Below are 121,896 nucleotides of genomic sequence, written 5' to 3' on the forward strand. Positions count from 1 at the left end.
AATATTGTAGAACTGATTTGTAAATAAGCAGTTATATATATAGGTCCAGTCTAGTACCTCTGTGAAGTGTGACGCACCTGGTCTATGTTTACTGAATGCATGGCATAACGGTGCACATACCCAGACAGCGCGGCATATCTCAGTGGAAGAGATGAGATAGACAAATGATTGAACAGCTTGACGAACTATTTCATTACAGACTCTGGAGAGCAAAACAACTTCAATCGCTTAATAAATGACCAGGACACTGTAGTATTCAGCTTTTTTGGCCCTGTCATGATTGTTGATGTGCGCCATAAGCGGGGGACACTGTGAGAGTCAAGGGAAAGCTGGAAAAGTCTGGTAAAGACACCACCTAGCTGACTAGGACCTTTAGAACCTTGTCTCTCACCTTGTCAAGGGGCTTTAAACAGGTGTTAACGAGAGAGAATTCTGATGACATCTCCCTCACAGACTGTGACAGTGGCTGCAAGAACAGATAATTATTATCTACTTCTTCACTGAAATCTCTCACTTCAAATCGTGTGTAGAAAGTGTGGAGCTCTTTAACAAAATGAGTGGTTCAGCACACTTTATTCTTTGTTTCTTTTTTTCTCTATCCATCATGGTGTTCAGGCCCCTCCATACCTCCCTTGCGTTGCCCTCGCTGTCGCTTTTCTACCTTCTTTCTGTATTCCACCCTAGATGTTTCGATCTGCCTTTGCCCTGAGCTCCTTTTTTCTTTCACTTCCTGTTTCTCTCCCTACATGAAAACTTTAAAACTTTGTATGCACGTGTGTGTGTGTTTGTTTACATATGTTTTATATAGGTATTTGTGTTAATGAATGCTGTGTATTGTAGTGTTTGTGCGTATGTGTACGTGGGACTGTGTTATATGTTTGTTTGTCTGTCAGTGTGCTTGCATAATATTGTGGCTTGTGACACCCTGCATGTGTGTGTAGTTTTGTGTTTTCGGAGTTTGCAGGTTGGTCAGCAAGCACGTGTTTGAATTATTTATTTCGTCTGGCTGCTAACTAGCTGCTGTGGTAGTTGCTTTGCACACGTTTGACAGTCACATTCACTGTTGCCTTCAACTGACTCCAGGAGGCGAGAGATGACAAACATTATCCACGCAGGCGTCCTTGAGGAGGGCAAACACTCAGGAAGTGTTGATGTCCCATTCCCCAGCTGCTGCACGTGACCTTTGCACCACGTGATTGACATCTTCTTGCAAGGCTAGTGTGTGCGTGTGCGTGTGCGAGTGCGTGTGTGTGTGCGTCTTTGTGATCCTGCTAACATTATGCATATACATGACCATGCGGCCTAAGTATTTTTCAGATTTAAGAGGACTATATTTCTTTGTTTGTGAACACATCTGCAACTTCTGTTTTGTTCTGATGAACAACTATTTGATGCAATGTTATCTTTAAAGAATAATGTCAAAGAACTGTATAAGCCATCACTGTGATAGTTTGGGATAACAAATTGCTCAGTCACAGGCATGATCACACTAGGTTTGTTGTTACAAAATTCTGCAGTAAAAATACAGAAAGTTCATTTTAATGTTTCCTTGGGGAAGCAGTCACCACAGCATGTTCTCTCCCTGTATAGACTGTAACGACTACTTCTGCTCTCTAAAATGCACCAATAAGTGAGATTGTTATGAGATTCATCAAGCTTTACAAGGTATTAGCTGGGATGAGACTAAGTCGTTCTGGCATTCTGTCACATCATGTGTGAAGGATCCAGTAAACATTTTCCATTGGAATGACTTGCAGCAACTCTTAACGAAAAAAGTGAACCCAGATACACGCAGCTAGAGAAAGACTATCAACTGTGCAAAAATGAGGAACAGGCCAAATAGGAAGCTGCAGTTCCAGTGAACATTATTTTACATAATGTGATTTCGCACTATGATAAAGAGGGAGATGGAAGGACACTGAAGAATCCGGAGAAAACCTTTGACGGCGGTCCTGCAAACAACAGGTGTTCGCATACAGTGTCTACAACCTCAAAGGCAACTCCTAGAGCCTTCTACAAAATCATGCCAGTACATACCACAGAGAAATTTGCTGTACATACAAATTAAAAGGATTTTGAAAACAAACATACTTACAATAAGCGCTTTTGTGTAAATTATTAAGCGAAAGACAGCAAGTTGCAAAACAACTATAGAATATGATTCATTTGCTGAACTAGGGAGAAAATTGAAGTCCACAGAGTAATAAATGTTATCTCTACAGCAAGACCAAGAAAGAAGCACAAATTATATCACCTATTACAATCTGAACTTAAAGACAAGGATCGATTTAAAAATCATGTTGACTGATACTTTTTATAAACAAACAAACAAACAAACAAACAAAACAAACAAACAACAAACAAACTAACAAACCCAGCTCCTCTCTTTCAACACCACAGGCTAAATGTCAGTGTTTCACACACAAACTGGTAATGAACTTTCACATTCTCCTAAATATTGTAGGCTGTAACTTTGAGTATGAAAAGTAAAGGCAGAGCATGAAGAATATCTTGTGCGAACAGATGATGTTTCGCGCCTTGTTGACTAGTTACAGTATCTGGTCTCGAGCCAGTGGCACCAGCTCGCCGCCTATTATGGACTCCGCTTTACATCAAAGAATGACTATTCTTGTGGTCAAGGCCCTGAAGTTTGTCTTAGAATTATCGTAACAGGTGGACAAGTGTGCGCTAACTCCTGAGTCGTACCTTATCAAACCGCCCTTTTCAAAGACCCGTCCACCCACTCAGAACGATTTCAAACCTTTTGTACCAAAAGAATAAACAATAAAAAACGAAAAATGTAAAATAAAAACGAACGTTAAATAGACAGCAGCTGTGTCTACATCTTATGAAGTGTCAAACTATTTTCGAGTCACTCGACACGAGCACGATCTGGAGTACTGACTCACTGACTCATTAAAAGGCAATGACGTAGAGGATGAGAACAAATATTGAATCATAACAAACTGTCAAGTTACTGAATAAGGAATGTCTGATGTGAACAGTCATTTTAAGCGCAATGAATATGAAAAGAGTTGCATTACTCGACGGCAGAGTTGCACAGGTGTTCTTTAACCCTTTGTTGTCCTTGTCCCCACTGTGCAGGCTGCCAGGTGACCTGCCGTCGTACTACAGCGCTCTCTCTCTCCTCCTTGCTCCCTGTCCTTTCACTCTCTCTCTCCTCCTTGCTCCCTGTCCTTTCACTGCAACTCTCTCGATCTCCTTCCACCCCTTCTCTCTCTCTTATTCTCGCTCATGAACACTGGACGTCATTGTTTCAAAACAACCTGTTCAGAAGTAATATAATATTGAAAAAAACCCACACACACAGACAGCCCCTATTGGTTATTGCTATTTTATTTTAAACGACTTTTGCATCTTGCGTTAATTTTACATCCCCGACACACATCGTTATGGCGATGTTAGTGGGCCTTTCTCTGTGTTTAAAAGACCACCGACTGACTGACATTTACACAACTGTCCGAACATCTAGCATGTCATCGAACATCTAGTGGATATTCTTTAAAAATGTGATTACCCATGTGATTCAACAAATCATGTGTCTGCGTGTGTGAGAGAGAGAGAGACTGTTGCTTCTTTTGTATTCCCTACGAGAGAGAGAGAAAAATAGAAAAAAGTGTGGGTGGAGACAGGCACTGACTGAACGCAGCAAAAGAAAAGTTGAGGTCACACCGACCTAGGCGGCGCTGACATACAAAGGAGTCGCCCATCACATGTTTGAACACGGCTCACCGTTACTCGTGGAAACGGTTTGACACGGGATGAAAAAGTCCGTGAAGGTATGATGAAAGGGAGGTAATTTCTCTCCAAGGTCCAGACGTTTGCGCGAAGTATTTGGGAGGGGAGGGGGTCGAAGGACACCGAGGGAGTTGACCGTCCTCTTTCTGTTGGCCCTGCCTTAAAAACAAACAAACAAATAAAGATGCTCAACGGATATTTAAACTTGAAGAACGTGACGAAGTTTGACCGGCTTGCAGTTGCTGCTTAAAACTTCTTTAGTTACAATGACAGCCGTCAGTGACAAGCTGCCAAGTGCCTGACAATTTTTTTTTTTTGGTTTGGCTATTGATATTGGAATGCATGATTAGTTACCGCTGGGGGAGTATGAGAGCTGGTGGTGGTAATGGAGGAGGGAGGTTTCATGGGAAGGATAGAATCACAAACACTGTGAGCTACATATTCATTTTTAAAACAAATACATCAGTTTCCACTTTTAGTAGTCATGATAAAAGCCTTCACCATGGCAGTAGACTTATTTTGAAATGCTAATCAGTCTAAAAGGCTGTCTGAATGTCAATGGATGATTTCAGCATAACAAACACTAGAAAAGTTACCTCCCTCTCGTCAGAGCTGATCGCGGCTTGTATCTCGCGCTTCTCTCCCCTGCAGCTTGAGGTCTCAGCGGATTTCTGTGTACCACAGCATGCTGTACCACCCATCTTTATAAATATATTTCTTTGTACCATAACTCCTACCCTATATTCTGAATAAGGTATGTAATGTGTCTATAGGACAGTGTCCTATCAGTCAGTGTGTATGCTAACAGCTCATTATGCCTTCATTCTGTGAGCGTGAGAGCAAAGACCTTTTACTTTTGTAAAGGTGTTTATATTTACTGCAACTTGTACACTCCTGTCTGTTTAAAGCTGTTTACGTATTCCATAACGAGTCCCACCAGGAAGCCACCCACTACCACCCAGCTCCATGTCCGCATTATCAGCCCCTTCAACTCCCTGTGACACCTTGCTGGTTGTGAGGGTTGTTTATCTGTTCCGATTGACGTTGTGTCCCTATCCTGTATTTACCGTCAGTTTTAAGAGCAGACTTCTACATTTAGACCGCTAATTGAAAGGTCCCCTGCAACGATGTCCGGGTTTTCACAGAAACGCCGAAGCTGTTAAAGGCCAACCCTGTCAGACATGAAATTAAGCTCAAAAGTATCAATATATTGTGATTTATAAAATATTTTTAAGCAGAGGTGGAGTATACAAAGATTTATCTCAATTTGAATTTCTGGCATCAATGAACGTCTCAGCCAGTGGGAGAGCTTAGAACCAATGAAATGCTCCCACAACAACGAACCTCCTTGTGTGAGGTCGCGCGAAACGAGGACTGAATAGCATCGTGAAGTAAGCAGTCATTCACAACTAATGTGACATTATCGGGTATGCCTTTATATTACTTTTGTATTCGATGTATTCGCTTTACAATCTCGGTCTTACAGCGGATGGGGGGAGCTCGACAGTCATGTGTAACGCGCTGTTAACCTAAGGAGCGCTATAGACTCCCTCCCATTGAGCTTGTCGTTTGTCTCTCGTTCTCTTTCATCGTGGCTTCAGCGTTTCGTGCAAAAAAATAAAAAAAAATAAAGAAATCAGCTATCAAATGCTGCATTTTAATAACACCTTTATTAGACCCGAATGAATATTGGGGGAGTTATTGCTGTCCATTAAATGCAGGCCTCGTGACCTTTGCATCCCTTGGTACGTTCTGTTGGTTTTTGTAGTTTAACTTTCACGTAGTTGTAACAGAATGATGGTCTTTTCGCTAAAGACAATGGTGAAGAAGACAAGAATTTAAGTTTCATTGATGAAGACGCAAAGGACGACGATTTTGCTGTCTATTAAAATTCACTAAATGACAACGTGTTTGTTAGCGGTGGATTCGTGCAGGTGAAATTGAAACAGAGTCGTCTTCCCGTACGATACTAACTTGAGCTTTTAAACATAAATCTTCTCTAAACAAAGAGGATGTTTGAGAGAAAAGTGGTGCTAACGAAAAGAGAGACAGGTGAGGCTGGCGTGTGGTCCCATCCATCCTAAGAGTCCGTCCCTACCAGCCCCTTCCCTATCCACCAACGCTACTCCTCCGTCGCTCCTCCCTCGCTCCTCCCCTGCCCCATCGCACCCCGTCTTCCCGGTCACTTCAAATCTTCTTAGTCCTGTTTGACCCCAGTATGCTGTAAGGCCACACCACATCGGTCACTTCAAATGCTGCACCTTCACACTTCAGATGATGGCGCTTTCCTGTGATACATGTGCTGAGAAATTCGCGCAGTGAAGACAACTTACAAGCAGAGGACAAGTTTCCAGCAAATGTCATTCTATGACAATTTTTTTTATTACATTATTCGCCGCTTTAAAAAAACAACAGCAAGCCACCCTTGCACACCCCAGCCCCCACCCCTCCTGTGACTGCGCCCTAGGCGACTGCACTAATGGTAGAACCGGCCCTGTACACCCCATCCGTCCCACCCCGCAAACACACAAGCTTTTTATCTTCGAACTTCCCTTCTCCCTGTACCCCTCAACACCAAGAGGAACAAAAAAAAAAAAAAAAGTTCCCCGAAACAGAGCTAACGATTAGATTTGAAATTCAAACAGCTCAGCTCTAGCAGTCTCTTATACAAAACCCGTCGGTGGCAGGTGACGTGTAGAAACACCTGACCGTAAGGTGTTTTACCTGGCGGCGTGTAAAGACGACAGGGCCGCCGGTGAGTCATCGTTGACGATCACGTGCAATGAGTACTCTGTGATCAAGTGAGTCCTCTACCCTGCCCCCTGGCGGCGAGCGCCATACTTAGCCATGCTCAAGGTGAGCTACTGTGCTCCCGTGGTAAGAAAATAAGCCGCGCACAGCAGCAACACAAGGAACAATGAGATTGATGAGGACGATGATCCTCCCTCCCCCTTCACCACCACCCTCTTACTGATACAAAAAGTCGTTGCAGGGTTATTATGAGAGAAACACTCAACATAGATATAATGATGTTTAAAAAGTACTATGAACGGTGGATGTTGGCATCTTTCTTATTAGAGACTGAAATTTGCAATCGTTAGAGATCATTGGGTGACTACACGTTATCTCCCTTTTCATTGCATCTGGGCCACGAGGCATCTGTTGTGCATGTTTTATTGTTGTGTATAGGATGTTGCTGACGTCATCATAACCAGCCTCACACAACCAACCACATGTTGGCTCTCAGTGACCCTGGCTGAAGTTATAACTGAGATGGTAGTGTGTTTAGGCAAGAACACAGAGACTACCTGGTGACATCTGCACAGGGCCACAGGCAAGTCCTGAGGTTGCCACGACCAAACTAGGCCGTCAAAATGTCAGCAGTTCCTCTCTCCCCACTCCCTCAAGTAACTCGCAGAAAAGGGGTTGGGATGAGGCGATGTTGTGGTGAGGGGATGTCATACACACTCGCGTCGACGTAGACGCCTCGACATTTGAGCGTTCTTTCTCCACAAACAACTCTGCTTTTGTCGGCCTGTATATATTTAATAATTTTAACTAATAAAAATACAAAAAATAAAATAATACCCTAGTAAACATACATCAGTTAATGCTTGCTACCATCTAAGGTATGTTATTATTATTATTTATTAAATTTCCTTTTCTTGGTGATCAAACATAAAGCTAATAAAATTGTAAGTTCGGCACAACACTGCTTTCACTATAACAACAGTCGCTGCATGGGGCTAATGTTCAATAATCTAAATATATAGATACCACACACATTCACATGTTATCTTCAAACGAAGGGACAAACAAAATAAAACGCAGACGACGTCCCCACTTGGACAGATGTTATTCTATAAATGTGTGTCTCTAGGACCGAGCGACCGCACCTTGTTATGCATCAAATTTGCTTTATGGTTTCCTAATGGTTTTTAAGGAAAATCACGTAAATCGAACACCAACGAATCAAGCATTTATGCACTATACAGCTTTACCGTTTTCTTGTCCCGTCAACTACGGGAGGTAACTACAGTTTGGAAAACAGCCTCAACTGTCAGCAGTTATCTTTGCTTATGTTATCAGCTTCATGCCTAACCCTAACCCTGATTACAATTTACCTAAAACTGCTGAATAGACCATGACCGCTGTTACAGAACATGCCGAGCAACTTGACTACTTATAATTTTGTATAAAGTAGCAAGGAACATGAACAGATTGACATCCACCTCCTTACTTTTGAAAGCAAAGAACTAAATTAGTTTAAGAAAACAAAAAAAAATGCAACATTGACAAAATACAGTGACAGAGCATCCTTAATGCTGACATTGAAAGACAGTGGCAGAGTACCCTTAACACTAAGATAACTTTATGACTAGTAAGATGGCGGCTAACCGGCTTTAGACTTTGGTAAGGTGGTTAAATTAAAACAAAGGAACTGGCTGCCAGTCAGGGAAAAAAAAAATGGTCACACATTTTAAAGTATCTTACAATTTATTATACTCTGCCACAACATTCATGGCATTATAAATTACTGTACTTTTTTTTAAACTTTACTTCAAATTAAATAAAGTAAATTCTTCCTATGACTGTATGTGTCAGTATGGTGTAGACCAATGTACAAAATTTAATCTACTAAATAAATTAGTTAATCTAAAAATTAAGTTGATACTTACTGAGTCAGGAATTACAAAAGCTCTGAAACTATTTTATGATATACTATTCAGTTGTAAATAAAACTTCAAAAGTCAGGATACACATGAAAACAGCTGTATACATGAAGTATTACATAATAATAGTAGAGTACGATCTATCTTGGTTGTGATACTGCACATTATAAGTTCCCATTATTATTATTAGTAATATACAGTTACTAACAGACTGAATACTATTACACAAAAATTATGATGTATATAGGTCCTAAGCTCCTCGAGGAGTAACAAGGACTAAACAACTGTGACTTATATAACTTTACAACCAAATAACTAACTGGAAATGTTGTGACCTCAAAGCATAAAGCTATTGATGCCAATTGCATTTGTATCATTTGATGACCTTATTTCTTTCACCATCATTTCCTTTTGACACTGGAGCAGAACCTATCATCCACCTGGTCACACATATACACTCTCTCTCTGCTTGAGTCCATATTTTTCATATTGTACACAATATCAAGTACTTCATAATAAATCAGAGTAATAAATGATTATATATATTTTATTTTGCATTATCATCCTGACATTGCACTTATTTTTACTGAATATGAGTGCCTTGTATAAACACACTGGAAAGCTGTTTTTGGCATTCTGATACTCTATTGCATGTCATGAGTATCTCCATCTTGAAGCACTTCCTTGTCTGCATTTTGTTCATCTTTAAGCCTTGCAAGTTCATCATCTTTCAATAATTCAAAAAGCTCATCAACATTTATTGCCTGTCGCTCTGGATGAAGCCGGCGCTGAATGTAAGATGATGATGTGTCTTGAGGAGTTATTGTAGATGAAAGTGACACATCCGACTCTTTGGCCATAAATCTCCTCATCTGATCATCACGAAAAAGTGCTAGAGAGTTGATTATGTCTGCTGATGAAGGAGCTTTATAACATTTTCCCTTGATACGAATGAGTTTTTTCTCTGGAAATAGAAAGGATCTTCATTAGCCTTTATAGTTTTTAACACATAAAAAGTAAGCAACTCACACATATATGCACATACACCAACAAAAACTGAAATATGCTATCAACAAACATAAAGCAAAGTCACATTTAAAATACTATGTATAATGTTTATGTAAAATATTGTAATGGTAATTTATTATTACAATACTTTCTAAAAAATAAACCCATTAAACATATACTTTAGGTTGAAATAAACATTTAAATTATTCTTTATGGACGGTATGAGGCATCAGTATCAAGATATATTTTTTTTTACTCGAAGACATTCATAATTAAAGATGGAATAATCCACAAATGATGAACTTTTAATAACCTGGCGTCTAAACACTCATGGGCGTGCTGCGTACATAAAGTAAGAAATTTGGAAGAAAGTATGCGATCGTTTACAGAAGTAGCATCAACACCGATGGCAAACTAACAATTACGCGAATTTAAAAAAGTATTTCACTTCCAGAAAGCTGTCGCATTCTTGAGAAAGATATAAAAACAACTCCCGCAACACACAACTAATTATAACCGCACTATGTGGCTTAGAGTACACCAAGCTGCCAAAAATAATCAGTCACCTAATGACTCGATGTAGCGTTCAGAATCAATAAGCTGGCGTAAGGGATCAACTGGCGGTGCTGTGATTGCTGCAGAAGACTCTGGAAGAGGTAACCAAGGATCGTTTTCCACTTTTGCCGAAGCTCGCGACATTTTTATCCTTCTTGTTCAAGAGTGACTTCCCTTGTCTGTAAGCATAGTACGTGCGGCGGAGGGCGACAGTCACAGTAGTCTGCCACAATGCAAACGTGTTCTTGAGATTAAGCGTTATCTTTCACTATAATATTAATTGTGGCTTACAAAAACTGATTTGGCTATAGTTAATTGAAACGCCAATTGCTACGCTGCGTGTTTGCTGCAGTAATGAGCCCGATAAAAGAAATGTTTTCCACTTGAATTCTTCTGCCACTTGTGAATAATCGGAGTATTGCCACCATTCCACAGGAGAACGAAAAATTGCAGAATGTTTCTCTTAACAAGCAAAATGCCCCCTAAAGACTTTCTACTATAATGATAGTAATAGGGTCTTTTAGGCTCAATATTTCCATACCGAGAATCGACCTATTGATCGTGACGATCGAGCCTGAAATATTCTGGCAGACAACCGTCCCTCAGATCTGAAAAAAACAAAACAACAACAACAACAAAAAAGTACAGGTTCAACATGGGACTCCTTCAACACCTTTTCTAAACCCTTTGATTGACTATAGAGGCTTATTCTTACTTAGCTTAATCACCTATATTCGCACCGACAAAGCAAAAAAAAAAAAAAAAAAAAGCACCGCATGTTGCCAGTCCTATTTTTATAACCAGTTAGGGTTAATATTATAATCAGAGCCCCTGTTCATGAAATGAAGGTAAGTTGTCCTAGGTACATCACGGGAAAGAGTCTTGTCTCTATAACTATAAAGTGATAGACTGTAGTTAGTATATATTATCCATGGTACCATAGTTCTAAATCAGTAGTAAATGTGCCATGGGGTAAATAACAAAGCAAGATCCACATACAAGTTCAATGACCAGACGAAGTCGAAAAGCAGAAAAGGTTTTGTTTAGAGGTCAAGGGAGATAACATCGTAGCGATTTATTTTCCCCTGATCTTAATTCTTTCCCTTGCACCACAGTCCTGATGTTCACCACTCGGTAGCTTTGTTTTTAACTGGGAAATAACTGCATGCTTTTTGACTGCTTTACATGGTGAAGAGAACTACGCACATCTTTCATTTGCACTGAGAAGTCGTGAAGCGGTGATGATGCTGGGACGGGAATACCGAGAGTAGAGAGAGGCGAGCTCTTATATCGTAACTGTGTTTTAATCGAGGGTCATGCGTCATTAGCGGGTATTTATGCTTTGGTGACTGGGAAATAACTGCATGCTTTTTGACTGCTTTACATGGTGAAGAGAACTACGCACATCTTTCATTTGCACTGAGAAGTCGTGAGACTCGAATCGAGCAAAGAAAGCATTCCGAGCATTAGGCGGGGCCGTACTCTCAACGCCTGAGATCGAGATTTTGGCTTTCGACCCCTGACTCCGATCATCAATATTGGCCATGTTGTTGAGTCCATGCCAAGCTACTCGGATGTTACCTGTAGCAAACTGTGACTCTATTTTGGACTTGTGTTTCACCTTCACCAAACGGATAGCATCATGGACCTCTCTATGTACCAATTTTCTGTCGTGGGCAGAACCCGTGATGAACACATGTTTCTTTTTGTTCAGCACTGCTTTTAGGCCCTTGGTCACCCAAGGTTTGTTGTTAGGATAAACATAAACTGCTTTGATGGACTGGTGCAATCAACACTTTTTTACTCCTAACTTTTACTCCTAACTGTGTGTTAAATGTCTGTATGAGTATGTGAGCGAAGACAAATTTTCTGTCCGGGGTCTCCTGGACAGACAATAAAGTCTGTTTTGATTTGATTTATGTATTACGTTTAAAAAAAAAATTTAACAGTGGTTATCGCCTTAGTGCGTCCCAGAAAAATGGCAGAGAATCAAGAGAGCTAGTGACAAGGTCTTTAATCTACCTGCATAGACCCCTTGATTGATTGGTCGATCGATTAACTAATTGGATGATGATGGTGGTGGTGGTGGATGATTTGTGCTAGAACATCTCAGTATGTTTTGATTTTTTTAAATCACACGAATAATCTCTTATGCGAAAGAGAAAACATCTATGTCAGGCTAAAGTATACAAAGCGAGAAAGCGATATCAGACATAACTGCTTTTTGACAGACTAGACACTTGAGTACTGAGTAGCCAAACGACGACATTACTCTTGCATTTGGCAGGCGCTTGGCTCGGCAAATGGAAGGGCAAGAAGGGAACTCGGCAGTGTGTGTGCTTGGGCTGGATGAAATAAGGTCAAAGTAAACTAGGTCAAAAGAGGTCAAGTAACTAGCAGGTGAGCACTCTTTGTGCGTACGTGCGAGGAAAATCTTTTCCATGGAGGTTCTCGGTCTAGGGTTCCACCAAGACACAAACAGGTGAAGCTGTTGGGTGACGTCACGCACAGGAGGGGACTGGTGTGGCCGTTGCTGAAAAAAGCATGGAGACATTCCGCGGGCATCCTGTCTGGACTTCATGAGAACAAGATGAGGGCCAAGTCCAGGGTTGAGGGTCAGACCTGGAGGCGGTACAGGTGTTGGAGCGCCACAATGTTTTGGCAAATAGTACGAGGTGCCAGTCTACCTCTCACTGTCTCCACCTCCTTTTTCATTCTCATTCATTCACTCGAGTTTTCTAAGAGGGTATCGTATATAAAGGTAATATACGTTGTGTCGCTGTTCCAAAACACATAAATACACATGCATCAATAACACACACCAACACACACACCCTACTTCTTTTTTATGTTTAGCAAATCCGCTAAGAGACAAGGCGTAAAAACAAGAGCTTTCTCGGTTTAATAATTTTATTTTTTGCTCCTATTTCGTCAGCCTTTACCAAAATTCGTCTATTAATGTTTTAGGAGAGGAAGCCAACTTGTAATCTTCCTACTCTTCTAGTGAATATAATCCCCTCTCTGTGTAATGGATTCTGTGACTACTGGGCCGTCCGCTAGCAGTCTATCAACTGGCCCGATCAAGCCTCTCCCTATAATGCACACGCCCTGCTAATAGACCTCCATCCCCACTGCCAGCAATCATATTCTTTCTTGCCTGCAGACGTCCTTTGAAACTCGTCTTGTTTCCCCGCTCTAATCATAGAGGATTATCTTTCTCCCGAGACAGCCTACACTGGCGCAGCATACAGGTGTCAGCCAGGCTCTTCAGTCCAATCCTGAAAGTCCTCGGCTCTAGAAACGCCCTCACTTTATTTGTTCATTATGTCTTCAAAAGCTGCTCTTTTCCACCACCCCCTTCCTCCCTGCACCCTACAGGACAGAGTCCACCACGGAAGGGGGAACCTTTTTTGGTGTCTGTTGTTTGAACACCTCCCACAGAACAATGGCGTTATCATATCCTTTTTCTTCAGTTTCAGCGGCCGGTTAAAAAGGGCGAACACTAGGGCAATCTCAAGCAGCAGTTTAACGATTCAGGTTCCTCGCAGCTGGAATCTCATTGCCCGCTTCCTATTGTGCCTTCCTGCAGCTCGCGATTCTCGGCAGCAATTAGACTTTTCATTAAGGTAACACACACCTAGCACCCTGCGGTTCCTCTAACCATTCTTGGAGCAGTCGCCTGAACAGCGGCAGCAGTCGCAGAACAATGAAGCCCATTTCTGACAAAATTAGGGAGAGCAAGAAACATTTTCTAGCGCCAGGTAAAGGAAAAAGAAATAATAAAAAGATATCGCACGTCTTTGAATACACGCTGCTCACGCCCTTCGCTTGGGAGGCCGAGCCAGGCACAGTTGCCTCCACAGTCTTCTGCATCCGATACAATGCACATCCCGGGTAGTCGACATTGTTTGATTACATAGGTGAGGCGTACCTGAGGCATGTCGTGTGCAGGTTGTTTTACAGTTAAGATGGCTGATATGCAGGCTGCCACGCAGTACAAAAGATGTCTGGCTGCTAATTGTGTGTTTTGTGTGATGAGGAAGATGATGAGAGCAGACAGAAAATGAAGAAACATTCTATTTGAAATTCCTGTCTGTTTCTTTGTTGTACATGTATATTTTCTGTTTATATAATTTCTGTTTATACACATAGCTATTGCATTTTGTTTTGTCTTTCCCTATTCTTTCTTTATTCTTTTCATTGTCTTTTTCTTTTGGCAATTTATTCTTTTGTTGAGATGTCAGATTAAGACAACGGCTAGCTTCTGTGTTTCCAAAAGGTTTGACACAAAACATCAATAATAAACGTGAGAGAAAACCGTCTGGCTCTGCTGTCGGAAAGTACACGAATAAATAAGTCTTTGTCTATTTGGACACTTTAACAACAACAACAACGACAACAACAAACAACAACAACAACAACAACAACAACAACAACAACAACACAACTTTAAAATAATTCACAAATGCGTACTCAGAGGCACAATCATTCTTTATGAGCATATTTTTACGAGCGCGCGCGCGCGCACACACACACATGCTCGTTCCCATAAAATGGTGGCTGCGTGTCGTCGAAACATGTTATCGTCTTTATTGTGCAGAACTGACTTGGAGCCAGAAGTTACAGACAACACGTTAGTACCTGGTGTCGACATTTCTACAAGGGCGTGGTCTTACAACAAGAGAAAAGTCCATACTGTTTCTCCTGGCTGTCGTCTGGAAAGTTATGCAAACTTCGATCGGCAGGAAAGGAAATGGAGATGGGAGCTGTTAGCAACACGCCTTCTGAACACCCGTCGATTTGCCTCAGACGACCCCGCAAAAAAAAAAAAAAGAAAAAAAAGAAAAAAAAATGTTGGCGAGTCGATGCCGATTGCCTGACAAAACAAGATGGCAGGACAGAGCACGCCACCCATGGTGGCTCAAAGTATCGACGACCTCTGAGCTCGGAGCTAGTTTACGTGATCAATGTGTTCCACCCGGACATGCATACCTAGTTTTCATCTTTTTTTTCTTACTTCTTTTTTCTTTACTAAAAAGACACGAGGAACTAGACTTGTGCTTTTCTTACTTGTCGTTTCAACTCTGATTTGCGATGTACAGATTCAGTAAATAGCGCTTGCATTTTTTAAGGGGAGGACGTAGTGGATTTGTTTGTTTGTTCTTTCCAAGATGGAAGACGTCCACGTGACCGAGTAATAAGTAAAGCGGAGAGTTCCAAGTGTGCATGTGACGTGTGACAAACAGAGTACATGACTACTCTCATAGAACTGTGTTTATTGTTTATCATCGGTTTGGTCTGATGTTCTATGAACTGTCGAAACACTGATATAACCTGCCGAAAATGATCTCAGGGACGACAAATTTCTACTTCTATTTTTGCAAACGCATAAAATCATTTCAACTGATCATAATAGTCCAAAATGGCAAATGCAATTGGTTAGCTCACAGAATTGTATTTACTAGGAGAAAGAATTCAAAAACACATCCACAGAAACAGGTACAAGATAAAATCAGTCGAAACAATTAAAGCTTTAACGCTGAAAAATGGGTGGCAAAGACAGAATAGTATAGTCAGTATAGACCGACATATATCCCTGCTAAAACATCCCACAGTACTGTTAAAATTACGTGAATAAGTAAGAATAAGATAAATAAGAAAGCTAACATCTCTAGCTCTCAAAGGCCTATGGAGAATAACTACACCTCTGTCATTAACTACACTATATTTTTGTCTCAAGGTAACTCACTTCTGTGATCTATATTCATTATTGTTCATGTTAATGCAGCTTAAAGACTACAATTCACTACATTGCTCGAGCTGCTAAGCTTACCCTAAACAAGACTGGAGAAAAAGCTTTATATACTTGAGGCAAAACAACAACAACAACAACAACAACAACAAAACAACAAAAATCACAAGACAATCAGGTATTTGAGACATAGATATAGATGAAGCACAGTTTACACGCAAAAATAAAATCTTGGGCATATTATTATTATGATGATGATGATGACGATGATTACATCAGTTAAGTACTGACGGTTTTCCCTGTTAAAAAAAAAAAAGTATGTCAGTAAGCAGCTGCCGACAAATATACCAACACTTATGCAGACGCGAGTCCCTAAGGCTTGTAACGGTTTACGACTTGAAACAAAGATAATAAACATCTCAAGTTGTGTCATCAGGAACTTTCCACGGAGACAGACAAGCGGACCAAAATGGACGATTATGGTCGCTAAAGTGTCGACATGGGGAACCTGATGTTGTGCGATTAATTGTACTGATTACTTACACATGTCCTGGTAAATCCTTTTCCGATTTACAACTGATGAAGCGAGGTCAGTACTTGATAATTTTTACAGTCCTTACTTTATAGACATAATTATTATTTCTAGGAATATTGACACTGAAAAATGTCGTCTGCTACACATCGGGTTCAGGATTGTGTACATTACATACACAGCAAGGAGGGATCGTAGACTGGATTGTTTTAGTAGGTTGAGCCATTTCCTGGAAAATATACTCATTGTCATTTGGTTCATAATCTGTGCAAAGTGTAATTGTTTAGGTAACCGAACAAACGAACTTAGTGATGAGAGCTAGTGCACGTGCAGCTGCAGGTACAGGGGTAGGGGGAATGGGTGTTTTACGCCGAGCCAGCAACTAAGGCGATATCTCGCCAAGGCAGCCAGTGTTCATAAAGAAATAAAATGTGACAAGCACAAGAAACAAAGTAAAGATAATATATACACATTCAAACATGTCATAATAATAGTGCACACTTTATTACACTTCATTACAATTTATTACTTTGCGATTTACTGGACCAAGTCACAAACTCTGCCGTTAGGGTCGCTCTGCGCAACACAGTCATCGCTGTTTACATCGAGACCACGTGGCAGTCACTGTCTCGTAGAAGTTCTGGAGTCCCGTGCTGGCTACCTGGTGGCTCAGAGGTGACGCTCTCGTCACCAAGGAAGCAGTGAACAACAATATGTGACAGGTTCGGATCCCGCCGCCTGCTAATGACATTTCTCTCCCGCTCGGCGCATCTGGCTCGCTAATGAGTGTTAACTCAGCTTTAAAGATACAATAAACACAAAGAACGTCTGACTTCCTCTTCGTTTCTTTCTCACTCTTTCTCTTCTCATTTGAACACATACACGCTCTCACAGATACATAGTCACACAGACAGAGATGGGTGGCAAGAAATAGAGGTGTGCAACATTTCCTTCCCGCACACGTTTCCTACTAAATGAAGACCACGGAAAGCCACGCCACTTGTTTCTGTTACCTTGGACTAACGCTTCTTGCTGTTCTTCCGTCGGGACAGATCGCTCGCTTCCTGGCTGGAGAGTACTCACCCATCCATCAGAAGACTGAGGGTAGACATGCCCTGCCTCCTGCCCCTCTATGGGGCAGCTGTAACCTCAGACGTGTAACGTGGCCCGAGAGATTGGGGTTGGGGGCAGGAGCGCCACGGGTCACCTCATTTTCTCTCCTTTAGGCAAAGGTTAGTGACCTCTGAGGTCTACAGTTAGCCTTTTGGCATACGCTCACGCACCTACCACCCTTACCCGTCCGCCAGAGGTCAAGCCGTGTGTTCGTACAGACAGGCGCGAGGTGCTTGGCCTGCAGGAAATACAGATAACACAGAGTGAACAGTTTGTATGTGTGTGTGCGCTCTCCTGATTTTTCTGAAAAGATGTGCACGCAATTAGCAACACACTAATCAAATTGTCTTTCTCCCGTCACTCCTCTTTCTCTCTCTCTCTTTGTGCATGAGCGAAAAAATATAGTTGTCTGTTTGTGTGTTTATACACGTGTATGTCCTCTCTCTCTAGTTCTCATTGTTCATCGTGTCTTCATCACATGCGTACTGTGCTGGAAAGAATATGGAGCGAAGCAGTCTTGTTGGAGTTCGTCTTTTCTTTCTTTGTCTTTTTTAACGATTGCGAAAGCGACGGCTATGCTAAGTAACTGAAGCACCAGGTCTTTTGTGGGGTTTTTCTAAGCATGCATCGACTATCAGGTGCAGATGACTGTGTATCTGATCATTACATCATCCGGGTACAAACACGTGCTGCTACGTCTTATCACCGTAAGTCTCGCGTCTATAGTTCCATACTACGCCTTTGCTTTGTCATGTTTACTAGTGCAGTGGCGGAGGAACCAGGGGAGCAAAGGGGCAGCCATTCCCCTCCCCCCCCCCCAAAAAAAAAAAAAAGCTGAGCATCTTCTTATTCCACTATAGTGTGCGAAACATCGGCTATCAACAGATTGCAGAGACAGCAAGAGGAATGACAGTTACTACCCAAAACTATAGAGGTTGAGTTGACATTTGACTTGTTAAGGATTACTTTGGTAGGATGCTTGATTTGAGGATCAGGGTAGGTTGAGTTGAGGATCAGGGTAGGGTGAGGAAAGAAACTGGTGTACTTGAGACAATGGGGGAAGGGGCAGTGCTCTATAACAGTTGAAACGTTCAGAGAGAATTAGTGAAGCCAGGACTGAAATGACTGAAATGGTGACAGGAGCTGCACCACTGCGCTACCAGGCCGCCAGACATCACCACCTTCATCTGTTGAAGGATGTAACAGTCCTTAGGTTACTAACAAAGAAAACCAGTTTGAATCAGATGCGACACGTGCATCTGAAGCGTTTAGAGTCTTCAATGTTCCCCAAAGCTGTGCGCGGGGCACCGAGCCGTTACACTGGAGGTAGGGTAGGTGAACAGTAGTTCTCTCCCTTGCTTTGTCTGCATGCGGGGCGAGATGTCTGCACACAGACCCTCTATCTCTCAGTACGCCTGAACTTTCAAGCCAGCAGGGAGTAATAAGTTTATAAATTATCCAGTTAACTGCCAAGTTTGCGAGTTAATGAAGGAAGAAGCCCGACAATAGAAGAGTGTGCACTGTTCTTTCTTTCTGCTTGTATTTCTTTTTGTAATTTTTCTTTCTCCATGCAGCTATTGGTCCCACAGAAGGGGCAACAGGTTGGAACAAAAGAAAACAAAGTAATCAAAATAACTATTGTTGTATCACAATCCTTAGCTGAAACTTATTTACAAGCGTCCTAAATGAACGTTTAAAAGGCTGTTTGGAGGAAAATGACCTCCTTGGGAAAGAACAAGCAAGTTCATGACAGGGTGTACCACCTTGATCACCTATTCACTCTACACAACATTATTGAGATCTTTCTAATTAAAAAGAAGAGATTCTACTGTTCTACATAGATGCGTTCAACCTATATTGCGAAAAAGCCTTCAGTAACATAGACAGCTTACCTCTGGGAAAAAACTGCTCGATTATGGCATTATGGGAAGATTAATAAATGTAATAAAAATATCTATAAAAGACTAAAATCTTAGTGGAATCCAGAGTTCTTTAAAAGTAGTCATGGCGTCAGACAATTGGAGAACTTATCTCCTTTACTGTTTGCAGTTTATGTCAATGACCTGAAAACACATCTCAGACTCTGAAAGTGTTCTTTCAGAACCAGCCAAAATGGCACCAAACAATCTAACTTTTCAAGAAACTGATGTGCTCTTTAAATTGTTCTTATTACTGAATGCAAATGATACTGTCATTTTTTATGAAACACCAGAAAACTTACAGAGTAATTTAGACAGCATGAAAAAATACTGTGATAAGTGGAAATTGACAATTAACTCAGACAAAACTAAAATAGTTATATTTTCTACAGGTAAAAAAGGAAGAACCAGTATTTATATCTAATGGTGAAAAACGTGAAATAGTAGTTTATTTTTTTTCTATCTTGACCTGAAACTAAAAGAAAAATCCTTTAGTTAAGTTAAGTCAGTAATGTCCAGAAAACCCTGCAAGCTCTTGACCTAAGTGGAATATGGATAAACCAGAAAAAACAAACAAACCAGGTGATTGGCTTAAGAAAATCGATATGTCCCTCCAGGACCAGTATAGTAAGAGTTGGCTAGGAGAACTAAACTCAAAACAAATATACTCAAATTATATAGCATGTTCAAAAGTACCTTTTCACTAGAATCTGTTTAAAATAATTCCTACCCATGATTATCTCCCTTGAATAACATATAGGATACTGAACTATTACTTTCCGGTGAATAAATGTAGACAAAATGAGATCCCTAGCAATTAAGGGCTCTGTAGACTCTGTAACACTAAGGATATATGGGATGAATTTCATTATCCATGCAACTGTCAAAAGTTTGCTGACCAACATACAAATAATTCCATCACCTTACTATACACATTCCTAATGCTTATCAGGGACAGGAAAACAAACAAATAACATACGAACTCTAAAAGAATAAACAGCAGTACAAATTAAGAATAAAACCAAATACAGAAAACACAAAGAGGAACCAAATAACAAGAACAAGAGCTGAGAGTAACATTATATTGCAAAAGAAGGATGTAAAAAAGGACTAGCATTATGGGAAAGGTTGTTAATAAAAATTATAATGAGAATTTATAAAGCACAATATCTCAGACAAAGGCTTATTGCGCTGAACACGATCACAACATAGTAACAAATATGTAGAACAAGTTAAGAAAAGTAACAAAGATGTAGAAGAAAATCATAAAAAAGTAACAACGACGTAGAACAAGATCACAGAATAGTAACAAAGATGTAGAAGGAAGAACAATGGGAGGACACGCTGCGTTCCGGCAGTAAAGGGTGATCACTGTAGACTCCAGAGAATGAAATTAGTGACATCAGGAGAATACTGGGAAGATACTGAGTAATCTTGAGAATATGAAGAAGTGTTATCACATGAAACTGCATCACTTCAGTTTATTCAGTGCAGCTCAAGGTCGCTGCCGAACAGTTCGCACTACAAATAACATTATAAACTTTATATACATTCAGGTCTGACGAGAGGGGGGGACAGGGGGGTCTGGTATACCCGGGCCCGCGGCTGTCAAGGGGGCCCAGCCTTGGTCAGTGGATTTTTTTCTTCTTCTTCTCCTTTTCTTTTAAAGAAAGGTCTAAGGACAGAACACCCAAGCATTACACATGCAGAAGTTGAGTTTGAGTGTAGATATTGAGATTCGAGTTGTAAACATACATTATATACTGGGAAAATAATTTACGATTACAAGTACAAGGGGCCCTGGAGAGGTCTGTCCCGGGGCCCGGGCTGGCTCTCGGCGGCCCTGTATACATTATACATTATATACATTACAGTATATGCAGTCCTGTTGCAAACCATAAGAGGAAGAAAACACAGCAGAAGCACATGTTAACATGAAGGTCCAACATTTTGTATCCAAATCGAAGCACGACCACACAACACACAATATCAAGCCTGTGAGGCGAAGGGACCAATGACAAAAATCGAGTTACGGAAGGTTCGAGTTAAGGAACATTTCTTCACCGTGGACGTTTAATTTTAACCAAATGTTCATTTTTCTTGGTCATTCTTTTAAAGACCATCCGGCACCCTGCAGAGACGGAGTCGTGCTTGTCGCACACGTGTCTCCTACAGAGCGGCGACTATGGGAGCGGAGGGTCGGTGGGGGAGCAGTACACGCTGACCGGCTTAATTATTAAAATTATTCGTGTTGTGGAAGTTTTTGGCTAGGCTGGAAGTTGAATATGCATTGCTTTGATGGGAAACCAACCAACTGATATTTCAAATTCGAGGTAGGTTCGAATGTAACCGGATTTGAGTGAGCATTGTATCTGTGATTTACGTAAGAGTGAGAGTAGGAGGCAGAAACAGCCTCTCAAAAGTTTATCCCTTGTTTATATGTGCTTAATAATAATAATAGTAATAGTAATAATAATAATCATGAGCATCACATTTGTATAACGCCTTTTTCCAGCATCAGCCAGACCTTAAGTCTTTACATGCAAGCACATCCTATTCATATATAGACATAATAATTAAGTAATGTAATATAAATTAATACATCATATTAATAGAAGAAGTAGAAAAATGCTATTGTTAGGTGCCATGGAACAGGCATTGCCCCTTTCTTTAGTGATCCAGCCTGACAGGATCCAGCAGGCCCTGCAGGAAGAGGGGATGCAACTTGCAAGAACTAGGGAACAGATGGATATGGAAGACATGCCACTGACAGCAAAGTCTGATATAAAACTTGCCAACATGTCACTGCCATGTAGGTAGTGGGTAGGTTCTGTTGTAAAACACAATGGTCTGGTGAATGGACTGGAAAACCTCAGGACACAGATTCGCTCCAAACAAATGAATAATTCTGTGCATCGCCTTGACATCAGCAGCCAAACGATGGCCGTGTCACTGAGAACTTGACCTCTGACTCTTGACAACCAGCAACTTTTCTTTGAACATCGCCTTCCCATCGTTGTCAGATAATGTCACCTAAATCTCAATAAACTCTCTAGACACAAACACACAGTCTGGAATCGATGGAGGATGTGAACTATTTGCTGTGGTTGGTACAAAGAAGCTGGCAACTCCCAGACACTCTGTCACTGCATCTTTCTCTTGCAGTCCTCCTTCGTGTCTTTCACGCAGCTGACCGAGTCAAGAGATGAGAGATGGAATAAAACTGCTGCATATCTCTGTCCAGTCCTTTCTGTTTGGTGCCTTGTGATCCTGTGGTGCCACACTACTCGCAGCTTTTCGTAGACGTTTAACTGCTTCACCAAGGGAATCAAACGACAATAGACAGAAAGATGGAATGAGCAAGATGCAGGATGACACGAAACCATCTTAGTGTGAGCTGTTCTAAACTATGTGCTATATAGGTACTAAACATGTGATATAAGTACTAAACATGTACTATATCAGTACTTAATATGTTATGTAGATACTAAACATGTACTATATAGGTACTAAATATGATATGTAGGTACTAATCATGTTATATAAGTATGGCTATGTGTGGCTATGGGAATCAGGAATTACTGATTACAAAGATTTTTGTCCGCTGCCTAGGCTGGCTGGTAGCAGTGTCCGACTTGTTTATACAGACTTTTGCTTATACTCACCTGTTGCGGTCAGAAGGTAAGGTCTTCTCCCTTGTCTGCCTTGGTACATGTGCCGCACTCATGCATGTCCGTTTTGATGCAAGGTAACGGGCTTCCACACTGGGTCACACTTCTAGGCAGAGAACATGTGATGTGCTCAGCACTGTACGTGTACCAAGTATTACATACAGTAATGAACTAAACATAGTGCGCGCGATGCATTGTACATGCCTTAAGCATTACCCTTCATAATATACTGAACATTACATAATATACGTGCACTAAACATTACATAACATACAGTCTTTGTACTAGAGCGATCCATTGATATGTATTAAACAGAATACACTCTACAGACATCCACACCATACATATGCTAAACGTTACAGTCCACAGACGTGCGCGCGCACACACACTAAACAAAGCATAATATATACTGTACACGTACCATGTCTTATGTATGACACGCTGTACACACATTAAATAAAACATACCACCCTCCATAGAGTTGACACACTGTACTCATTAATTCACATTGCCTGTCCTAGAAATGACATAATGTACTCGTATCAAACTGTACATTGCCTGCCTTGGGGGTTAACTGTACCCCACATGCCTGGGTTGGGGGCGGGGGCGGGTGCAGGCTAACTGTTCATTGCTCTACACATCACACACACCTCCCTGCACTGCACATCTTGCACACTTTCATTTTTTAACGCAAAGTTAATGGCCGTCCACCCACTCCCCTGACTACCCGAGGCAGTAGACGTTTAAGGACGACTTGTGGTTGTTGTTGTTGGTGGTGGTGTTATTTCTCCTGCTCCGGGTCACGGTCACGAGCAAGGTCAGGTTGCGTGAGGTTAGAAAGCCGGTGATGGAAACCGAATGCGGAAAGAGGAAAATATGTTGGTGCTCGCTAGGTGAGTGGCTGGGTGGGAAGGTTGGGGGTGGGTGGAGAAAACGACATGGTCCCTAGGAAAATTCCAAACAAACTGGCTAAAAGCTTAAATAAATAGCGGCTTAAATGCAGCAACATCCGTGTGTATGCATCGACTGCCATGGGTTGGAGGTAGGGATTGAGGATAAGAGGAGCGACAGAGGAAGGAAACGAAAACAAAACAAAAAATGTAAAGAGGAAATGAGAAAACAGCACATTGGGAAAATACCCATCTCCTAAAGCCAGCACCGACAGCCCAGATAATAAGCGGGTAGGTACACCACACCTTGGGCTTCTCCAAAGCGCGAGACGTACACACACACAACTAATCAGGAATCAGGAAAAATGCATCTATTTAAAATATGTAATAGTTCGCAGGGAAAAAAATGTATCCATCCAAACACACCATCCATCAAAACAAACAATGCATTGAGATATTATCCAATATTAGATATGTAATAAATATATAAATGCACTCACTTGATAACTGGGAAGCGCCTCTACGCCAAAACCTTATATGAATTATTTTTAAGACATCAAACCTTTTTGCAGGAGAAAGAAACATATAAACAAACCAGGCAAACAGCATAATGAATCTCGGGATGTAGAAAAATGTTTGCTTCCTCTGGACATCTGGCACCTTAGTCTAGAGCTTTACACCGAGAAGGGAGTGTGGACAGAAAGGAAATCAGGAGATCCTCTCACATGTTCTTAAACCAGAAGCCCACTTCACCCTTCGCAAAACTGTTGTCTACTTGGGAGCATCCTTCAATAAATCAGTAAATTAAAATTAACACTTCTACAAAAATTATCATTTTAGGTGATTGTAATACTGTGTAGCTGGCCACGCCCTCTAATCATTACCTGGAACTGTATAATCGAGGTACTAGCTGCACCATCTTGTCAACGAATCCACCCGTATTAGAACTACTTCTAAAACAAGTCTCGACCCAACTTACGAAGATCACTCTCCTGTGGTGACCACACTGAGCTGTGTGTCACTCTACTTGCACAAAAAGCAAATTCTTAACTATAACAAGATTGGTTTAGGAAAGTTCTCTTTACTGTTCGCTCTTAGCGAGAGAGATACTGCTACTCATCTCCTGAAAACATTTTGACTGTAGCGAAGTAATGTCTACCGACCAAAGATTATAACGGTCAGTTCAAACGACGCTCCTTTGATGACAGATGAACTTAAATTTTCTTAAAAAGAAATAGATTGAATAAAAAAACGAAAGTACTACGAGGAAACGCTTTAATCCCCAAAATTAAATAAGGAAACAGGAATATCGAAACAAACTTAGCAACAGAATTTCTGCTCCATTCGGCAATAAAGAATGGTGGAAATTAATGTCATTCTCAAAAAAAAAAAAAAAAAAAAAAAATCTTGATGAACTATCTTCTCTGTGACCCATAGTAAAACAATTGCCGTGAAGACTACAATTTTCATCGACTTTAAACAACGATGGCAGGTAACGGATAACCCTCTTGCTTCCATCTAGTGACGTAGAAGCACGTGAGATTATTTTGTCCTCACCTAAAGTTACAGAATCAATTGAACAGAATTCGTCCCCTGTCCCAGACTTGATCCATAACAAAGTGCTTATTGCTACATCAGACATAATTACTCTGCCACATACCTCCTTTTTTGACCGTTTTCTTCCAAGAGTTTTCCCAAAATGCTGAAAAATTGCCCACGTGATGCACGTTTACAAAAAAAAAAAAAAAAAAAAAAAAAAATGGTAAGAAAGATGATTGTGTAAATTACGGACAAGTTTCCTTGATGAGTTGTGTCGCATTCACTCCCAGATTTACCTAATTTTCTTTTTACTGAGAATAACATTCTGTCACCGGTCTAGTCGGTGTGACTGCTGTCATCCAACTGACCTCAGTTTATAATGATCGTCTCTTTTTAATGATTTAAAAAACCTACCTCGCAGACTTTATTTGTTACTTGTGGGGACATTTGACAGTTTTTTTTCATGTAAGCTTTTGGTTTTACTAAACTTTCTATGCAGCTATACACTGGAGGCTTGCAAGCCATGCCACTGGAATGAAAGGTCGACATAAAACTGCCGGCAGGTGTCCCTCTGGGCTGTCTTAGGTCTCCTTTTATGTTTCGTTTATATTAAAGCTGTTGTTCTGACATTAAAACATAACCGTCAGCTTATTTACTGGCGACAGTAGTTGATTCATAGAAATGTGCAATCTTCATGTTAGATATGTCAATTTTCAGTTTGAAAAATTATAAAATATAAAAATAGGCAGATGGACTGCTCTATGGAAAATCAAATTTAATACAAGAAAAAAAAAAAACCCTACTAAACTTTAACCAAGGTTCCGAAATTTTCTATAACCTATACTTTGGAAATAGTTTGTTGGAACAGGTCATCTCCCACAAACACTTTTGACTCTTCACAATGACTGTACATGGGACAAGCACATCAACTGCTTTGTCATCAAAGTCTCTATGTTAATCAGCTGCCTTAAGCAATGTAATAAACCTTGTTAATCTCTTCTATTGCCGTTTTTAAAAACTAAGCGGATGTCCTCTGGGATGGTTTTGCTGACCTACTATCACCAATGTAGAAAAAAAATTCACCTCCAAGTTATTAGAATTATTATTGGAGCCATAAAGGGGAATTAAAATTATACAGTGAATCAGGTTTTCGTACCATAGAGGAAAGTGGAAAACGACAGGCTATCTTGAAACGATAGGTGGACTTTGCCCAAATGAATTTGACCACCTCCAGTGTCAACAAACAACCATCACCATGGACGTGGAGTCAATGAAAGACGTATCCCCACAAAAGGACCGACATTTCTAGACATTCTTCTATATCACACCGACGAAGCAGCCACAATTAATAACATTTAAGTTTAAAAGATAGTAGTAAGTATTATTAATTAGTAAGTCTGAGGTTCTCGCTTGCTATTACATTGGTAACCACACAAACCAAATGTTACACTCTAGGCTACGTGTTAGAAGGAGTGTAAATTAAGACTTATTTGATAGACAATAAATAAGTAACTCCTTATGTAAATGTAAGATGCTACTCTCAGTGATAAGCCTTGTTCTGATCGCAATACTCCATGGTCCGTAATACTCACTCACATACATGCAACCTTTCTATTCCTTTCTTTCTTTATTTCCTTGTTTGTTCTTCCGTCTTTTCTTGATGCCGTTCCGCTGCCTGATTTTTCGTTAACGAGCAGGTGTGCGTTATACACTCGGGTGTCATGCCTCATGTTTGATACATCAGTGTTGCACAGCTAGACTGAAGATGTCGGGTTGTTGAAGGAAGAGATTAGTACATCTTATTATCCTTCTTACACCCGACATCGAGAGCCTAACTCGGGCTTTACGTTTCTAAGCTGCACATGCGCAGCCGCTCCTCCTGGTGTCTCAGTCTCTCTCTTTCCTAGACGTGTGTCTAAACTGCAACTTACCGGCTTACTTACGGGTGGATGGGAACTATTTCAGGAAGTGAGAGGTGATGGTGTGATGTGCCTCAAGGGTCGAGCGAGGTACAGCGTCAAGACCGTGACGGTCACTACCCGGTCGGCGCAGTGGCACAAAGAGTGAATCTGGAGGTGAGCCAGTAAGAGGTAACACAAAATAAGAAGGGAAACAGGGTAACAAACTGGAGTTGAGGACAAGACTGTTGTGTAATAACACAGACTAGCAGCAGTGGTGGAGGAACCAGAGGTGGCAGGGAGGGGAGCAGTTACCCCCCTCAAAAATGTTGTGTTGCTTTGTCGTTCACTGTCAGCATAGTGGTCCCCCCCTCAAGCTGAGCATCTTCCTACCTACTGAGCAGGACAATGCCTGTTGTGTAATAACAGACTGGCAAGACAAAACCTGTTGTATAATAACAGACCAGCAGGACAATGCCTGTTGTGTAATAACACAGACAAAAGCCTGTTATGCGAGGGCTTTGCCCGTAACCGCCAGTTCCTGACTGTACGATACGTACCTGAGCATAGACCTCAACACAGCCAGCCATATAGCCTGCCATTAAGCATTAAGACTATGTGCATGTTCAGCCACACAGTCAGCCATATAGCCAGCCATAAGGGCCAGCTTGATCTTTCTGCCACGAGGTGGTGTGATGTGGCAAAGCAGCGTTGCGGGGGATAAAGGGCGAGAATCGAGAAAGGGGGGTCACACGCACACACGCACAGAAGGTGCATAGCGAGTGTCTGTAGGACCGACAGCCAGGGAGGAGAGAAGCAGGGAGGGTGGGGGAAAGAGGCCACGGTTAGTGCGCCGCAAGGTTCCAGCGGGTGTTGTGCCCACCCCTTCCCACCCCGTGTCCTCGGCCGACCTCTGGCGCTATCCTGTTTCCCACCTTTCTCCTACCCCCTTCCCGGGCCTAATCTCGCCTCCTGTTTCCCTCTCCAGCCACCACACACCCTCCTTGCCTGCCGACCGCCCTCCCACCCACCTTTACTCCTCGTTTCCTTCTCCTCCTCTTTCGCCGCCTTGTGCCAAGACTGACCTGAATTCCGGGCAGTGGCATGCAGGGGGCCTCCACCACAGTCCTGTTAGCTTTGCTGCTGTCGTGATGAGAAGCCGAGAGGATGCGGCTGCATGATGGTGGAGCAAATTTTCTGGCTCTGGAATCGCTAAGGATTACCTTTTTTTTTTTTAGGCGGTATGGGTGTGTGGGGAAAGGACACGTAAAGAAAACCTGGTGGGGAGGGGGGCTGGAAGTAGACGTTGTCGGTGTACATCGGATGACGTCAGTGACCTCTCACTCTCCCCGATCCTCAAAAGGGCAGCGATCTCTGAAGACCACGGCGGGCAAACTGCTTCCGGTGCAAGTAGTGACGTAAGGTGCAGAAAATTGATGTCGGAAAATTAGGTCTGAGATTGGAAGCCCTCGACGAAGAAGTATCTGTCGGAGCAGAGTGTGAAGGACATCATGGTAAATTAGGATCTGCTTGCTGGGCGTTTGCTACACAGCCTCAGCGCCTGCAGCTTGTCTCCGATTCTCATACTCGGTGAAATCATCTGTGTGTGTGTGTGAGGGTCTGGCCTTATGATAGTGTAAGTTGTACTTTTATTTTCTTCAAGAAGCAAAGTGGATTTAAGACTGCTTCGTGAAAGAAAATGCCACCAGTTGGTTTATACAAGTTGGATGTTATATATTTCAAAACCACTGTATTAAAAATCATTAAAAATTTCCATATTTTGAATTTGTGACAATTGTATGTTTGTCTTTAGGTAGTGAATTGACAGTTGTATATATGTCGTTGTCGTGAATCCTTGGGAACGGGTACGTGAAACGGACAGAGATGTCGTGATCGAGCCTCTGCCCTCGGGCTGACTACACATTCGATGCCTCAGCAACCTGCGCCGACATGAACTTGTACTCAAAACACTTACATTGAATTGCTAGCAGAGACCATCTGACTCCGAGCCCCCAGCGTCCGTTCGCAATAATCAACTCAACGCGATTTAGTATGAATATAGAACATTATTTTAAATCGTGAGTTTTACACAAACAAGTTAGAGAAAATGCAATAACATAAAAGATTCCAAGTATGGCTAGTCTTCTTCCATTTACAATTCCTTATCTTCAGTCCAAGTAACGTGAGTGACGGTCTAGTTACCTTCATTAACACACAGCACTCTACACTCATTCAACACACACTCGCCTCTTATCTTCACACATGAATGTCTCTCGCCACGTGGAGGGCCCTCCGATGTTTCTTGGAAACCGTTGATGTCCTCGCAGATCGTAACTGCCTCCACACGAGCACTGCGACACAGACACGTCACTTGTGTCACTACGTGTCTCCCCCGTCACTAGGCCGTAACTGCTGTCTAGAGCCTAACGGCACCTGGTGAGGGACCAACACTTTATCTGTCAGCCTCGAGAATCTGTTGTTTGCGACCAAACAGCTACTGGAGTGATGAAACGTTGAGCAGTTACAGAACGTGTCTGCGCATTACTAAGTTGAGCTGAGGTTGTGCTGGACTAGTCACGATGTCAAGACTAACTCTCAGCAGACGATCTGATATCAGTCACTTTGATAATTCTTTTCTACAAGCTTCCTTCTCAAGAGACAATGATTTCTCGGCATTCATTCTTGGGGATCATCGTCTTTCACAAATGATCAATCATACTTCACACTCACTCCCAACCATTTTACTACCTAGCTACATCCAGTAGCTACCTGACTAGGACATAATGGACAGGTGGTCACTCGGACTTACTACAGCCTTCTGCACCTACTCTGTCCCCGCTCCCACCTGTAACACAACAGGAAAGCCAGAGGCGCCATCACGCTCGGCTTTCCACTCCCACCTGTGTCTGGCTTACAATAAAATCGAACGTGATTATCCCGCGCTAGGTACACCTCAGTCTTACAATTAACGGACGCAAACGGTTCTCAGCCTCTGACCGATCTCCAGGAGAGATAACGGCAGCGAGACGATCCTGGCCCCTGTCCGTCCTGACGGCCTGGCACCACCAGAGGGCGACAGCTGCGTTCACCGACGTAACCTACCTGACTGCTACCCGTTTAACCGCGTGTTCGCTCGACTTGTGTAGGAGGCAAGTGCAGCACCAACTATCGCCTACGCCTAGTCATGACAGTAGTGAAGATCATGGATGGAGGGTTCAGACCTCGCCTCCAGCTCTCCTTGCCTGTTTACAAGGCTGGACGAGCTCGCCTTGATGTGGCCTCTGTTGCTGACGGCGAAAACGCCAGCACCAGCCAATCTCACCATTAGTTACGATTGAGATAGCTCTTCTGTCTAGTTATTTTTTTTATTTAATTGTGCCAATGGCGAAAGGTGAGCATTTTACTTCCTGACCAGTTCAGAACGAATTGGCAATAAGAAATATAAATAGAACTGATCAATAACTTATTTGTCAAAGCATTCGTCAGCAAAATGTTGTCTGGGTATTCTGTTACCCTGGGCTCGTATTGGTACACATCGGGAATTAACCTATGAGTAAAATAGTCCTAAAGTTGGTCGTGAACAGCTGGTACAGTTAACCCGACAGACTTGTTGAGCTACGGAGAGGTCAGGCGAGACGTCGACGAGCTGTGAGGTTGTGGTGTGGGTCTGGGCTGACTGTCCATACACGGATGCTAAGCTGCCAAGCATGAAGTCATCCACCTTGCTTATTCAGCCAAAACTGAATTCCTCTGTGCACATCAGTACTTGTTCGTGGAGTAGAAGTCTACTGAGGACCTGCAAGAACCTGAACAGGCCACAACTGCCCACAGTCATTGCACCTGCTTTACTGCTTGAGGCCTTTAGCGAGCTTTTTGTTCACAAGATTCTTGGCTTCCTGGCTAAACTTTATCAGCTACCTGCGCACCATTCACCTCTTGCTAACCACATTGACGATCTGGCAAGGCCAAAGTGATCCTTTGCTTCCTTTCAGCCGATCTCGTAAACTTAGGACCATCATACTCCAGTGAAAACCCACAACTTGTCCCCTGGATCCATTCCCACCCCAGTACTGGTAGACTGTCTTTACGTCCTACTCCCTGCCCTCACAGAAATAGTAAATGAGAGCTTGTCTTCTGGAATCTTCCCAGCTATCTTCAAAACAGCCTCAGTGAAACTACTGTTAAAAAAAACACCCTTGACATCAACCTGCTAAACAATTATGGCTCAATCTAAAATCTGCCAATTTATTCTAAAATCCTTGAGAAAGTAGTTCTTAAGCAAATTCTATCCTGTCTAATCTCTGAAAGTTTTATTTATCCATCACAGTCTGTTTATCGCCCTTTTCATAGCACTGAGACCGCCCTGCGTAAGGTGACAAACGACATTTTGAGCGTAAAACCAGAGTGTACCCTTTACTGCCTGTCTCTTCTCGGGTAGGCGATGCCGATGTTTCTTTTGTTACTCTAACACGTAACTTAGGTTACATAATGTCTGCTGACATGTCTCTTTATGAACACGTTTCTCACAACTGTCGTTCTGCATACTATGAGCTCCGTAAGATCAGCTCCATTCGCCACACTCTGTCCATCTCAACCACCAAAATTCTCATCTGCTCATTTGTTCTGTCTAGACTACTGCAACTCTCTTCTTGCTGGCTGTCCACAGTACCTCATCCACAAGCTTCAGAATGTCCAGAACTCAGCTGCTCGATTCATGAGCCACCGAGTAGATGAACCGATCTAACGATCAAAAGCGGAAATTTCCGTAAAAGTCAGTATCATGCATACCTAATTTTGTCAGAGGATGAGGAGAGTACCCTACAACTGTAACAAGAAAGAACAATGGAAACAAACAAGCATGAAGCTGGGAAAACGGTAATTACGAAACAGTTCTGTGGCGTTATATCTGTCCAGGTGATTTGTTAGGTGTAGAAACATTATGTTCTTGCTTTTGTTGAACTAAGTCAATCACCCAGGGGTGTCAAACACCCGGCCCGCGGGCCACATCCGGCCCGCCATGAAATTTTACCTGGCCCGCGAAAGAAGTTTAATCAATCATTGTTAATGGCCCGGCGACAAGTAAAGGCAAAGAACAGAAAAGTTCCCGTCGAGGACAGCAAGAGATGGGATGAGTTTAGTGAAGTTTGTACAGACCACCAACAGTGCACTGGTCAAGTTACCACCGCTCCTGTTGATGACCTGAAGGGATGGTGAAGGCGGGGCCCATAAATCTGACCTTTGACACGCGACACCCTGTCCTGAACACGGGCCGCGGGTCGAAGATTTTTAGTACCTGTTAACTTCCCTGAATCGGTCCGAGATCAAAGGTGACTAGGCTCGAATCTTGAGCATGTTTGGCAGTACATATTTGTGTGAGCAACTTTTCTCTGTGATGAAGATCAACAAAACATCACACAGGAGTCGTCTTACTGATGTACACTTGCAGCCCATCCTGAGAATCTCCACAACACAGAAACTTACTCTAAACATAAACGAACTTGTTGCCAAGAAAAGATGCCAAACGTCCACTTCTGACAAAATAAATTAAGAAGAAAAACTGCTAAGCCTTGGTTTGTTATTACTTTAATTTTGTTTTAATGCATGATTTTGTTTACACAAAATTAATAACAAAAAGTTTAGTGTTCTACTGTTGAATAAAAAGTTATCAGCTTAAATAATAACCTTCGGCCCGCCACCTTGTGGACGATGTGAGATTTGGCCCCCTGGGTAATTGAGTTTGACACCCCTGATTATTCTACGCCATATTCAACCTTCTTCTTGTTCCTAATCGCCCCCAGTGGCTCCACGTGTATTTGCGGTTTCTGTAGCATGTTTTTGTTTACAGGGTGGGGTTGATAGCCCCACACCCAACAGGTTGGGTAAATGTGCTTCCTGAATACTACCCACTGCTGCTAAATACTCGACTTCCTCGCAGACAGTTGGCATGTCGTCTTCTGGATTCTCACCAAACGCTCGTTGCTGAAGATCCTCTACCTGTGATAATTGCAGACATACTGTTGATATACATACGGCATACCGTTGATTCTCTTTCTCTATATATATATATGTATATATATTTCCTTGAAACTACCTCGGATATAAAAAACAGATGGCAAAGTCCGTCACCAAACTGAAAATGAATTTACATCTTTTGTGTCTCACAATATACATGTTCGAAGACAGCTTCTAACATCACTTGGTGCACCGGAGTTATCAGACATAAAGTATGTGCGGTACATCTTCATTCTGTTGAAGACAATGTATAATGCATATATTTAAGCACCATCACCTCACAACTTCCATTCCCATGTATAAAAATATTGAAATGCATCAAACCATTACAATCAGGCAAGTGCACATATCCATGACTGAACATCAAGCCAATAATCACAATATAATTATGTATAAACACTAACAAGCACAGATATGTGTTCAGCCATTCGACACCATACAATAATTTAAACACACAGGTAGAAACATGAATGTGTATCAAATCATTAATGATCGTACATCCTGTAATTAACTTACATTAACATTTGGTTTCACTTTTCCCTTTTGCCTTGAACGCAAAGCAGGCAACGGAACTGCCCCAGAAAAGGTCACGGAGCATGCGTGGTGGGGACTGATAATGCACAACATTCTCTGTGCAGTGGTTGTCGCTCTAACTTTCATCAAGGATGACTGTGACCTGCAGAACATGTCGTCGACCCACAGGTCCTCAACAAGAGCAGTCCCAGACCCGTCGTTGTCATGGCAGCCATCAGCATGTAAGAACAGAGTTGAGAGTAAGAGCAAGTGAGAGTATTTCGTGAACAGGTCTACATGTCTACATTGCTGTTGTTTGTTGACAGCTTAAGTCGAATCAACGTGAGGGAGATTATTCACATTGAAGTGGATGGATAAGACTGTAGGACACCCGACCAGAAGGGCACTGACATCCTGACAGGACACAGGGCACATGGCACAGGGCACAGGGCACAGGGCACAGGGCACAGGGCACAGGGCACAGGGCACAGACTAATGTTTGAGTTGCTTCAACTGTGTGCTGCGATCCTACAGAACTAATCTGACGACTGGCGGCAAAAGCTGTGGGTGTACATGACATCCTGTGTGATATTTGAATCAGTAACCAGATATCCTGGTCACGTGACGAGTGCCAGAAAGTTATGTCAACATCTCACATCTTTGCTGATGGAAGTTTGACAGGCAAGGCGGAGCGACTAGACTGTATCGACAAACATCTACTTATCCTCATCAAATTTAAACTTTATAAATATCAACTCGCACTTCATGTCATCAATATCTCAATTAAGAAGATCATCTGCATGCCATACAACTAGCTTAGTACAGTGTCTATCAGCGAGGGGGCGTGACTGGCCTAGTGTACACAATGAAAAGCACAGGACCTAGCAACAGACCCCTAAGGACACCAAATGAAAGGTCACAACGTTCGTTAATGACCTCAGACTCGGTGCGACCCGTAAAATAACTCCAGTAATACAAACATAATGGTTGAGGTAGATGATGAGAATGTCATGGTCAAAAGAATCAGCAAGGAAGCTGATGTCAATACTCATTAAGAATGAGAAATGAACTCCATCAAGGACCCGCATGATGTTCGTGTTCACTTGAACGTTGCTGTGTGAACGTGAGACTATACGGCGTAGTGTGAACAGTAGAAGTTCAAATAATCAAAAAGCTGGTTTCGGACAAACTTCTCCAGTTCTTTAAAAACAAATGAAAGATTTGAAACGGTGATCATTTTTAAGGTTAATTGTGGTCGAGGGTTTTATTTCTTTTTCTTTTCTTTTCTTTTCTTTTTTCCTATTTTTTTTTTTTTTTTTGGAGTGGTTTCACTGTATAAATATTAGTTTCACCACAGCAGTTTTACAAGTCGAGGGGACAAAACCAGACTACTATCATCAAATATTAAGACAAAAGTTGATAATGCAATCAATAAACAAAATGGTCGGTAAAATGTTTACAGAACATGTGGTTGGTATAGGGTGTAAAATAACTTTTCAACTTCTTGTGCGGTCACAGGATGGTGTGAGCTGAAAGTACCGACAACATGAGATTCTCTACACACCGTGTTCTACCCGTGACATCTCAGTGTTGCTCTACACACCGTGTCCTACACGTGACATCTCAGTGCTGCTCTACACACCGTGTTTCACACGTGACATCTCGATGCTGCTCTACACACCGTGTTACAAGTGTACTATGTCCTATCCATAGACTAGCATTTTAAAAATGGTGAAGCACACGCAGACCCCCAGGCAGCTGCACACTCGGCAGGAGGGGAAGCAAGAACCGGGGGAGGGGAGGAAGGAGGAAGATGAAGATGGGTGGGAAGTGGGGAGGTTGGCGAACAGTGGCGCTGTCAGTCACGCGCCTGACATGGCCCGTCATCTCAACCTGCCTCCAGGGTTTGCCTGATGACCTCGCCGAGGGTCTGCGCGAGGGGCACAACTGCGACCAGCGACCGACAAAACGCTAAACGGGCCAACAAGGACGGTCCGGCCTACTCCCAGCATCCCTTCACCATCCCTCTTCCCATCCCCTACCTCGTGGCTTCTTTTTGGTCACGTGATCAGCAGCTTTTTTGTTTTTATTTTTTAGCAAAAAGGAAGAAACGCCACGAACCCCAACTTTTTGGGATGAATAATGTCATCTCGATTTTCACATCTTTCTCGTCAGTCTTACCTCAAAGAAGAGGGTCTTTCTTTGGAAGCCTCCTTTCAGCCACTCGTTCCTTTCCTCCTCATCTACTGCCTGTCAGGTTTGTAATTTGTAGCCTTTCTCGCTGCTTGTTGAATCTTTTATGAGAGGAACGTCTTTCAACCCTCATCCCCTCATTGAAATTTTGGAACGTTTCTCATATCTATTAACGTCTGCAATATACAGGTGACTGTCACTGACTTACTCATTTATATCTGTTAACACCTGTAAACTACGTGGGCGGCAGTGAGGTAACGTTGATTCACCTGCATTCGTAGTTTGGTATCAGTGTGGTGATTCCAGAGAGTTCTAGAAGCAGGATACCCTGGGTTTTTTAAAAACTGTTTTTTTTTTCCTTTCGCACCTCACTCGCCTCACATCAGCATCCAGTCTCTGTCTCTCTCTCTCCCTTGCTCGCAAGCTCATACACTCACGAGCAAGCCCTCACTCCGCGGTCCGCGCGGTCACTGGACGTAAAGACATCACCGCTGGCATCCTCATCATAGTAACGACGGCTGTGAGTGTCGGGAGGGTTGGGGAGGGTTATGGCTGGAGGTAGATGGCTAGTCCTAGAAGCAAAGGGACTACTGTTCACCCTGCCACCTCCCTCGTCTCCTTCCCCCCAGTCTACCCCGCAAGATGCTACAAGTTCTTTGCTCACCCCCCACCTTCCCGTCTCCGTCCTGTGTGGGAGCCATGACGTTGGTATCGTCTCAAGTTAACACTCCGCCCTCGGGGGGAGCAGGGCCGAGCTGGTCAGACTGTCGGCAAAGTCGTAACGACCAATTAAGGGCGGGCGACAATTAAACTCGACTACGACCGGGCTAATAGCCACGCTGCCGACGCAGATCTAACCGTTATCGCAGCAATTAATTAACCCCTTCCATCGCAGACCAAAAAACAGCCGCGGGCGGGGGGTGTGGGGTAGGTGGGGTTAGGGGGGTGGCGGAGACTGTGAAAACGTAAGGACGAAAATCAGACCAGACCGTTGACCACCACCACTGGCACCATCACCGCCGACAGCAGTAGCAGACGTTGATGTTGGTTCTTTCTGAGTATTTACGGACATTGCATCGACTAGTAATTTGTGTTTTCTGTGTGTCTGTGTCGAGTATCGAAGACGGAGGGCCATTCACATCAGAAGACCTCTGACATCTGAGTCCTCTTGAACCTCACCATGACATGTTGCCACATCCACAAACATCTTGTATCTAATCTTGAAAAAACACAGTAACACATTTTGTATCTAATGTTGAGGACATACACAGTAAAATATCTTGTATCTGATTTTGAAGAAATACACAGTAACACATCGAGAATTTTATTTCAAAGGGCAGACGAGGTTCGCAGAAAAGAACCAGTAACTGATCGCTTCTCTCTCGGTTCTCCTTCTCTCTCTCACACACCCAGGAAGACAGACAACAGTAGTTCCACTAATCAGCCTGTAAACGACAAACTATTTGTTGCACGTATGTGTTTAGGTGTATGGAGTAAAGCTCCACAACGATTGCAGTACACAAGGGTCACAAGGTCGCATGTGAGTCTCGCTGTGGACACGATGTTTGTCTCTCATCCCTGGACACGCTATGAACTCTACCTATCTTGTAAATCATCTTTCTCGGTCAGCGTACATTTATATGATTTATTAAATGCTGGTGTTCTTGCCTTGACTTGATCGAGATTAGGTGCTTCCCGATACAATCACATGCCCTCGGACATGCAATCAACCTGTTGCCATAGATCGTAACTGTTAAACTTATTGATATTTGTTTTTAAGGCCTTTCGAATTTGTGTCGATGTTTCTTGAATAAGGTTTGTAAGATAGTGTGTTAATGTAACTGCTGTCAGATTGCAGATGTCTTTATTAGTGTTTCATGATTAAAAAGCTGGACTATGTATCTTGAAATGTGCACAATCAATGAAATCCGTTCTCACTCTGGACATACTACGATATTTGTTTGGCTCCCGTCATCACGATGCTTGTCATCTCTGACTCCAGTCATCTGTCACTCTGCACGTGTTGCGATGTTTGTTTGATGAGAACGTGAACTGAACTGGTTAGAAACAACGACTTGTAGCTTATTATCAGCAGATGTTCTTATTATCAGAGGATAGTCTGACAGAGGTAGACGTCGATGCCTGGCCTGGCGTCGCTGTTTCAGGCTTGTGCTTCCTCGAGGTGGGGACAGACAGGGAGGTTGCTTGGGGTGGCGATGACAGTAGAGGAAGGATGATTCAAAGAATGGAAGCAAGAAGAATAGAATGAGAGAGTGTTTGTACGTGTGTGAGAATATACACGTGTGCGTGTGTGCAGAGAGAGAGAGGTCGTGTGTTTGCCTGTGTGCGTGCGTGAGTAGTTAGTGACGCTGTAGTGGTCATAGTACCAGCAGTTACAGATGTTGCAATAGTCATCATTCTAACAGCGAGGACTAGACGACAATGAAAAGGTGAACTAAGAACAAAAGAGACGATGGATGATTTCGAAGTTTCAGAGTCCAAGGGGAAGGGCGGAATACAAGAGAAAAAGACTGCTGCAGAGGGAGAGAAATGTTTGCATCAGCAACTAATGAGTCGGTGGTCCAGTAAGCGCAGGCTCCACTTTCAATATGCAATCTGCAGATCTGTCCTCCAGGCTACACAAAGATGATTACATTAAAAAAAAGCTTTAAAAAATCGATGCGACTGAAGCCACCGGACAGTGACAGGGAGCGTCTCGAGTACTGACAGCATCCCTGGAGGGGGGAGGGACCAGAGGATGGCGACAACAGGGGACGGGGGAGGGTAAGGGGTGGGGTGGCTGGTCGAGTGCGTGAGTGGCGAATGCGGGGGGGCTGCCTGAGGACGAGAACTGAACAAGTTCGCAAAGCAGCCAGGCCTGGACATGATGGAAACGATGGGGCGATGGGGTGGGCTTGGGTTGTAATACTTAACGGAATTGTTGGTGAGTTGTCGCTCACGTAAGGTCTAATAAGGCATGAAGGAAGGAAGGGGAAAAGGACGAGTAAGAAAAGATGGAAGTCAGCAAAATGCTGAGTCGTCATGCCAGTCTCTCCGTGTTTGTCGCTGTATAGGTGGAGACCAGGGGAAGGGGGAGGCATGGTAAGGGTTGGGAAAAGGGAATGTTTTCCCTCAACTTTCCACATTCTTTCTGGAAGGAGGTGAGACTAATTGCAGTGATGCGTTTTCTGGCTTCCTATCCAAACTTTGATACTCTCAACAGTCGATTCCATGAGTAAATGTGCATTTTGTAAGGGATGTCAGCCTCCACTTGTTCGCTCCCCCCATTCGCTCGGCGTTGTGCTGCAGATACTCTTTATTCCCTCAGACGCCATCTTGAGGTCAGAGTGCCACCCAGTACTGGCATAATGGTGACTGACATGTTGGAGAGGGAATTCACTCCATGTTCCAATTACCGTTAAAGAAGAGTTCAGATACAAAAGTAGCCATCATTGGCTGGTGCTGCATTTTGCTACTGGTTCAAGTTCTGATCATGATAATAAGTTTGAGTTTGTCCCAGAGTCTGTCTCAGTTCTGTCCGTGTCTGTGTGTTGGACAGAGCTGCAGGTCGTGCTCAGGGGTCTGCAGGCCTGTCTCGCATGAGTAGTGTTCAGTCCCAGTCTGTACAGATATGAACAACAGCCTGTCTGTACACATTGACCGGAGAAAATTCATACTGTACATACGTCAGGTCCTAACAACAGCCTTTCTTCATTGTGTTTGTGGCAAAACATAACGACTGCCCGATGTGATGACATAATGACACGACGATGATGATCCCCAGTGGCTTCACCAGACTGTGTCCCACTCCCCACCCTGTATCTTGACGGACATTCCGTAAAATATTTGATGTTTCTTTGCTCTCTCTCTCTCTCTCTCTCTCACTCTTGAATCTGTTATTATTGCATGCTGCTCGTCTTTCCCTCAATATAAAAGAAATTTGATGGGAAATTTAAAAGAATCACAACCATTATACATGAGTTGTTAAGTGTAAAAAACCAAAGCACGGGTTAGCTGTCAGACTGGTGCAACTGTGCAAATGACGGTGACTATGAGATATTGATTCTAAAAGCTTCGAGACAATATTTTCTGTTCCCATCTTGTGTTTGCCGCGCAAATGTTAATCTTTCTCTCACTCAGAAACACACAGAAAGAGAAAGAGAGAGCATTTTCCGATCAGTCGTGACTAGACTAATATTCATGCATCGAACAATACCCGACTCAAATAAATCCGCCCAGCGAGCCGGTCTGACGAGCAGCGCCCTTGCCGGGATCTTGAGGACGCAAATCATTTCTCATGAATGGCAGGGTTGTTGGCAGGGTCCGAAACAACTGCCCACCATAAAACACTAACCCTTCTTTTTTCTTCCGCGAGTCAGCGGAGCAGAGACTTCGGACAACCTTTTGATCGCAATGGTTCTTTCCTCCCGAAGCTTACAATAATCTCCTCCCTCACATTCTCCTGACACCTTTGTGTTTATGTCGGTTGACTAGCGTGACCGGACCGCACCACACAGCCAAACAATATTTTATCAAAAAGCACGCACAAATTATTGTCCGGGGACTAAGGTCCAGTCACTCTATAGGTCTCATAAGTCCACAACCAGTGGTGCGCGTCCCCACAATGCCAGGTGGCACACCCGCGCCTCTACCCGTCCCTGCACGACACTGAGGTGGTAAGACCTTACTGCTGCTCGTAACATTGTCCCACCACAATAGCACCCTGACACCTCAGTCGCACCTCAGCCTGTCATAGTGGATGTGGTCGGGTGGAGGGCCTGGAGGTAGCTGCGTGCTGTCCTTGACTGAAGCACATGGCCAGCAGGCACGTTGTGAAAAAAATATTCAATGTTTCTTTTATTAATTCCCAGAGGTATTTGACCCCACTCCAAACCCCACCCCACCTCCTTCCGTTCATCCACCCGACTCTCACTATCTCCTGTCTCAATTCCGGTCTGTCTTTTTCTCAATTAGCCGCCATGAAGGAAAACTCCACATAGTGACGTCACATTGCCAACAGCACGAGCCTGTTGTGGAGCGCAGCGAGCCTCTCCCCCCTCTTCTCTTCCCCCCACGCCTCACACACACCACAAAAAACTCGTGAAACCTCAGATGCACTTTCATCCTCCGCACAAAAAGCGACTGAGTTGAAATGTGCGTTATTCCTACTGTCTCAGACTGAATGTACCCGTAGGGCAGGTGACCCTGAGGGTTTTAGGAATAGTTAATGTACTGGGAAAACAGGTGACCGCTGAGGGTTTTGTGACGGTTTATGGAAGAAAGAGGAGGCCGCCCATATAACCGGTTAGATACCCCAGTGTGACCAGTGTGACATCATCTGCACCTCACCGCACAGAAATGTCACATCAGCTCCCATCGTGTTTTATTTATTTAACCACCCGACCTGCTCAACGGCTGAATGAGGTTTGTCAAGTGTACACTACTCCATTACACCAACTACACCACGCTGACACCACTCTGACACCACTCTGCTCCATATACACCATGTACACCGCAATGCCCAAACACCATCTACCCCACGCTGCCCCACAATCCATTCATCCCTCCTCATCTAAGTGGTCGAGGACAGCTGCACGTGAAATGAAATCGATACTTTCGACAGAAATTCGATTGATTCGCGTGCGCACGCACACACGCATACAGTGAGCACAACTCGTGACCACTTTACTTCCGGTTGTAAAGGCAAAACTGTTAATGACATCGCCCTGACCTCGTTTGTGGTTTACTTAATAAGCACCAAAAAACACTTCTTTCAATTAATTAATCTCTTTCTCGACTGCCGCTTTTAGCAACTTTTATCGCTCGTCGACTTGACGACATGTTTTGCATGCGAGTAGCGGGCCTTTTAATACAGTAGGAGTTGCGGGCCTGTTAATGCAGTACGGATGCGAACGGATTTGAAAGATGATCCGAAACCGTCCAAATGTTGCCGTGGTATACTCAGACGGAATGACCACGGCAGGTTTACAGAATATAGCCCACTTCGCTGTTCTCGAGCTCTTGAGGTTCGAAACATGCCAAGCACGAATAAAAGATTACAAAACTGATTACGTAATCAACTTGAGAGTGGCGTCCCCTGCGGACATGCGCGTCATAACGAAGCAAATGGAATAACTGAACGAGAGATGAGCTTGGGAGGAAATGAGGGATGAGGGGGGCTGGGGCGCAGGGGGGAGAGGGTGTGCCGGAACTTCCGTTCGCCAAAACAGAAAAGGTTTCAAGAAAAGATGAATAGAAAATCGGGAGATTATTGCTGTAAGCCTTGAGACGGGTGGCCGGGAAAACAAGAAAAGCCAAGTCAAGAAGATAAACATGTTGACTATGAAAATGAAAAGTGCCCTGGCGAGGAGAAAAAAAAAGTCATATTAAGACTGGACCGACCAGTGAGATGCCCATCCATCTAGTCCTTTTCTCTGCTCCGAGAAAAAGAAAAAAAATCCTGGATGCTATGACATACAACGTAACATTCAGCAAGAAAAGGCAATATCCAATACAACGGCATTATGTTTTACAAACTTTATTACTGTATACAGTTTTTCAGGCAATGCCCTATACAACAGCATTTTGCTTTACAAACTTAATTACTGTGGACGAGTTCTCAGTCAGTAGAACTGGATGATAAGATGTTGGTCCACAAGCTGGGTTTAGCCTCGTAGCCACCTTAGTGGAGTTCTTAAAACACAGGTTACATTTGAGTGACGTTTTCCACGTTATACCATGTTTCCTTCGCCGGACGAGACACGGTTCTGGTGCCACATAAAACCCATCACTGGCTAAAACTCAAATGACAAGATGGCCATAAATACTAACGTACTGAATACTAGTCGTGATGTCGTGTTTGTGGACTCTTTCCGAGACGTAGGCAGCGAACCCACTGCCCCCTCCCCCACACCAACAAGAAAAAAAGTATGGAGTAGTGTTGGAGCAGTGTCAACAGTTTTGCGGCGACACGTTTGATGATAAAAGTGTGGAGCGATGCTGCGATACTGTTAGCAGCCTTGAGACTTGTTTTGTTCTTCAGTTGGAGCTTGCAGTCTGCGACACGATGGCGGAAGTTGCAGACAGGTACAGGTGTGTAGTTTGTAACCTGTAGACAGGTACAGGTGTGTAGTTTGTAATCTGTGGACACGTACAGGCGTGTAGCTTACGAGAAATGTAAACAGACCTCTTGGTTCCCTCCACCTTGAAAAATGCAAGGTGCGCGGGGATTACTGGCTTGGTTTGTCTCCGAGGATCTGTTCACATTCTGCTCCCCTATAAACCGTCCCACAATCACGCCGGATCAGATTCATTTGCTTTGCAATGACATTCTTCTAGCCTTCAAACACTAAGATTATTGGGCCGACATCAGTGATTGCCATATCGAAGCTTGGAGTAGCTTTTGTAAGTAAACCATCGTTTTGTACACGAAATCTTTCTCGAACATGATTCGTAACGTCTCTATCATTTAATTCCAACTTACAGTTTGCCATGCCTAACCCTCTTGTAGATGACAGTTATATGTGTGTGCGTGTGTATGAGTATGTGAGAGAGTGAAGAGCGTATGCTACGTATAGTACGTGTAGGCACATGCTATATTATATTTTTTTCTACATACAGATGCATTATAGCTCATCAGCTGGATTATAATCATACCTAATAAACATCTAGCTCATAATAGTTTATTTAGTAGTTACATAATAACAGATAGCCCAATCCTTCGTTAGTGACACACGTGACGACGTGGCCGTCCTTGACACTGGTGCTGTGGTGCATCTGCTTCACGACAACTATGGGAGTCCTTGGTGAGAGACAAGTCCAGCAAGTCTTCGACCACCTAGCAACCAATGTCTTGGGTACGACAGAGTGCAGGTAGACACTGGACTGGACAGGCCGGAATGGTCGCTTTCTCCCCTCCTTCTCTCTTTCCTCAAAGATAGTTGCAGTGTCGTATCAAGTATTGTGAAGTATGGCAGATTTCTTCAACGGAGTATAAAAACGAAACCTGTCGATCGACACGGCACATCAAACAGCGAAAGAGGACAAAGTGAATAATGAAAATGCCCCTGTAATACGGCCACGCATTATTGCGTGATGATCTTGCCGAAGTCACGCCTTGGCGCAGTTCTCTTGTCACCGACCTCCCCCCTTTCACCCTTCACCCCCCTGATACCCCTCCCCATCTTTCTCTCGTCCTAATCAATGATCGGCCGGCCGCCATCGGTCCACTGCAGCTGCTAACGCTGTTCCGCCCACATGACCACGTGACCACTTCCAAATCGGAGGAAATCCGTTCGGGGAAGGGGGAGTGTGTAGCGGGGGTTGAAGGGAGGACTGCAGGTCGTACCCGCTGTGGAGATGGAAGGTGGGGGGTTGGGGTGGAGTAGGGTGAGGGAATGGGAAAAATACGTCTACCTTTAGCAGATACTGTCAGTATCCTTCACTTGCTGTCCGAGAGGATAAGGGAGGGTCAGTGCGATGCCCGACTTCCTTTTTCCTTCATCTGCTGCTGCGACTTAAGTCTCGCCCACACCTCGCGGGCTCGGCGGTGGGGGACTGGTCATGTCGCCTGCCTGCCTGCTTGAGGGAGGGGGAGAGACCCAGCATTTGGTCACCAGGCATTCTGTCAACCCAACGCCGCGCAGAGCTTGCGGTTACCAGGAATGCCAGACATATTGCGCATGCGCCGTGTGCTTTCCTTGGACTTCCGGTAGCCAGGCTACCGCCATGTCTCGGTCCCTCGTCCCTCGTCCCACATCTGTGTCTCTGTGCTTTCGCTCTTTTTCCATGTCTCCGTCTCTGACAGTCCCAGCGGGAAGTGTTAAAGGATGGGTGGTGGGTGGGCTAAGCGAGACATACTTGATGTTGCGTATTTCTTATTGTCAGCTTTCTGGCTCCCATCTGACTGGCCGTCTACTTTTGCTTAAGTTTAAACTGTTACTCCTTTTATGTTATTATGCTTTGTGTATTTCTATATGTATACCTGTTTGTACGTAGGCACCGTCATGTCAACTAATTTATCAGAAAATAAACATTTGGTGGTGTAGGTGGTGGTGGTGGTGGTAGTATTTGTTTACTACACTGATCAGCACAACTGTTTCATTTACTTCCAACAGCAGCATATAATTTTAGCCAGAAGATGCGAGGGATACTACAAGTTCACGTAACCATCTTGTTTGTCCCCGTTATCTGTCGTCATTGTTTACGGGTATGTCGAGTGTGATCGCAAATCTGTTGTCCCTTCCCCACCTTCCCCACATCGCATCTGTCCACAGCGGTCCCCTGTGAGGCTGGCTTTTGAGAACAGCTGGCGGATATACGCGTAGATTGACATCGCAAGACGATAATAAGAGAAGGAAAAGCACGCCATCATCTACTGTAAGGCTCTCACTAAGTCTCCCTGTTTGCTCACCAGCGGCTGCAGCAAATGGACAACCGACCCACGACCTGCACGCGACGCGAAAGACATGCAGCCATAAGGACGCGGAGAGCTCGGAGGGTGAGAGAGAGAGAAGGGGGGACACATAGAGCTGCAGGGGGCTCATGGGAAGGGGTGAGTGTGTGTGAGGAGGGGTCTGCTGGGCTTGATGAGAAAGGTCTTACATCAGCAACTGTACTGTCGTCGGCGAGGTAGTTTGTGGTCGATATTGCGTCGCCGCCAGGGCTACTAGCTAATTCAAGTCATTCGGTCAGGGTGTCTTGGAGGTCAGTGCAGCTTGAGCAAGTCCACTTCGGCTGTTCACCCCTTTTCCATGCTCCCTTCTCCTCGTCCTCCCCTCCCCTTCCCCCTCAGCTGCACCAGCAGCCTCCTCCTCCTCCCCCATCATTCCACTGCAGTGTCCGCGACATACATCTCTGTCCCTTCAACATTACCCCTGCGCGCAGTAATCTTGTGACCCTAGCTGTGGACTGCAAAAAAGAAAGAGTGAGAAAAAAAAAGGAAAAAGTAAAAATAGGTTAAAAAGTTTCTGTGACACGAATTTTTTCTGATGACCGAAGTTTCGATTGTACTGAGCTACAGTCTTGGGCTCAAATACTAGACTAAGGTGTACATAGAGTGTTTTGTACATCTCGTGTAAAACATACATGGAATGTCTTGAAGCTACATGAACACTTAGTGTCTTGTATAATGTACACTTACAGTACTTTGAACAAGCATGTATATAGAGTTTATTGTACAAGGAAACATTGAGTATTTAGTCGCTATGTGTACAACTAGAGTGCTTTGTACAAGTGTACATGTAGGCTTTTGACATGATGTCCACATTTAGAGTGGTTTGTAGTGTACAAGTATATATGTAATCGGTTGTGTGAAGCAAGGGTGTGGCAATGGCATTACCATGTCGTGGTGAAAGTACTTCATGAACAGACAATGTGCTGCCAAAGGACGCGAGAGCCGGTATCTCGTAGAGTATCTTGTAGAGTATCTTGTGAAGCGATGGTAGACTAGGTCGGGCATGCTGTGGAGTTGACAGGAAACAGCTTGCTGCGCATGCACGGAAAGAAGGAGGAAAGACTCTTCCCTCCACCCCACACCCCACCCCACACACACTTCTCTGTGTACGGCGGAGGAAAGGTCAGCTGCGCCCTCTGTAGGCTTACCACGTCCTCACCCGAGGCTCCGGGGGTGGGGAGGGTTCAAGAGGTAAAGTCTGTTTATAAATGCATCATTAACTGTGATTTGTTTAAACTTTTCCTTTAAGCTGTTGATTTTTAAGCGGGGGAAAAAGAAAGATGTGGGAGGAAGGAAGAAAGGTATTATGATTTCCCAAGCACTTTCGTCTTCAGACTTGACCTGCGGATGCCCGAATAAAGCTGACGACAACCGATACATTTCGAGATAAAAGTTTGAGTCGTCGAGTCGACAAAGAGCTGTTTTAAAAAAAAGCTCCCAAGTGAGCGTCCTGGAACATAAATTATTTTTCCTTTTCTACCAGAGACACAGACCTCACTGGACACGTCTTGCTGTCATGACTGAGTTTGCAACCGGTGGGGGGAGGGGTAAAGCGCGAGGTGCATTTGGTCCACGTCCGCAATTTTGACATCAGTGCTGGTGCTGATGTTGATGATGATAGTGATGTCTGTCTGCAAGGAAGGGGGGGGGAGACTGTCAGGTCCAGACAGTGCCGGCCTCGTCCACACCAACTCTGGCTCTGTACACCTGGCACCCTTTCGTTGTCGCCCGCCTTCTTTCAAGTCTCCTCCAAACCCATTTCCGCACATAACACGACCTCGGGCGGTCACGTATTGAACATACCCCCACCACACCCCCTCCTACCCCCACCCTACCCCCTCCTACCCCCCCCCACTCCCCTGGTGACTATTGACTCCCGAGGTGCAGTCCGCCCCGTCTACAGGCGCATGTACCGGAGCCTGGCAGCTCATTATGCAGCGCCCAGCGAGTGTCCGTCCACGTGGTCGATACTGGCCAGGCTCGTAATCGGCCATGGCGCTGACGCAAACGAGATCGATATTCGTTAGAGATCTGCTCGCCTGCCTGCAATGAACCATCGGAATGCGGGAGTTGGGCAGGTCGCGCACGCGCACTGACCTCGCTTTACAAAAAAAGTAGTCCGCGAGGTGGTGCGTTTTCTGCGGTAACAAGAGGCCACTGTTGCCTGGTGCTTTTTTTTCTGGCAAAAAGAGGCCAGAGCTGCTGCTTAGTACTTTTGGGGGGTACAGCAATGGGGGGGATGCGACTGTTGCCTAGTCGTCTTCTAAACAAAGTGTGTGTGGGGGGGGGGGGCGGGTGTCATTTCTGTGTTGACAAAATCTTGGACATGACGTGTTTATGAGTACTGTCCATCTTGTAAAACAATGAAGTGAACGTTTAAAATTTAGTCTTTTTATATAAAACACAGTGAAATGGCAAAGTCTGTGTCCGTGTTTCTCCTTTCATTGCCTCCGTTTTCCAAAAACACACACTTCAACGAATTGCGCTCAATACCAAAAAATTGGTGATCAATACCTACCACAAACATCGACCATTTGACCACACTTACTTTTAGTCCTTACCTTCTACTCTCAGCCTGTGTGTGTGTGTGGCGTGTGTGTCTGTGTGTGTGATACACTTTAGTACAGATATTTTTGGTTTGAAATTAAAGATCACGGTACACTGCTTCTCCTACAGTCTATTCTATAAGAACTCATAACCTCCTTGTATCTGTATAAAGAAAGTCACGTGCCCGTGCGCGCACATATACCCGCGTGCACGCCGTAAATACGCTAAACACAAGCGCATGTGCAAAGACTGACACCGACACGTACCCGTACATACATACACACACCTGTACATGCACAAGCGTGCGGTGCACACATTCATACATGAGAAGTGAAGCAGACGCGTAACATGCACGTGCTTGCGATGTCGGCAAGATCAAAGAGCAGGACAGGGACAGGTGAGTAGAACCAATGTCAGTGATACAGACTGTTTATCACAGCCGCAGTGCCTGTTGTGCTAACATCATCAAATGCTTTTCACCTCCTTCTCCTCGTGTTCGTCTCTACTGGTTTATACTTCTGTATCTTTGTTTCTCCTCAACTGTGCCACCACGACCGCTGACTACTACTATTTCTCCTGCTACAACGTCGACAACCGCTGCTCCTAATGTGACCCCTGCCACTGTTGTTATCACTGAACTGCTGTGGAAGGGAAAGTACGGGCAAGCCATTGTTTTGCTTTTGCTGTGTGGACTGCAAGCACTCAGTGACATCTTTACGAACAGAAAACAACAACAACAACAACAACAAAAAACACTTGGTCGCTAAGGGGAAATGACCGACTGGGGGAGGGCTTGGCCGCTGGACGCAGTGACGCAGTCTCCATGGATGATCCCGGCCAGCGGTGTCAAGCTATGTCCTCCCTCCCCACTCTTTCCCCACTCCCCAACACACACTTTCTCCGCCATTTCCTTCTCTTTCTTCCAGGAAAGTAGGGCCAGGGGGAAAAATAAGAAAAAAAAGAGTAAAGTTTCAGAGAGAAGGGGAGAAAACTGAGTAAGGGCATCGAGCACCTTCGTCGCTCTCTCTCTCTTCCTCTCTCCTTTGCTGTGTGTGCGCGTGCAAACATATGTGTATCTAACATGATAAGGAGAAAAGACACATTTTCTTTTGTTTATGTCCATTGTTTCGTACAACATCACGTGTGCACACGCAGTAGACTAGGAGTGAACAAGCCATTATCTCCCCTGTGCTCCACCAACTTCTGTAACATCGCATCAGTCGTCTTCATCTCACTAGTCCCTACTCTCCCTTTGCTGTGAGTCATATTGCTTTCTGATGTTGATTAATTTGCTTTTGAAAGTGGATTCAACATCACTGAAACATCAAGTGCTGCCTGTGTAGAATTAGCAGAAAGATTAGTAGGTAAGTTAACAGGTAAACCTAGCGGGTATGATTAGCACTGTTACTTACCTATGATGTCTCGAGCCGAGAGAATCTCGATTACCAAAGTCTGTTTTCCTAACCCACCCATCAGCCCACCTACACCACCAGTAGATTGTCGTTCTTTTTATAGTATTTTTAGAAATTTGTCTCAGTTATTGTTGATTTACATGCTGTGAGATTTGAACTACGGTTATTTTGTGTTCCGCTCTCTGCACATCATACACGTTTGGTCCTACCCAAACATAGTATCGAAAGCCATTGATTAGATGTGAGACAGATATTCTCATCGATTCTCATTCCTTCTTTACTTACTGTATTTCCTTATTTATTCATCACCCTTAATGAAACACAGATTAATCGACAGTTTATACACGTTGATAGATAAAAAATGCGATGTCTATTGAGTGAATAAGGAACTTTACTTTTTTTTGTTCGCATTCGCTGTAATCTTCAAAGTTTGGATCCATCCATACAGCTTCTAAAAGCCTGAACGTTTTATTAGCTGGTGATTGTCGATCCATAACAAAGAGGTTAACTTGGGGAAATTTATTTCATTATGTCTCTGTTTAGCTAGTGAAGTTTTTTTTTTTTCATTTCGCCTTAAAATATCTTCCTTTCCTTTTTCGAGTGTATAGCAAAAATGAGCTTAAACATAGGAAAACAAAATTGTTTTCTGTGGATCAGTTCAGCTGGTCTGTAAGCAGCAAGAATTCGGGGTTTGCGGAAGGTTGCTGCAGTCTCTCAGATGCCGTCTCGCAGGTCTAGTTTCCTCCTGCAGCAGACCCTTCACGGTGTTCTGTTGCTAGGTGATCTCCACGACACTCATCGCCCTTCTCCAGCCAGCGGTCTGTTCCCCCTTTTCCAGGTCAGCGCGACCTAGTTTAATTTGGCGGACGAACGGCAGGGTGGCGAGAAGACTCCGAAGAAGAAGGGAGTAGAAGCGCAATGAACAAAAATTTGCTTTTTTTGTTTGTTTTTAGTTCCTTCCTTGTATCCTCTCCATTCCTTCAAGGTGCTCTGCAAAGCAAACCGCCTTTTGGGAGTAGGTGGAGAAGAGGAGTAGGAGAAATGCATATTGAAGTGCACTGGGTGTCGTTGGCTTGGCGGTGTTTACAGCCCTGCTGATAATGCCACTGACAGTCGCGCTCGTCTGTGCGGTCCATGTCCCCTCCCAAATTACCAAACTCGGAAGTCTTGCGAGGCAAGGGGGCAGGCGAATCTTTCGCCAGGGAAATCAGATTAGCCGGCGGAAACTGGCGACTCGCAGGTCACGATCCCCAGCCCGCCCCCCTCGGCAGGAAGGGTCGAGCCAGCGCCTGCACAATGTCGTGCCGACGGCTAATTGAGTCGAGTTGCACGTGCAGGTCTATCGGATTACGTACTGCCGACGTCACGCATCGATCAAATGGCGATTGGTCGCCGACAGGAGCGTCTGCACAGCTACCGTGGCCTCCCAAAGCTGTGAATTTTACATGTTGTTTGCTACTATCAGGAAAGACAACAGACGAGAAGTGCTGAGGACAGCATTTTCTTGTGACTTAGCGAGAGGTCACACAAAGCAAGCTCTGAACTCATTTAACACAAAGACTCATTTAATAATCACATTGATCATCAAACATGACAGCGGAAGACAAACACCAAGAAATTAAAGACAATTTTCGTCATGTGTTCAAATCGCCCGCCTCGCGAAAACCGGCAGTGACGTCACGCCGAGGGTTTGTACGATGTTTCGTCTTAGTATAAATGTAGCTGAACATTACATCTTCCATGATACAAGCTATGTGGATCTGGAAAGTGCAAGCTGAATGCACATGCTACAGAAATGTGCTAAAGAGCTGAATATACTAAAGGACTTTCTCCAATGATCCGACATTGATAAGACAACACGTCAGCTTCCTTCGTATGTGTAGGGTATGTGTAGGGTACGTGTAGACTGTAGGGTATGTGTAGGGTGGATGTCACAACAGCTTTTGATGATGGCGTCTTCTCCCAGGCGAAAACTCTTCTCACCTACGGACATGACAGTTTCACCCGAAAACGTCCAGCGTTTGTAGCATTGTGTTCTCATAATGTGTCAACGGTGACACCGCTCTTGCATGCTACGTCTTTCAAAAAAACAAACAAAAAACAACAACAAAAATTCTCGAGCACATGGTTTTATTGCTATGTGGGGAAAAAAAAATTAAAAACTGTGTTTTATTGCTGAACGCAAAATATTTATAGCAGTCGAATCTTACATTTTCTTGTCATTGTAGACAGCGTAAAAAAACTGAAAAGTCTGTGAGGTTAAAGAGCTCTTTCCCTTAATAGTGCTTGGAAAGAACAAGGTGGGAGGGGAAAAGATTTTTAGGAGACATGAATATACCTCCTCTACCTGAAGAAAGATACTGGTTGTTGCACACACTCTCACCAAGCTTGAAGCCAACACAACACGAAGAGTGCAGCAAACGAAAGTCCGCAGCGACAAGTTAGTAAAGTGTTGACGGTGCCCATCATGATGGCTTCAAATTAAAAATTAGTCTTGTGCCAGATGTTACAGTAAATTGTCGGCACTTGTTATGTCCAGCGGCTGTTGTCTATGTGAAAAAAAGAAGAGGTGCACTGCAAAGCTGTAGCAGTACCCATGAGCCAGACTGTACAAGAATGACATGAAGGTTCAGTGGCTGGCATGGAACGTGTAAGTGCGAAGATATGGTTTGGGTATTTCTCTGAGGTAAATAGTTCGCAATTCTCGGCGAAACTGAGGACAATAATGCATATGCTGCAGCGAGAAATGTTAATATAAATACATTTCAAACAAGGTGACTAAGGGCCAGTGATGGAACACTGTCTCATCTAGACTGAAGATCTTCAGACCGAATGGCAGAAGACGAAAGAAGGTAGGGGTCGTCTCTCTCTCTTTATCCCTCCCTCTCTCTTTCTACCTCTGTCTCTCTCTCTCTCTGTGGGGGTGTAGGGTTGGTAGGTGAGTGGGTTGGTGGAGTTGGAAAAAAGTTTGCGAAGTGGGACAACCGGAAGACGGGGATGTTCGTCGCCTGCCGACGCAGTGGAGGATAGACACATGGAGGTCTTATCGAACGAGGCGCATGTACCTCTTGGTGGCCCTTGCCCATGTGGCTATTATCTTCCTTTTCCTCCCTTCGTCCCCCTACCCACCCAGGGGTTTGCCTAGCTGCACAAGCAGTCAACAAGGGTCAGTCTTCCTCCGAGGACGCGGGCAACAGAGGGGCGGACCAATCACGTCACTCCGCAACAGGAAGTAGTGCACGATGCTGGCAGAGCAAGATGACGTGAAGGATGCCAGTGTTCCGGCTCCTGAGTGTCGTCTTCTTCCGCCCCGACGGCCTTGTCCCTTGCCATTTCGCTTAATTCTCCTTGCTAAGCGGAGGGCAAAAGGAAGGGGGAAACGTGGAAAAAAGAAAAAAAAGTAACAGACGCAGATTTATGGAGGTAGGGAGTCGAGATAGACAGAGATGAGCTAGGAGGTAACCCACAACAGCTTTCTACAAAACCGGACGGGCGAAAAATGATGAGAGTTGTTTGGAAGGGGTTGGGTGGCTGGTTTGCTGGCTAGCAGCGGGGAGTGGGGGATGTCCACAAGAGTTTCTGGGACTGCAGGCAATCACTGGCCTGTCGCATGGAGGACATCGCCGCAGTAAAAGTTTCACACGGTCGGCAGAACAGTCAGCTCCGTTCGTTTAAAAATTTCTCCCCGATTCCAACTCTTTTTTTTTTCTCTGTGTATGTCTGTTGTTTGCTTGTTTGTTTGTTTGTCTATCATAACTCCTACGTGAAACGGAAGTGATCAACCGTGTGAAACCATTCGTCGTCAAACCATGCGTGTCGCGCCATCTAGTGCTGCCTGTGCTATCTATCTTTCTAACCGCAAAGTTCAGTCACGTGACGTAGTTTGATCTCCTGACCTCGGTTTACAAGGAAGGCCTGGGTACCTGAGGTTACTGAGCTGTCCGGGTAGAGTTTCATGGTGTACCCACCTACGGTCGCTGCTGATCTTTATGAGGCGCCAAGAGGGGAATTTTCTCTACTTGCATTTTATAGTTAAAGAATTCATTCTATAGCTATACAATTGAGTGCTATAAGTATAGATTGTATTCTGTAGCTAGACATTGCATTCTATACTTATAGATTGTATTCTATAGCTAGAGAAAAACTCGGTAAAAACCAAAGTATTTTATTTATGTTATACTCAGAAGTTCCAAACCAATTTGCATATGGGTCAAGAAGGTCAAAGATCAACCAATCAGTGCCCTGGAAACATGGCCTTACTTACATTCTTCTGTGCAGTTAAGGGCTAGATGGTTACGGAGAGTCGGCTGTTAGAGCGCTATGAATATATTTTGATCCGAACAATTACATGTATTTAAAAGCATATCACCTTCGTTAAACTAAACCGACAGAAAAACTTTCATAAACAACAAACATGAAAATGGGAAATAATGCTCGAAAGTTGTTGGCAGACTTTGCTGCCATTACTTTGCTGGAAACGTTACTTCATTTTTTTGTAGTAAAATGCAGGCTGGGAAATATCTCAGTTCTAACTAGCTCCGTCGCTAATCCCAGAACCCATTCGAGAGTCCGAAATGAGATCATGCCATCTCTTCAAATCCCACGAGAGAATTGAGATAATTAAAGGATTGAATCTCATAAACTGAAGAGCGTTACTCACTCAGATGTATATCCCCACCACTCACCCTACCCCTACACACACCACGGGTATCCCCTATTCCCCTTCCAGACCTTTTACTTGCCAGTCCCGCCAGTCATCTGCTTCACATGTATCTAACCCCTCATTGCCTGCAGAAACTATTTTCAATTGCTTCCAGCATGCCTTTTGTCGCAGTCTTATGTTTGTTTCGTATGGGGATGACGAAGGATAAGATAGGAAGTAGGAGTAAAGGAGTGAAGAACTACATTTTAATCATTGAACACCCGAGAGTCACGTAGGTACACGGAGGAACCAGACTGACTTTCGTCGCTTGACTGTTGTTACATACATGGAGGCGCGGACATTGTGCACTAGTCAGTCATGCATGCAAGGTGAGCCTCCGCCAACTGACACTGTAGGTACTGCTGCACCCCACGTGAGCAGTGGCTGCTGACCAGCCTCTAGGATTCAGTTCCGGTTCACTTCCATAAATCAAAATAGATGCTGAGGAGGCGAGAATGTGAACGTCGTTCACTGTCAGCAGCGAATGTGACCACCACCACCACCATCACCACCACCACCACCACCAGAATGTAGACCTGTGTGGCTTAATGTGGAAGCCACATACTGAAGTACTGGTACAAACACAAATAGTCACAGTTGGGATGTTGGGTTCTATCCTCTCTCATTCTCTCTTTCTCCCTCCTCTGATATTTTCTACCTCTGTCTCTGTTCTTGTCTCTCCCTGAGTATCGAACGAATTTATGTCAAGGATGAAAGTTGTTTTTGTTTGGCGAGTAAAACAGTGCTGTAAAAAACGTGTGTAAAAAGGAAATTGCCACACAGAGGACTGGACGGTGGCGGAGCTTCCATGTCCTGGAAGCACTCTCTCAACCTCGCAGGAGGTCTCTGAACCCTCCGGCTGAGCACTCTTGCAGATAGCTTAACTAGTCCTTTTACGTGTATCAGTTCACAGGGTCAATCGGTTCACGATTTTTGTTCTTGATGCCTGGAACACTTGACGCCGCCAGACCTGCAGTCACCTCGCTGACATCCTGATATTATTCGAGCTTACCCACCCTGTTCCCTTCCCTATGTGAGTAAAGACCCAGAAGACAGATTGCATAAATAAAAAGAAGACAGACTAGTTGTTGTTGTTGTTGTCTGGCACTGCACGTCTCCAGATTGTTTGACGTCGATCTTGGTCTTCGTGTTCTTGACGGTGAGATTTTTCTCGAAAGTTTTGGTGGACTTTATCTAAAATAATGTATGGGTAATGGTTCCATTGTTAGGAGTTTAAAGTAGTGTCCTCAAGCATGGACAGACATTAGTGCTAGTGTCAGGAATTCAGTAGAAATAGTCCTGACTACTCATTTGTTAACGACAGTTAACGACAACTAACCAGCTTCCAACGATAAGTATGGCCAGAGTGAGTGGCTGGTGTTTTACTTCTAAAACTGTGTTTTCTACAGCTTCATCAAGTGTAGATCCACTGTCGGAGGATGCTTTGGCTTTGATGTTGCCCACGAAAACAGACAAAAGGAGGAGACCATGGACAGCAAGAGAACTGCGGTGCTTGTAAGTTAGAAGTAACAGGCATTGTCGAGCGGTGCTGCTAGATAAACGTTTTTATTCGTTCAGCTGTAAAAACAATCAGAATCAAAATAATAAGTACTTAGATAAAGGTCCTCTCCTAACCTTTTTCGGGTCGTTTGGGGAGTGAGGTGTTAGAGACCTCCCTTTTCTCTGGGCGAGTTGTTTGTGAGGTCGCTACCTATCTGCACTCGCTCACTGCCTCCCGCTTGCCCTCCTCTATGGAGACAAGGTGCTTACACCAGCTTCATATTAAGAGACGACCAATTAGGAGATTAACAAGACATTAATGAGTAATAATTGCTGATTTCCAATGCACACATCCAACATTTTTAATATCTAATTACCTAATGACACATTGAACAGACATTTTCATATCTGTTTTAATAAAATAATCGTTTTAATTTCTTGCAGTTAGATCACATCAATATGACACAGTTAGACTTATTTTTTATTATTGTTTAACAAAAAACACTTCATTGTTCATGCACCCACTTAAAATTCTTGAAGACACGCTTAAATGCCAGAAATACTTGTTTTTAAACACCGCCATTAACAAACAACAACAATCGCTAAATAAAAACGAAAATTTGGACAATGAGGGGGATGTTTGTGGGCTTCAGCTGTGATGACGTAGAGTGGACCGCTAGTTGTTCCCAGATGTTGTTGTCACGCTCAGCCTTGGCCCGCCACCAAAGGTCCATTCTGGCGTCTCCTCTGGCCCTACCATGCTTTGCTGTAACTTCTCACCACTCGGCTCTTCTGTCCCCTGAGATCCGTCTTGACAAGGGCCGTAAGCAATGTCCGTCAATTGCGCATGAATACCCTGAATAAAAGATGTCAGCTCCTGCTTTGTACCCGCCCAGCCCACACCAACACGCCCAGCCACTGAGAGAGAGAGAGGAACGAGCCTCTGTTCCCTTCGCTCTTTCTTTACCGTTTCGGCCCTGAGCATCTTTTCAAGTCTGGCAGGCAGGGGAGGGAAGGGGAGGGGTGGACCGAGGACGCTCTTTCTAACCTTACGCATCCTTAACTCAGCTTCTTGTGTTGATTCTCCCTTCTTTTCAATTGTGTAGGCAGGTGAGACCAAACGAGTGGGCCTTGGCCTTCTTCGGGTGGATGAACTAGAAGTAGGACAAAGGCTGGCCACGCTTGGCGCCTCCAACATGTAAGATTAAAAAACACACAACACTGGACTGGCGGGAACGGGTGCGCGGGAGGGAGTCTCCAGTCTAAAATTAGCACCTGCTCAGCCTTGACGACGGGAAAAAGAAACTGCAGAGGTGGGAACATTTATACTTTCAAGCATGAACAGCGACGGTTTGTGCAGCATACCCGGACTAAGGAACAGTTTTGTTTTGGGTGTGAGGATTTGCTCATGAAACGGGTATCGAACGAGCTAGGAGGAATGAACACCGCGACAACTTCAGGGAAATGCACACACACACACCCACGCGCGCACACGCACACACTCCTTTTCTACATGTGCACACGTACACAGTCGTGAAAATATTGCTGGTGTCGTACATAACTGTAACATAGCCACTTGTATTGTCGACAACATAAGTCGTCAGTTGCTGACAAAGAGACTCCCTTTTCCGATTTGTTGTCAGGGTGCACGGCCGCCATGATGAAAGGAATGTGGGTAGATGGGGAAGAGAGGAGGCGAGGTACAGGACGATCACAGTTGAGCACCACAACGGAGGGAAGGAAAGGATAGAGTGTAGAGAGAGAGAGCGCGTGGGTGATGGGTAGAGGGCAGAGTGAGGGCTGTAGGATGGATGTTGCGCCTGAAACGCTTCAGACAGACATGTAGATGGGGAGGGAGAACCCCCTCCCCCTGCCTGTCTCCTCGCTTCCTGACTGGAGCTGTGGTCTTCACGGCTCCTTGTGGAATGAGGGGTAGGGGGACACCCAAAGTGCGCCGTCTCCTGGCCCTCCCACTCACCCCACATGGGGGCGGCACCGCTTGGCCGACTAACCACATGTTGGTGGGAACTTGCAGGCCCCCCCTGGCCGCCACGTCCCGCGAGACAGGGAGGCCGAGGGCAGAAACAGCAGCAAAAAAACAAAGGCAGGGCCGCCAGCCAGATTGCGCGGTGCTTGTCTTTCTGTCTGGCTGGTCGTCGCCAGTGTGCGCCTTTACTTTATGTTTCCTGTCCACCGTAACCGCCATTGCCAGGACATTGACCCCTACTGTCTTTTTTCTGCATCTTGCCGCTTCTGTCTCGTTTTTCACTTTCTTTCTGTGAGTGACCCCGCCCCCTGGTTGGGTTGCCTAGTTGTTTTGACGGAAAAGTGCCTCCAGTCTACGTGTGATTTCGCACTATGAAGAGAGGGGGGTGGGAACTGGAGTACCCGGGGAAAACCTCCAACTGCCACCCCTGCAAACACACAGAAAGTGTCCGAGCACGAGATCCGAACCCATGACCTTTTCACTGCAGTGGCAGGCGCCCCTCTTCTGACTCGGCTCATTTTACTAATATATTTGCCAAGTTTAGAAAACAAGTGGAGTGTGAATGAATAAGTCGATCAGTACTGTTAATTTTAAAATGTGATAAAAATAATTTCTTGTGAAAGTAACACTTAGACATTATTAACAATTAAAAATAGTCATTAATTTAAATAAAATCTGTAACCAATGACAACACATTCAATAATATCATTGTTCGATATCATTAAAGTGAGTGCTTAAAATCATATTTTCCTTTTTGTTTGCTTTGCAGAGACAACAACTTCTACTTAAGCTCTAGTTGTAGTCACTACTGTCATGACTTGCGGTAGTGTAGCTTTAGTTTCTACTGTCTTCAGTTCTAGCCACTGTCTCCTTTAGCTCTAGTTACTACTTCTCTCAACCCTAGATACTGTAGCTCTAGTTGCTACTCCTACAACTCCAGCTTTATTCACCAATTCACAAATTCTAAACTCTTGTTACTACTCCATGTGCTGTATATTTAGTAAGAACTTTCATGTAACCTTAGATACTTAGGCTTTAGTTATCCCCTTATCGCTAGTTACTGTAGTCATATGTGTAATCACTGCCTCACAGCTCTAGTGCACACCACCACATGCTCAGTGGGTTTTACACTCTAGCTGCTATCTCCTACTCAAAGACCTAAATCATTCTCCACCCTCAGTTAAGGGTATCATCTACTCTTTGCACCTTTGACCAACTTTGGCTGACTAGTTCTCTAATGACACAACCAATCTTGTCCTTTCTGTGCACGGAGCCAGGATAGTGTGGTAGGCAGTTAGTAGGAATCACTAGGACTCATTGTTCCTGTCTAACGCTGTTGGAAAGAAAGAAGTATACAGGGCAAAAGATGACAAAAGCTGTATGGCAGTGTAGGCTACACTGTTAAGTTAGTCTCTGTCACTGGGCTGTCACCACCGCTCAAACTAAGCCTGGGCACTTTAGCATACAATAATATAAACAAATTTTTTAATAAAAAAGGCAAAATATTTGTTCACACCCCCGTGCAGGCACCCAGTTCGGCCTCCCTCTTGTCTTTTTCTCCTCGCTACTGTCTGTCATGACAGCAAAGTCCACATCCTGTTTCACTCTGAGAGGAAGAACAGCAAGTGTGAGTGTGATCGAAGCATGGACTCCTGTTGTTTTAGCTCTTCTTTTGAGTAATTTATACATTTGTTGACAGTTTCATATGTCATACAAAGAGTCCTCGTTGATAAATAACAATCATTTTTTTCCCGTCAAAGCTCAATTTCTACCTAAAATTTGTTTACAAACACATGTTAGGTTTTGAATGGAAGACAGACGGCATGCTGTAAGAATGAAGGGATGTGGCCATGCACGTTAATGTCGCAGCAACAAGCGCTTGTGCGCGACTCACCGTCTGCAGGCTGGACCACGCCCTGTAAAGACCTGCAGGGGAAGCAAAGGTGAAAGGTCACGGCAATGATACGTCGACACGCGCCTGTCCGTACACTCGATGCAGCATCCCTACCTGCAGCATCCCTTCCTCACATGTGCAAACTGCGGCTGTCGGATGATGACTTTTTCTCCTAGTGTGTCACTTTTGTTGGAGTTAGCTGACACATCATTCTTTCTTTTAATTTAGGTTGCCCTTATTTTTACTTTATTAAAATAAACTCCTGCCTTATTTGTACATACTGTAATAAACTCCAGCAAAATTTTTACTTTAATAAACTCGGCTTATTTATCACATTACTCTAATAAACTCTCACCTCTTTTCATATTATTTAGATTCAGGTCTTTGTTTTTCCCATTGATACGCTGCTCAACCGGTAAGTGACATATTAGTGCATTTTTAAAACCTTATAAGCTGTTACTTTTTCTGAGATCTGTTATGGCCGTAAATGTAGAATCTCAAAGAGAAGTAATTTTATCAAAGCTAGAAGATGAAATGGAAATCATAACTTTTTAAACGAGTCTTCTCTATTTGTGCCTGTGAACTGTGTGTGAGAGAGAGTTGTGGGAAGAAGAAAAGAAGGATGGAGGAGAGACAAGGCAAGCACTCTCAGGAGAAGGACCCTGAAGACCCTGAGGCCGACTGTGGCACTCACAGCTACGGATGCTGCTTGTCGGTGAAGCCGCCATTACGACCGGCAATAGTTCGTGAAGTGAAATCGCTTCTCCTATTATTTAATTTGTCCTCGGCGAGGTTGGGCTCGGCTTTCATAGCCTTTCTCCGCAGAACCGTCTTTTTACCACAACGAAGTGAAATGGATCTGTAATGGCGCAAAGACATGCTTTATGTTATCGGGACAGCCTCCCTGCTCCTTAATTCAGTGGTCGGTCATCACTGGATTCTGAGTGTTCACAGCACATTAAGAAGACCGTTAGACAGAGCTTCACCATGAGGGGGGTGTGTTTGAAGATGAGAGGTGGGAAAGTGTGGAGGGAAGGATCGTTACTTGTCATACGTTCGCCAGGTGAAGAGTCGCCATAAATTATAGGACGTACAGCCCTCGAGGCGGGGACACCATCTATCGTTGTTTACAGACAATCGCTGAGGCGGGGACTCCATGTTACCTGCTGTTTGGATATTAATTGCGAGGAGCGCCATGTTATGTCATGTTGTGCGACTGAGGTATGGGGTCTATGTTACCTCATGCAATGAGAGTCAGGGAGGCGGTAGGGTGGGGTTGGAAATGTTATTGTTCGCGTACTTGTATGTACGGAACTTTGTATTTCGTAAAAAAGTGAACTGTAGAGTGAAAATAACAAAACTTTGAGAGGACAATCTCAATCTAGCCCTGTATTTTAATTATTCGTTTTATTTCTCCTGCAGATGTGCTCAGAGCCACCAAAAACCCAGCAGGGGCAGACGATCTCTCCGGGCCCCTTGTAATTGAAATCGTAAATTATTTTTCCAGTATATCACAATATGCTTACAATTCGATTGTCAATATCTACTTTTCATTCAGCGACGTAATATAGACTGCAAACATTAGGACAAGTGCACGAGGATCTACAACTACTAACAGTTGTTTACACGAGAGTGGTGAGTAAATGAGGAAAACTGACGGTTAATGATCAAACTTGTAGTACTCCGCTCCATAGGAAAAAAAAATCCCCAGAGTGAGGAATGTACGTCAACCTTTTTTAAAAGAAAAAGAAACGGAAAAGAAGAAGTGGGGAAAAAATGCACTGACCAAGGCGGGTCCTCTGAACAGCCGCGGAGCCGGGTACACCAGACCCTCTGTCCTCCCTCTCGTCAGGCCTGGATGTGTTGGCTTTCGTTACAATTTTAGTAATACTCTTTACTTATTTGGCACTTGTCAAGAAAGAATAAATTCTATCCATAAGTTTATTTGATGTTTGAGCAAAAGGGCGCAGACTGCTGCAGCAAGCCCAGGAGTGAAGGGTTAGACTTCTGGGGCACCGCTTGTCTGATCCTTTGTCCAGGTTTAAAAAAAAACAAAAACAGACACCTGCTTCTCCTCTGACACTGTTTGTCACTCTTGACACCACCTGCTTCTTCTCTGACACTGTTTGTCACTCTTGACACCTGCTTCTTCTCTGACACTGTTTGTCACTCTTGACATCTGCTTCTTTCTTTCGTTCTCTCTCTTTCTCTCTTTCTTTCTTCCTTATAAGCGTTCAAAGATGAGCTACCAAATCTGTGCTACGCAAACCAAAAATACATCCTCATGATTTCCTGTCTCTAGAGGTTCTGCCACTAATAAGCAGACTAAAATTTGTGTATAAAATACTAACAGGAAAAATGCCCTCTTGACTTAATACACTTTTTTTTCTATCAAAATATGAAGAGGGTGTTTTCGCTTTTGTCGTTTTAATGCCATTGATGTGTAATAATGGAGTTTCAATTTCTTCTACTAAAATCGAGACTTAGATATCTAAAATTATAACTTTTGCTTATTCTGCTATGCTTGAAAATAAAGATTTGTCATCTGCCTGTCTGCATGTATGTCTTTGTTCATCAGAAAACAGCTTCTGACTGGAGTCTCCAGTATCAATAAGCGATATAAAGCTCCACCTGGTCACACAGGTAGCCATCTGAGTGGACGCTGCTGTGATGACCCACGTGATCAAAGCTCTCAGTGTTCTGTACTGGAGCAAAACACAGTCTACATGTTTCTTTTTAAAGTTTGGAGGTATAAACTAAAGGAAAAAGAGATTCCATTCCCAATAGTCTTTGCCATCCAGTGTGTTTGCCTCTTGAGATTGTATTCGTATTTCCGTAGCGAAAAATGCAACGTACGACTGGTTACTTTGAACAGTTCAGTGTTTGTAACCAACCCATAAAATGTAATGAAAAAGACTGACAGCCGTATGGTGGGATATGGCAGTTTAGACACTTCATTATATCATTGCTAAAATTAGCAAGCTTCTTTGTGTCGTAGTGGATATATTCACTTAATGTAATCATGCATTACAGGAGAACATCCCTGGCTAAAAAATAAGTTTTTGTCATATTATAGGGAACATTTCATTTGTTGCCATTAACTTTATATTTATGTATGATATATTTATGGATATTACAGTTGATAATATTATAGGAGACACCGTATAGCAGTTAATAACAGAGAATTTAATTCCTTGCCCGTTCCTATGCTGTCATGTTGTGATGAGAAGAATGTGTCAAACACTGCGTCTTGCCCTGTGTGAAGGTAACGCACGTTTCTTGACATCATCGCCGCTGTAACGGGCGTCCTTCAGTGACCTACATCTCTATCATCGCCAGTAACCTCGTCACCTTCTTTCTCTGAGGTCAACCTTTACTTTAACCTTCCTTGTGTGCGGGTAGTGGAGGACTACAACTACGATACCCATCTGGCAAACCAACAAATGTTTCCCACGAACTCTCTCGCCGGCTTGTCAACTGTGAAATCTGATACTACAGCAGGAAGATTAGGATTCGTTTTGTGGCAAAACAATATTTTTGTTGATATTACCTAATCTTGGTGTCCTATTATTTCTCTTACAATCTTGACATAAAAATCACTGTTAAGATACCTAGGGGTAAATGTTCCATGTCCTGTCTGTAAACGTAGAACAAGCCAATACCGGCCAGAACAAGGCTCGAACCGTTGGAATTGTCGGGTCGACGGTTCAGATCTCGGCTTGGGACACACATGTACGTCTCTCACGACATGACAACTGTTCAACCGACGACGAAACATTTTATGTCAAATGTATTGTTACATTAAAAATTATTATTATTATTCTTGTTTAAGTGGGTGGGTGGGATCCGGACATGGCTGTCCCTCGTGAATCATACAGTTCTGCAGTGTTTTAAGCCCGAATTTGACTTTCTTCGTTGGTTTACAGGATAAACTTTTTTTTCAGGTGCCACAGCTGTGGATCGGAGTTTTACCACCTTTTTCGCGAGAGGTTCACTTGCTTTCAGTAGATTACCACTTTCAGTACATAGCTAAGGTATGTAAGTACCCAGCTAAGGTATTAGGTACATAGCCAAGGCATGCAGTACATACCTAAGGCCGCAGGAAGATACTGGACGGTCTGTTGGACTTCAGTTCAAGTGGCAGACGGCGAGTATCAGTGTTGAGGTGGTCTGAGTTCTGCCCTCGTTAGAGCCACTAGGACAACCTACTGAACTCTAATGTGTGGACGTTTAATAGTTCCATTATTGAAATTAGTTCAGAACTTCAGATTAAGGCTGCTCAATACTTTTCAAATTTCTTTTTCTCACGTGTACTACATTGTGTCGGAGTTTTAGACACCAGCTTGCGTGCCGACAAAGGTGGTGAAAACCAGTTTGCTTTTTATTTTTACAGCTTTTGTGTTAATAAGATGCTTATTAAAGCAAATTCATACTGCTGCTATTTAATAATTTTCAATTTATATGACGATGTTGAAGCTGCAGTTGCGTTGAGCAAAACGGATAAATGATAAATAACTTTCTCTTCATATTACTCTGACAGTTTAGTAGGATTGGAGGGAAGTTTACTTAACATTTTAATGCTTTGATTTTTGTTTTCCACGGCATTAGTTCTAAGGATTAACTGAATACTTCATTCACAAGAAAATCTTACGGATCACAAAATCAGACCATTTAACGAGATGCCAGTCCTTTTCTTCATCCTTTTCACCGAAGGTTCTGTCCAGTATTCGGACACACAGTATATGATTTGCAGTCTTTGTCGTAATATATTTGTATTGTTGTTTTTATTCAGTTAAACTTAACACACACATACACACACAGAGGAAGAAAGAAAAGGCAATCTTGGGAAATATCCTGGACAGAGTTTTACTGAGGTTTTCCAAGTACTTCATAATGTCTTTTAACTGTCACATCAGAAAAAAATACATGAAGCTGAACTAAGCATTGTAGTATCGCACAAAAACAAAGGGAGAATAAAACTGCAAGGGAATAAAACAAGGGAAAGGCACGGTGTTGAACAGTTCCGATAAGCACAACGATCAAACTCAAGGTAACAGCTGTTATGGCATCACTGCCTGTACGAAATGCGTGGAAAGAAATCAACAAATAACCTCATCGTGGGAAAGCAAATAACAGGAAAAATATTTGCTGGTGCGATAAGCAAAATCTATGATGAACATCACTTAAAGGATGACATATTTAAACACAAAAACAAACAAATCTTAACACAAGAACCTACAAGAAGTTTACAAGAACTTCAGACGGTCTCCACAGCCTTCGCATAAGACTATACTTTGTCCACCCTACCAAATTTTCACCACTTTTTGGAAGAGAACGGATGAAAATAAAACTTTAAAAAAAAAAGTGGGAGTAGGGGGAATGTAAATGCATACTGTAGAAGGGCTTGAAATGAATTATGCGCAAAACACACACAAAAAAATGTGTTGAAAAAAAAAGATACAGCGAATACAAGTTCAAAAATTGGAAGCTTTTCATTATTTTTCGAACAGAAAAAGAGGTTCCACAAAACGTAGGTCTGGTGATGCCAAGGAAAGAAAGCGAAAAGAAAGTGTCTCCTGCGCGCACTTCCCTATGATTGTTTAGATACGCATGTCATCGTCACGAGGACCACACAAGACAGATTGCGACAGATGGTGAATGCTTCTACTTTTAGTCTTGTGTACACGCTCCTCGATATTACTGCACCTGAATCTGCAAGCATACTGCGAACCTCATGATACAGAGAAAAGAATAGTCAGAATTTTAATTTTCATGCAAAAATATTTATAGAGAATCCTTTTTCTTGTAACTTTTCGCTCAACTTGCTATTCTAACACACGTTGGCCACTCCTGTTCTACATCAATTAGTTTGCTCGTTCCCTTCCACAGTTTAAGGGCCTGTCAACGAAACACACAAATACTGCAGATGTTAGCTTCAAAAAAAAAAAGAAAAGCCCGATCAAATGTCATATAAAGTCAACTCATTCTTTAAAATGCGCCGTCTCTCGGCAAACGCAAGAGCCTCGTTTTTAGCAAAACAACAAAAACCCAAACAAACAAAAAGCCGAATCGAATTCCTAGACTTATGTTCATGTTTGAACATGGAGACTGACGGCCTACAACTCAAAGTGACCTTTGTATACGATTTAGGATCCTAAATAGTAGCTTTTCTTACATTCTCTTACTTTCCCTATATGTCTTTATTGGGAAATGTTTAGATTGTCAGTAAATCAGTGACTTTGAGGAAGGAGAAAGAAAAAAAGGTTTAAATCCACCATCCTCCCTTTTCAACGACACTGATGACGAAAGCAGTAACTGCTGATGAAGGAGAGAAAATGATAATGACACACTATTATATTTTGTATTTTCTTCTCGTGTAACTTCAGCACACTTAAAGATATGGCTGAAATTCTAAAGAGTAATTACTGAATTCTACATATTGCCCAACATACAGAATTCCCTATAATTGCAAAATTTTTTGCGTTCGCTCTACTACTTACACCACAAAGAAGTGGAGATGGAGGGAGAGATGGGGTGGGCTGGAGAAACTTGAGATCTAGTCTTTGTGCCACATAACACGTGCTCCACCCGACGTGGGGAAAGGCTGGTCACCGCTCGGTTCCCTGTCTCACCCGTCGGTAACTTCACAACCATCATGACATGAGTCGAGCAGAAAAGCACACAAAGTACTAGTTTTTACAAACCAACACCCACCTAACCCTTTAGTATGTCTCTCACTCTTTTCTCTCAGACACACTTCCTGCATGTCATTACATGCTAAACAAGCAGACTGATAGAATAGAGAGCTACACACACACCATACAGTGCAACACAAATATCTGCAAATAACCCCTCGCGTCTCTTCTTACACTTTTCTCGAACCACACGAATGGACGAGGGTGTGTTGCTGTAGGAAGGGATAATCTTGGTAAATAAGCGTGAACACCTTGGACACTGTGATCTGCAACACTGGTATCCCCCCTTCTCCCCAAAAAAGTCACATAGAGACCAGGACCTAGCTGTAGGTTATTACACTTTTACACTCTACCACTCGTGCCATTATCCTTCGAGAGCTCTAACCGCTTCGAGTTTAAACAATACCTACCCCTCCTACGTTCTTGACCCTCCCTTCGTGTTTCCCCCCTTCAACAATCTGACGTCCAACTGAATTTGTACACCACTGGGTGAGGAAAGAAGGAATGAAGGGGCAGTTAGAAAGTAGGAAATGAACGAGTTCTCATCAAGAACTACTATTGTCTGTAGTGTGTGGCCACGACACCAGTCAGAAACGAATTAGTCAGAAATGCATAAAGGCTAATTGGTACAAAGCTGCTGCAATGACCAGGTGAAGTGATTTGCTCCGGTGGCCTAACACCATTTAAGGTAACTGAAACTTTGGATATTGTACTAAAAATTCCCTTATCTGTGTATATATATATTTTTTGTCTATTTCCGCTCTAACGTTAGCTATCGGCTGTCGTTCTCTTGTTGTCTTCAAATCAGCTGACAGACAAGTGTTTGGGGAGGGTTGGAAAGATGCAGGAAAAGAAATGTTGCAACGTAAACTTTGAAATATCTAGAGAATGGGGAAAATTAATCAGGCTAACACCATACTGCAACAAAAACTTGTCACCAAAAAAAAAAAAAATAAAAAAAATGGATGGCCATGATTAAAGATGGCCGCTCAGCTGCACATAGCACCACCTCAGGTAGTGGAAAGCTGGGCTGCAAATGCTTTTCCATCTACCATCAGAACGTGTACCAAGCAGTAGCTCAACAGTACTGAGCAAACTGCTTTTTTTCAGTGTAACAGACACAGAAAAAAAATAAAGTTCACAGGTGTCGTAACCTCCTGTCTGTATCTGACACTTGTAAACGTCCTCTGCTGTTCTTGCCGATGGAATCATTGACAAATCCGACACGCCCTTCTTGTTTCCAAAAAACAGTATGCTCTCTGTTATTCACTCCAGGTAAATCTTTACACAAAATACTAAAGAAAACGAGCAAAGTGAACAGCGTGAAATTAATGGCCATCTGTATATAAGCTTTGTAACGCATTTCGTCATAAAATTCATATTCTCTCTTTGAAACTTTAAAAAAAATCTACACATGCTATGAAGAAGGTTTCAAATGATAAATAAATCAATGGCATAATAATTGAATAAATAAAAATAGAAAAATGACTATGCAAAAATAACTGCTTTTCTAAGGCGGCTTCAAAAAATGTTGAAATGTCTAATATGGCATCCATTATCCATGTGTGGTACAGAATTATTAAAAATTTGAGTGTTAAAGACAGAGGAAAGGACAGATTCAATGGCCAACATTTTGTTATATGCTGTTGTGTCCTTGCCCGCTATCATGAAGAATACTATGCAATAAATACTGTATTGCACGCCTTCAAGCTTACTACCCTTCTCTGCAACAGTCGGGTAACTCAGTGTTCCGGAAGGATGTTTTTAAAAAAGCAGCATTACAAAATAAAAGCAACTTTTTAAATCTGTCGTAGAGAAATAATATAATTCTGCACCACATGTAGCATACAATTCTCAAATGACATAAAAAAAAGTTCTGTAGTAGTAATATATATGTGTATAGTGGTATCATAATATATGGCTATTATATGCGAACACAGAAGACAATAACACAAAAAGAGAAACACTTGGAAAGAGATTATCATATTACTACAGAGCTTCTTAGCTGCCTTGTACACACACATCTGATTTTAGAGCCCCCATACCCACCTTCCCTAAAGACAAAAGAATTATGAATACTCCCTTCTCGTCCTCCTTTGGAGGCTGAGCGTGGAGGGAGGAAGGGGCACTTCTGCCTGTAATTGTCACTTCTTCACCCGGATGTACTTCTGGTTATACTCAAATTATGCTTATTTCGACCCAAGGGGGGAAAAACGCCACCAAGGAAACATAATGCATAACGATTTGCTTGTGTTGTACAAAATCGACTTTAGTTCACCGCGCTCTGCCATTAGTTTTACAGAGAATGTAGTACTCAACTCCCTCAAAAACAAAAACAAAAAGACCAACGCCCTATAGTATGCTTGCTGACGTAGTTAGCATCACATGTTTTAAACAAATCTGTACAAAAGAGCGAGAGGTTTGGGAATATGCTTATGTTGAGAGACTAAGACCGAATTTTTCAAAAAAGATAGAAAAAGGAAACGCTGTCAATCAACGAGCCACCTAGTGGCTGTCGCAAAAACTTCAGATCAGCTTCGCCATCCCTTCTCTGGATTACCTTATCTGTGGGAATGACAAGAAATGTTTTAACAGTTACAAGACGCAGCCTTCTTAGTCGCATGTAACAAATGCTGCAGAAAAAGGTCTGTTTTCTCGCTTTCCAGCAATATTTTTAAAAAAAAGAAGAGAGAGAGAGAGAAGGGGAGGGAGTGTTTTCCTTGAAGATGTCATCGAGGACTGCGATATCGTAACTTGAAACTTGAGCTTGAGAAGAGCAACCCTCGAATCTTGATGGGAACATACTATACGAGTGAATACTCTCACCCACCCACACATCCTTCCCTCTCTCTCGCGCTAACCACCCACTAAAAGAAAGCGATGGAAGGAAAAGTCCGGTAGATTAAACCGTTCAGGTGAAGTTTTGACACAGCAGGACAGAAAGAAACTGGCTTTACTCGTCAGCAAAACAGAGTCTGCTCCAGCACGCCAACAGTTCTCTCCGCTCGACACACAGACTGTTGTCGACGACTGCTGATGGACTGCCAGCGATGAGACGGGACTAAAGGTTGAAGCTGTTTGGCGGAGTTGCTGCCTGAGACGAAGAATTGTGTGCGGGTTGCCAACTGGATCCAGAGTTCTAACACACTGCTAAGGGCCACGACGATCGTACACAAATATTCAAGTCATGGGATGCAAAGACAAAAGTTAATCCCAGCAGAAACCTCAAAATTACAGGTGGTGTCGGGAAAGCAGGGGCTAGAGATAACTCTTTGAAGACTCAACTTTTGAAGGACACTAAGTAACATATTCAAAAATACGACATAACCTCTAACCTCGCGATTCCAACGTGCCTCAAAACGCCGGCCAAACGCTGGATGTCCACTTCCAGGAGGCGCGTGCGTAGCACGTGGTGAAGTGAGGACTCCTACAGGGTCAGGCACGTGACACTGACTGCACGAACTCGTCTTCCAACTGCTTCAACTTTGCAACACCTATGGTCACTGATGTCTACACGGAATTAAGGAGGAATCTTGCATCAAGTGAGCCTCGCCAACGACTAAAATTGGTGACCAACGCGGAGGCTGCTAAGGTTCTCTGTGTTTAGGTTCTGTGGCGAGGTCCCGAGTACTAACTGCTGTGAAACTTTCACGAAAACGTCCCAAGAAAGGAACATCCTGCCCTATTTAACCCTTCCGACCATGCAGTCTGCGTATCAGTGAGAAAATGCTAAAAAGAAAAATGATTAAATAGATCAGAATATGTTTTAAAAGGCTGAAGATTAAAAAATAATTGCTGGGTAAAAACTCGTCTTGTTTGGAAGAGTTTGCATCGGCTTCGATCTGACCTCAACTTAAACGGTCTTTAAGGGAGCAGATTTGCGGCAACCCCTCTAATTATGCAATGGCTTGAACAGATTACAAGCTAAACTTCAAACTCAAATTACAAATCGAAGGCAGAGCGATTAAAAAAACCTAATGATGCTCTCTCTCTCTCACACACACAAACACATGCACACATGCGCGAACACATTCGGTTGACAAAGACAAGAGTAGGGGGGAGGGAAGTGAAAAATACATTTTAACATGAAATCTCATATAAAAATGTCTTGCTCTTATATTTTATTTTACAACAGTAACAAAACTTGTTAGGCACTATGGCACTAGAAAATTTATTCAACACAAGCCGAATTCTATGTTGTGTGTTGTTTTACTCCCAAGTGAGCACCAAACGTAAGGGTAAAGACGCAGTGTCTGTGTTGTCTTTTCTTCTGAACCTGCTTTAGTAGTACTTACAAATTTATTTATTTCCATGGCACTATGTTGATTAAAAACACGGGTATGTATAAAACTTTAAAGGTGATTTTTTTTTCTCCTGTGATGGCGAGGACAACATGTGACAGTGCAAACGTTACACCTAAACTGTTAAAAAAACCAACAGAAAAAAAAAACCACACGCTCAACAGTCCCGCTTACTTCAAAGAACAATATTGTTCCGTCATCACCCGAACCTTCAAGTTGTAGTCTTACTTATAATATGCCCTCCTTGCTAAATTAAAAAAATGCAAAGCACAAAGTGATAACCATTTCAAAATGTCAACAAAAGTATTTCCAGTTACACGACAGTACAAAAGGCATTTTGTATATATAATGGAAATGAACGCCAAAAAAGAAAGCGATGCGAACTAAACTTTTTTCTTTTAGTAACAGCTTTTAACAGATTTATACGTTTCTGGCATAAAATAATTCTGCTACCGAGCAGGTGGTGTTATCCTACTCGTATTCCAGGGTTTCTGTTTTGTTTTCTCCCATGAGCAACACGTGACCCTGTTGTGAGCTGTCTGTCGGTCTGTCTGTCTATCCACGTCACCGGTTTTTTGTCTGGTTAGATTCTGTTCCCTCCCATTGTCATCTTTCCCTGCATATCTCTTTGTGAAATCAAGCATTCACCTGAAATTGCAACTAAACAATCATATTGTCTACAAATACAAAGTAAAAAAAAACAAGAAAGGCGATGTTTCTTCTACAATCAAAACAACCATCTCAGAATTCATGTACCTGGATAACATGCAAATTGTATTATGTATATAATACCGATAAAGTATATCGTTTTAACCGCCAAACAGAAGACAACAGAATAATAAACAGCAATAATAAACAGCCTGGGCATGAGAAAGTCGACGACTACTAGACACTAAGATCGATGACGCTGTCCAAAAAACTGCACAACAACAGAACGCAGAAAGATCGGGGGAGAGGGGTCAACTCCAACACCCAACACGTACTTTGAAGTGAGGATACGGTATAGTCATAAAAACCTGCGATGATCTGAGTATTATCAGTGGGGCTGCAAGCGCCCACAAACACGTTCCCTCTCTCTCGCACAAACACACAAGAAACACGAGTTGTACATCATTTACAAAAGTACACATGGGCAAGTTATATGAACAGAAAGTTAACACAGATCCTCTGTTTAAAAAAAAAACAAAAATACAAATACACACATACTGGAAGAATCTCATACAACTTATCAACAAGGGCTGATTTTTGTTTTTGCCAGAGTTCACTCCTCTTGCCACCACTGTCGCTCCACATCAGGCTGTCAGTCTATAATCAGTTCAGTCTACTGCTTGATGTGTTGTGGTCATCGAAGAGCGAAACCCACTAAAATTCTAACTGCAGTTGTAAGCATGCGTCACTCACGCTTAAACAAAAGTCCAATTTCGTTGCTGAGTCATGTGACGTCGACGATGGCGCCACCTACCTGCTAATATGGCGTGTGTGATCAAATCGAGGACACGCGCGCAGGGGTCGAAAGGTTACAATGAATGAGCAAGTACTGCTTGCAACAGCAAAACGTACGAGAAAAACACCATCTAGACCCCCATGCCCCGCCCCAGCCTCCTGCGTGCTTGCTGTCTTCTGACACCCCCCCGTGTCCTGCAAGTCAAACCGCCATGATGAAGGACGCGCGCACGAGGCTAGAGTTCGAGGTATTTTAAAAAAGTTTAAAAAAGTTCTGGAAGGCAGTTAAGTCGTTGGGTTGAGGTGTCCAACTATGTCCGCCCTGATTTTCTTGGTTTGTTAACGACAGCGCACAGTTCTCACAGCTGCTCCTTGAACCAATATCTCCACGTGTAGCGCGTTTCTCACGGGTGAGACATGTTCGGTCTCCAGGCCTCCCTCCCATTCCCATGATCATGTTTTCAGGCAATTGGCCTAAAGGTGTAATTATGCTTTTTTGAAATCCCATCTCTCTTACCCGTCCACAATCCTTATTTTCTGTTACCGTGTCTCGTATTCTGTTGGGGAAAAACTTCCTCTTTATGAAAACATCATGAGTGTAAGAAGTCTTGTTTTCAAAGACAATGTAATACAACAAGCACGCATACACACACACGCGCACATACAAGCATTTGTCAAGTGCATTCACGCGCACGCACAGTCTATACAAAAAGATGACTTTACATCCACAACCAGGTTTGTTTGCTACAAGGGTTTATACTCTGACCGTTTGGTTGGCGCCACAAAATGCATGGCACTTCCAGCATCACTGGAGAGCAGACGACCTCCCCGATAAGAAACACGTCTTAAACAAATCATGCAGTTAATTCCGTCATCATCACATACATGGCCTCCTGACAGGACCTGTAAGCTTTAAAAAAAATATTCAGACGCCCTCCTGGAAGAGAAGCAAGTCCACCCGAACAGCTCGAGAGGAAGGCTGGTTGTCGCACAGCCGTCAATCATTCGAGGCCCCTCCCTCTTGCAAACTCGCAAAGAACACTGTCATGACGTCCTTACGTGGAGTGTAGACGTCATCCTGCAATGACGTCATCCACAAAGTGACGTAGCGACACGGGGCGAGGCACGTGACGTATGAGTGTGTCAGGTGTTCAGTACGACCACGAGGGCTCGGCCTTGAGGTTGCGCCGCCGTGCGTTGTCCAACTCGCTGTCAACGGCGGCTTCCTCGGGGCTGGAGGGTCGCGGGGTGGAGCGATTGGCCATGTTGGACGCCGACGTGCTGTTGTCGGAGTTCTCCTGCTCGGCGGCAGCCATGATGCGGGCGTTGCGGCTCTCCACGCACTTGCGCATGTGCTTCTCCAGCGTGCTGGGCACGGAGAAGGGCATGTTACAGAACTTGCATTTCAGCACGTCCTTGCCGATGCGCCCGTGCGTCTTCATGTGGCGCGTCAGCTTGGAGGACTGTGCGCATGCGTAATTGCACAAGGAGCACTTATACGGCTTCTCGCCCGTGTGCGAGCGGCGGTGCACCGTGAGGTTGCTGCAGTTCTTGAACACCTTACCGCAGAACTCGCAAGTGTCGTTGCGCTTGTCCTTGCGCGGCAGCACCGTGGAGCTGCCGTTGCTGCCGGCCAGCAGGGAAGACGCGCCACCTCCGCCGCTACCGCCACCATCAGACTTGGACAAGCCGCTCAGCCCCGCGAGACCGGAGGGCGGCACCTTTAAGGCACTGTCGCTGGCGAGGACCGCTGCGCTGCTGCCGGGGCTGTAGCCGTTGTGACTGTCGCGAGGGAAGTCAGGCTGCAGGGCGAAGGTCGGGGGAAAGCCAGGGAAAAACGGGTGTGCGCGAAGGGACGGGCCGTCGTGGCGAAGCCAGACGGGTAAGCGGCCGTACAGCGAGGCGGCTGAGCTGACCTCCAGCGGGCTGGCGGCGTCTCCAGGCTCGCGCTTGATGGGCTTGTCGTCTAGTAAGCTTGTGCCGCCCAAAAAAAGAGAGTCGCGCGCGGACGAGGAGCCGCCACCGCGTGATGATGGCGAGCGGTCCAACTTTGACCGATCTCTTTCGTCCTCTCCATCCCCTTCGCCGTTTTCCTTAGAGTGGCGAAGGCCGACGTCCTTCAGGCCTTCTTTGCTGAACTTCTCAGCCAGCGCTGCCTGGAAAGCTTCGTTGTATGGCTGGATGCTGTTGAGGCCCGTGTTCTTCATGACCTCGCTGACCAGGCTAGCGGATGGACAGCGCTGGGTAGTATCCAGACCGGGGGTCCCCGCATCGCTGTCGAGCCCTCCGTGATGGTCCTTTTCACTCCCGCGCCCTCCATCCCCCTTTAACCCATGGAAACCGTCGCTACTCTCTCCCTCCTGCGCGCTGTCTAGCTCCCCGTCCGTGAAGTCCTCCTCCATGTCCTCCTCATCCTCCTCGCCGTCCTCCTCATCTTCGATGTCGTCGTCCTCGTCCTCGAGGCCGAAGGTGTCATCATTCTTGTGACGAGTGGAGTCAGGAGTGCTGCTGGTGGAGCGCACGCTACCGTCGGAAGAGCCGGGGTTTGAGCCCAGGTGCTGCTGCCGCGCGGATGCCAGGGAGCGCGCAGAATGAGTCTTCATGTGCCGCTTTAGTTTGCTCTGCTGCGTGCAAGCGTGCGGGCACACCGGGCACTTGAAAGGCTTTTCGCCAGTGTGTGAGCGCCGGTGCACAATCAGGTTGCTCTGGAAGCGGAACATCTTGCCGCAGAACTCGCAAGACTTGAGCTTGTTGGGCAGCGTGGGCAGGGCCGAGGATGGCGTCGAGCCAGCAGGCGCTGACTCGGATGACGGAGGTCGTCCGCCTCTGTCCTCCCGGTCTCGGTCGTGATCGGCGCCCCCTGAGCTGTCGCGGCCACTCCCCACGCTGTCCCGTCCGCCCCTGGAACTGCGTTCCCCAGACAGTATGAGATGCATCCCGGACTGCGGGAAAGGCACGCCTGAGACGGGTGAGATGATGCCTGGTGGCAGGCTGGGGTTGGCCAGTTGTTTCAGCCGCTGCGAATAGATCTGACTCTCCAATGTCGACATGGGGCGGTTGCGGTCATAGGGGTGAGAGAACGGGGCGTCTATGGCAGAGGAGACTAGGTGCTGTCGCATACGGTAGTGATCCAAAAGATCCATGGGTATCTCCAGGGCAGCCTGGCGGTTGAAGGAGCTGTGTGGCAGCCGCATTTCCACCGGCATACGAAAGGGTGTGAAAGGGTTCACCGTGTGTCCTCCTGGGAAGGGGGAGCTCGGTCCACTCCCGGCTGATGACGGGGGAGTGCGGTGATCCACGGTGGGACGGGGAGACGGGGTAGCCAGTTCGGGTGTGTGGACGGGTGGAGGAGGGAGGTGAGAGTGAGCATGCGAGTGGGCTGGCTGGGGGACGAGCCCGTGGCTGAGGGACAGTGGCGGGTGGGAACACTGGCGCCGATGTTGTAGATCTTCATGCCGTGCTCCTTTTGCGCGTGCTGAAGCAAGGCCCATGCTGACGTTACAGTCTGACGGCACGTGTCGCACACGAACTTGGACGGTTCTGCACATCACATAAAAAAACTCATAAGGTAACGGCAACATTCATTTAGAACTGTATACATTAAATAGTATGTAGCACAAGCGAACTCTCACCACTGATGAGCGCCAACACCCTTATACCGCTCCACTGACTCAATGCCAGGTCAACTCCTCACCAAAATAAAGAGGGTCTCCTACAAACAAGCATGCGCATGCCAGTTACGGCTAATAGCTATTAAAAGAGGAAGAGTACACACTTTCAACACACACACAAATGGACTCCCTTTCGTCCTCTGTTTGTGTGTTTAAGTGTTGTTTGATGCAGTCTTTGTCGAGCAATTGAAACTGTTTCACGCCGTCTACTATTTACAATACCCCTTCATCATCATTAAGAAGCGAATACTTTAATAAATTTCACCCAGAATCTATGGAAACGCGGAAATTACAGCTCGGATGAGGGGAAGGGGGGCAGTTTCTTATGGCTGCTCCCTCCTCCATCTCTTAATCCCGCCGCTCTTCATTCCTCCCTGCCATTATAACCATCAGAAAAACGTCAAACCCAAAGCAGCCACGAAAGCGCGAAAGGCCAGCAATAACAACATAATTGTTGTTTTTAGTGTCATAAACAGCAGGAGCAAACGGCACTGGCTGTGTTGCAGACGTGCAGTACCGCAGCACGATGACGTGGACATCACTGCACTGCACCGCAAGATTAATGGCTGCGGCTGCCTTGTCTGCTCCTACATTCCTCCTACACCCACACTGCGCTTCCCCTTTCTCTAGTCCCATCCTTGCAGTGCTCTTTACACGTGATCTCTCACACACATTCAATAACAAAAACAAAATTATTATAAATAAATAATTACGATGTCACTACGGCGATTAAACTATCATCAAAGTCACACGGGGCATTGATGCGGAAAAGACTGAATGAACAGACTGAACTCAAAGCTGTGCCTAACATGGTCACAGGAAGGGGACAGGAGTGAACGAATGCGTGAAGGTAGGAGTTACAGCACTTGCGATACGTTTCTTCTCATGTCTGCGATTGTGGCACAGCAATGTCTGACGTGCCGCATGCGCAAGCACAGGTCTTCTCACACCTGCCGACGCTCCGTTGGCCGCGGGTATCAACTGCCCAACAATGTCACAGTTTTTTCTGACTTTGTTCGCAGGCTAATGTCAAGGTTACCTACAAAGGGACTGGCGTGATTATTCATCACACATTGTGCCCCGGCTGCGTGAAACAGCGATGGGGGGAAAGGTCAAGGCAGGTCACCTCTGGTGATCGCTGACGACCGACGGGCGTGAGAAGTGTCCTGCGAGGTTCTAGAGGGGCTAGAATTGTGAGTGAACTTCAGGTGGTCAGATTTGGATGTTGTGCTGAAGGTGCTATTTCTGCTAGGCTCCCACAAAATGAGTAAATCTGCCCCGGCAGGTAGACCAATATTCGGGATAAAACCCGCAGAAAGCATGCAGACAACAAAGCAAATATATACACATTTGTCTCCAAACATTAGGTCATTAGGTTTTGTTGTCGTTGTTGTAGTTTGGCAGCAGAGAAGTCGACAGTCCAAAGATACAGCGGCGGAATACAGAACCACCGTGGTTGACTGACACCTGCAGGATCGCGGACCGTCCACTTACGGATCAAGTGCATGAAGAAAGCAGATGGTGGACTGACTGCAACAGATTGTGTACACTGGACGGGGCACTCATGATGCAGGCTAAGGGACGGCTACATTGTGACTAACGGAACCTAGAGGATGCCGGACCGCGATGTGATCACGCACACACGTACACACGTACACACACACTCACGGCGCGCGAGGAGGCAACTGTAACTTTCTGTCGTGTCTGCAAGGCCTTCAACGTCTTGTTGTTTCTGTGCTAATGCTGTCTTCCAAGCCAAAGTGCAGGAGTTGCTCGTTCTCGGAGAGAAAAAGAAAAGTCTCAGAATTACGAGGGGCTTAGAGTCTATCGCGGACAAGCGGCTGTTGGCGTGCACCATGCACGAGCGTGCAGACAAGCGTGCACGAGGCAACTGTAGGCAATATGTCTGTGTAGTTAGGTGTCGCTGACACGCGCCTTCTCTCAGGGAGAGCATCCATGTAACCATTCCTTAGTTTTTGGCCATCACTTAATCTTCTGTCAGAGACCCTCTCTGAAGGGAATAGAGAGAGAGAAGAATAGAAAGAGGGGAGTGTGGAACGGAGTGAAAGGGGAGATAAAAAAATAAGAGGGGCAACCTAGACGGGGAGGACTGAGGGTGGAAGGGGGGTTGTAGGCAAGTCTTAGATAGCGAGCAGCTGAGGTAAGAGTCTCCCTCTTTCTCTCTTAAAAATGGTGGTTGCTGGCATTTTGAACTGAAGCCAAGGACGCAGTTGGCGGCCAGTGGCTCATTCCATGTGACAGGCCAGTAGCCTGATAAGCCCAAACGCACCTAGCTGACTGCCGAGCAGGCATCAACACAAGCCATTAGGCTGCCTCAGACCTGGCTTCCACCCACCCACCCTACCAGCCGTATGGGGTAGAGGGGCAGGAGGAGGAGGGGATATAAATAACAGGCGAACACAGGGCCGGTAAACTCGGGCAAGCTTGGAGTGGCGAGGTCTGAACCACTGCTGGCCACAGCAGCTGCCGTCAGAGGCAGAGAGAAGTGAAGAAACAGGTGCTGCCCCTCTATCCTTGGCCGCGGAGTCTATTCCTCTCACTCTGAAGAACTTCTAGTCCCCCTTCCCCAACCACACACACATTCACACTACTAACCACACACACACATAATCACACTATTCCTAACCCTCTTGTGCATCTATGGAGGAGGGAGACCCACGAGCTCGGGGGGAGAGGGGGAGGAGATTAAGTGTTTGGGCACAAGGCTGCAGCGGGCGAGTGTGGGAGGAGAAGTACAGAACGAGGTGAGGGGGGAGCGTGGAAGGGGAGGGGTGGCGTTAGCCCCAGTAGACACAACATACTCGTGTCGTGAAGCAAGCGAGGGACTAATGGTGCTGAGGAAGATTCCTTACAACAAATCCCTCCTTGCGTGGACCACTGGCCCAATCATTAAACAAATATTTCATCTCTGCTGCAACTGTCAGATAACAGGGAAATATTTATGTAGGTAGAAAAGACAGGCCGCCCTAATGGCCTGCAGTGTTCTAGACCTTTATGTATACATAACCTGCCAGACAGAGCATGGGATGAGTCGAGAAGTAACCACCCCGCGTGAACTCTCTGGAAGTCGATATCAAAATGTCATTCGTAGAACTCTAAAATTTCTCACAACCACTTAATTGTCGGAAATCATGGGGAAGAAACTTTTATGACGGACGATACCACGACGGACGACCCCCCCCCCCCCGAAAAAAACAACAACAACAAACAAACAAACAAAAAATACACACACATTTAAACAAAACCAACGATCCTTCGAGCTCCCTTTTTGTTTGATCAGTCGAGATTTTTGGAAAAAAATACTTAAAGGACCGAATATGGAGTTTGATCACGAAGCTATTTTCTGGTTGCGTAAACAAGATGATAAAGGTATCTACAACTTTCAAGGCCCCTTCAATATCGCATTTTCTCCCCAGTCTCTTGAGCTGTGTGCGGTGTAAGTGGGAAGAAGTCCTCTCCCTCCTCCCACCGACGCGTGACAAATGTTGTTTTTAAGACACTTGTTCTTTACGCGCAACACACAGGGTGGAAGAGGGGGAGAGAAAGACAGACCGGGGAGATGGGCGAGTGAAAGAAAGGAAGGAGACGGCAGACACTACAGGCGGTGTGGGGGGAGAGGTTCAGGTGTCGGTGAAGAGCGCCTCACCACCGGCTGCATGTGAGACGAGCAGACGACTGCTACTCTAAATACTTCCATTTACTTTCCTCGCTGTCAGGCCAGGCAGGCTACCCGGATCCAGCGCGAAACAGGCCTCAAACTGATTTCCTGACATTTTCTTCTTCACAAAGCTGATTTTTTTTTTAAAATACTTAAACCGAAATTCTGTAGCTTCTTTGATACGACATGGGACTGGGGCGGAGACATCGTTTTCCGTTGGTATGTGCACGCATGAAATCATGGCGCTATAAATAATTTCAAGTCTCACTGTTCTGTCACCCTTCTTCTTCACCTACTTCTCTTGATTCTCGTCAACCACTAACAAAAAAAAAAAGGACGAAGAAAAGGCTCGGCATCAACTGCCTGTTCTCTGTTTATTTCCGTCTCCAGGCTCCTCCCACCTCGTCTCGCGTTCTCTCCCACAGACCTTCCTCTGCAGGCGCTGCTGGCGCTGGGGCCGCTGGCGCAGTCATCAGTACCTTTGTGCTGCTAATCGATGCTTGCGCATGCGTAGAAATTACAAGAAAAAAAAAAAAGACTATTTCCTCGCTAGATAAGACGGCTTGGCCCCTTGCACCGCCACGGCCCCGCACACCTGCCGGCCTCCTGAGCCTCCGGAGGTCCGCCCTCGGACCCACCCCCACCTCCACCACCGATCTTGTCACCTTTACTCCCCCACCCCAGCCCCCGTTTTGCCCCAGCGCCCCCGCCAGGTCCCAGATTAATGCGTGTCTCCAACATATCTCCACTGTTCCCAACCAAGACTTATGAATCGCCCGAGTCAAGGCAGATTGCCATCGCTCTCACCTCCACCCTCCTCCGCCTCCTCACCCACCAGTTTCAAACCGTTGGGGAAAAAAAAAGTGTGGAGCATGCTAGCGTGGGCTGGAGGTAGGCACGACAGAGGGTTGGCGGGAGTGTTGTGTAGGGATGGGGAGGGGGTTCCGACAGACAGGCTTTAAAGTTTAATGATGTATACACAATAGGTTTAACTGCAGTTCTGAAAACATGAAAACACGAGAAGTGCGCCTTTAAGTGAACAGTAGAATGGCTACAAAATAGCTTCCATTCCCCAGACCTAACACAGGCGACGGTGACAAGCTGGAGCGTACACAAAACAATGCAATCAGTATTTACAGAGATGTGCAAACATGAAACGATTTACGAAAAACATTGTAAAAAAAACAACATAAAGTTGCCAACTTTCAACATCACTGCTGAAGAAGAAGGACTAACTTTAAAAATAAAACAGCAAAGATACAAAGGTAAGCTGAGCTATTCCAGAGAAGCCACAGTCTATTTTCACTACAATTGTCTCAATGATACTTGTGATAATAATGAAGGACATTATTTTAAGTCAGTATGGGGTTAAATAATAAAAATTATAAAAATGGGGTTTAAGGTGGGTTTAAAGGGAGAGTAGTGTCCCCTACAGTTATTTATCAAAATCAACGGTGACCTCGAGAAGAAAAGCCGAGGGTTAAAGGAGGTAAAGTAGAAACGCTGAGTGAGAACATGGGCTTAGTGCGCCTTGTGGTTGATGTTGCTAGCTCCACTTGGCCACTATGTTAAAAAGTGTTCGAAAAGCACAATGCCCTGGCGCCGCGAGCCAATGACTGAAGGAGTAGGCGGTCGTAGTTTGTGCAGAGAGGGTTACACGCAAAAAAAAAAAATTGAGTGGGGTGTCGAATAAAGAACTGGGCGTGAAGGGAATGGGGTGGGGAGAGAGGTAAAGGTAGGCCAAGGGGCGGAGGCTAGGAAAACACCAAAGACCAGTGCAGAAGGCAATCCACAAGGCGACGTGGGATGGGGTGGAGGTCACATGCGCTGGTGGCGACGCTGGTTACGCCGGCGGAGAAGCTGCACCGGGGCCTGGGAAAGGTTCTGCAGCAGTGCCTCCCTAAACAGCCAGCCGCAGACCTTGCGTCCTCTTTACCTTGCCGGCCGCCCCAAACAGGGTGTAAACACTCGGCACAAACCGCCAGTACATCATACCCCTTCCACACGTCACACGGTGACGTCAGCGTATATTCGCAACACCTTTTTATACGAATTTAAATCGACTTAGCAACAGCAACAACAACTGTATATATCGGTGTAGCTAGCATATTACAATGACAACAAAACGTAAAATATAAATCACTCCAGGTACTAAACAACGGACAGATGTCAGGTTAACTACAGAGAATCAAAGAGTATCAACCACAGCGCGATAACTTCACGTGATCTTATACACCCTTACGCCACTGACGGCAAGGATCGCAGGAACCTTTTTCTTTCCCTCTCGACCTTCCTCTCCTGAACCCGCCCCTCCCCGCCACCCTCCCTGCTGGCGCTGTGAAATCAGTCATTGGTGGGCAACAACTGGACGCGGCAGGTCTTAAGGCTGGCCAGCTTGCCTCAGCACCACCTCCTTCCACACTCTTCATTCCTCCCTCATTTCCATCGCCATCTCTTTCCTATTTAGTTTTTTTTTTTTTTATGGTAGTGAGCATAAGTTGAGAGAGGGTGCACGACGCAGGGTGCGCGATGGGGTGAGGAATGGTAGCTGGCTGGCTGGCGCGCAGCAGATGTCCCGCCACAGAGCGGCGATTGCACAACGTGAAGGGGTTAGGGTGGATGTGTAGGTGGGGGCCTGGCTATCGCTGTCGGTACAGTCTGCTGCTCCAAACTTGGCCATGGGGTCCTTGCCCAGCCCGCGCACCCGCTTGCCGCCTTGGGTTTCAGGATATGAGCCAGAGAGAGCTCGCACACAGCGCATTCGAGACGATTACTTTTGCCACTGGGGTGGCTCTCTAAATTATCCTCACACTCGGTGGGTTATGGCCGCAGTTAAAACGTGCCTTGCGTTGAGCGCCTTGCAGGTAAATAAACCCCGTTTGTGTAGCTGATCCATCTTACGCTGGGCTGTGTGTGAGTGTGTGCGCGCGCGTTTGTGTGTCTGCGCAAATACGTTTTTCTCCTCTGTACGTGTACCCATGGCTTCCTGTACACGTGGATTGAAACTTCTCCACACCAAAGTTCATCGGACTAAGTTGCAATACCTTTAGCCCGAGCCTTGGAACGTTTGGACGAATATTTACAAATTTGACACCATCTTTAATACAAGTAGTCTGTCTCATTTAGAATTCGCTTTAGTCTATGAAAATACACGCTATGACTACATCACGTCCTCATACAAATGGAAACAACCCAATTCACTCATTCAGGACCACAAGCATACCCTAAAGCAGGGGTGAGGAACCTTTTTTAATGTCAAGAGCCATCTTGATATTTATAACACCATTCGTGGGCCATACAAAATTATGAACTGCAAAATGAGCCTGTTATACTTGGTCAAACCGTAGTTTCTCCACAGTGCAACACGTGCACTCCCAGCACGGACCTGCTCCCAGCCTGCCTGGCACCGACTGTCCTCTGAGTCACCGCAGTACAGCAATACAACTACGTGGCTGTCCCGTCATGTACTCGACAATCAAGTACGCAATGGACTTTCCTTGCTTGTCCCTCACAATTATTATTATTATGATTCACTTAACATAAATTTATGCTTCGGTGATTCTCCTACATTAATTGAATTTCGAGTTCCACCTGCGATTACCTTGGCCGTGACAGATCAAATGATTTCGGGGGCCGGACGATCCCTAGCCATGCCCTAGGGTTACATAACGTACAGAAAAGTGCTGAGTAGGAGTCAGTGAAGTGCTGAGTAGGAGAGTCGGTGACAGTCTACGAGAGGTGATTAGGGCAGCAAGACAATGTTTTCAACATTCTATCAAACCCTCGTGCACTTTTCATTTTGGTCAATTGTGAAGTCCACAGTAACAAATTATAATTGCACACAATTGATGACAGCGATGACAATGATGTTATACCCAATCACGTCCTTGCGCTGTTACACAGGACAAAACATTACAGCAGCACTGGCTTGGAGGGGTGAGTACCCTGTGGGAAAAGTACAGCAGGGAAGCGGAGTGAGGGTAGGGGTGTTAATGTGAAGTCTGTGCGCGGCTGTGCCAAGCGTGGCCTGACAAGGGCTCGGGCCGAGAGGGAGAAAAGCCCAGAAGGGTGGGGGGAAGAGGAAAAGAAGGGAAAAAAGTAAAAGCAAGAAGGGTCAGGCAAGGTTAGACTGCCACCCTCCTCCTGCGCTCTGCCACAACTTGCCAGCCAGTAAACATACTGTATACCCTCTGGAAGCCAGATTTAGGTCAGCCCGAGGCTAAGTGAAGTCACGTGTGGCCGAGGTCCAACCTAAATTGCCCTATCACCTGCTTGGCCCATCAGCCAGCCAGCTCGCCTTGCCAGCGAAGTCCCACTGCTAGGTGCTGTATGAGTGTTGGGCTGTTTCGCGCCAGGCCAGGCAGAGACACGCGGGCCCCTGCAGCCCCAACCCCAGCCCCTTCACCCAGTGCCGTGCCCCGGCCTGACAGCATCTAGCACTGGGTCCCTCCCCTCCACCGTCATACATGGGAATGAGTGACCAACGTGCAACGGGCAGATTACGATTCAGAGTAAAAGCTACGAACCACAAAGATTAAGTCGTCTGGGTCTCACGCTGATCTCCCTTCCTGTGAAATAAACTTATTTTCTTTATTCGAAAACAAAACGATTTTAAGGATGAAGAGCGATGCGGAAGAAGGCTGGAGTAAAAGGACGCTGGGCATGTGGGTAGGGACAGGCAAAATGGAAGCATACCCAGAGATGGAGCTGCGTGTCGTGAGGTTTGCTGTTAAAAAACTGCTTCGTGGATGGTGACCATCACAGCGACACCGTCAGCGTTTACATCTACCGCTGCTGACAACAAAAGGCAGCTGTAATCAACTCCTTTTTTTTCGGGTGTCGCGTTTTTCTGCTTGGCAGTCGCCGATTGGCTTTTATACAAATACGAGGGAAGAAAGTCAATTGTAAACTGCCTTTTTAATTGTTTTAGTTTGGAAAGAGCGAGAAGTAGAAATACGAGAGAGAGAGAGAACAGAAATAAAGGGAAAGAAGAGGGTTGCGGAATGGTAGGAGCGGAAGGTTGATGGGAAAGTGAGGGCAGTTTGGTTGTTTTTTTTTCACTCTTCACTCTACATTGTGTCTCTGTGCTGCCAACTTTGAGGATGCTGGCGACAGTACACGTTGATACCACGGTTGTCGACTGTCTTCTCGTAGTTTCTTGAAAATGTGCTTGGCTGATGTTAAAATAAAGTGTGACGTAAAGGGCAAGACAAAACAGTAACTTTTTTCTTCTTACCCCTCCTGGGGCATAGGCCATCGACTACAGTCTTAACTGTTGTCGAAACGCCCAACCCTCCTCCTTTTTCAGCCGGGCTTGGGATAAACAGATGCCACGTGCAGAGAAAGAACAGCGTGCCCGAGACGAGAAATGAACTCAGGGCAGCCAACCTTCACTGTATTGGTGACAGGCGCTAACAGCGTTAACCGTTGCGCCACCGGGCCGCCAAAACAGTAACACGTAACATAAAATCAATAACAGACGGGTTGACGCTAATCACGACGGCCATCTCAGACACCGTGCCCACGTAATGAGGTCCGCGGTGACAGAGCAGTGGTCGAGGGCGACAGGCACGGTGCCAGACCAACGACAGGAGCTCCACAAGACAGCCGCCTGCAGAGGGGCGGGAGGGAGAGAGATCTGCTCTTCACACACTCTGCCTAGCAATTCGCTGTGCAAGTGACTAAGTGAATATGTAAGAGAGACAGAGAGAGAGAGGAAAGGGAAAAAAAAATGGCGAGACAATGTCACCTTATCCAGCGTCGGGTGGAGATAGTTTGGAGACCTCCTCCCGTCCCTACTACAGATCTTACTTGTCACTCACCCATGCATTTTCATCTCATTATAAACCTGCATGTGCGCATGTTTGTACTGTTCTGTGTTTCAGCGCTGGACATGTTTATATTGTACATGCTTCGATACATGCTTTATGACAACACTTTAATACCCCACTAACACACCCGCGCCCAGAAAGGGGAATTTATCCCATACACTGATTCCTCCGACAGTTTCTAGTGAGTGGAAGCTCGTATCTCCGTAAGGAATCCCTTGATTTGTTTTGAACATTTCTCGCATGAACTCTTCGTTATGTTCCTTGTCTACAGTCAATTGTGTCGCTCTGTTTACTTTAAGATGTTAGAATAGATGTTAGAGTGTGCAGCCAACGCGCTACAGCTGCCGTTATTCGGGCCAATGTTTCTGGTGTGTGTGGATGCACTCGGCGCACGTTTCAAACTTACATAATCAGATAAACAGAAGTACGACATATGTCATCGAAAGAGGTCCATTTATGGGTGGCACGCGGAACTGGTGAGAGAAAACTACAACAGCAACGAGGGCAAGGCCTGAAAAAGCCTCAGCGAATTCAAAATTCTATGTCGCGCGCGCGCGTGGAGGATATGTCATCAAACCCACACCGACAGAAACATATTAACAAGAAACAAATAACTCCTGGCATCTTTTGAAACACCTTACCTTCATATTGTAAAGGTGATATAGCTATGCTTTATAATCAAAACGACGACGACGACAGAAAAAAATGTTATTGCTGTAATAATGGGTCACACGTATTGAGATTTAATCTGTTTAAAGTTAATCAAGCAGTTGAAAGTGGGAAGTTAAACATAATCAGTGGAGGGGGGGCAAACTCCTTAACCAAAAAAGTCATGATTTTCTCTAATTTTTTTGGTACGAGGTACTGGTTAGAATTGCTTTTATTTCAGTAGTTTGACTGTTGATAAAAAAAAAATGCATGTTTCTTTAATTAATTCTCACGGCAGTTGTAGTACTGCCCCAAACTATGTCACGCGCGATCGACACAAAGTGTCGGAGTGGAAGGCGAAGTAAGGAAGAGATGAAGAAGTGTATAAAGGTTTCTGAATGAAACCTGCGACCGTCGTAGCCCTATGGTTGTTGCATGTGTCTGGACATACGCTGAGTTCAAAAACTTTATTTAGTTTGTGAATTTTGTTCCGAACCATCATTAATGTAATTATCGGTAGCTCCAAATGAAAATCAACCCAGAAACATTTTTGGCAAAGATTCTGACATCACTGATATCGGGGTCATCATTTATCAGGTCACTGGCGTAGATGTCATTGACATAAGTAACGGGTGGGTTCGTTAAAACGACATCTGAAGCTACGACACATTGTATCTGTAGAAGTATTCATAGCACACGTGCATTGCATCTCTTTCGCCACGATGGTGACACGAATGTCTCTTAATGGTGTGATAAGCTTGACGATAAGAGTTACAAAAATATACATGTAATGCTAGATGCTGTTTTACAGTCATGTAACAGCGATATGTGGAAAAGATCATATAAATACTGCGTGAGAAACGATCACTTCGTGACCTTATATACATTTACTCAAAAAAAAACAACCTACTTTCTATCATAATCTCTCACGGCATTTAATTAAAGCGAAATTACTCGTCAGTCTGTTTTTATATCTCTTTCATTGACATGCCTTTATTTCTCCAGCGTACAAGTCCGAAAAGCTCCAAGACTTTTTTTTTAAACTAAGCTGCTACTGTGCTGTGAAGGACAGAAACTAAAGTCTGTCCGAAGGAACCCATCGTGCGCCTAGAAAACAACAGTCACAGCAGACGTTACGACACTAGAGTGACGTAGACACACTGTGATTAAAGACAAACGCTTACCCTGCAATTCACAAAGGACACAGACATTTATGATATCTACTGATAAGTATTAACACGCTAACAATTCAGTTTTGTCTCTAAGTAATCAAGTTAATCTTTACAAGTGTCTTTAATGAGCGATTTCTCCAGGCCTTAACCTGGCATGTAAGTGTTCGTTGTGAACTGCGAGCGACCCCTTTCATCTTCATACCTACCACTGGTCAGTCGACACTCGTCCAAAGGGCGCGTTAATGTAATCTACCTCACTCTGGTACTACGGGCTGCCAGGGGAGTCTTATCTTACAATTCCCTCCTGTGGCGTGTTTTGTCAGAATGTGTTACATTACACATATATTACACATACACAACTTGATAAATTCAGTGACTTACTGTTTACTCCTTAAGAAAGTCCTTTAAGTACTGTTCCACCATCTAATCAAATGTAGCTTCTCTCGTATCATTGAACTAAAGCGAAAGCACTGAGCAGTCGGCCGATCCCCCTAAACCAGGTTCAGACAGGGAGGGATCAGCAAGTCTCACGGCTTGCCTATGGAAACCAACAAACTGGGGAAAAGTTGGGCAAGGATGGAGTGAACTATTCAGGAGGAAGGAGGTGGATGACTGCGATCCAGCTGATCGTGAAGACCAATCCTTAGCGGATGTGTACTTCAATTATCAGAATGTTCTAATAAGCTCTAGATGTTCAACTTGTTCAAGAAAGCCACCAAGCAGCCCTCTTCCACTCGCACAGTGGTTTTTGACTATAGTTATGTCACAATTTATACGGCTGTTTGCATTGGTTAAATTCAACAACGCTAACAATATCCAGTGCTCAATTTAAAATAATCTTTAGTGTCGATACAGTTCAATGGGAAGCACACAGAGTACCATACAGAGAGAGCTCATGGCTGGCTGTGTGAGGCAGCGCTGGAACATCTGTGCGGCCAGAGTGAAAAGTTTTGAACTCATAAAATTACAAAAGAATCTCTCACCAAACACACACACAGAACAGCTTAAAAAATAAAACTTTAAAAACACCAAGTGACCGTCTCCCATTTGCTTCTGTGAAAATAGCTGCGACAGTTTTGATGAGGGCCCAGGAGAGGGGTAGATGATTTCATTTCAGCCAACAAGTGCATGTATCGGCGAAATGTGAAGACATGAAAAACACAACGAAAAATAACTGACACAATGAGCACAAAAACAAACAAACAAACACACACTCCGGTGAACTCAGATAACCTCGCTCTCATGTCTCTCACAGACACATACTGCCTGACCTACCTGAGTGAGTGGTGTTGGCCTCAGCGTCGACCACTTGCTTGAGCCTGAGCGGTACTCGCTCCTTGATGTCGCATGAGAAGCCCGAGGAGGCGGCCTCACGACCGCTGGGTGTGCCGAGGTCTACAGACCAACCGTCGCCCAGTTCCTTTCTGGAGTTGGAGTAACCCCCCAGGCACTTCCCCGCCCCCGGGGTGGAAAGATCCGTAGGCCCGTCGCCGTCGTCCGCCGAAGGGTCATCGCGGGGCGAGGCGCAGCTGGTCTGCTCGGCATTCTCCTTGTTGCATGCATGGTTCTTGTGCTTGATGAACTGCACGATGTCGTGCAGCGGGAAGGACGTCTGGCAGTCGCCGCACACCAGCAGATCGTTCTCCTGCTCCACTGCAACACAGCACGTCACAAGGCACACAGGTCAATACCTTAGCACCTTCTCTCTCTTCCTCCCTCCCTTACCATGAACTTCAATAAAGAGCGTTGACGATTGATATTTTGTGAAGGTATCTATACAAACCGAGAATATAGACATGACGTCAACGGCCACGTGACCTCGAAAGACACAAGGATGTACATGTATTTCTACACGAGTAAGTTTATATCAACGTGTCAAAATAATGATCACTTGCCGAGGCAATATGAGGGGCTTGGAAAACTTTTTATGCAAACTCTTTAGTTCGTTTCGTTTGGCAGATCATTACTTTTATTTTTACAATTCAAAGCCTCTCTACACAGTACGCCTAAACTGTAAACTATGCACTTTAACTGTATATTATACACAATAACTCTACACAGCATACCTTAACTCAAACCCCTTCTTAACACGATACACCTTAACCCCTCTCAAAAGGTGAAGATGAGGAATGTGAAGAAGCAGCGGGAAGCACATGCAATGCTTTTGATAACTGTAATCCATCCGGGGGTTGTAAAGACAATATTAACTCGTTAAACGTCTCTTGACACCGTTTTGAGCAATCAAACCAAAAGAGAGAGGAAACACAAATGCACTCGCAGGTAAGTAAAAATCAAAACGCATATACCAAGGAAAATAAAAGATCCATTAAGAATAGAATCTACAACCTTTACACTAATAACCATTCGCTTTACTTACTATGATACAGCGTAACTTTTATGGGCAAAGAGCAAAGGGGCTGAAATGATCAATCCTAATTATCTCAATCACATCCGATCATAATTTCGGACTGCGCGCTTATGCGAAACACTTTCGTCTGCTGGACACCTGATGGACAGTTGGTAGTGATAAGTAGGTAAAGGCGTTCACGTGACCTAACGGTGGTAGGAGCAAAGCATTAGAGCTAATTATCTCGCCACTAGATTTGGTGATGGCGGTGCTAATCTCTTCTGCCCCGCTGTCTGACTTCTCCCACCCTGTCTAGAGTCTGGAACCGACTTCAACATCGGGGTCCACTGGGAGAAATGCGCTGTCACGTGGGCTCTAACGGGATGTTCTGCACCTCTCCGGGGCAGCACGCCGCTGCTCTTACCACTAAGGGAACGAAGCTCTTTAGGGTTTCTCTCCAACCTGGCAGGTCCTACCTCGCCTGAAAGACCACGAGCTGTCTGGAGATACGTTGTGCCGAGCTTTGCTGATGTTCAACAGGAACTGCTGACGTGCACCCACTTGGGCATTCCGACCGCAGGTGTCCGGCGACCCACCCCGTGAAGAATGCCACAGCACAAGGCGCGGGATGACATCCAGGCAAAGACCGGACACTCCTCTCCACACGCCAGACATTAAACAGGATTTCGCGCCTCAAAAAAGCGGCAATCCATGTTTTTACAATCTGTTTTGTGATTATAATTCTCATTTAACTTTTTCTGCGCTTAAAGTTTCGTAAAACAAATATGAGAAGGGATGGATAGGTCCTTTAAAACCGAAATACTGTCAAGGGAAATAAATAATGGTTCCCGCTCCCTCTACACGAGACGCCCGACTAGAATGCACCATGCACAGCGAAATGAACTAAACTGATTTTTCCACTATAGAGCAATTGCCGGACGAGATAAGTACGATCTATCTTGGTCGTGATGCTACGCATTATCAGTACCCATTATTATTATAAAGTTCCTCTTCTACCAGTCCGATATAAGGTTGACAACAGGCCCACGAGAGTACTGACAGATTTAGTCTTCTCGCTGCACACCATATTTCAACCCTTTTTTTTCTGTCCGCCAACAGAGAAATAATATCAAGCTCCAATTAACTTTTGCTTGTTTAGTCGGAAACAGCTCATGGTATCACCATCTCTCTCTCTGCACGTGCGGGACAGAAGGGGGAGGGGTGACAGACTTGACCCACCTCGCCATGGCTTCCAGGCAGAGGACGGTCAAAGGACCTTGTGCGGCCCCCTGTCCCGTTCTATGTACGAGGTCTCTGACCGGGAAGGTTTTTTTTTTTTAAATACCAGAGGGTGCGGACCACGTAGGTAGGGGTTAGATGGGTGGGTGCATGGAAAAGCACGAAGCAGTGGAGGGTGGGAGAAGGCCGAAAGCTGATAGGGGTAACCGCCCCGCAGTCGGCGCTACGTGTACGTGAGTCAGTCCTGCCACCAGCACCGGCCACGTCAGCGGGAGGGACGCTTGTCTGCCTAGCCTTGTGCTGGCTGCTCTCTACAAGCAATCTCTTTACATATGTTCGTACATATATGCATAACAAAATTCACCTGCGCCATATACGATATGTCTACATGTACACTGAGCAGCGGTATACCTTCACAAGCCACCATACGACCATCAAGAGCATCTTATTGACATAGGTACTGAGCTCTTCTTGTCCACGTGACATCAAGACATGCGTGAAGAGCAGCTTAGCCCTCCGAGCGCTCAGTCGCCGTTACTGAGAGGGCATTTCGGTGTTACCTCTACAATCAGAATGATTACTGTTGTTGTGAAAATAAATTTACTGACACTGTCAAAATACTGTATTGTATTACCTACTGACTCTCATCAAAATCCATGGACATATTATTTTGCGTATGGAACAGTGTCGGAATAATATATTTGATTTTATTCCGGTTTGGATAATTTAACTAATGTTCACGACAGGAATGTTCTGTCGGAAGAGAACTTCCGTCGGGCCGCCGATTCTGTGAACCAACATGCAACCTTACAGACTGGGGCTGTCCTTCAGTGTCCGTGCGACTTCTTAACTAGTGTATGCGAATGTAAATCAGATGTGTGTCTGAATCATGATTGTATGGGGGTATGTTTGGTGGAGTAGGTATGAGTGTGTAATAGGTATGAGTGTGATAAACCTTGTTTTCTGGAGTCGTCACCGGTAACCATTTACTGCTAGAAGGCAGCGGGTCTTCGCACTGCTTTTCCTTTTACATCTTTGTGACTATTTTCTGGATCCTGTTCAGTGCAGGCAGCTTGCTTTTTGGCTAAGATATTCCTCTGTACACATTATCTTATAATGAAACAATTCTTACCAGACTACAATCGAATAATGCCAGGAACAGAGTTACATTTGCCAGAGATTAAAGACTCTAGCACACGAGGGAAGGACAGTGGTCAGTAACGCGCAGGTAAAGTTAGCAGCTGCACTGTAGGGACGATGATGACGAATACATACACAGCTTTCATCGACGATGTGCTGCCCATCAATTTTAGCAATATGCCAAGAGACAAAAGATTTCTTGATCAGGGCAGAAGACGGGAAAAAGTAATTACGACGATGACTTCTGGTGATAAAAGAATGATGTCGACAACGACAGGACGCAGAGGATGATGGGGAGGATGGCAGTGGTGGGATGAAGACGTGTGGCGATAAAGCTCATGGTATGGAGGGTGTGACCAACAGGGAAAACATAACCGTTCCTTTCTCAATAACTGCTCTGACACCTTGTACAGTGCGGCAACCTGTTCTTGTATAGAGCTAGGGCTATCTACAGATGATTCGCAGACATACGAAATAGGACGAGAGACAGGGAGAGGGTACGACACACCGATTATACAAGTGACCTGGTCAGGTCACACGAAAGTCGATGACCTACGGGCAGTTTCCACACACACACCTACGTCCCACCCCCACCCTCCGCACACACGCACGTTGCTTGTCCCTGGCCAAAGCGCGAGCTGCTATTGGAACATGCGGCGAGCTTTTATCAGCGCCGAGCTGCTTGCTCGCTTGGCTTGTCTTTTCTGAGGGCAGTGGCCCATGCAAAAAAAAAAAAAAAAGCCCGCGGGAGGTCAACTCCTGGAGGTCGAACTCCTCGCCTCAAGGCCGAAGGAAGCAACTAAAATACTAATGGGGGAGGAAACTAGAAGATGTGAGTGGCAGTGGTGGGAATGAAGTGGGAGGGATGGAAGACTAGAGGGTGGAAGAAAAGACGGCGAGATGGGAGAGGACAAGCTGCGAAAGAAGCCGGCGCCTGATGAGAGATAGACCAGTCTCGAGTAGCCAGTGGTCATTTCAGGCTACGACTGGCGCCGCCGCCGCCCTTCTTTTTTTTTTATGGACAGCATGCCAAGCCAGGGGGAGAGGGGTAAGGGGTGAGGCCACGACCTGGCGTGACCCGGAAAAAGGTCAAGCCTTAGCTTCCTGCTCCTGTGATTAGTCCGGAGCTCGTCCCAGGCCGGGACTGGTGGCTGTTTAGTGCCGACGCTACTATTGCGCCCCGCAGGCAGTATGCCACCTGGTGAACTCGGCCCCGTCACACGAGTGTGGGAACCAGACAACCCCACGCGCCCTCTTGCTGACCAGCCAGCTTACTTCTTCCACCCCTCCTCTTCCCACCCTCCTTAACAATGACCAGAACAACCGAACACAGTACAAATCGTCTATTGCATTTTCACTTTATATATTTCGTGAACTCTGTCCATCAAGTATGTCAGCAGCATGACCATGCCAGTTTTTTCTTTGAAAAAGCAATACCTTGACATGTCAAAATCCACCACCTCAAAATTATTGCCGGTCGGGGGAAGGGTGAAAGCAAAAACGGGATCGAAGCAGTGGGGTGGGAGCTGTCAGTCCGCTTATCCGAAAGCAACGTCCTGAAAGCTTGACCACCGCTTGGGGCTGTCCTACCCTGGGAAACGGTACATCGGCTGACATGGAGCTTGACCAGAAGTTAATGCACTGGTACAAAATCTCTCCCTCTGGGGTCAGTCAAAGCAGGAGGATTGTGCTAGTGCACTCTAATCAGCCTCTAGGCCAACAAAGGCGCCCCCAAGCCTGGGTCAGGGGAATTAATCGCTGCATGACTCAAGCCACGCACCTATCAAGAGGAGGACAATGTCGTGTACATGACACTGAGGGCTGGTGGGAAGGCGTCTCGCAGAACACGGGCGTCCTGTCGAAATTAAAAGGGATACTAGATACGTCCTCTCCCTCCTGGTATCTCTCTCGCACCCCGGGTAAAAAGCATAAATTTGCTGTTTACTGGGTTAATTCTCCCCAAGAAATTTCAACTCTTCTCCCCTCCCACGACAAAGTCACGTGAAAATCACGTAGGAATGTCACTTCAATAAGTTCCACACAACTCTGGTCAATAAGTGCGAAGCTGACCACTTCTCCATCAACTGCACACTCCAGTTGAGGCTCGCCTTCACTACTATGACCATGCTTTCATGGTTGGTACTAGGAGACCAATCTTTAGTCTACATCAAGATTGTAAACGGCTTGTTTGCTGTCACTACTCTTGCTCGTTTGATCATAATTTTTAATTTAAAAAACTTTCTTAAATTAACAATACATTTTTAATGGTTATCATCCTGCACTATTTTGCAAATGTGGACAAACATACACAGACTTGTCAACGCAATAAGCCTCGTTTATTAAATTAATGAGAGAGTGTTAGTGTTCATAACAAGTCCTGCGGAACTTCAAGAATCAATAATTTTTGTGGTCAGGTTGGTCGATCATTTTATCGTTTACATTATGGAAAACTTGGAAAATTAGCAATGGAGTACTTATTTCACACCCCACCAACTTTTGGTCGCAAATATAAAAATCCACGCCTGCAGGATATGTGAAACATTGAACTGTACACGTCACACGAGTATACACGCAAACTTCCCCCTCTCCTTCGAAAAAAGCCACGATTAAGTTTATAACAGTCTAGAAAGGTACGCACACAAGGCACTTCACACGGCGAGAAGAGAAAAATAATGGTACACTTACTTCTCACTGACAGTAAGACACTCGGAACCAACGGCATTGCATCCTAAGTCTGAACGCAGATGGCGAAGTGAGTGAACTTTGCTCCCCACGTACCAGCGCGCACTCACAAGCAGGAGGCTACCGGCAGAGTTCACATAAAACATCCACCGTGTCCACCAAAGGCGCTCCGACCATCCGACCGTCTGGTGTAAGCCAAGACTTACCTTTCACCCTAAATCTCTGGCCTCCCTTTGTATGGAAGTGAGCAAGTGGTGGGGGTGGGTGGGCTTGAAAGACGACACGTGTTCTCAAAGCACGACACGCAAATAAAAAAAAAAAAAGGGAAAAACGCTGGGCAAACGATCATTAACATCAAAAAGTGTGCTGGACCACTTTCCCGAAGCAGGGAGAAGAAATAGGAGAGGGAGGGGAGGTGCAGAGGAGGTGATGACAGGTCCAGTCTTCACCGATAAACTGGCCAAGACACTGACAGGAGAGGCAAAGCGACCCGAGGGTGCAAGATGTCATGTGACCCATTCCAACCAAACGCCAAGAGCCAACGGTCAAAGGTCCAGTCAAGAATCTTGTCTTCCTTAAGTGGCGGGCTATCACAGAAAGCCAACGAGATCGAGGGAGAGGGGGGTGTCGTGGAGGAGGTGAGAGTGGAGGGACTGATGACGCGGGGGAGGGGGCGAGGATGGAGGGAAAGGTGATCTACTGGCCATGTCTCGGATCACCGGATGGTCAAGGCGGGGCCGCGCACAGAAGGTGGGAGTGAAGGAGAACCGTTCCGTTCCTTGACCACTTGTCTACCATCGACGAACAGGTCGTTCAGGCGAGTACCGTCTTTTGTGACGAGTCTGGCAAAAGGCCACTTCATTAAAGCAGGCTTTTTTTCTTCTTTTTAGTTTTGAAAGGAGTCAGTCGGCTGGGACACCGCCGTGAAAGATAAGCTCCCACCACCCTCCTCTCCCACTATTTTGAGTCAGAGACTTGTCAACTGGCTTCTAAAGTAAGAAAACCGTTTATAACGCAGCAGTTTCTTTTAAATAATTGTTTTTTGGCTATTAGCTGCAAACAATTTATTCAACAAAAGCGACAGCGGCAACAATAAAAGGCCATTTTCTCGCTGTTCCAAACTTTCTCTTCTCTATGCCTATTGCTTCACCTTTTGTGTTCTACTCCCCCCCCCCACACCACACACACACTTTTCCCTGCTATCCCACCCCATCCGCGCGAGTGAGAAGCAGATATCTAACATCAAGTAAACTGGTGGGCATCACTTCCCAAACAACAAGATATATTATTAGCTGCCATCCGTTTGAACGACTTTACGACACAGAAATCAAAAGCAAGAGCTGATGTGTGATGTTGGGTCTCAGTGAAAACCACGTCAACAACCAGTCAACACCGCAGTTGCCGACAGCGAGCTTTTGGCTGTACACACCATTTAATTTTCACAGAAGCAAATGTGTTAACCCCACTGCAGAAAATTGGAAATAACATTTTTATTTTGCAATGAGGTTTGGGATGAGACAAAGCAAATGGCAGCTGTTGATTGGAACGTATAGACTAGTATAGTCTAGTATAGACTACAGTTAAGTTCATCCCTGCTGTAGAAAACCAAACGCCGGGGTACATCCTCCACAAATGCCGCCTACAGAGAAAACTGTGACATAACCACGGGACGTACAGGACACCGCACCGTTCGTCCTGACTGCTGGTCTAAGTACTACACCTTAGTGATGCTTGAAATATTTCAAAACTACATTTTTCCTAGTGTGGTTGACCCCGATATGTGCACGGTCGCCCTGCGGGACAGCGGTTTCCTCCCTTTGCCTTCTCGGCGCGATGTAACTTTGTTTGGGAGGTGAGAAAATATGAGGGAGCAGCCAAGCTGGGTAGGGCGTACGACACGGCAGAATAGTTAAAAAAAAAAAAAAGAGGGTAGGGGAGAGGGGTACGCGCCCGGCGAGAGACTGGCTGTGTCTGGGGTCAAAGTTTGGACATGCGCAGTGCGCAGGCTGTTGGGCGAATCGTGACGCAGTCGCCGTGGGTCTCTTACCCTCGCAGCTGCCCGCATGGAATCTCTGCAGACACTAGGGGCAACCTGACACGCGCCGCACCTGGAAACCAATTTGGTCCTAGTTTCCAACGGTCTCACGCAGATGCGCGCACGCACGCACATATATATACACACGTGAGAAAACACAAATACACTGCACGCACAAACACAACAAGAAACTAGCAAACGACTTTGTTATCGAGGATGGTATGCGGAAACACCGTGAAGTCACTTTTTTTTTCCTGGCGGCTATGAGGGAAATGATGGCGGCGAGGTGGAGAAGAGCACCGCTACATGCAACTGGTCTGCCTGTGTGCTGCACACTGCCCACACAATTAATCCAACAGCCCTCGCACTCCCCCTGTCGCTAGAGACTAACAACCCACTGTGCAGCCTTCCCAATGTTGCAAATGCCGAGCTGAAAAAAAAGATTCATGCACGGAGGCTGTGAGCAAGTATACAGTCAACACAGGGCCTCGTGCTCCTCTATATACGTGTATTTGAGACTACCAGGAACAACCCCTGACGAGTCAGTCAAAGTTAACTGACCTCACGATGAAAAAATATTCTCCCCTTTCTTCTCTTCACCACCTTTACCTACCGACATACACGCACAGACATGGCTGGTGGGGCAGGTAGGAGGAAGGGGAGAATACAACTACAGGTTATCTTTCTTTCTCCAACACCCACCCACTCATCTGGAGACACACAGAGAGCGGTATTGTTTTTTTAACATGTTATAAGGGCATTGTGCGGTTACAATTCCTACAGATTACCTGTAGTCAACCACGAGTTGCTTCCCATGGCTTGCGGCTAGTACTCGACTACCAGCCGCTAACAGCAAAGGTTTCCTTCCATGCTGAGCAGAGTATTTTTGTGTAGAATTATCTTTCGCTACTTTTCATTGACTGAGTATTTACGCTTGCATACGTAGCTAATATGATCCTATTTCACAAAATTTGGAGACCAAAACCAGATGCTCAGTATTCATGCGCAGCCACATAAAAATAAAAGAGCGACTATGAACAAATCATACAACTTGCTTCGCCATTAAACGTTTTTACGTAACTGCGAAAAGTTAACGAAGGGAATGTGTGAGAGAGAGACTATGACATAAACTATATCTTTGCCAGATTAAGGGATAATTATCACTTATGACTTATTTGTATGTGAATACGTGTGTGTGTGCGCGCGCAAGTGCGGCATCTTTAGAAACAAGCCTTTTATCCCTCTTCAAGTTCCGCCGGCACATCGCTCACCTTTCCAGATGACTGGACCATCCCTGGAAAAAAATGATTTCCGTACAGCACGATTTTACTGTCTCTCTGATCACATGACGTTCTCTTCCGACAGTGATGTGTATCAGTCTTCGTTTTGTCGTTGATGTTGGTACAGTGCAAAACTACAGCAGTCGATGGAGGTACACTGCCATTATTTCCGGCGGCAAGCAGCTGAAAGGTCTCATGCAGATGCAGCTGCAAAGGTCACACGCAGCTGCTTGAGAATTATAAGCTACGGGAGACACCAGCGAGGTCTCGAGTCGCAGGTTAGGAGGCATTTTCCCTTTTCGAAATACGCGTTTGCCTCCCACCCACGCCGCATCTTAACAATAAAGCTGGCAATGACAGGTGCCGCTGGATTTATTGTGATTAGAGAAATTCACACTCCGAATTACCTCGATTTTATAATTATTTTGCTTCCAAACTGTTAGTTCGTATAGAACAGCTTATCAGGTGCGCGTATGTGTTGGGCACACTCTCACCCCACCCCAAGACCAGGAGTTAATAACGTTAACGACGTGTCCCAGGCCTGGGGTGGTATACCCGGGCCCGCGGCTGTGGAGGGGGCTCGGCCTTGGTCACTAATTATTTTCGATTTCTTTTTCTTTTAAACAAAACAAAAAGAAAGGAATCACGAGAAGGGGGATAAAGCCAGACCAAGAAACAAAGTGTAGGCTTCACCACTACTAGAGTTACTGATACCTCCGCTAATTGTACCCAAATCTGTGATGACTGTGACAACACACGTGCATTAGGGTGATAAATCTTGCACTGTCTTTAATCTTTCTTTCATATGTCGAGTTTTTCGCGTCTTCTCAGACATATTCATATAGAAGGGGTGTGAATAGTTAGATCTTTTACATCATTTTCCCTCAGTTACAGACCCCTCACGTGTACACAGCTCTAAACTGTTCATCTCGTGCACTGTTGTGTATGCTAGTTGTGTACATTTTTCCAAATGTTTGCTGTTTATATTATGTCATGTGATAACTAGCATAAGGCTATTGTGTTGGTGTCTCACTTCTGTTCCCTCCACGAAACAGGGGGACGCGCTGGTGAGCAGACTGTCAGAAGGGGGAAACGGGTAACTGTTGGAACGCGCTAGCGGTGAGTTATGTCGAGACGGAGTGGTCGGCCTTTGGCGGCACTGGACCGTCGGGTGGACAAAAGGCCAGGAAGTCTCACCACCGTTTATCTCCCCTTGGAATCAGTAGGCCCGTGACCGCGGACCGCTTACGTCACGACGGACATAGATCAAAGTCAGATTGGAATGCGGGATGGTAGGTGTCGTTGTAAGGGATCTCTCAGAGAAGGGGAGAGCATCGGTCACCCTAGGCCCGTTAAGTACAGAAGTCCGCGGCACACCTGAAACAGGATAGCAGTGCTACCTTTTATTGCCACCCGTTGGACACAGGTAGTGAATGGGAAGCCAGACAGGATGGCGCCGTTGTCGCAGGTTGCGTTACTAGTGAGAGGGGGTAAAGAGGGGGTGTAGTTTGGGCTGGAATAAGTAAAAGTGACCACCTGTCTATCATGTGTTAGCTACGGAGTGATTGGATGTAGAAAGGTAGCAGAATGGTTGAAAGTAAGACTGAAGTATGTTTGACCAATCGCGAGAGAGGATGATCCTCGCAGATGAGGATTTAGTATTGTGATCGGTCAAGACTCGTGGTTTTCGTACCGGGTTCTCGAGGTGTAAGGTTGTAGCAGTTTAGCAGAGGTCTGTTCAAGGCTGTTCAGATTCTCCGCTGTGAGTTGTCTTGGAATCGTCACAGCTTCAGCACAACTCAATAGGTGCGTTAAGACCCACTCTAGCACAGAGTGCGCAACACTTCATCGCCAGTAGCTGTTTGGTCGCAAACAGTAGAGGGAGGCTGGTAGATAAGTTATCATTTTCAAGAAGGGGATGAGGTGGAGGAGGGAAGCACGACCTGTTCTGAGACTCAGTGTCCAGTCATGTGTGACCAACTGAGGCTGGGAGTGGTAGGGGAAAGACTCTAGTTCTGCCAAACACTTTCGTGTAAGAGAAAAGGGAGCTATCGGCACAGACACGAAGGTGGTGCACATCGGTGGGCAAAGTTCGTGAGTGAAGCGAGGTCGTCAGGTCACACAGAAGAACCGCCGACAACACCTAGCCACTCGCGATCCTGGCTTCTAAGAAACGTAGCCCCAGTCCGTGCTTCGTCCACCTGCGAAAAGAACCGACTTGTAAATGCGTATGCGACGGCGCGCGTGCGTGCTCCCACCTCCTGCATGACTGGATTGCTTTTGTGCCTCAGTGACGTGGTCGCCTCCCAGACACTGCTGCATACTTTCCTCACACCTTGACCTCGCCTGTGTCAGCCAGCGCTGCGTCCCTCGGCAGGGTGTTAAATATGCAGGGTCCACCACCACCCTACTCCTCCTCCCCGTCCGAGGCTTCTCACGGCTTTCTAGTGGCTGTTTATGGCTGGCTGAAGCTCAAGGGGTAAACACGAAGTAACCAGGGGCTATTCAGGCTGCTTATTCATTCTGATCAGATTCAAGCCGGTGAATGTGGGTCATCCACCGCTGCTTACCTCGCCGGCCGTCCCACAAGTGCTTTTTATGGACACCTCCACCACACACCTACATCTTCCCCTTTCCCCTATCCCCTTATCCTTCACCCCTCCGCTTTTAACCTGTCAGTCCAGGTCCATAGTGAGGGCTGTCCCCTTGGGGAGCGGACATTAATTCTGCAAAAGGAGTAGGTACTTCTCTTGCAGAATTAATGTCCTTATCAAAACTCATCCTTATCAAGATATGCCCCCGTCACGCAAGGCATCGGGGGGGCAGGGGTGGAGGAAGGAGACAGGCTGGTCACCTCGGCAGACGGCTTCTTTGTCCCCCAACCCATGCAGCTATCCATCAACATCAAAGCGCTCTTCCCTTGCGCTGCCCGGGCACAGCACAGCCCTACACGCATGACTTGAATTTTAACAGTCTCAAGAAGTTGACAGAGCGAGCGACCACTTGCAAGCGTGTGGGAGCGCACGCCTGAGCCTGCCTCGCCGGCCTACCCACAGAACTAAACAATACCCAGCACGACTTTAAAAGTTAGTTAACTGTGCAGTGGTGACGACGGCTGCGAAACTGTGTGGGTGTAGGAGTAGGTGGAAGGGAGCCATTTCTGTGTATAACCGTAAAGAGCGCACAAGTCTATGACAAAATGAACGATATACAGGAGGTAGTAGTTCGTCACAGATTCCCACTTTCGACATTTTTTTAGGGGGAAAGGGGTGTCCCTTGGATCTGCACAGTGAGAACTATTTCTTACTTCGCGTTGTTCAAGTATACACTTTGTAACAATTCTTACATCTTGTCCTTCACTGAAGACGCAACTGTAAGACAGATTTGTTGTCGTGTACCCATACCCGTATCGCTTGCTGTTCGCCGTTAACAAGGAACCGTTGTTTAAGCGAGAAATGACATAGGTGTTTAAAAAAAATTAACACAATCGCCTCCAGTAAACCGCCGCGACAGCTGTACGCATGTTGTTCACGCCGATGCCTCCCATTTCACACACACACAGACACACGTACACGTGTGCAGCCGCGTGTGGTCAGTTATCGACCCCCTATGGTCGAGGCGATTGTGGATAACACGTGATTGTTATGCTATCAATAAATAACGGCTCAACACCAGACAGCCAAGCAACACCAGCAACCCACTTTGATCAGCCAGCCAGAGGCAGACTTACGCAGGGGTGGGAGAGATGCAACGGCACCCGCTGAGAAATGTAAACTGCAGTCGCAAGAAAGTGCCAAGCAAACCCCGTCACACGAAGCCAAAATTTCATAGTCTGGCAACGGGTGGGAATCGAGTCACTTCATTCAGACCGATTCTTGTTTAAAGACCTCTGCGTACAAACACTGGAAGCCTCGTGCATAAAGTTTTTACAAAAATCTGGCACCCGGACAACCCAGAAGACGAGACGAGCAGCTTTAGGCGCTGCAGTCGTTCGTGACAGACCTATGACACAGCGCGCAGTTTCGGGTACTGATCTGCTTCTACCCGAAAATTTATTGGAATTTGTGTAGAAAAACGACTGGTAACAACCTAAGAGGCAAAGGGGAAACGTTCTTGTGTACAGAGTAGAAACTACGGCCCGGCCACCTTGAAGTGGTCAGACTGTGCACCAACGCGGAAGTTAAACTGACAAATAACACAAACCAAAACAAAGACATCCTCTGTGTAAAGTGACAGTATCTACAGATACATACTTGGAGAGTAAAGGGTGAAGAGGGGGAGAGAGGAACGGAAGTAGACTAAAACAAAAAGATGAGGCGATATCACAAGCGGCGGCGGAAGGAAAAACTTGGAGAGCCTGATGGCACTGGAACTCATTATCGTGCAATGCCTCCACAAACAGGTCATCACTCTAAAGTACTGCTGGCGATCTCGTCAGTGAGGTGAGGTCAGGCCTGCCATTTGGGGCTTTCATGGCCACCGATTGCATATCGACCGATATCCGCTTGTCACGAAGATGTCCCAGACCGTCACACCATCAGTCACGCCTGATGTGAAGGGAGCATCCACGCCAATGGTCACATGCAAAAACACTCGTCTGCGCTCCGTATTCCTCCCAATCGATACCCTCAAACAAGGTGTGACTAGCAAGCCAAGCGTGACTTAGGAAAGCGAAGTCCTGCTACTAAAAATATTCTTTTAATTTACCTTCAAAACATATTTTGAGACCTGAAATAGTGCGATGAGGACTTTTCGCTGTCAGGAACTGTGACATGGGTTCCTGAGTGAGGCCTTCAGCTGTCGGCTGCCCCATGAAGCCGCAGTCTTCCTCTAAATCCATTGCGCCTCCTAAAACCTACACTGGTTTATGCAGCCTCAAGTAGGCTCCTGTTTCTTGATTCACCAAATGCCAGTAAAGAAATCGGAAAAGTTAAAGATTCGCTTTCCTACCCCCACCCCGTCAGTGAAGGGTTATATAGTAAAGTATTGTAAAGTAAACAAACAAATGGCGAGGACGAACTGGAAACCGAAAATAAACGCTTCGTACTCTCCACGCCCACATCACCAGAGAGCAACTAATTTATCTCCCTTTGTTTACCAGAGGCAGTAAGAGCATCAGAGTAAAAGATGCTCATTCTCCAAGTGACTTGTGAATTGTTCGGTCGATGTTCATGGTCTATTAGTTTTTGTTTCCTCTCTGTGCCTATACTGAGGTCACAACTCTGCAAGACTGCTCCTGATCGCACCACTCGAGAAAATATGATCTTTAAATGTTGCTGAGTTGGTGTTTTGTTTGTTTATTTGTTTGTTGTAGTTACAATGGCAGGGCTCCGCACCTGCAGCTGCATCGAGAGATGTAAAGAAGACTATGCTGCTCTTGTATTCTGCGCTTTGGGGCGTGCAGGCTTGAAGAACATGAACAGGTCGTGTTACAGGTAACCTTACACTTGCCTGCGATTACAAGGAAGATGGTGTCAATAAGATTAAGGCAACCGCTGGTGCACCTGAGCCGGACGACAGGGCGACGGGAGGTGAGGTGAGGCACACATGCGTTATTCGTGCGCACATGTGTGTGTATGAGAGAAAAGAAATGACAGGCGAGGGGAAAGAAGTAAAAGAAGCATGAGACGAAACAGAGATGCAGAAAGCAAAATGAAGCGCTTGTGTTGCAGGCAGGCTGTATGGGGACCAAACACGAGGCGCCGTCAGAGTGCACCCAGACCCGGCTGAGGTCAACAAAGTCGCCATATCTACTAGCGGCTGCACCGTCCGGCCAGCCACAGTGACTACACTGGGAGGCAGCTAACCGTACGATGGCAGACACCAAGTCACCTGGTGGCGGTTATCGATCTCTGCTGTACAAGGAAGGACATCGCCGCCATACAGCGTATTGGCCAGGTAGACGTGTCACATGTTGGGGGGAGGGAGGGTTCTATGGGGGCAGGGTTAAATGACGGTTAGGCAGCGTTACATGAAGGCAAGGGAGGGGAAGAGTAACGATGCATGACATCAAGCAAAAGTAAACTGGAAATGACAGAACGAAGGGAAAGCTGGGAAAAGCTATACCTTGACGGGAGGGGGGAGAGGGGGGATAGAGCGGTGTTGCCGCAACCAGGGCTGAAAAGTCGACCAACAAGAAACGATCTGCAACATTTACCTGCTGGCCGGGCCCCGGCTTTGCCTGGCGTGGTGACAGCTGTGGCCAACAAAGACAACACATCTGCTACTGGGCATTATGCGGTATCGGTGGTAGAACTGGGGGAGCAACAGCTCCGGGAGCCCACTGGGTGCTCGTCTGGACACCTCCCCCCTCCTCTGCTGTTTTCTGTCCAACGTGGAATAACGTCCCCGGTTCTGGGGTTTCCCGGCGACTCTACCATGCCGTTTCTGATTTCCTAGAGAGAATAGGCTTGAGGAATTTTCTTCCCTCCCCCCGAACCATCATCTTCCGAAAGTCGTACTCAGTAGTTTCATTTACATTACCTCTCTCTCCTGACATATTAGTAGTAGAAGCAGCAGTTGCCGTACAAGCACTACCTGTAAGGGTATTCTCTTGGTCTCTGCTACTGCTTACTAGCGTGAGGTCAATACCAGTATCATACACTAAGCCCGTATAAACTGCAAGTTTACTTCTTACTCTTGGCCGTCGGACGCGCGCGCACTCACACACACAGACATGCGCGCGCATACAGACAAAATACTTTGCGTGGGTAAGCACGTTAAACTCGTCGTTTATTGTTTACTTATTTATTGTGACTGGCGAAACTTTTCGTGAGTGGATGCTGGGCGCGCTACACACTGCCACGTGTAAATATTCGCCTGACAGACATGCAGACAAGCCTCGCTGAGAAATCACTGGCCTGTTGCTTGACAAAACGCAGTGTTGCTGGTGCGCGCGCGCACACACACACATACACAATACAAAGCAACCAGCAAGACTTGGGCGATACTGCTTACTCTGGAAAGAGAAAGAGAAAAGGAAAGAACGAAAAAGTGAGAGAAAGGATCGGAAATAAGTTTCCCATGCGCTGCCTCCTCTTTTCTGGCTCATTTGCGAAGAGTGGGTGAGGGTGGGATGATGATGGTGGAGAGACAGACGGCTGTGCAGCGCGCACCGTGACTGGCCAAGGATGGGAAACAGGCTCTGGAATCGCAGAGACCGGTACCCAGGGGGCGTGAGGGTCAAGCCACGTAGCGTGGTGGTGTTGGCAAGAAAGCTATCTTGACAAGTCTGCAACCTACGCAAGTGCTGCCTCCATGACCTCTTCCCTCCTTCAACCTACCTCCCACGGACTCCAACATTCTCGACTTACAAACGCGTTTTCTTCTTCTAACACACTTATGTCAAGGATTTTATGCGACACAATGCGAGTCGTCCAATTACCATTCCTCACCCAACCTCCAGCTATGCCAGTCTTAGACATTGGTAAAGAAACTGAAGAAGTTACGTAGAATGTGAAGTGAGATGCTATTACAAGGCTATTCTGCTTGCGCCGGTGAGCAGTTGCTTGCGAAGCAAGGCAGCACAGGCGGGGCGGACACACCCTCCGTTCGTCCCTATGCGGGACCAGTAAGGCCGAACAGGTCGTGCACCTGCACTCCCCCTCATCTCTCCCCGCTCTCCCTTGTCCTGCACCTCCTCCCGATGTCCGACATGGTACGATGGCGCCCTCTAGCGATTACATGTAGGAGCGCAGCCGGAGCAACTAAGGGGAGATGAGCACACGAGCACATACCTACGCAAAACCCGAGCGAAGAGACGCGAGCAGTCCTTTTTTCTTCCCCTCTTCTCCGCCGACGCTTCCCCCGAACGAACCTGGCCACTGGGAGGTTAATTTGCGCAAGCAAGTGAAAGGGAGCCGCTGTCGGGCGGCGTTTGTCAAATGTCAGGGAGCAGCGTGCGGAAACACCTAGCCCTCAGGCCACGGCTTGGAAGGAGGGGGAAGGAAAGGGAACCATCGCCAGCTAGAGTCCGAGTTCTCTCCCTCTCCCCCTTCCCGTAACACCTCTTACCCAGCCAATGCCAGACACTTGCATGTATCTAAGTGAACCTTCTTGGTTCCTCTCCGGTCTGCGTCCTACTAGTCAGTTCGGGAAGCACATGACATTCCACATGTCGCACCTTCGCATCAAAGTTTGGCCACACTACTATGTTTATGTTTTGTATGTCTGTTTCTGTGTATGTGTGTCCTTCCATCACGCACCATACAGGAAAAACAAAAGACGAGGTTCTTCCACAGTGCTGAATTATAAGGTTGCTTGGAACTAGCAGAACTAGACCCGCGATGGCGCACAAGTGACCAGACTCCAGCTGCAATGCCACTTACCACCAGACTATGGAAGGTCAGGCTGCAGACGCTGCAGCCGTTCTGTGCAAGTGCTCCCCCTGTCTCCGAGGTGAGATGCGCAGTTGGTGCTGGCATGCATGGAAAGCGTGACTACAGCGTTGTTTCAGCCCCAGCCCCAGCCCCTCCCCACCAACACACCTGCTGATGAGAGGGTTTCACGGCGTCCGCCGTATTGATTTCAGCTCCGACTTCTCGGTCTCATCACAGAGCTCGCCTAATTGCACAACCACCTTCACATATCGAGTGCCACAAGTTTCTTCTCTCTTTCTCACACACAAACACAAAGGAGAGAGGGAAAGAGAAAGAAATAGAAGTACACTATTCATCGTGATGACATAACAGACCATTAAGGTTTATGAGAAGGCCATTAAAGTCAAGCCCCAAACATTTAATCAGCTATCAACGCAGCTTACAGCTCCCCCTTCTCAACTTACACATCTCCACCTCTTCCCACCCCAACTCCATCTTCTTACAGAAACAGTACGTGAAGCAATCTGGTTCCATTGAAATGTTTAGACAGGGTATGCCCTACGATGCATTCTAAATTGTGTCCAGTTGTCGAAGGAATAAAAATTTCCCTACAAAATGTGTTCACAATTTAACGTTCTTTCTGTATAATGCGGATTTCTCAAAATGAAATAATTCGAATGGCTTTTTAAAGACGCAGCTAAGGGGTTCGGAGGCTGTATCTCTAGGAGTTTGTCTCTGATCAATGCTACCCCTCCTTAGCTCCTCGTCTTCGTCTGCCGCACTGAAACAGGCCGCATGCACCCAGCCTCCAAGAGGACCCCGTTGTCTTGACCATTAATTTGTGGAGCCCACCCACCCTGTTCCCGAAAGAGAGATAGGAGGAGGAGGACGCGGAATTGGCAGAAATGGGCAAGCTGCGAAAGGAAGTGAGGTAAGAAGCATGCGCCGTTCACGTGAAAATGCAGGGAACTTATTTACGCAACCATTGCACATTGCAGGCCCCTACTGCTATAGGCATTAGAGGCCAAGGCAAGGGTTTGCACAGGGACACACAGGCGAAGACGAGTGGGTGGAGAGTAAAGGGAGAGAGTACGGGAAGGGGTGGTAGACCCGGTCTGCACAAGGAGCAAAGGTGGGTTACAGCAGTAGATGGTGGTGGTGGTGGTAGGTGGGTAGCAGTGGAGGAGGAGGAAAGAAGAAAGGCGGGAGAGGTGAGGTGCTGGGATAGCCGAGAAGGGGCCTGTAGCATGACCCGCAGTGCACGGCACCGGATGGCAAAATGCCCTCCTTGCCAGAGAAAAAGAGTGAAAGAGAGAGAGACTGCCAGACTCGGCACCTCTCCCTTCCCCTCCTACCCATGACTTCCTCCATCGCCCCACAGCTGTATACAGGCTAGGCGCACAGCGAACCAACAGGGGTCCCACCTTAAGACCAAGGCATCCGCTTTACATGGACCATCACCTTCCAGTATCACTCTGGACACGAGGCTGCAGGGCACTTCCAGCTGGCTGGCTGGGACTTTACCTATTAGCGGAAAGCTTTTGTGTCATTAACCACGAGAGCTGCTACCCTGCAGTGTGTCGTCTATACATGGCCACCACTGCCACCGACTAGAACAAGCAAGCTGTCCTCCCTGCGCATATTAGAAACGCTGACAAATATGCATGTTGTGTGCACGTGAAATGACAGCTAATTTATTGCTGAAATGCCATTTTAATTAATATTTTCGCCACAAAATACTTACTTTAAAAACTCTTAGCTTTGCTTTATTTTAATTATATCTAGTTCGAAAAATCGCTTCATAGGCAGTAGATAAATTATCCCAGATGTGCTCATTCTTACTATCTTATCATTGTAGCTACACACACGCCAGTTCCAGAACCTGTGTTAAGCTGCAGTTGTTTTTAAGACACAAATTACTAATGCTGTTTTCATCATTATCATAAACAAACTATATGCTACGTAGATTTGTATCTCATCTAGTCATCATCATCAATAACAATGGGATTTACCTCATCTAATCTTAGAACTAAAAATCACCGATGCTCATTTCTTTTTTTCTGCCCACCTTCCCCCCCCCCTTTTTTTTCTTTAACAGATATTTCATTCAGGTCTTAAATGCAACAGTTCCCTTTCTTGTGTGAAGTATTGTTCTAGAGTTTAAAAAAAATTCAATATCATGATATTATTAAGGCGTGTAAAGCATGTGTATACACTGTGCAAGTACATCATTCTGCATGTATAAAGTATGTACTTAATCTGCATGTATGTGTATAGTCAGCATGCTGATACAACAAAGATGACAGCAATCCATCATGACAGAAGAAGTAAGGTTTCAAATATTTTGAGGAACGGGTTCCATGTGCAGGACATAGAAGTGTTGCTAAAGACCAGTGTAGGATGATGCATTCATCCATGCTAATCAATTGATCCGCGTCACCACCACTTACTGGAAACTTCTTTTATTTAATGTTAGATGTGGATGCAAGATATTCACACTGATGACTATGGTGTTACGAGTCGAGGCAAAATGGTTAGCTGGTGACTGGTGCTAATTCATCGTCACCATCCGTAGCAGGCAGTCTCCGGTAGAGTGCTTGGGGTAGCTCTGGTGACACCTAAACAGTCTGGGTCCCCCAGCATACAACTAGACAAATGTGAACATGGCTAACGACTTACTAAATAGTCCTCACCAAGGTTTTTAACTTCCAGAATACAACTACTACAAAACCACTAACAAGGTTAACGACTGTAGCATACAACAACTGAAGAGCCACAAACAAGATTAGCGACTCTTATCACACAGCCACTCGGCAGCCATCAACAATGTTAGCAACGTTCGTTTAGTCGTACCCACGACACTTAAGCAGTGTTTTAATTAACCTGCTCACTATTTATTTTGTGCACGTTCGTCTGGACTAGTGTCGCTTGGAACTGTTGACACCAACCAAAGAACTGGACAGGGTCGATCGGGTCATAACCGCGCCCTGGCTACCCCTGAGGTAAACATACACAATACAGTATCCAAGCACTGGGTCTTCGCGCTTATGTCATGATGTAAACACAAGGAGTTGGTGAGGTGGACGGGAGGGGAGAGGGGGCATCGCAGTAGGAAGGTAGCCACCCTGGGCAGGCTGCAACGGGAATGCATAGGCTGCGGTGTGAACTTCGCTTCCCAACTGCCAGGCCCCTTCCCACGACACTGGTAATGCAGCTTGACCCCCAACTTTCCCCTCCCCGTCACATCCACACCACCTCATGAAGTCCTAAAAAGAGGCGCAAATGAGTCCTAGGTCACTGCGCCTTGGGTTCACCGTCCAGACTACTTTTGAACGTTGTATAAAAATTAACTTTAAAATGGGTTAGAGATTTACTTTTGGGGAAGGGAAGCGGTGGGGAAGATTTGGGAAAGGAAGTGTGGGGGTAGAGATGTTTGTGTTGTTTGTGAATACCTCGGTGGCCGGTGTGCTGCAAATGGACACAAAGCCGACAACCAGGGGACAAAGACTGTCAACACCGCCCACTGCGTACAAGCAGCTGCACACGCCCAAAAAGCAAACAATGGGAATGGCTAATTAATCCCCTCTTAACTGCCATATGTTCATGGCCATCTTGAGTACACTCGCCCGATACCGCAAAGCCCTATAGCTACGGCCTGTAAAAAAAAAGATCAAGTAGTAGAGGTAGCGGCTGATGAAGGGAGAAGGGGGTGGGTGGTTCTTCGGAGTTCTGAAGGCTGTGCAGTCTTGCAGAAAAAAGTAAGCCCCCCCCCCACCCCACAAACACACCCACCCTCACGTCATCTCTGTCTTGCCGCGCCCTCTGCGCCATGGACACCCTTACCATCCTTCCCCCTCCCACGCTCCCACCGACATAGACAGCACCTCGCTAGCTGCTTGTCCCGAGATGGCCCGTCCAAGTAAGGACATGTCCTAGCCGTGTAACAGGTCGCTTTGATTTATTTTAGCCCGAGCTGTAATCCGTCCCGAACCTCGCCGCCACTGACCTAGTGCCACTCAATGGCCAAGGTGAGGCAGATTGCGACAGCACGGCAAGTGACCAATGGGAAGGCAGCACACCGCTGTTCCCCTCCTCTACGGCCTGTTGTCGCTGACCTCTCGTGACCCTTCCCCCCACCCCTCTCCATCGTCTCTTCACCTACCCTTTTTCTTCGCAGGACAAAACGCTCCCTACAGACTGCGAGGGGAGAGAGGGATAAAAGAGCCAACAGAGCATATCCTATCAGTAGTATTTTTTTAACCCCCTAGTGCATTTTAATGCCCTCTCGGATGTGAATAGCCAGTACACCGTGGACCCGTCCTTCTCCTCTCCCCGTCCCTTCCTCTAAACTGTTTTGTACCAGCCACTGACTAGACTGCCAGACCTGGCTTGCCGTAACAAGCATACGCACAAGTATTTAACTGGCAAGTTGGCCGCCATGTGCCGTTTGTACGGTATGCACATATGTGTGTGTGTGCGAAATGGAAGCGAGGCGATGTCACGAAGTAGATGGAGTCGCTGGACTATGGCGTCTGTGCAGCCAGCGTGAATTATGGATGGTGTGTGTAGCATGTGCACGCTGGCGGTGCCGACAACGGGGGAGGAGTGGAGGCAAGTTGGTTGTGGGGGGAGTTGGAGGGAAAAGGGCAAAGAAAAAGACTGGCACGCGGCTGTGACGCGTACAACAAAAAAGCTGCGCACACACGCACGTGTATGCACACGCACACAGACTTTGCTCTCCCTCTCTACCACAGGGACGGGGGCGTCGTGAGTACAGTAGAACTGGCCGCCCGCCTGGCCCGTCCTGCTGTCACTGACACGGCCCCGCGACTAACAACAACAGGACAGCCTGGAGGGTTGCCAGTGGTCGGGTGACCGTTGGCGCAGCTCCTATTACGTTATACAACCAACACCCCTTCTTGCTCCGGCCGCTTTTACCCAGCGGACGGAAAAGGGACGACCCGCTCGGTGCCCATCCTGGCTCTCACCCACCCCCAACAAAAAAAAATGTAACCCTGGTATCCATTATCACTCGTCTTCCGCGCTATGTCCTTTCACCTCTTCACATCCCACCCACCCTCCACCTTCCCACTGGCTTTCCCACCCCAGCCCTTCACTTCAACTGCTCCGACCCTTCTCTACCTCCACCCACCGTGGTACGGCAAAAGGAGGCAGCTGTCCTGTTGTGAGAGCTGGCGCAACCGAGCCACACATGAGTCACCTTCATGTAAGGGCCAGCCAATGCAATCTGTGGCCAGCTGTCTGCCATCCCTGAAGGGGCCCCCGCACTGCGTTGGCCACTTGACAGGCGAGAAGGGAGCGTGAACTGGGGTGCAGGGGGTGGACTGGTGGTGTCTCTGTCCTCGTAAGGTCACTTGCTGACCTTAAAAGCCGACAATATTTTTGGTACAGCAGCGAAGTGAGGACGTTACTGCGTGTCTGCTGGACCAGTCTACTACCGGGGGGAGAAAAAGCCAGCCAGCCATCAGCAAAACAAGTCGCACCAGTCGTCGTTCACGACATCTACCCACGTATTTCAATTTGAAAAGTACCCCTGATATCACGAGACTCGATTCTCTGCCGACGACCCGCAGGACAGGGTCAGCGAGCAGATGCCGTACTGATTAATCATGTAACCTTTATCAATTGTTCGTCCAAAAAAAAAAAAAACACCACTTGAGCTGTGTTGTGTGTCCGGTTGTCACAATGCGACACGGAGACCAGCAGTCGCTGTTGTAACCCTTTGCTGACGCCCTCACCGCCAACCCCACCAGCACCAACGGTACTATCTAGCACTGGCACAGGGCGGGCGAGATGGGACGAGCAAACAGTAGGGTAACAAGCGGGTCACTCAACGGGACAAGGTCGCGACTGTGCAAGTGTAGTGCACGCATGCACACTGTCAATGACCTGCGTGTGTGTTTGCGGAGCGTTGCTGTCCGGACACGACACACCAGCCTTGATACAATAGACACATAATAGATACAATAAAAGCTTTTCAGCCAGGAATTTCGAAGTTTCAGAAAGTATAAGAACGCGAAAGAATGACGCGCCGTTCAACGTGGGAGCAAGTTTTTTTTTTTATTAAAAAAAAAGACTTGGCAAGAGAAGTTGATGGGGAGTTGGTTAAGGCGGCAGGATCACCCAAAACTGGGTACCAAATTTGTTCTGAGTGACATGGACCAACTAATTAATGTATAAACATAAAATTTTGTCAGAATGTGGTTAAGGTGTTGTATTTTTAAGATACTGACATCTTGATGGTTTCTGGAATGAGGAAAGGGCTTAAAAAATTAAATAAATGAAAAATATGCCCTCGCGACACTAATAAAATTAGCCTACACTTCAGAACTGGTCTAGACCCAAGTATCAGAGACTGAGCTAAAATACTTTTTCTACATTTGGAGAAGAAGTGTAGCTGTAGCATGAACTAGAGTCATTATTCTAGTGTATCTGGTTTGTCTGTGATGTAAGATTTTAAAAAGTGTTAAAATTTTCTGAAAAATACAGTTTTTGTGCCCTTATATCTCAGAAAGTATTAAACATAGGCATGAGATTTTAGTTCATACCAGAGCCACTCCATCTGGGAGTATATGTGCAAAGTTTCAAGAAAATCTGTTAACAAATGTGGAAAATAACTGGAAGACAGTCAGCACTAACGTAGGTTTTCGCTAAAGTTTGGCACACAGATCATTAGCCATAGTTACAGTGTCACAACTGTAGCCACAATAATCGGTCCAAAGTTTAATTAAAATGTAACTAAAAACATTCACAAAGCCATGCTTTCAACTTGGCGGAAGTGCACGGAAGTAGGGAGTAATTATTATTTAGAAGTTATATTGGGAGCTGTTATTATTTGTGTGTCATGTTGCAGGTGACTGAATGTTATTTTCCATTTTGGAGCATTCTGACATGCCACCCCTACCCTGTGTAGATGCAATTATCTAAAAAACTACATAGCTCTGGCAAAAGTTTAACTTACCCTCTGAAAGAGAAAAGATTTATGAATAAAATGACACATCTTAAGTTACTGTCATCGAAAAAAAAATGTTTTCAATCATTCTGGGTGATCCTGCCGCCTTAATATAGTCCTGCCACTGCAGCGGTGACTGTGATAGGGCTATTACATCACAGACCTGTCAGGTTTGTCCCTCCGTGACCCTGACAAGGGCACAATGGCTGTTAGGGTTTTGCTGCCCCCACCCACCACCCTCTGGGGCATAAACCACAGCGAGATGTGTGAACAAGAGAGGGTAGATACGTAGATGCCATATATAAAAGATTTTATCTTACTGTCGCATACTGCTTCAAATAAGGCTTCCTTCTTTCACAAATCAGAACTTATTTATTTACTTTTTTAGGCAGCATTCTCTTTAGCTATCCAGTCTACATGTCAGAAAATACACCGCTAATCCTAAAACTAATGCACTGTGCACTCAGTCATTCCTCGTGTAGTCTAGCTGCCCCTCTTCTCCCCCAACCATTCCAGGTCGCACGCATTCTTCAACAGGGTCAACTGCTTTGTCGACATCGCTATTGTCGACACCGCTATGGGTCAGTGTAGTGTCACCTTGAACAGGGTCAACTTCCCGACTGTTTTCTTGCTGTTTCGAGCTGAAGGTCCACAAAAAGACAAAAGCGAAAGGGCACACTCGACGCCCGCTCGTACGTTCGCCGCAAAGCTGACCGCAAAGAGAGGCTTAGCGGGGCGGGGAGCGCGCGGCGGTGACGTGGCTCATTCACTCATGGGCCGACGACACTAGGGTCAGGGAACTTCAGGCCTTGGATGAAAGTGCTTGTAACCCCCACCCCCCATTACCCTTCACACCCACACACGTACACATAAACACCTTGACGGCTACAGAGGACTGCAAGTTAGCCTCCCACACTGCGAGAATCTGCTCTTGTTAATTATCCCGCAATGGCTTGCGCGCGCTGTGTGTGAGAGAGGAATAAATATATATCGTAGCTCCTGCTCACGAAAAATCCACATAAAAAGTTTAAATGCATTTGTCAATGTGATAAAAGTGAAATCATTCTACTGTGAAAATAACTGTAAAAAGCTCACGGGATATATCGCAACGAAAACGGGGAGAAGCGCGCGCCACAAATGTACTTCACGCCAGCTGCCAATTCCAACGAAAGGGTGACAGAATGATGGCGGCGAATTACGATCTATCGCCTATTCCGTAATCATTGGTCAGCTACCGAGCTACCATGAATAGACCCCACTGACAAATGAAGCGAGGAAATGGAGCCCCCTGTTCTCGTTCCTCAGTTCAACTTCCCCGCCACCACCACTACCCGTCCCTCAACTCTCTCAGTAGAAGCAGCATTGTGTTTACACCTCACTGAATCGAAGCAACATCAACGCTGGCTGGCTGTACGCGACACGTCGCTTGTCGTGCGCGACACGAGCAGCGCCGCCATGCAGGGTCCGCGATGCACTTCGCCATCAACCCAAGGGGGGTGGGTGGGAAGGTCGCTGCCGACGCGCCAATGTCCGAGTACGGAAGGGAGACAGGCAAGCCTGCATCTTGGGGCACTGCGTGAGGAGGAAGAGTCGTAGCAGACGCCACAAAAGAAGGGTGGAGGTGGGGGTGGCGAGAGGAGAAACGACTGGGGGAAGGCGCAAGCGAACTGGCCAGTCTCCTCGCAATTCCTACTGCTCTCACAACGGCCATGGGCAGGACCAATCAATGGGTAGCGGTCTTCTAAGAAGCACCCCGGCAGACCGGCCACCGACCATCTCCCCCACCACCTCCACCACTACCAACACCCAGCCACCTCGCACAATGGACCCTTCGTCACCGCAAGTAGCCCCTGTAGGCCTACCCTCCGACACAAACACCTTTCCCCAGTATTTCCACACCCACCTCGACCCTGCTCTCTGCAGCTGGGCGTGGGCCTGTAGATTTTAACAGGATTCGCAACGGCGTCACGGTCTGTCCACCATCGCCAGAGGAGGGTGGGTAGGACGGTAGGAGGGTAGAATGCGGCCACAGCAAAGGTCTGGGCGACGTCAGGGAGACGGGGGCAAAAAATATAAGTAGTTGAAGCTACACTTGTCCAAAACGAGACTAAGCAGGTCTTTAGCGTGCATTTTACATCCGGCTTGCTCTAGCTTGAAAAGGATTGTTTATGGTCTCTACGATTTTAGCAACTTGGATCACATTACACCTTGCTTCACAAACACAACCTACAATTTTTTCCCCGCTCCTCATATTGAAGAAAAAAAGTTTTTACTTATATTTCACTCGTGCAAAATAAGAAATGAAAAGACTTCTTAAAAAATCTTACGTTAACAATTATTTGCTCTGTAGTTACTTGTTCGTCAGTATAAATCTTTATTAGAAAGACATTCACACATTCACTTTAATTAAAGCTTTATAGTCATGTATAATAAATACTTTTCCAAATTCAGTAATTTAAAGCCAGAGAAGGGTACATTTTTTGCTCTGGTCTAGCGGGCTATGATACAACGAACCTTACAAGACCTTTGTGTGAACACGTTAGTCATGTTCCACTGTGTTTGTAAATTTGCGCAAACTGTTTCTGCACCGACAGCTCCACTCAACTAGGAACATTTACAACTGTGATTCTTTAAAAAATAGATTAAACATTCATTAACTGGCTAAACCCCGATATTATGTGTATTTAAACTTCTTGAAACTGAAAAAAACTCGAGCTAGCATATTTTTATCACTATTGCGACAATGCTTAGACTAGGAAAGTGCTTAATTTCAAGAGTTATGCTTCTCTTGCCTGTTTCTACTTCCCTTTAAATGTCCCACCTTGCCATCGCCTACCTGTGCGCTGTTGTCGTCAACCTCTCTGTTCGAGATCCGACAAGAGTCGCTACTAATAATACTACGGGAACAAAAGTCATTTCTTTAATAAATAAATCAATTTTAAAAACAAATTTGTATATATTTAAATAAAAGAGATTCCATTCTGAACAACGAATAAGCTAGAATGTGAGGACAGATTTTTAAAAATAAACAAAATGGTAAATACAACATGAAAGTAGAGAGAAAGAGACACGAGAACAAAGATATTTTGGTTCTAAAAATGCAGATAGTTGTTCTTTGCTCCTGTCTCGACACATCTCGCTGTCAGTGTTCACGCCAAGTTCGCTGTATACTGCTATGTTCTAAGTTCATCAGGGAGGTGAGCCTCCGACGGTGACGTCTCATCTCCGCCCTCCCTCACACCTGGCCCTGGCCTCACCTAAATATGAAGTATGGCGGCAGTTTCATTGGGTAGATCATTATATCCTCCCCCCCCCCCAACCAACAACTAGCAATTCTTTGTCGGGAATATTTGGAATGTGTTCAAGAGCTCTGAGAAATATCAACTCACTTCAGTGAACAGCTCTGAACCTGCGCTGCGACTAAGCGCAAATAATGTTGAGGTAGGCATAATGGTCGAATCTGATTGTTGAAGTTTCTTTTAGAGTAGCTGAGAATACGTACAAAGATTGTCGAGGATGGGATGAATCCATCTGAATGAATGGCTTATAAGGAATAAGAAACTCTAACCTTTCCAGCAGTGCTCTAAGCGCACCTGCTCTCATTTGGCAACGTCGGCAAGAAGCAATAGCCATCTCGAAAAAATATCGTTGTATTTCTGTGATACGGTTGAGGAGGAAAGGAAGTTTAAAAAAAAAAAGACACGAATTTTTAGAAGATCGTGAACATACCTATGAAGAATTACTGACCTTTGTTGCACAAATTTCACATCTACTGTACAGATTTCTCGCCGTCCATCTGTTAAAGTATTACGCTATCTTCCTTTGTTATTTTGTTTATCAACAACAAAGGCTGAGTACAATACCTATATACTCCCTTACGGTTGAGTTCGGCAGTGAATACCAATAAAGCTTACATTGAGTTATTGTTAAACAAGCTTCTTGTTACTACGAAACACTATTCTAACACAATGACCGGAATATAAGCCGTCGCCATGCACTCCGCGTCACCTCTCAGGACATTTCAGGACACGTGTCTAGTCACAGAAACAGAAACAAAGCTGGATTTACAGGGCCTGTGGTGTGAGCGCAGGACGTTCACTTGTTACATATCCTCCTGACAATCGCACGAGATGCACACCCAGGTCTGACATGAAATGGGTCAGTAGAGCAGGACGATGTAAGTCCATTGTTCTAGTTTTAAGGCGACGCTCCGCTGACTGGCCTAATGGACTCATCGACTTATCCAATGGATGATGGGTGCACGGGGCTGAGATGGGCCTGTCCACCAGTACAACTGCCTGCCCCAACACACATACACATTATAAGCAGAAGCTTAGTTAATCAAACAGTTCCTGAGATCACCTTTTGAATTCCCCCCACTCACGTGCAGCAGCTGTCACCCTTAATGACTCTCCTTGCAGGTCAACAGCAGCTAGCGTGGTATCTACCAGCAATGAAGTACTACTGTTCTGTTTACATTTAGGCCGCGACTACGCATAAAAGGATGGTGCAGACTTCAACTTCGGCAGTTGACAGGAAACTCTATGTCACTGGTCATCATCATTCTCCACACAGACACCAATTTCCTTGTTCTTGTGGGTTGTTGTTTTTTTTTTAATTCATGCAGACTTTGAAAAAAATACAAGCTATTTTTGAAATCTTAACAGTCTGGTCATTTGAGTGAACTTGTTGCTCCAAAGAGCCAAACATTTTGGTCTTACTTTTGTGGATTTTAAAAGCAAAACACAATACTAAAATTTGAAAAAAAAAGAAAAAAAGGTCAAAGAAAAATCATTGTAAGAAGGGATTTAGGTACAATAGGTTTGTTTTAGTAACAAACTAGGAAAACTAAATACTAGCTGAAAGATGGAAGAGATGCTTGGAAAGGAGGCTTGTTGTACCAACAAGTGTATTATCCCCATATAAACAAGCACACAAAGCACAGAATCAGGCTCTGGGCATGACTGGCTACAGAATCTAAATTATCAGTGTCTTGCTTCCATTACAAACTTAAGACAAACGCTGCCACAGTAAGGGATACAGCAAAGCCTATTATAAAATTAGCAACACACACACACAGAGAATTCAAATGACATGTTACATAGTTGACAAGTTCTAGTCCTTTGCAGAAGTGATTGCCCCAACCTTCACCTCATAACTTAGTAGCACAAATGGTAACAGTCACAGTGTTGCAAATATTGCCGCCATAAAATGGAAACACTTTACATGCAGTCTTAAGATGAGAACTTGTACCAAATGCATGCCTGAAAACAAGCCCACCTCACTCCAGCCAAAATCTAAATGCTTGTCCTAGACTTCTGCTTGCCTTGCATGATGTCTGAGGAGTGAATTGCATAGTCATATTCTAGTCACTAAAATAACATTTAAAAAGCGGTGGAGGGGGAGGTAATAATGACAAAATGCATCTTGGAGTGGATGGGGGGCTTAGGGATAATAAAATTATAAACATTGACATATTAAGAAAAATAATGGTGCCATCTAGCATAGTGGCAATGTGAAACAGTTTGTTGAATATGTGGTAAACTATAGAACAGAAATCCAAAGCTGCCTTTTAACAGTTATGGGATGTTGATTCAAGTGAAACATAAAATAATTCACACTACCAAACTTGTAGGGATGTTGGCACTTTTCTGACTTACCCTGCTTGCAAATAACTTTCAACTACCACTACTCTCATTCACGTCTCCTCAAATATTTGAGCGTTAGAATGCTTTCAAAAGACAAAACAAACAGGAAACAAGAAAGTGTTAAATAGTTTTTACGAATTTCCAACATCGCTAAAAGTCACTTGTGAATTAAGTCAAAGGTCAGATGGCATTCATAAACAGACACGTGAACAAGAAAACATTGTGAAAAGATGACCATGCGACCTACTGTAGATTACAGATTTCATCCCCTCTTGTTCGTTTTCAATTATCGAACATGGAACAGAAAGACTGAATTATCGCACCTTAAGAACGCCGTGCACTTGCACTCTTGAGATAGTGCATGCATGCCATGTGCATGAGGCGACAACCACTCAGTTTTATAGCCATTAACAATAAACAAACCATGCATTTAGTTTTGTATAGGGTGACAGCAAATAAACAGCGCAGCGCATCAGAAACTCTGTGCATCTTCCATCTGTTCAAGTCGTCATACGAAGTAAATACTACAGATCTACAGTCACCAACGTCTTGTCACCTCGATCTATCAGATCACCGAAGCTGCACTATCGCATCAAGGCAATTTTAAACAGTTTAATTTTAAGTGAAAGGCTGAAAACTAGAAGTTACACTTCCTACACTTTTCTTTACCAGCATGAGGTTCATCTTTAAGGTCTTTACTGCATGACTAACAAAGGGTTGGAAAGTGAGGTGCGTGGTCAGAAACTCGTTACAATGGTAGAAGCAGACGAACTTTTTTCAAACGACGAATTTTCAAAAAAAAAAAGTAACAGAAATCAGACTAATAAAACGACTACTCACATGAGTCCACAGTCTTCCTCTGTTGAGGTCTGCCTTGTTTTCGGCGTGATGACATGGTGCCGGTCTCCTCATTAAATCGTGATCTTGTCGGGATTACATCTGGACAAAGAATAATAACAAAGATGGCGGCGATGCTGAATTATGGGAAAGATTTGGGCAGCACCTGCTGTATTCCTCCGTATCTGATGTTTTCACTCCGTTCTTCGTGGACACCAAAGTTGGGGTCAATTAAGGTCATCTCATTCTGACGCTCTCGCCCACTTAACAGCCAACACCGAAGTGAACTTTTTTTACTCCTGCCACAAGGCGGCGGTTCCACCGATGCCTGCCAACGCAAGCGTTTAGTCGAAGCGTGCTTGTTCCGAAGCACTTACAGGCGTGCGCGATACACACCGGTCACTTGCAGACGACGGCACGTTAAAGTAAATACAACGGGACTGAAACATGCGCGACGGACTCTTCCAGCGTAGAGTAAGCTCGAGTTGTGGGTTGTTTTTTTTTTCCGGACACAACCGTAGGTACAGGCTGACGGCTCGAGAAACGGTCGGCAAAAGACAATTTGGTCTGTAGGGGTGAAGGGTTGATCAGTCCATAAAGGCGACGGCACCGTTCTTGAAGTGGCAACGGTCGCTGGACAGGTTATGTGTAATCCTGGTGTACACACGAAGACCAATGGTGTTACACCGTCAGCACGCCCCGACAGGCTGCGGTCAACTGATGCGTGGTGGCCCGTAGTGTGTGCTGCAGTCAAGTGACCCCGCGGACCGGCCCAGTCCATTTCATCGAGGGGTGAAAGGTTGTGTAAGGTTATGGACATTAGCTCACGATTGCGTGTGTAACAGTTGGCTTGTCAGGCTCACGCACACACGCACCACTTTACACGCGACCTACGCTGTCTGGTCACTGGCGAAGGTGCAGGGGGAGGGGGAGGACAGGGGGCGTGTTTTCCTTAGTGCAGCCTTTGTTTTTATTCATCAAAACTCTCGTTTCTTCACTTGACTGACACGCACCGCGGTATTAAAAGAGTCGATAGTGTCTTCCCACCCAGCCCCTCGCTGCCCCTCCCCAGCCTGCCAGCACTGGCGTGTTACTATTTTAGGCCAGTAGCCAGGACAAGCCAGCGCGAGCCATTGGCGAGCCAGGCAGGCTGGCAGGCACAGCCCTTTGCCGCGCCGTGTGTCCTCACCAGACCCGGTATCACCGCAACTAACTTTTCCTCCGACTTTTCGCGCTGTTTGCACACACACACACAAACACACACACGCGCACGCGCACGCGTCATACGTTCACGTGTAACTTGCCCATTCTCTTCCAGCACCTCGCTGACCATAAGGTGATCGTAGCCTCGAATGACCTCTGACCCGAGGTGAACCGTCCCATACCCTAGCACCCAAGCCCCTCCCATCCCCTTTTTGCACAGGTCACGCTATCGGCGGGTAAAGTGGGGCAGTGGTGCGGGTCATCTAAGGTGAGCCTCCTTGAAAACAGCAGCCCCAGCTGGGGCTGTGCGGCAGTAGAGACAGCCAGTTCGGGGTGGAGTCGACTACACAGTACGGTGCCTAGGTGGAAACACGACAAGTGGCGGAAGGGGGTGGGGGCGGGGGAAGATAGAAAATCAAACCAACAAGGTAAGCTTTGAGGGTGGGGAAGGAGAGAGGAGAGCCTACTGGAAAGGAGGAAAGGGGTGGCAGGGCTGGACGAAGGGAGCTGGCAAAGTAAAAGAGACGGAAAGGAGGCTAGTGTCAAGGGGGCCAACTCGGAAAGCAAAGGGCTCCATTTCCTCCAGTTGCTAGCCAGCCTTCAGCACGCCGCCGACTGCAGACGGTCTAGCAACGTCGAGACCAATTCCTGCCACAACATGCGGGAGGAAAACAGGAGGACCCCTCAGCGCCCCGCCGTAATGGGCTAGGTTCTCATGGTCCCCCCTCCCCCTTCTTTTGGCCTCTGCGTTTGCAGTCGTTACATTCTGACCCGCTCCTTATCCGCCGAAAGTCAAAACTTTTTCCCTTGGTTCCTTGCTCCAACTTGTTCTTGGGTCGGTTCACATCCCCACTTCATTCACCCTTCCCCCCTCCCTAGCCTAGTGCCACGGACGCTCTGCCGTTTCATGTTCCTCCGAAAGAGTTGGTGGCATACCACAAGTAACCGGTCTGCCATGTCAGACTCCACCGCTGTTGGGCTTCCTTTGCCCTTCTTCGAGATCTTTCCACGCTTGTCTCATATTTCCGGCACAGTCTGCAGACTGAGTCACTGGAAGAAGTCGTGCAATGGTTTGTCAACGCCGACACGGTTCGTCCAGAAAGAAACAGGGCGGAGGTTAGAAAATAGGGGCACAAACACATGAGCCACTTGCAAGCTTGCGATTATTGTTCAGAACTAACCTTTCTTTTCTTGAAGTCATTGTACATTTGGAGGTCTCCCGTCCTGTGGT

At 45.5% G+C, this 121,896-nt stretch overlaps 2 protein-coding genes and 1 long non-coding RNA gene across 3 annotated transcripts; all 3 read right to left on the bottom strand.

The window, feature by feature from the left end:
• Positions 1-8,237: 8,237 nt before the first annotated feature.
• Positions 8,238-10,172, bottom strand: LOC112571093. The gene is made up of 2 exons (XM_025249903.1): positions 10,007-10,172; positions 8,238-9,396 (listed from the first exon to the last, which is right to left on the bottom strand). The coding sequence occupies exons 1-2, from the start codon at positions 10,137-10,139 to the stop codon at positions 9,077-9,079; spliced, it is 453 nt and encodes a 150-aa protein (XP_025105688.1). The 5' UTR covers positions 10,140-10,172; the 3' UTR covers positions 8,238-9,076.
• Positions 10,173-16,234: 6,062 nt separating this feature from the next.
• Positions 16,235-36,125, bottom strand: LOC112571281. The gene is made up of 3 exons (XR_003100784.1): positions 36,016-36,125; positions 22,977-23,085; positions 16,235-17,630 (listed from the first exon to the last, which is right to left on the bottom strand). It is a non-coding gene; the product is annotated as an uncharacterized LOC112571281 (long non-coding RNA).
• Positions 36,126-64,373: 28,248 nt separating this feature from the next.
• LOC112569897 (B-cell lymphoma/leukemia 11A-like) lies at positions 64,374-120,770 on the bottom strand. The gene is given in 4 exon segments (XM_025247961.1): positions 64,374-75,216; positions 75,219-75,502; positions 88,239-88,616; positions 119,466-120,770. Coding segments are annotated over 4 exon segments (2,820 nt in total). The 5' UTR covers positions 119,521-120,770; the 3' UTR covers positions 64,374-73,113.
• Between the last annotated feature and the right edge of the window lie 1,126 nt (positions 120,771-121,896).

The sequence above is a fragment of the Pomacea canaliculata genome, linkage group LG8 (assembly GCF_003073045.1).
Source record: "Pomacea canaliculata isolate SZHN2017 linkage group LG8, ASM307304v1, whole genome shotgun sequence".
Taxonomy (NCBI): Eukaryota; Metazoa; Mollusca; class Gastropoda; order Architaenioglossa; family Ampullariidae; genus Pomacea; species Pomacea canaliculata.

Coding starts and splice junctions, on each gene's coding strand:
- LOC112571093 (XM_025249903.1), bottom strand. CDS start 10,139: ATGTCGCGAGCTTCGGCAAAAGTGGAAAACGATCCTTGGTTACCTCTT. Junction 9,397..10,006: donor ACGCTACATCGAGTCATTAG/GTGACTGATTAT, acceptor TTCTATTTCCAG/AGAAAAAACTCATTCGTATC.